General features: G+C 39.4%; 2 protein-coding genes and 1 long non-coding RNA gene across 8 annotated transcripts; 1 reads left to right on the top strand and 2 right to left on the bottom strand.

Moving 5' to 3' along the window:
- Positions 1-1331: 1331 nt before the first annotated feature.
- TMEM168 (transmembrane protein 168) lies at positions 1332-31321 on the bottom strand. 5 transcript variants are annotated; one of them, XR_012673211.1, is made up of 6 exons: positions 31194-31298; positions 26243-27509; positions 13962-14104; positions 11565-11839; positions 5033-6097; positions 1332-2825 (listed from the first exon to the last, which is right to left on the bottom strand). XR_012673211.1 is itself a non-coding variant. In XM_075147546.1 (5 exons), the coding sequence occupies exons 2-5, from the start codon at positions 27377-27379 to the stop codon at positions 5550-5552; spliced, it is 2103 nt and encodes a 700-aa protein (XP_075003647.1). In that variant the 5' UTR covers positions 27380-27509; positions 31194-31321; the 3' UTR covers positions 1332-5549. The 5 variants fall into 5 exon arrangements, 4 of the variants coding, with proteins under 4 accessions (XP_075003647.1, XP_075003625.1, XP_075003636.1 ...); XM_075147546.1 differs by having other exon boundaries at positions 1332-6097; positions 31194-31321; XM_075147524.1 differs by lacking the exon at positions 31194-31298 and adding an exon at positions 30800-30954 and having other exon boundaries at positions 1332-6097.
- Positions 31322-31400: 79 nt separating this feature from the next.
- LOC142081064 (uncharacterized) lies at positions 31401-33130 on the top strand. The gene is made up of 2 exons (XR_012673217.1): positions 31401-31602; positions 33008-33130. It is a non-coding gene; the product is annotated as an uncharacterized LOC142081064 (long non-coding RNA).
- A 712-nt stretch (positions 33131-33842) lies between these two features.
- Positions 33843-71648, bottom strand: SAMTOR (S-adenosylmethionine sensor upstream of mTORC1). 2 transcript variants are annotated; one of them, XM_075147568.1, is made up of 5 exons: positions 71360-71648; positions 59116-59257; positions 49804-49977; positions 42175-42289; positions 33843-37157 (listed from the first exon to the last, which is right to left on the bottom strand). In XM_075147568.1, exons 1-5 carry the CDS (start codon positions 71517-71519, stop codon positions 36528-36530), a joined length of 1221 nt encoding a protein of 406 aa, XP_075003669.1. In that variant the 5' UTR covers positions 71520-71648; the 3' UTR covers positions 33843-36527. The 2 variants fall into 2 exon arrangements, with proteins under 2 accessions (XP_075003669.1, XP_075003679.1); XM_075147578.1 differs by lacking the exon at positions 71360-71648 and adding an exon at positions 59869-60143.
- Between the last annotated feature and the right edge of the window lie 50248 nt (positions 71649-121896).

Genomic DNA, 121896 nt, shown 5'->3' with positions numbered 1-121896 from the left:
GACCAACCCTTCACAAATGCCTGCGGTGTGCATCTCGTTCCGTGAGGACGTTGTACTCGTTCTGGGCCTGAACCTCTGAAGGTGAGCTCTGTGATACTGACAGCCTTTATTGGATCCAGCTTTCCGGCCTCCAGTATAGTACAGCGGTAGTAGCATATTTGTATTTTACTCCAGCAATGTATTCAAGAGCTGATGGAGACCGGCTGAGTGCAGTGCTGGCGCAGTAGGTAACACTGGTCAAAGCCTTTATGCACTCCTTGCTCCAAATCAACGTGCTTGAATGTTTCTGCTACACTTGTTTTCCAACACTAACATATAACAGCACCTAAGAAGAAACATTATTTGAACATTCATATGTCTATTTACACTGACTTTTATTTCCTAGGTCACCAAAAAAGCTGACCAAAAAAGCCTCCAGAAACCCCAAACCTTCTTCCACGGATGCAGACGTACCTTGGGTTGCCTAACCCAATCCGAAGAGACTTAGAATGGCTGCAGGGCAGCACTGAGGGTGAGCTGTGTTGCTCTCTAGGGTTACCTCTGGATTTGAGACCGAACAGAAAGGATCTACAGGAATTTAATTAAAAAGGAATACTGATTAATAAGTTCAAAAGTAATGGATTCAATCATGAATTAGAAGGATAAGTCAAAACTAAACTCCTTCTGTTAAAAAAGAAGAAAGTGCCACTAAATCTTCATTGTACTCAGCTAGTCAATGTGTTAAAAGCGCTGCTAATGGTGCAGCGCCCTTCTCCGCAGCTCTGGACGCTGGATTACCACCGACAGTCACCCCGCGTCACACGAGCAGCTCTGCTTCTCCTCCGTTTCACACCTAAGTCTTCACTGAGAGGTGCACGGCTCAGCCCCGGCTCGTTAAGAGTAATGCCGGGACTGTTTCTTGAACAGGGAGTGCAGGAACCTCCCCGGCAGTTTCTGAGAGGAGCAGATGTGCAGATCTGACCTCCGCAGCATTCGGCAGCGTCAGTGTCCTTCTGCTTTGTTCTCCCAGGCTTGATCTCTCTCAGACAGGAACCCTCCATTAACTTTAGAGTCAGACCTTAACTGGAGATGACAAGTTTGACTAAATACAAATACTCATGTAAATGAAGTCTTGAATTAAGGCTCTATAAAATAATGTCTCAAAGCATAAAGAACATTTTTACTAGCTTGTTGACTAAGTGATAAAAAAATGACAAGGTGAAAGGTGCTAATAATTTAAGCTAATATTTCTAATTTCCATTAAATTGTTAAACTACAGATAATCCTTAGAATATTTTCAGTAAACTCTGCTGCAATTTCTAGCTAAAAAAAAAACACTCTGAAGCCAGCTGTACAGAAAAACCCCATGTAATTCAAGAGGGAACACAAAATTCTGGAAGTCATCAAGGCATAAACAAAAACATGAAATGGAAATAAGCATCCAAAACAGCAAAATATATTTAAGCAATATCACAAATACACACCAAAAAATCTATTTACAGATCTAAAATGGGTATGTCCAGTAAAAATCCTCCCATGAAAAAGTATTTATAAACAAGAAATTTAACCCAGTTACATTGTCTGCCGCTGGCAACAGAAATGCTTTACAGCATTGCGTTAATTACGCCTTTGCAAAATAAAGAGAAAAGTTAATAAAGAAGAAATTATTTCTGGGAAGAACTTGAACTGAAGGCTGGACAACAACAATCACAAGGCATACAAAGCATAAGGAACTGCAAATACCTAACTGGTAGTGCAAAAATGAAGAAGAATGGCTTTTTTCCCCCCAATACTTGTTCAGAGAAAAACACTACTGTGAATTTGCAATTTGAAAACCTTTTAAAGACTTAAGTTTGTAGGACTCAGTGCATTTGGTTGTTTCAGCAAGGCTGGTATTATACAGGAGGTAAATGAAACAAAGTCAACATAAAATTACTGTCGTGATATAAATTTATAACAACCTTTATAACAAAATGCCTGAATATACAGTACAGAGACAAGCCTCTAAAAAAAAAGATTTTCTCCATCCAGACAATTAATTTGTAAGCATGTTACCGCTGAAGAAAAACAACTTGTATGTAACTGATAGAATATGTAACATTCTTTGGAATGAGATTTCGGTTTCTCTTTCAGGCGCTGCCCCTGTATTTCATACAGGGAACAGGGGAGGGATAACTCCTCACTCCTCACTGGGATGAAGAGCTCCTGGTGCGTTGTCCCTCAGGCTGGAGAACTCCACCTCCACCTGGCAGCGTGGGTCACGGCAGGACGCCTTTATACTAGTTGGTGTAGAGGCAGGGAATTAATACTGTTGAATTCCTGAGGCTCATCATCCCACACCCTGGGTTTTATTGCGTTTTGAAACACACAAGAGAGTGTCTTTGTCCAAAAAAGGCCTCACAGTTTTGAATGGCTGTAAACATTTCTTTTAGTTTAAATCAGCATTTTCACCTTTGCTGTTTAAAAAAAATAATAAAATCAAAAGTAGGAATACCTTAGCTCATGTTAAAACTATTTCAAATTCAGAAAACTACAGAGTTCTTTAATTGAGAAAACTGAAACAAATCTGCAAACACCCGATTAGTTTTGCAAGTAATCTTTTTGCTATATTTTTAGCTGACTCTTTATCTAACTTTCAGCAAACTGCTAAAGATCACCCAGTCTATCCTAGGGAAAATCTAACAGTTCGGTAAGTAAGCTTAATAAACAGAGGCAAAAGATCAGCACCAACTGTTGCCTTTGTTCTGCCCAAAGCTAGGCCCGTCACTGCACTGCAGAAGGGATACTCCATTTTAGTCTGCTCACAGTCCCAGGACAGGTCAGGAGTCCCACACTCTTCCTGTTCCCTTGATATACAAAAATAAAGGTTCAGATATGTTCATGAAAATGTAACAGTAGCAGGTACAAAGTAAGATTTACCCATTATAATTAGCGAGAAGCGTTATGGTTGATGTTCAAAGCTTTTCCGAAACAAAAAGGACTAACTTCTTGACTTTCAAATGTTCACAGGGTGACTATCGGGTATTACAGTGTTGCTTTAAGGGGACTTTCTTAAAAATTTCTAGTGCTCAGATGCAATCAGATGAACTTTGACTGAAGAGCAGTGAAAATAATGGTGATTTTACAAACCAAATGATTGCTTTTATGCAATCTTTTTTCTCTATACTCAAGGGTTGTTGGCCAGAAATGGCTGAAAACTACTTCTGCAGAGGCGGCAGTGCTGCTTTTCTACAACCTGACAGATGCTCGTTCAGCCTAACTTCAAGTATCCAATTTATGTGCTTGAACGAGAAGCTTATGTACCCAGCCCAGGCTCCAGAGGACGACTTAGAACAGAAGTGCTCTAAGGTTATTAAACAGACGTAAGGGATTTGTCTGCTTGACCTTTGGCAAAAGCAAAACAAATCTAATAGGCACAATCACAGGAAAATTCATCCTAAAATAGAGATCAAATGAGTCTTCCTCCAGAAATATTTATTTCTATTTGTTAATGAGCAGTGGAGCACTTCAGGTTGCTAGCATGGATTTAGATGTCTAGCTTTCAGACATCTGAAATTAAATGAGATGCCTCCTACCTCAGGCTCCCATGTTAGGAACTTAGGTAGGATATCTGAACTTAGATGGTGAGATTACCCTCTCAGGTAAGGGTACTGAGAACTGAGAACTGCCACCTCTCGAATCCGTGACAGAGCTGCAATCACAGCATTTACTTAGAGAAGGCCCAAGGGAACTGAGTCTTGGTAGGATATCTCATCTCATCTCTCATTCCTTTATCCCCTTTTCACTTTATGGAAGGGGATGGAGACAGGCAAAGCGGGGTGGGGGGTGGTGTCTTGCTAAACAAAGTTGTGTAATACACGCTAATGAAGAAACTTAGTGGCTGTCACTTGTATCCTACAAAAATCCTACAAAAATCACCATTTTGAAGTTGGTGGATGCAAATTACTCTGGCTATTGCAGAGCTCGTAATTTAATCACACATTTTATTTTCAGGAGTTACTAACGGGTATCAGTGTTAACAGATTCTCTAACTTAGCTAGCTAAGAAGTTCAAATGGAATTAGAGAAAACCCTTGAGGGCAAAGACTTAAAGAACTCCTAAAATATTTTCATGTATTTAAATAAAAAAAAAATTAATACATTATATTTTAGACAAATACCAGCTAATGCCTAACATTTTTATTAAAACACTGATGGAAACAGAAAAAAAGTAAACTCTAGGTCTACTGGATTGCACACATGTATGCAAAAAACCCACCACAAATTGTACTGTCCTAGCCGCTTAGTTGTTTCACTCCTTATTTTCTGCACTTGAGAAAACAAGATCAGAAAGCTATGCAGCTTCTCTGACTGAAGAGGAAATGCCGGGGCAGGATTTCTAGGGTCCCATCCAGCTCTTCAGTGGAAGGATTAAAATGAGGACCTTGTGGCTGGGAGAACAGAGATGAGGAATACTCAGGATTCTCCTGTCCTAAGGGAATAATCTATTCTTTCTGACAAACTTTGCTCATAGTTTTAATAGATAATGAACTCATCAGTCCAATCCTGTACTCAGCATTTTACAGAATCGAAGTCTTAGGCACAGCAAAGACTTCAGATAAACACGGAAGCAAGGCAACACCTGCATTTCCATTTTTTATCTATGGATTATTTTCTTTGTTAAGTTCCTTGGGTTTTGTTTCTTTTTTTCTTCAGGGTAGCTTTTCAACATACAAACTAGTAAGAGCCTGGAAAAGACAGAACCACCCTAACAGGTGAGGGAAAAACTCTCAGTGCACTTTTTATTTCATATTTGAATTAACTACTGGCGATAGTTACAAAAAAAAAAAAAAAAAAGATCACCAGCAAGATACTGAATTTTGAAAGTAACACTGAAAGTTTTTAAAACTGCACTTCAGGAAACATTGTCCGAGCAGCATCAGAACATTAGAGGGTTGTCTGATTTCCTTGTTTTCTGTGGCAAATTTCCACTGGTGGCAGTAGAGAATTGTGGCAGGGTAAAGATGTAAAGATGTAAAAGGAAATAAAACTAAAGATTCTTGGTAGCTACTTACCTACAATGGCTATTCATTCTTCTCTTTTATTTTTTTGGCTCAGTGCTGTTTTATAATACCCTTGACCCCACCATATAATTTCAAGGACATATAAATTGATTTGAGTATTAGCTTGGTTCCTTTCCTGTATTTGAACCTTATAGTGGATATAAATGACAAATAAGCATGCTATAACATTCACAGGAGCGGTTGTCCATCAAACTGGTGACTCTGAACGAAGGCTGCTTTAAGTAACGCATATGAACACGCGAACTGTCTCCAAAATGCATGGTCATATTAAATAAGTCTCTTACATATGTACATACAGACCAGTAACACAACTCAAATATCATAGTCCTACCCTCTTCTGTTTAAGATTGCAGTTCCTATCTGTTGCATATACTGTAGCTGCTCAAAGAGCTGAATAAAGTGAGCGTAGCAGACTTTTTCAGAGAAAAATAGTCATATAAAAAGTTGTAAGTATGGTACAGTGAGAAAGTTCCCAGAGCTCTCACTTCATTTTCTCTTTGGTTGCTAATTAGGATTTGACGAGTTTGAAGCCCTGTCCTGTGTCCAGCACTGTGGGAAGAAACCAACTCATTTTCAGCCTTTTCAAGCACCTAAAACATGCTTTACAGACCCAGAACAGATTGAGACCACAAAACCAGTTTGCCAAATGTACTAATGGATAGGTGATACGTGGGAAGTATATCATCCAGTGTTTGGCAACATCGCTTCCCGTCGGCAAATGCAAAGTGTAGTCGCTCCAGTGTTTTGACACACCATACACCGCTTTCACTGTACGTCCCTTTTCGGACCAGCTGATGTTACTGTCGGGGTTACAGTTGTACTCAACCCATTGCCTGGTGAAGTCACCGAGCTGTGGAGGGTCTGCTTCCTCGATGTCTACAACTCTGGCCATTTCTGCTCCTTGCACGGCAATATACTGGTCATTCACTTTTCTTACTTCTTTAACCCAAGGCTGAGAGTTCTCACAGTCTAAAACGATGATGAGTCGAGAACAAAAAGTGCTGTTCTTTTCTCTCCACCACTCCAACAGTGTGTCAAGTCGTAAAGCATCACCCCCTGCCACAAGGAAAAAAAGATTTAATATTAGGATGAAGAAACAGAAACCTAGAATTTTCACTGCGGGTTCCAAGAATCCCTTATTTTAACAACCTGGACAGATATAAAAGAAGTTTTCAGCTGATCCTCCCTGTTTGTAGATGTTGCAGATCTCCAGAGAGGTATTAACTGATTCTACCTGACTTGCTGTGGCAGATGAGGCCATTAACTCACCCTTGGTTAAAAAAAAAAAAAAAAAAAGGAATTCCCTCACACAGTGAAAGAAATTACGGCCTATTGAAGAAATCTGGAAATACCTAAACAAGGAAAGAAAATCTGAAATAGAGTTTATTTTGTATTAAATCTTAATAATTTTAAGAAAAAAAAGGGACCCTTTTTAATATGTTTTTATTAATATTAAAAAGGACTCCAAGCTTATCCTTGCCAACTATATCCTGGGCTGCATCAAAAGAAGCATGACCAGCAGGTTAAGGGAGGTGATTCTCCCCCTCTACTCTGCTCTCGTGAGATCCCACCTGGAGTACTGTGTCCAGCTCTGGGGCCCCCAGCATAAGAAAGACATGGACCTGTTGGAGCAGGTCCAGAGGAGGGCCACGAAGATGATCAGAGGGCTGGAGCACCTCTCCTGACAGGCTGAGAGAGTTGGGATTATTCAGCCTGGAGAAGAGAAGGCTCTGGAGAGACCTTATAGCAGCCTTCCAGTACCTGAAGAGGGCCTACAAGAAAGCTGGAGAGGGACTTTTTATAAGGGCATGCAGTGATAGGACAAGGGGTAATGGCTTTAAACTGAAAGAGGGTAGACTTAGATTAGATATAGGGAAGAAATTTTTCACTATGAGGGTGGTGAGGCACTGGAACAGGTTGCCCAGAGAAGTTGTGGATGCCCCATCCCTGGAAGTGTTCAAAGCCAGGTCAGATGGGGCTTTGAGCTACCTGGCCTAGTGGAAGGTATCCCTGCCCATGGCAGATGATCTTTAAGGTCCCTTCCAACCCCAACCATTCTATGATTCCTCTTTTAAGGAAAAGAGAGGACTTTTGAACACAACACATGCTAACTGGGTTAGCCCCCTACAGGCACAACCATCACTTTGGCTTGCAAAATTAACATGACCAGAAATGGAGAGATTCACTCTATAGACACAGTTGTCTTCAGAGCTTCAAGAAGATTAAAATTGGTATGGATTTACAGCTCAATGAAACAAAAATCTCATAGGAATTTTTCCACAGTATTTACTTCCTATCAGCTGAGAAAACACGTGCAACTAGAGTGTCCAACTTCTCACATTCCATCTCAGCTCTTGCTCCAACAATGCTTTGAAAGAGCAGATTGTAATTAAACAAAGTCACCTATAGTGGGGAGCCCTTCTGCTTAAATGTAATGGATACTGAAGGATCTATGTAGCTTTGAAAAGCAGACTACTTACTCAAGTGCCTAAGGAAAAGATCTTGCAAACAAGTGAATGAATCTCTGTTGGGTCCACAGTGACTATTAATGTGAAGAACTGATACGTCCAGGTGTTGGCAGGTTGGACTATGATACAGATTTACAACAAAAACACTCTAGTTTGAAAATGTCAACTTTTAAAAAAATGAAGACTTTTAGAAGAAAGGTAGAAAAATGTGATTTAAAGTAACTGCATTTTTATTCCATAGTGATTTTCATTGTGGAATATTACATTTAGCACTGTTTACAATCTTGTTAGTAGGAATTTAACTGCACAGATGAATCTCAAACAGAACAGCTGCATATTTCAGCACTTACATTTCTACCTGTAAGGGGTGACAAAAAGTGCTTCAAATTAATAGCTCAGAGTTAAAGCTTTGAGCATGCTATTGCAGTTAAAGTAAAAGCAAAATTACAGGGCTACAACTTTCTCAAAAAAAAATACAAACCTGGAAAATTTAGTACCAAAGAAAATCTTAACATACAAACCTACAATAATGACTTGTCTTGGTACATGATCCCCAAATTGCTGTAGTTATTTACAGCAGAGACTTGTATAGAAGCAGTTTCCCTTTTCTAAGTAAGCCTTCTTGTGTCAATCAGCAGTAAAAATTTCTTTCTTTGTTCACGTTTTAAAGACTTATAAATAAACCTTATTTTAGTGTAACTATGCAGGGGTGCAGGTGATTTCAAAACAGTACTGGACAGAACTGCCCCAAGAAAACCATCTCATTCTTCACACACACACACAAACACATGCTCAGTTTCTAACCCTACTGTCCTGGTTCCAGCTGGGACAGGGTTAACTTTCTTCCCAGTAGCTTGGGGGGTGTGCTGTGTTTTGGGTTCGGTGTGAAAGGAGCGTTGATGGCCCATTGATGCTTTGGCTGTTGCTGGGTGATGCTTGCACCGGGAGGGGGGAGCACAGCCGGGGTGGTGGACCCAGCTGGCCAATGGGGTATTCTATACCATGGGACATCATGCATGATATAAAAACCAGGTGGGGGGGGGCTCGCCCCCCCGTTCGTGACACGCGGTTGGTGGTCGGTGAGCAGTTGCATTGTGCATCGCCTGCTTTGTGTATTCTGTTATTGTTGTTGTTCTCATTGTTATTATTACTGTTCTACTTTGTTTTATCTCAATTATTAACCTGTTTTTATCTCAACCCGGGAGTTTTCCTACTTGTGCCCTCCCGAGTCTCTCCCCCATCCCACCGGGCCGGGGGGCGGGGGGGCGGGGGGGTGAGCGAGCGGCTGCGTGGGGTTTATTTGCTGGCTGGGGTTAAACCACGACACCTACTGACCTCAAACACATGGTCTTATCAGCCAGCGCAAAATTTTGGCACCAAGCTGTGTAAGAAATCTATGTGTCTGGCCACATCTGGCTCTTTGGCAGGTTTCGCAGGCAGTTAATCCAACAGTTTCAGCAATAGAGACAAAGCTTCATTAGCCCAGCTCTTGCCTTTGCCTTCACTCAGAGAACATGACCTCCCAGGTCATTTGACTGCTCACACTTTATGCATGACTAGTTAACAGTTTCTTTTATACACCACTGTATTACATCTCAGCTTCCAACAACAGAGAAACATCATTAGTGAACTAATAAATCCAGTAAGCCTCCTTTAAAGGATGTCATTATAAAGCAAAGACTACGCTGCTACTGCTGTGCTGTATCATGGCATAAGCCGGCAGTAAGACACTACTTTTCCTATTAGATCCAAATGTTATATTTCATTGTTGCCACCTCTCTTCATCCTCTCCAGAGGTCAGAGGACAGTACACATTACAGGAACTGATGACCAAATGCTCCATCTGTCAAAAAATGCCACTGTCCAATACATGCGGTACAATTACACAATCAAACAGCCTTCGTCTTTTCAGTTTATACTCTAAGTTACATTCAGGGGCATTGCTATCTGGAAGGAGTATCAGGTTACACTCCATGATTTATCTAAAATTAGTCACAAAAAAGGATGCAAGACAGCTGCCTCTTCCTCTCCTTTATGTGACTATACATATCTCCAAGTAGAAGCTGAAGATGTGCTTGGATAGAGAACTGAAAAGCAACTTTGTGAAAAAGCTGAACACCACTGCATTTAGAACCGTATCTTTCAGCACAGAAACTTTTTTTTTAATTTTAACAGTTACCTTGGCCCTTATCCTAGAAGTGAAGACAGAGTTTAATTTAGGCTGCAGCTACCTGAAGAGGTATACAGAGACCCGAGCTCCCCTGTCACACTCCAGGCTGGCCAGATATAAGCCAGGACTGGGCTGGAAGCTGTCCAATTTTTGCAGCAACATCTGGCTCTATATATGCCAGAAAGCTAACCGCGTCTACGCTGCTGGCTGGGGCACGGGTGGGAGGCACGGTTTTGCTGCTAGCCTGCTCCACACAATGTGTGGGCACGTTCAGCAATTGCACAGGGTGGCAGCTGCTCTTATGGCCAAGACCACCCTATTCTCGGCAAGGTCATTCAGTCACCCTGGCGTACACCACAGTACACCACTTGCGCTAAGCTCAGAGTACAGCTGTGGCTTTTTCAAAATCACTGGTACAGATGAAGCCTTTGAGAAAAAATACGCGTTGCTCTTCAGCAGGTGTAACAGTTCAGGCATGGCGTTGCACCAAAACAGGTATACGGCCTCCAGATGAAAACTGACCTGCGCCTGAACGCCTCAGCATGACCACACGCAAAGCTAGTATCTGTCTACACTGTTGAAGAGCACAGCGGAGAGAGACTGCTGACAAACAGCCCAGAGCTCGCAGGCAGAGCGCTATCCAAGAGAATTAATTCTCTCCCAGGAAGAAAAAAAGTTGCAAATTTTCAATGTATTTACTACAAGATTCACTTTTTGCACACAGCAACCTCAGAAGCCCAGTTCCATACAGCAGGAGGGCAAGGCTAAACCTACCAATGATTTGAAAACGTCAGTAGGTTTACCAAAGAATACAGCTGAGATAGGACTGTCCATTATAAAGAGATCAAAAACAGGCCAAGAAAAGGGGAAATGCGGAAGTCTATGCCAACCATATGACGAGGCATTAAACCGGCCCTTTATATAGGGGTTTGTAGTCTTGAGGCTACACTGCACCCACAGTGACTCAAACTCTAGGATGTCAGCAAACCATGGCTGTTTTCATGATACAAGGTTTACTATATATTTGAAGACCTGCTTTTCTATTGTGCATTGTATACCTGCCTCCTATTTCTTTTATTGATTCTATCTTTCACAAAAAAACCAGAGCTCATCTTAAGGACATGAATGCAGTCCTTTACGACAGCCTAACTGACACAGTGACACAGAACATTGTATAATTCATTGCCATGTCCAGGGAATGAGAAGACATTATGCTTGTTCATTACAGTGAACAAATATTCCTCAAAATATAGGGGAAATCTGTCTTTAGAGCAGGAGGGGGTCATTTCCACTTTACTTTTCTGGAAAAAAGAATCTTAAAGTTAACTTGTTGAATTGTAAGGGGAATATGAAGTCATGTTTAAACTTGTCAGCATACATTTGGGGTCAACAATATTTAGACAACTTTGAGAACAAGAGTAAGATTAGTTAGCTGCAAAAGGATTTTTATCAAATACTAAAATGAGATAGAAGTTCATAAAGTAACATATCCGACTGTCATAAAGAGCAAGGTAAGGAAAGAGCTGCTTCTTTACATCAAGTTAACTGCATACAAAAGGGGTTCCGAATTTCTCCATTCTCTCCACTAGCAGAGGTAGTTAGCCTGCAACCTTGCCTATTTTGATGATTCCTTGTAGCCCCTGAATCTCTTAACAACCACGCTCTGTATATTACCCTTTCCTTTCTTCATTCCCTGCCAGGAGCTTGTATAAACCTGTTCTCCAAAGACTGGTCGTTCTTTGCCATTCTGGACTATCAGATAATAAATTTGACCAAAACTTCAAAGTTTTGCAATACAGGATGATTTTTTTAAAGAACAAGTTAATTGATTTGGAAAGTTTATCAATACCAAAACTATTAATAAAAGAATCTCCAAACCAGTTACCTGCCAGTGCCCATTCGCCAGTGCCATGTGAGTGACCACTGTAATATAAAATGTAGGTATCATGTCTGGGTCCATCTGCGGTGCGAAGTTCAAGAAAAGACTTGATCTTGGAGTGAAGGGTATCAAAGGTCAGTCCGCTTGTAGAGTAATCACAACCATACGTCTCAATCATGTGATATGCAAAAAATCTTTGGATGGCATTAAGCATGCCAGTAGACCTCAGATTTAACTCTTGTACATGCTCAGGTGGAAGAAGAGTTGGTTGGCCATCCGGACTGAAGAGAAGAAAAACAGCTATGATTATGATTTATAATTATTTCATGCTTAGCGGACTTTTAGCAAGTGGTGATTTTTTTCCCTGTGAATATTTTCTCTGCTGTGAAGTAGCACTGTTCTAAATTCAACTTGACTTGAAATGTACAGTTTATAAACAATTCAAAATACTGTATTTGAGTGAGGGACCACTATCTCCTACTCCCTTTTGTCACACTTCTTCACTTCAAAGCATAGTCCTTACACAGCTCCATGCTATCCCTGCAGCTGAGAGACAGAGGGAGAGAGAGGGGAGCTGTGATGTGAACATGCTGGGTGGGCTCCAACGATTTCATTAAGTCCCCCTGAAAGAGCACTGCCTTCAGACAGGCATTTCTTCACACACAACTGGAAAGAAGCGCAGGGAGAATGAGTGTTAGTCTGCACAAAACATCATGCAAACTAGTTTCCAATAATGGACTAAAGAGAAATCCAAGTACACATTTTGCTCAGCTATTTTGAATTAATTTATCTCTGTTCCAAACTAGCCTTTATCCAATATGGTACTCACGCAAATACAGTAATTATTACTTGTATGTGCTGTTCATATGCTGATCTTTCAGCATAAGAAATATGTTTCAGATGATGGTATTCACCGCTTAGAAAATGAAAGTTCTAAGAAAATTACAAACGAGACCTGGAACAAACCATGTATATATAGATGTTTATGTGTGTGTATATATATATGAATATGCATATATAACAAAAAAGTCCCTGAGTTCTCTGGGCAATGGACAGATTTTGTGGATGAAAATATGGAGATGGTCTTACTCTACTAATACAAAAATATGACTTCTGTTTTTTATATATATTTCTGTATGTATGTAAGTATGTATTTTATTTGCAAGTCAGTGTGTAAAGCTACCTGCTTTCTTTTTTGGTCTAGCTAATTAAATTTTGCACGTTCCACTACTACAATTATATTGAATACATCATCATTACTGTTTGTCTCAGCAAGTGAAGACTGAGCCCATTACTGAAACAGTCAATAAGGAAGTTTAGTTCTGTCAGGTCCTAAACAGTTGCTCAAGGGTATCTCATTCACTCAGAAACTAGAGGGAACTGCCAGAGGCAGAATAATATAATACAATGAAAGAATTAAATTATTGCCATGGAAACAAAAAGAATTTATTTCTATGTAATGTAAATTTTGAAAATTTATTTTTTTATCCCTAACAATAATTGACTACATGGATTTTTTTTAAAGAGTGCACAGCTGAAGACTGTAGATCAAAGCTCAGAAAATTTGTTTTTACAGTATTTTACACTATTTAAGATACAGTGATCTAAGATCAGCACACTACCTTCTGCTTCTTTGCCCATTAATCTTTTTCCCTATCCACTGAATGCATTACACATATTACAAGCCGGGCAGTTTTCATAAATTGGACAGTTCTATTTTTAAGCCTCTCATTTCAACTTACCACTCTGTTTGTCTTGTAACTCAAAGACGTAACTTACATAGCTCTTGTTTATCGCTTACAAAAAAAAGGTGTACGCACAATTTTAATTATACGGCGAAAGTAGCATTTGCAAGTTTAAAGCTTATAAGAAAAACACACAAATGGGCAAATAATAATAGTATAATCCCTCCACCCCCAAATGTTTCTCATATGGTAACATTTATATTGGAACAAAAAAGAGCTGTAAATTCACAATACCAATAACTGACACATAGTCCACTCGCAAATCTAATTTCAATGTCCTTTAAATGTAGACATCATCTCATATAATAGAATTCAAAATTGTTTTAAACTCATCTGTTTGGTTTATTAGATCTCCTGTTATAAAATATCTACACTCAGTCAAATGTCCCAATCTGATACGGACTGTGGAATCTGCCTATGCATGATTGGTGCGTAAAGCATTCATTGGCTTTCTAAAAGCAAATTAAATACATATAAAAAGGTGGAGTTGGAGTTACTCATTCTTTTTGGAAGGCGAGGAAAAGGAAAACTACAAAATCTGCCTATTATTTAAATTTGTATGTAATTATTGAAAAATACAAGCAACAGCACTGCATTGCCTCTACGAGCTAACAGTACACTTACACTACTGTGAAGTTGAAATACATGGTAACTATACCTGCAAAAGTTGGTGGGAATCACAACAGCATACCCAACACAGGTTCCTCCCAAGCAGTTTCCCAGCTCATGGAAAAGCCCATGAGCCATGGACTCCAAAGGTAACACGATGAGAAATGCACTCATGAAGATCCCATTGGTTGGCTAAAAAGAAAACAGAGAGATTTAGGTACTGCATGAAAAATCCCTCCTATCTGTTGGTTATGGTTTTATGAATAATTCCCTGTGTCTGATCAAACATAATGGGGCCCTGAAACATGCAAGTTATTATATGCAATGTGTACTTATTTTTCCACATATTACATGGTGAAGTACTCTAAAGACAAATGAAAGGCTGGTTTGGGGAGAAGGTGGCTACTAAGCAGGGATCACACTTCTGAAAGGAATGCATTTGAAAACAGTAACAGCACAGGACTTATGTTTAAAAGCCCTGATCATAGCTTAGCTTTACTCGTTTAAGCAGGAAAATCAAATGCCACACAATTATTTATGTGCATAAAATAAGTATATCTGTAAATATCTGCAGGATCAGGCCTTAATTAGTAAAGTACAACACAGAATATTATGTACCTAGCATCAGATGATAGCATACTATATTGCATCATTAAAAATATAGATTTCATAGAATCATAGAATAGTTTGGGTTGGAAGGGACCTTTAAAGTTCATCTAGTCCAACCCCCCCTGCCATGGGCAGGGATATCTTCAACTAGATCAGGTTGCTCAGAGCCCCGTCCAACCTGACCTTCAACGTTTCCAGGGATGGGGCATCTACCACCTCTCTGGGCAACCTGTTCCAGTGTTTCACCACCCGCATTGTAAAAAATTTCTTCCTTATATCTAGTCTAAATCTACCCTCTTTTAGTTTAAAACCATTACCCCTGTCCTGTTGCTACAGCTCTGCTAAAAAGTTTGTCCCCATCTTTCTTATAAACCCCCTTTAAGTACTGAAAGGCTGCAATAAGGTCTCCCCGAAGCCTTCTCTTCTCCAGGCTGAATAACCCCAGCTCTCTCAGCCTGTCCTCATAGGAGAGGTGCTCCATCCCCCTGACCATTCTCGTGGCCCTCCTCTGGACCCGCTCCAACAGGTCCATGTCTTTCGTGTGCTTCTTAACACCAAGAGTTTTTAAACTATTCTTTGTGGAATACTATGTATCACACAAAGATGACTTGTGAGAACATCTATGAACATTATTGCAATTAAAAAGACAATTCTTTATCAGCTACATAAATATCAGATGAGAAGAGACAACCTCTACAGGACTTTGTAGCATTCACACAGCGAATACCCTACATTAAGCTTTCCTGTTTTGTCGGTAAAAAGCAGTTTTGGAGAAGACTACACTTACTGATACATAGATGATTTCTGTAAAAAAAAAAGTTTCAAAAGTTAAGTCTCAACCACTAGCACTAGTAAAATAAAAATGGACTTCTGAAATGCCAGCTGTCAGTGAGAGGCAGAACAGATACAGATTCATTTTAATTATTTTAATATTATGTGAATGGGTTTAATGAGGCACTAAATGCTTTAGGAAGGTAGAAACAGTATTATAATATATAATTAACCAAGAACTTTAATATGGCACAGTTATTAAATATTAATGTTTGTTATGTAGCAAAGGAAATAAATTCATAGGTACGGATTTCTGTCTTGAGAAGAGTCCTGTGGCATCTGACTACATCTATGTTTTATTTGCCCTCTTTGCATAAATCTACAATATTAATGTTTTTTAAAAAACCTTAATTGTTTAACACTCAGTGATTTGATGTGGACTGGTAGTTCAGCTTAACACATAGACAAGCTATTAATAATTTAGAAAGTAAATTACACTGAAAAAAATTACACCTAAACCAACTCAGTTCTTGTTGGCACATGGCACTAACTCAACTACATTCAGTTTTTAAACACATAAATATTACATGACGGTCTGAAAGAACAGCTTTACCCACCTAATGTGCTTCCTGCCCTAAGGATACTGTTTGCTACCTGTCCTGGCTTTAAAAAGTGTCCCATTATACTTCTGATGGAAGGATCTCACCTATGTGTCCTTGAAATGGTAAAGCAATACTTCTAAACACAAATAAACACCAGAATCTGATATTAACTGGTAACTAACTGATAGCATTATTAACCGATAGCACTATTTTCAAGTAACTGGTAACTGTTAACTAATAGCATTATTCTCAAATTCCAACATCTGAAACCACTATAAAACTATATCCAGCTCCTACTATGCTTTATATAATTCATGGCAAATGAAAAGTTTATCTATTTAGCTTCTAGCTCTCAAGGACAGGAGGACGTAACACTGAGCAGACATCAAATCATGTTACAGAACAACCACGGAGAGCTTCCCTTTACCCACAGCCCTGCACACCTTGTCACAAAAGTGCAATTAATATGTTCATTGACTTGCTAACATTCGAGCTACAAAACTGGTTCGGATATAACAAGTCCATCAACAGGTGATAATGCTGGTGTTAATACTGCAATCCAATTTCATGTGGTATAATGTAATTTGATGTTTTGGTGCTAGTAATTTGAATCTACAAGGAGCAATGTGTGCCTATGAAGCACACATACATTATAGGAGATTGACAATCACTTTTATGTATATCATTTTCTTAGCCATCTCAGGAGGTACTTTGCATCATTCCAGATATATTCCTTTCCCCGTCCCAGTCTTGCCTAAACTCAGAGGGTCAGGATCAATGAGTGAGTGAGCAGATGGAATGCATTTAGGACAAGTGCAGAGAAGCATTCACACAGTGATTCTCGAGTTTTGTGTCAGAGAATAAGGATTTTCAGAATAATTTCCCCAAAACCCATACAATTACCTGAAATCACGAGAAGACAGGAAAGCTTAAAACACTGTAACAACTATGGTGCAACCTCAGCTTGTTTTGTTGTCAATAAGGAGAAAAAAATCCTGTAACTAAGACAATATAATTTTTGTTCCAAATGTATCAGCAGAAAGTGCTCATTTTTGTTGTTCAGTTTTCCAAATGCACTCAGAAAATGAAAAGTACTCAGAGCAGCAGCAATAAAAACTTACAAAGATTTGGTTATTTTTCATTCTATAGAAACCTTGTAAAATATAAGACTTTGATGAAATAGTGGAGCTCTCTAGCTAAATTAGTTTCAAGATTTCGAGACTTACTTTTGCAATTGTAGATACAAGAAGGATAATTATCTTTAAGTTAAAAAAAAAGAAAGACTTGGATCCTGCAGAAATTGAAGGGCTCATCTGGAAAAGCTTCCTATTCATGATCAGTTAGAGGATTTTCTAAGCCTTGAAAAGACTGAACGCATGGACCGGGAAGTATTATAATGCATTTTTATAACAAATTCAGCTTTTCTATCATATATAAATATGACATATATAAATATGACTTTTCTTGGATCTTGTTAGAGCAAACTGCTCTTACATTGCATTAGTGTTTTGATCACAGTGAACATATTACAAAATAAACACCACATTTGCTCATAAAAACTACAGCAATCATAATATACTAAAGAATACTATTATATTATTCCTTTATACGAATTTTATTGTAGAATTTTTCTTACAACGTACCATGTTGTTCTAAACACTCCCTGCATTTCCCCAATCCCCTAAACACATGCAAGTTATTAAGCCCAGTGTTCTGCAATAATACAACTTGAGAACATCACAAAGATTAATAAGTTTTCACCAAACTTCTGACTGAGTCTGACTTCTAAAAAATATTTACATTTAATTGTTGAAAGTACTTCTACTAATATGAAGATACTGGCAAGAAAATTCACAAGTACCTCTGAGATAAGGATCCTACATAGAAACTGTAAGGATCATCTCAGTAATCCATCTTGCTCTGTATCCTGCTTTGAGTTTGTACCAAATATTAAAGAGGAATGGGAAATATGCTCTATAGTGTTATGAATCAACTCGGCTCCATCTGAAGTTTCAACTTTGTCGTCATTTAGTGGCCATGCTACGGAAAGTATTACTAGTATGGATATTGTACATTCATAGACATCTATCTAATGTAAAGATGCTGGCACTTGCTGTCAGCACTTTCTCAACAGTTTTGATTTAGAAGAAATCTATCACTAACAAATATAAAAATGATTAATGATGTTTAGAGCAGCTCTATAGTAAAACAACAAAATATTTTAATTCAGTGCTGCAAAAAATTACTGGTGGCATTTTAAAACACCTAAACTATAAGAACTTGAAATAGCAAAAAATAGTATCTAATTAAGTTAGTAATTACTGTAAATCTGAAGATAGGTTCCTCTTTTAAGATAACAGCTAAGATGCCAGGTGGAGACTGTCAATGCTTTACTAAATCCGAAAGATTTGATGATTGGTCCTTAATGGAGCAGATGGCCATGGATGCATAGGCGGAGCCAGGAAGGCATTTTGTTCTTTCGTCTGTTCAACCCATTTTCATTCTGTTTTCAACTGCACTGGCAATCTCAGCCTGCAGTACATCCCTGTACTCCAGGTGCCCATTGATTCCAGACAGATTGCTCAAAAAGAAAACAGAAGACAGGGACCATCTCAGCAATCCCACTGAAAACATGAGAAGCTATTTTATCTCTTAGTCTTCGGGGTTTTTTGCCTTTGTTTGTTTTCTTCTAAATGAGTATTTAGGAAATACACAGTGTGTTCTCATTTCAAATAATGTAGAAAAGGTAAAATACTTCTTGCCTCTGATGACTGAAATGACAGAAAATAAAAGATCTAAACGATCAGCGAGATTCACTAGTAGTATTATCTTTCCACTTTCTTTAGCTTTTCAAGCAATGCTTATTGTTAAGTGTAACTGTTAAAACACCAGAAGAATTTAGAGGTATTTTACAGCCAAGATACATAATTTTATATTCATGGATAGGACAACTCCAGTCCCAAGAAGTAAACCACTGTTGGAAGTGGAACAATTCTGAAACTGTATTTAACAATGGAGCATTACTGACATGTGACTGACAAAAACAACAAGGAGGAAGAAAAAAAAAAAATGTTAGTTTAAATTGGAAGCCAGGTACAGAGACCTACAGAAGAGCCCTTCTGATTAAAATAGAAATAAATTACTCAACATATGTCAACTAAGATGATGACAGAATCATCGAATGGTTGAGGTTGGAAGGGGCTTCTGGAAATCATCTGGTCCAACCCACCGCTCAAGCAGGGGCCACCTAGAGCAGGCTACCTGGTATTGTATGTAAGAGACCAACAACCGAGGAGGCTTACAAAGATGTCTTTGTGTATTTCCAAGCAAAAATTCTGCCCTGCTTTCCATTATCAAAGCTGAATAATATTTACCTATTTTTATATATTCATATACACACATGGAGGTAAGTAAATACAAAATAAACAGTTCTGCCTAGCTCCTCTGCAGTGATTCTGCAAAAACAAAGAAGTATATGCTCCATGACGAAGATGACTCAGGAGAAGAAGGATAATGTGATAACTAATCTACAAATATTTGATGGATAGCTTATTCCAAATGAAAACAGGTTATGTAGATTATAGGTAAAAAGAAGCTTAAAGACAAAATTTGTAAAGTTACAATGTAGATCAACGATGAGAGGAAACTGCTTATAACAAATTATTGAATGAAAGAATAGTCTCTAGAGAACAATAAATAATCCATTACTTCTGACTATTACAACAGCCCTGGGAAAATCTAGAAAACAGTTTGCAGAGAATAGTCATCATGTTCACTGGCAGATGGATTTAACGTGTTATGTTTCCCAACCCTGACTCCTGTTCTCACCACAGGAAAGCCTGTGCTTTAATCTACATACATTTGTCCCAGCAAAACCAGAAGTGGTTGTCCATTTAAAAGCACTCTAAATGGATTTCTTATTTTTTTTAAATATAAAAATTGGAATTCCGGAATTAATGAGACTTTGACAGCAAAGCTTAACACATAAATCAGATTCTTTAGACTAACACTGAATACTTCCTTTCTCTTGTCACCAGAGATCCTCTTCATGAGCTAGGGCATTTGGAAGTGGCGGCGACCACACTGTGGATGTGAGCAGGCAACCTGACGTAGCCCTCAGGACAGGACCGGAGGGGTAGAGAGCCAAGGAGGGCTGAGCACCTACTGCAGAGAGGAAGATGGGCAGCAAAAATAAACAGGATAGCGGGTAAGTTTGAGAAGAAATGATGACCAGTGAGCAAGAGGGATTTAAGATCCAGCTTAAGAGATGATGAAACAGTTGGGAAAGAGGGAATAATGTTATTGCAAAAGAAACTGAACAGACAAGTCTATAAAGAAATATCAAGGCACAGATATGCAAGTCAAATCGGCAAGGAGGGGAAAAACTGACTGAGGAAAAGAAAGGGGGGACCTAACGATGACCAGACAGACAGAGAGGGGGGGAAAAAAAAGCAGGAGTGGAATGGCTATTTGAGAAAATATGGAGAGAGACTAGAGGGTGCAGCAGAGCCTCCAGGGGGGTATGGGGGTGAAATATTTAACTGGACAAGCAAAGGCTGAGGAGGACTGGATTAAAAATACAAGTCAGGAGGAAAAGCAGGGGAAAATGAAGAAGACAGACTGGATATGATTTGCATTCCAAACAGTTATTTAATCTGTGATGTTAACAACAGTTCCGGTAAATATAGAGGTTACTTAGAAAACTTCTTACTATTCAGAAAACAATCTTGTTTTTACAGAATTTTAAAAAAGTCACCATCTTCAATTTTATTAAGGCATTGTAAACTGAGGTTTCAAGAAACACCAGCCAATCACACCACAATAAAGACTACAAAATCACTAACTCTCTCCAAAACAAGAAAATACTTGCACATAAACTAACTTTTCTTCCATGAATAATTTGAGTTCAATAGTACTGTCCACCTAAGTACAAGTACTCATGCATATCATGAAGACTATTATTTTACTAACCCATAAAATTCACTAAAAACAAGAATAATGTACTGAAAGTACTTCATTCCATTACTTTACTTGTCTCTGACATAGTTCATTTTTCTCTCGGTAATATTAAATACAGGTCTTCCAGGGATAATAGTTCTCTTTGGCCAGTAATTCAGAAAAACTGTACTGTTACTTTGGCATAGAGCACTTAACAAAATCTGATTTTAAATTTCTGAGAAAAAGATTCCTCCAAACCTTTCCAAGATCTTTGCTTGCAATTCGAAGACCTCCACCTGCAAATTTTTCATCATTTTATTGGCTTCTGAGAGAAGTAATGCCCGAGTCATCTGCATGACCTCTGCTGGATCTTGTCACATCCAAGGGCCTAATTATGGACAGGCACATGAGTAATTGCTGAAATGAGTAAGTTGGAGTTAAAGAGTCTATTGATCTGACTGAAATTACTCACAAAAATGTAAAGGCAGGTACAGAACACTTCCTGCAGATTTTGCAAGGAAAATGTCAACGTTTTTCTACCGACAAGGCAAGGTGTCTGTCCTTTCCAGCTAAGACAGGGATCATTCTCAGAATCAGACCATGTCCCACCTGAAACATGCCCCACTAAAAAGCTGTTACTCCATTTTGGAATGCAACCAGCTTTAACAAATTACTTTACACTTCTCATGCTTCCTGAGCCCATTCTCCAGCTTCAGACAGACCTGACAATTCTGCTCTTCACATTTAAAGCTTGATCTGTCGGAGAAAGATTCTGCTCTCAGGAGCCACAGTTCTTCCCAAGCACATACCAAAGCATCAGGAACAGAGACTTTCAACCCTTGGCTTATTACAAGGGCTAAGCTCCCCTTAAAGAAAGGTCCTCGGCTAACAGGACTTCCAGCCTCAACAGTTCTGCATGAGTCAGAAAACCACTGTGTGTGTGCAACAGTGAGTTAATTGACCTGACTTTAAAAGCCTTTTCACAAAAGGAGATTTGATACTTTTCTGGAAATTTTAATCAAATAGGATACTTCTAGCCACCAATTAGCAGACAACTGTCTCTTTAGGTCTTGACCTTTCATACACTTGAGATTTATATGACGCACAGATATTACAGTTATTAAAAATGTTAAAAGGGCATATATAATGTGCCTGTAACAAAGTTTTCCATGAAACAGAACCCCTCCCCTCTACCACCTCAGTTCTGGCTATAACCTAACACACAGAGCTGAGCTAGACTTCTATATGCTAGAGCTAATTATTTATAGTCAATTGTTAGGAAGCACCTTTCCAAGGCTTAGGTTTTTAGCCAATTCTATTCATTGTATAGGAGGTCAAATGGCAGACGATGAAGCGATTTCAAGCCACCTCTCTTCTCAAAATGCAGTATCATTAAACAAGCTTTCAGTACATCTTCAGAGTAAGGAAAGGTATAAATAAAAAATGCTTCACCTTCTTGGTGACACTTAGCAGATTTCAAATATAATTAGCGCTTACTAAAATGACAACATAAATCCCAAACTGCAAGTTGCAAAGCCTGAAAACTGTTAATCTTACATATATGAAAAATGTTTTAAACAATTTTAAAAAGCGCAAACACATTTTCAGGAAATGGTGACTGAGGAATACTTGGCATTCCTAAGGATATAAGGAAAAAATATGTTGCACATTTAAGTAAAAAAAAAATATCCATAATGTAACCATGTAAGAGTGGCTGCATTAGGCTGCACCAAAAGTCCATGTAGAGGAACGCCTTGTCTCCAAAGAAGCCAAATGGATGCCTGGGAAAGAATGTAAGGACACACCAAGCTCATATGTTTCCTGAGTACTCCAACCACTGGTGGCTCAAGGACTTCCTGATCCAGACGTCGTTTCCATATAGTACATAAACCTCAGTGAATTTATTTCCATGAACTTGTCCAGCTTCCTCCTGAGCCTCTGCAACCGCTTGGCACACACAGCATGCCACGATACACAGACCCAGAGCTAGCTCAGTGCTGTATGAGGAACTCTTCCCATCTGTCTGGCTCCAACCTGCTTCTTGCCAACTTGATTCCCCTCAACTTTTGCACTGGAACTGATCGTTTATTGTCTCTTAGTGTTTACCTTCTCCCACATCACACATAATATTTCATAAGTTCATCATATCCTCACTTCGTTTTCTCTTTTCCTGACTGAAGCATCCTTGTTTATTCACTCCTCCCATGTAAACTGTTTCATGTCTATAATGAGTTTCATCACCCTTCTCTGAACCTTCGCTTGTTTTCTTACCTATAGGATGGCAAGTAAGAATTGCACTGTTACTCAAAATATGGAAGCTAAGGATTTATACAGTGGCATAATGATACCTCCAGTCCTTTCCTAATAATTCCCAATATTTAATCTGCTTTTTTGACCACTAATAAACATTAAACTGATGTTTTCATGGAAAGGCATCTAACACAGCCCTAAGATCTCTTTCTAACACATACTGATGTCACTAGCTTTTTTCTGCAGCAAAGTTTTCTTAAAACCAAAACCAAACAAAACCCTGAAATCCCAACCTACTAAGTATTTAGCAATAACTATTACTTTTTAAAGAGGAAAGGCAGAGACTGTTCTTTAACAGTTTGATTTGTCTTTTTAACTGTTACAATACACATAAATCAGCATTCACTGGTGAAGCTTGTTGTCTGCATTACCGTTGAGTTTGTTAGACCTCCTGAAACAGCGGACTCAAAAATCCAGCAAAGGATTCTAAAGTAGAGTCTTGAGGCCTTGAATTCCCCCTACAAAGAAGAAAAAATACTAGTTCCCTTAAACCTCTAGAAAAAAAAATGCCCTGCAAGAGGCAATTATGTGCTTATGCATCATCCCTTTCTTCTAATTATTTTGAAACCTGACACTATCCAGAAAAATACAGAAAAGGCCACAGTTTCCTGCAATCACTACAATAAATGATACATCCATTTATTAAATTATGTTCTGGCCGGGTCTGATAAAGTATTTCATTTTCTAACAACAGATGGAATAGGCACAGGATCTGCAAGGCAAATATCACAACATCTTCTGAGGTAGAAATTATTTTAGTTGGAGACAACTGCATTCATAATCTTAAGCTAATTCATTACTATAAATACATGAGGAAAGAAATATAAATATAGTAAAAGAATTGTAAATGTGATTATCTACTAAAAATAAATTGTAAGAAAAAAATGTATTTCCTGACAAGCAGAAGTATTTGGTCCGATGCGTTTCACTTTTGCCACTACAATTACTTCTTTTCCCACTGAATAGGCAAATACGCCATCTATCAGACAGAGGCGATGAGCAACAGCTTATCTTATTTATGTACAGGATGCTACAAACTGAAATTAGCCAATAACAAATATTAAGATTTTAGACGCATTGCCAGTTTGCTTCTGGTGAACGGTCCTGCACAAGTCATTCCACAGTACAACCGCACTTCTTCAGAATGAGAGAGGCCTGAAAATTATCAGACATGTAACAGTTGCAGTAATTTTAGGGCAGAGGACAGAGACAGAGAAAATTTACAATGAATTACAGTCAATGAATGTGAAGAGAAAAAAGTAACAAGATGAGCATGAATCCAATCCTCCTTGCTTACGCAGACAGCTTGCAGTAATGAAGCAGTTCTAAGGGAAGCGCCTGTGTGCTTTAAACAGATGACATGGGGAGAGGGAGTCCTTCCCCTGAAGGGCTGCAGCAGGAGATCCCATCCATGTCTGGTGGTTACCTCCCTGCAGACAGGCTCTGGGCACTGCCAAAAGAAACTGCTTCTCTCCAGTGACTATCTGGACAAACTTAGGCACTTGATTTGTTATGACTGCTTTGTTAGATATAACCGTGTGGAGTGACTCCATCCAAGTAATTTCAAAACTATGTAATTAACTAATGTGTCTCAGGATGTTAAGGGAAGAGGGCAAGGATAGAGAAATTAATAAGACTAGCTGATAGAGATGGTAAAAAATTGCTTTTACTGGAAAACAGTCATCTAGCATATAAAAATTAAAGACTTGCATTTTGATAAAATCACACAAGTCTCAGAAGAAGTAGTATAGAAGTTAGAAATATTAGCATGCTGATATTCCATCTTTATTGTTTCTGTCTCTCAAACCACTTTCCCATTTCTTTCGGTGCATTAGCACCTTCACTTTCTGTAAATGCATTTTGGGGATTTTTCTCCTCTACTTTTTTTTGGTTCTATTTCTTCCTTTTGTCCTTTCTGCAAGCCCACACACTATAGATATGCATGCTGATACTTTTCCAAAGAGCGAGCAAAACTACCCAGACTTGTCTGCTAACCTCTAATGCTCTTCATGCAAAACCCCCCCCAAAAACCACCAAATAGAAAATACAAAACCAAAACCGAATCAAACAAAAAAACCCAACACACAAACCCTCACAAAATAACTGTCAATTTCCTTTTCCACAAAGTTCTTTAACACCTTTCATCCACGAGGTTATTTAATCTAAGAAAATCTGCAGGAATGGGAAGCAAATTGTTTTGGAAACACTATAGAGACATTTCTGTAAACTGGATCTGCCATAAATAATACATAATTTTTAATATATATATAAAATATATATAATATATGTAATTCATTTAAGAGATGCATGGGTACAAAAATGATTGGTGTCTTTTTTAGATCGACTTAAGAAAGAAAATAGACACCAAACTCCCTTTTTACCCTGCTGCAACTGTCACAACACAAAATGTACTTTAACTTGAGCAGTGAACAAACATTTTGAAAGAAATGTATGTTTTCTGCTAAAGAAAAGACAACATCCTTAATTCAGAAATGGAAAGAAAAGTCAAAGAACGCTGTGTGATTTTAAGAACTGGTCTTTCAGAGGACATATCCTGTGGTGCACAACCAGATTTGAAAATAAGACACTTAGAGCACATGCTATACCAACAATTTACCAGTTTATCAGCTGATCTCTAACTCCACATTAATGGTTAAATGCAAAGCAAAATTACTGAAAAATACATTCTTAAAACATGAATTTGCCTTGATTCAATTAAAATAGTTCATAAGAAAAGCCCTCCATACAGCATGCATTATAGGGTTCAAGGCTATGATTTACTTTGAGAACAAATTTTATGGCACAATGAATTCAAAAGCAAAATCATTTCATAGGTAGGTAAACTTAAAATACTTTGCACACTTTTGCCCTGGAAGCATTAACTCTTCCCATTCTGCCCACATAAGGAAGCTGGTGAGTTCCAGCTGCCTTAAGGCAGCACAAAGTGTTAAATTCGAAGAGCATGCTGGTGAAATGAAGTGTTCCAACACTGAATTGCTGAGCCACAGCACACCATCAAATGTCACAGGAATTTTAAGGAGTCAACAATCCTCAGGAGCATTCTCAAGAGGGAGATCAAGATACAGAGCTTATTATTTACCTGCCAAGAAACGGCCCCCAAAACAGCAGTCGCGACAAGACTGAAAAATACTAGCTGTTCTGAAATCAAACAGAAGTGACGCATTCCTTTAGATGCCATAACTCTGTCAAGGCTGTTGTTTTCTGCACGGTGGGTATAGTATACCTTGTGACAGTCATTTAGTTTTGTGTGAAATCCCCAAAGAGTTATAAAAAAAATCACATGACAAATCATCCAGAAAATTCCAAAAATAGAAAAACCAGGTATCACAAAATACCAGAGATCCAAATCACGTAGTTTAAAGGCTGCAAGAATGAAAAAGATTAGTTCAATGACTCCAACTGAGATGACAGAAAGTCTTCTGCAAATTTTACCACGGTACAAGTAGGGCTTCCATCGTTCAGTAACTGAAAGTCCACTGAAGTAAACGTCGAGAAGGGGATCTGAAATCAGGCAGCTGAAGAAACATGCCAAAGCAAACGGGTTTGTGGGGATTTGCAGTGACGGAAAAAAGAGTAAGGATGCAATGGCTCCAAAAATTGCCAAATTTGGAATTGCCAAAAAAGACTTCATACGTAAGTCAATAATCAACATAGCCAAAGCCATGACCAACAGAATAATACTCATAGATTTTTCTACCAGCATAGTTGTGCTGGCAATTGCAAATCCAACTAGCTCCAAAAATTCAACTGTTGTCAGCAGAGTCGGTCGATGATGAATACAACCACAAATCCTCTCAACCAAAGCACATAATATCCTTAAAACAATGGCAGAAAGGAGCAAATATTTAGTAGCTTCTTCTTTCGCATCCGTTTTGAAGGCAGAATTATTAAGAAAACAGAGGAGGCCGAGCAAAAAACCAAACCAAAGATTGGAGAGACTCAGACTTGCTGTTTCCATTGAAAAATAGTAGTACAGTATGCTAGCAATTCCAAGAACAAAGAGCCCCAGAATAAATATTACCAAAATCAGTGCATCTGCAGTTTTTTCCCATCTGACATAAAGGCCCATACAAATGGCAACCAGTAAGTTGATTCTGGCAAGATAGCCAAGGTATCTGACTGATGAGTGCATGTTCACTTCTCTGTTTGCTTCTTCCAACCTTGTCATTGCTGCATAGAGACAATGACTAACACAGTAACGCAGTGACCTACACATGTAAACTGCAGTTAGGGGGTTTTACCCACTTGACTGAAAGTAAATATTTGTGTTTCATCCAACAAACACAATGCAATCTCCGCCTTCTGTAATATCATTTCAGTAACAGTAGTCCAGAATCACTGAAGTCCTGGAAGAAGAATTAGAAGAAGTGTTAGTGGCAAATTCCTTTTAACCGTACACAGCGCAAACATGACACATCCTTTCTCACCAAGCAGTTTAACATCTAAATTAAAAAACACATAATAAAGATCAAGTAAGTGTGTTGTTAAAGGTCATTCAAATTGGGGTCATTATTAAAACCAATATAAAATGGGTTTTGCATAAATCTTATTTCATAATTTGAACGAGAGGAAAAGGTAAACTAAACCTGGCCTGTAGAGTTTTTTCACAAAAACCACCCATTAGGTATCTATATTGGATAACTGTGGGTATTCAAAGTACTCCTATGATACCCATTACCTTCTAAAATACTTTAATATTGTTTTAAAACATTGTTTTACTTCATCATTACATTTGTTAAGTTCTCACTTTATACTAAACCTTTCCAGTATGCTTTGCAAGACTTCTTTGTAGTAGTCAAGTACTACAGGATTTACAAAAAGAACTCCATAATCAGTTAACGAGCTTAACCCACAGTAGATCATGAAAAAGGATATTAACATTATCTCCATTTCACAGAAGAGGAGTGGACATATAGATGTATCAACCGAACTGGCAATGTTTTCAGAGACTTTTCTTAATGTACAATCAAAGTACTTCTGATTTTTGATCCTTTTGTGCCTAGAAATTCTAAACCAGGAGTCACTAAACGAATAAAACAGAGCCTATACCTCCAGAGAGAATAAGGCAGAAAACAACAGGTGGATCACAAGAAAATACAGAAACAAGAAAATCGGCATCAATATTTTTTCATCTCTCATTTTCTTTAGAAGTATCAAAAGTTGTAAAGAGCCCCAGAACAACCAAACCAGTCATCCAAATTCCTGTAGTTAAAACTTACTGAAAGCCTATGTAGTATGCATATTTATGTATGTATTATGTAAGTTATTAACGAAAAGTTTATCGAAGAGTATAATTATACAGGTTATGGGCAGAATCCCCAAGAGGTAAGAAGATTCATATGTAGCATCTATCATTTTGGAAGTAATTACCTAATCACCCATCTTGCAGAGACTTCTAAAGAGTTAATAGTATGAGAGAGCAGTCAACGTGTCAAGAACACTCAGAGCTAGGTTATCGCTTACTGCTTTCATTTATAATGCTGGAGGAAGTATGAAAGGACACCTTGACTGAAACTCAAAACTTAGACTTTATTCTCTCATGATTTTTAAATTCTCATTTTTAAACCAGTGAACAACAAACGAAAAAGTGAATTGGCTGATTTGCCCATAAGCTTTGGTTGATTTGAAGACTGACGCCTAGCGTAAAACCATCTTAAGTAATAGGTGTAGAGACAAAGTAGGCCTAAGAAATCCTATTGTTTAAATTACTTAAGTTAGATAACATGTATTTTCAAATTATGCTAAATACCTAACAATATTGCAGATACTACTTTGGAAAGAACTGTGCATTAAAACTGTGCATTCTGTTTAATTGAAACAGAATACCATATACTTAAAGCAAATGGTTATTACATGATGCTGTTGCAAGTGAAAGTTCTTTGGATTTCAACTGTGCATTTTCATAGTAGTCATTATTATTACTGTTTTATACATATAAACTTAATTCTGAGTTGCCTGGATGCTTAAGGTCTCATAATATTTCTCCCCTCACTTGGTAATACACTTACTGTTCCCCTCAACCTTTCATTTGTTTTCTATTTCATATAGATAACACAGCCCAAAGTTAGCTATTGTATTCCAGGTTACAATACATCAGGTATCATAGCATTGTCCGCAGCCTCACTGATTCTTGTATTACAATCAACATTCGCTTTATGAACAACTTGAGCCATTTATTTCAACTCCGACACATGCCCTCCCCCCCACAGTTATTTCTCGTTCAAACCATGAATCATAGAATCATTTACGTTGGAAAAGACCTTTAAGATCATCGAGTATAGAGGAGCGATTTCACATCTCCTTCCAACCCATAGCACTGACGTGTGACTACTGCTACGCTGAAGCACATCTGCCACCCTGTCCTGTTATCTTGATTCCGGAGCCTTTTTGGAACCCCTCCAAGCCAAGGGACTAACATTGTACGTATTCCCTCCGACACCAGTCTCACCGAAGCCAGCAGGCTGGTTCATACACAGAAGGCGGAAGCTCCCGCCTAACGCCTGGCTTAAAATTTTGTTACTGTCGCAAAATTATTTTCTGGTGGGATCGTCATACTAGCAAACTCCCTTGCAGGCAAGCAGTCACTCTGACACAAAACTACTCTGACTTGTTCAACTTGTGCCAAGCAGACTTTTGCTGCCATCATGTCGTGAGAAACACGAAAGAGAAGGTCCTCTGCTGCTGCCTCACGTGCTGCGCCCCGTGCCGGGGCAGGGGAACACGCCTGGTCCTAGCGGAAAGACACAAAACCTGCTCGAGCATGAAGTATTCGCAAAATGACAGCTCAGACTGCGAATGCAACCTCCTCTTCCTGATCTTCTAGCCGATTAGCAAAAAGGTGTACTACTAAACCACGCTATTAATCATTAGTCTTTTTCTAACCAAAACACATGGTCAACTTTTGGGGGAAAAGAGGAAAAGGCAGCATTTTCATGATTAATGTATCCCATCACACAGATATTACTAAATAAATGTAACACAGCAATTCAGACAATTTCAATGAGAAATTTCAGTATCTAATTTATTCTTTAAAACATAGCTATTTGTTACTCACTTCTTTTAAGACTTTGACTCTTTAGACAAAGACTGTTCAAAGTCGGGGGGGGGGAGTGTTGTGTCTGTTTGTTTTTTAAACTAACGGCCTTAAAGTTTCAGGTTGCAACATCTGAGTTACATGTCTGAGCAAATCACACTTAGATCCAAACCAAAAAGAATGTGTACACCCATAAATATACGTCAATTTTTGCAAACACAATTTTAAGCAAAACCTGGAGTCTAACTACAGATTTGGACAGTGACCTATCCAAGAGCTTTCGGGTACGTAAAGGAACAGCATTCCCAAAGTAGTTTTTACCACAATTTGTCTAAAGTAGAAAAAAGAACCAAAACCCAAAGATGGTTCAGTAGTTTAACTGCAGTTGATTTAAAGTCCAGGTGAGGCCTACCTAAAATACTGGACCCGCTTTCCTTCAGCTTTATTCTTCCAGTTTAGTGCATATTTTTTAAAAACAGCAACTCTATGAGACTTTTTTTTAAACAAAAAGTCGTATTTAGCTAACGCATTAATACAGTAGGCTTAAACCTCAGATGAACGCTAGTTTTCAGATGTTAATACCGAGCCCGTGTTACGGATTACCGGTGTCAGACAAACGGAGAGCACCCGGCCGAAGCACCGGCGGCTGGGCTGGCCCGGACAGGGAAGTTTAATGCCGACATTTGGCTCCGCGGAGCGGGCGCTGCCAGCCGCGGGTCTGCCGCGGCAACGCCGCTTACCACAAGCTGCCGCCCCGGGAAGCTGCTCTGTGCAGACGACCCCCGCCCCACCAGGGCCCGCGCCTGCCCGGGGAGGCCGCGTCCCCCCGGGGCTGTCCGCCAGGCCGCCCGGGTCCCCTCGCCCCCGCCTCGCCGCGGTGACGGGGCCCTGCTCCACGCACACGGCACCGGCACGAACCCGGCCCAAGCCCCGGGGCCGCGGGCCCCCGCCGTGCCCCCCGCCCGCGGGCGGCGGCCCGGCCCCGGCCCGCACTCACCTCAACAGGCGTCCCGGAAACTTCCCACCCCCCGCGCAGCGCCGCCGCCATCTTGAGGCTGAGGGAGGTGTCCCGGCTACGGGCCGCGCCAAGGCTCAAACGCCGCCGAGGCCCAGCTAGCCGCGGCGGCCAGGCCGGGCCCGCGCCTGCCCCGGGTAACAAGGCGCTCGTTGGGACGGTGCCAGCGCTCAGGCGGCGCGACTCAGACCGGGGGCAGCTGCCGGCGGCGGGGAGAAGCCCCTCTGCCCCCAGGCCTAGGGGAACCTCTGCTGAAAGGATGCAAAAAACCCTCACCTGTAGCGGGAATAAGAGTTTTCTTAACAGAAAGAGCCCTCGCTATAGTGCACGCTATCACTTCTAAGGGAAGCTCTGCTCTTACTTAGGTTGGTGACTGCTGTGCCTGCGCAAGGTAGGGAGGTAGTGTCATGGGGGCCGTGGGGGCTGCACCGAGGGGCAGGGGGGTGCCTGGGGTGGAAAGGATACCCAGCGCAACATGGCCCGTCCCCTGGGGCCGAGCGCAGCACCGAGGAGTCCGGTCCACTGTGTGTAAGAAGGTGAGAGAAGAGAGGAGAGCGGTGCTGGCGTCACGCCCTGCTAGGGCCAGGCCCGGGTCTGGGCTGCGCTGCGTTGCTCCAGCTGCCTGGAGGCCAGAGCAACATTCTCTTGTAAGAAGAGTCAGCTACATCTCGCCTGGTGTCGATGGCCAGAGTGGGGTTGCAACGGTGTTCCCCTCAGCACCCTCCAGCCCCACAGCTGTCTTGCTCTCAGGGAATTCAGTAGCATCTAGATGATAGGCAAGATTGAAACCACATTCTCCCATCCACACACAAGAAAATGCAAGGTTAATGGGCTGGAAGAATGAAAAAAAAAAAACCACAAAAACCCACCCCAAACTTCTAAACACTGTCAACTGGTGCTTAGGACACAGAAGAGGGAAAGCTGTGTTTGAATCAGGACTGCAAGACTCTAGCCTTTCCCATCGTTTGCTAGCAGGAGCCTTCTTGGGGAGAAGACTGGTCCTGGACCAACTTGTGCTTCCCAAACAAAAGCTTTCACCACCCTCACATTATACAGAAGGCACACTTCCCTGACCATTAGTGTTTCACAACACTTTGTGTTGGAAATGCATGTTTTGAATTGGCCCTCGCACGCAGGTGGGCAAGAGCTGGAAGTTTCTGGATCTTAAGCTCCATTGCTTAGACAGGCAAAACAAGCATAGTTTGACTTTGCCTAAGTTTAGACAGCTGCTGCACAGGGGCTTTTTGAACTGCAAGAGGGCTAGCCTGCTGCAGATTTATGTCCTTTGTTCCTGTAATCCCTTCATCACAATTAGCCCCTTCATCCCCTTAGTCAAGAAGCACTAGTGCTGACCTGCAGCAGCTGGATACTCAAACGTGAACTTTGACAGTCTGTCTTTCCTGCCCCAATTATTCAGACAGCTGATTCACAAGAACCTCAGTCATCTCCAAAATCCTTACCCCTTTTCAAATTTTAAATAAAACTGGCCAACATGCCTAAAAGTTACATGGGTCAAAAAAAAAAAAAAGCTAAGAGGTTTTCCTTTAACAAGCAGAACGTAGAAATCTCAGTTGCTTAGTAAATGCCACCTGCTTCAGATGCTTTACCAGCATCATGGACAACACTTAGCTGGTACTATATCTGTCCAACTGTGATTTAGGAATACTCTTCAAGCAACTATTTGTTGAATTTCTTGGGAGAATATTTTACTTAAAGTAAAAAAACAACTAAGTTTCAACAACAAAGTGCAAGTTTGTGAAATGCAACCCTTCTAAAATCTTCCTGCCATTCTACAGGTACAAAACAATGAATTGAGGAAAACTGAGGAAACAAGGAAAAAGGAGCAGAACACCTGTATACATATCCCAACTGCAAGGAATCACAGATATGCTGCTGATTCATGAAGATACAATTAAAAAGAATGATCACACTTTTAAAGGCAAGTCAGCAAGTCTCCCTGAAGACAAAAAGGAGAGAAAGATTCTGCAGGAAGCAATAATGAGAACAACTGTGAAATCACATTTTCTGATCTTCACTGTCAAGTAAGAGACCAGAATATACCAGCTAGGCTCTGCAGTGCTAGGGACACACTTCAGTTCTGCTGAAATCTAATTTTCTTAGAATCTGGATCTGAGTAGGAGCCTTGCATTTTCAGTTCTTCGGTTTTCTTTTCCTATTGCCATCCTTTCCCAACACTTCCAGTACTTAAAATCACCATGTAGAAAAAAACAGCAACAACCTCAAAGGGCCAATGTACAACAGGTGCTGCAAAGATATTTCAGGGAGATCGAGGAGAAATTAAGAACATCTAGAGAGATAAGAGAGGAACTGCATTAGAAAGTGGTCGCATCCTAAGCAGGCAGGCAAAGAAACATGATACAGGATCAACTGGAGGAACTCCAAAAACCCTTCCGTAAAGCAAAGGCCATAACCGAGATAGAGAAGCTGAAACTGAACTACCAAATTTAACATCTTTACTATAATTCAGTAGTTTATAAAATAAACGCAACATAACTATTTTCTTGACAATAAAGAAAATAACTATGCATTAGTTTCACTGGATGTCAGCATAAACCGATTGCACAGTAAGAAAAAACGACACCTCCACCCCAAAGAAACAATTTTTAAAAAGGTTTTCAGTTTTTTTTAATAAATGTGCTTTGTTCACAAAAAGTAGTGACATAAAGACAACAGAAATGCAAATACACATTTTTTTCCTTTTCCTCTCCAGCACCTTAAGAACAAGAGTTCTCTTGCACAGTCATAATTTTCAAATATTTCATAACCTAGGACATTCTTCTTGTATCAAAGCCAAATATCCAACAACTCCTGATATCACGACTTTATTGTTCAGGGAGGTATAAGTATTTATGTAAATCCCACTTTCTTTCTCCACCACAATCTACTGTCCCTTGTAAAAAAAAAAAAAAAAAAAGAACACTTCAGGTATTTAGAATGAGCAGCAAGAAAACCAAGCTGTTAGGAATCTCAGGTCCCTAAACCACAAATAGAATGGTGTCACCAACCTGCCAAAAAGGCTTAAACTTTAAATGTTAGTATTTTAAACTATTTTGGGGGGATAAATCTTGGTCTGAATTGCTTTTTTGCATGAATCACAAACCAATTTACATTAACTAATGCCAACATATATGTTAGCTGGTATGTAACTTTTTTTTTTTAAAAGGAGTATCAGTTAAAATGTTAGGTACACTTTGAAGTATGCACAGATGAAGTTTCCTTAAACAGCTGAATTTATAGCACCAATACTTTAGCTTTAACATGAGTCTGAGAAGAAGAAAGGCTTTGAATGACAGATATTTTAGTGAAAGTGAAGTGGTAAATCATTATATGCAAATACTGACTTATAGCCAATTTTGAAGCTATTGTGTATGTCATTAGAGAAGTATTCTCTGTAAAAAAATAAAAGTCAACCATGATACTTGTATGTCTAAACTTAATTTTTTTTTAACGCATCAGAATATAATTGCTTAGTTTGTTTATAACTATATCATTCAGATTGAATAACAAATTTGAATCAGGTATTAGGGGATGCTTTAAATTTAAGAATTGAGATACAAAAAGCTTACATTAAAGAATAAAGCATTGCAGTCCAGTTCATGTTTGAGTGTAAGCAGGACCAATGCAGGATGACTCTTTGTAGGAAACAGTATAAAAGAAAAACAGGTAGGTCAAACTGTGACACTTTCAGTGCAAAACTTCAATGGAAGGGGTAAGTTTCATTTTTGTAGCAACCACTGTAAAATGCACACTACAACTTCAGTTTATCTGGTAACTTCTGTATTATAAATACAACATGGTAGGTTAATATGGTGTAAGGTATATTTCATCACAACCACCTGTGAAACTATATATTAGTATTTTCTACCATGTTGCTGAAGTCAGTCTTAAAACCATGATGTGGCACCTAGTTCAAATCATTTCTTATTAGGCACTTACGTAAAGATTTAACAGCCTAACATACAAATCTGAGAATTCTGGCCATTATTTTTAATTGGAGGGAGATCTAAGCAAAACTAATACTGAATCCTCTATTTTTACCACTGAACAGAAATTTTTTTTCCTGCTAAACTCACAAATTTATTACACAAAGTTAAAAAACTTAATAGATGTAAAACACTTCTGTTCCATCTCCTTACAGTGCAGACCAGTTTTCAGATACCTATGGAGTTTTTATTTAACTAAACAGAAAATTTTTGGGTCCAGATAAGCAAACAAATAGGGTATGTTAACTTCACTCATGTGGTCTGAATACACATTTTTATGCAAATATGTGTATCCTTGAAAAACTTGTATAATTATGTTTCTTTTTACAAAATTGGTCTGTAGTTACCATGTAACTTGGGAGGTCTACATGTAAGAACAATTAAAGAAAAAGTTGTTTGTTTTTAAAATACATAAATAATTTACTTTAAAACATGACAAAACCCACCCTGTCCCCCAAAAAAACACAGTTTGAAGAGAATACAGAACACCATCATTGGGGAAATACTGATATATGTTAGTGCTTGTACACTCATAAAATTGCAAAACCATGTTCCAGCTTTGAAGTGAAACATAATTGTCTAGACGTACCATACTCCTTGGGGCAGGGTGGGGGTGGGGTAGGATAACCTCTTCAGAAATTTCATGTCTAACTACTATTTATGCAATGAAATTACACAGTATGTATAACTATGGATGAATATATTCCAGTGTTTTGGTGTTATCTCCATTTGGAGTTATCTCAAGAGGGCTGCAATAAACAAAATCAAATGTGCAAGCATTATACTTTCTCCGGTCCAGGCTTAACCAGAGTGAAACAAATTCTGGAAAACAAATTTTGTTCCATAATTAAGAAGGGACATGTGTAACCAAGTGTCTTAACCTATCTGCACATTTAATTAAAGTGCAAATTATTTCTTCCTACATACACTTCTCAGAAGCCCACCAACTCCAGTGCCTTAAGCTCAACCACACTGAGTTAAAATGTAGAAACAACATTTAGCAAATTAAATAGAATTCACACTTCACAGCACTAAAGAAAAGAATGGTACCTTTCTGGAAAAAAATTAGTGATACAAGTCTAAAGAAAGTAACAGCAATTTATGCTATGACATGAGTCATTTGCATAAAACTTGTATTTTTTCCACTTTCATACAAGAATAAATTTTAAAATTCAAAAGTAGAAAAAAATAGCAAACTCTGTAAACCTTTGCATTTTCTTTATGCAAACCATTTTTGTGTGTTGAGCCCATGTTAGTATAGCAAAATTAGTTAAGCAAGAGGTTTGACTGAAAGGGCATTTTAACGGCTACATTAACTTAGAAGCAATATAGGATCTTCTAGCTCATAGAAAGGAATTGAACTAGACTGGCTTTCTCCAGAGTCTGAGTCATAAGGAGCATCAGGTAGCTCCATAAAACCGTAAGCTAGCTGTTCATCTTCCGTATCTGATCGAACATAGCAGGAAGTGTTGGAATACTCCTCATCCTCTATACTGTTGAAATCCTGTGGGATGTACAACATTCCTGGGTAGTTCCTGCTAACTAAGTCACTTGTTGTTTGCAGGGAAGTTTTCCTAAATGCCATCAGGTGCATGTGAGAGAACTTGGAATACTTGAAGCGTTTAAAACCCAAGGACTCTATGGCGATTTTCCAGCTTTTCATCATCATAGCTCGGCGATTCTGATGAGATGAATCAGGAGTTATTACAAGCAATAAGCCATTTAATACGAGAAGTTCATGTGCCTTCTTGCAGCATATCCATCGTTGATAGGGTGATGGAAAGTAAGAAAGGAGGAGTGAGAAAACGACGACATGGAACAGTTCTCCAGGTAGAGAATCAATGGGATTTTTCAGTTGCTTAAGAAAGGCATCTATAGCATCTTGTGCCAGTTGAAGAGGTTGCTGAATTTGAAGATTTAAGAAGTCACATTTGTATACGCTCTGGTGGAATAAGAAAAACAGAAAAAGCAAAACAAACATCAAGGTTAGTTTAAAAAGCAAATACAATTCAAAACTACCGAATGATCAATAACCACCTCTTCATTCCTTTGAGGAAAATTCAAGCCTGCTGAACATCCCCCCCTTGTTATTAAATCAAACAATCTAAAACAACAATTTAAAAAGAATGCATATTTCCAGCTTTCACAGTTGCAAAGAAAAATTTTAGATGTGCAATAATTTACTGGAGATTTGATAGCTAAGAACCGTTCATTTAAAAAAAAAATTAGCCCGAATAGAACAAAGCGTCAAATCAAATATCTCACAAATGATTTTAAAAGAACTCAGATAAGCCTACATTGCTTTTGTTTCTCCAGATGCTGGAAGTCAAGAGTATCCCCTAGGGACTGCCAAAATACCATGTTTTCCTAGTATACGATACATTGTCAAGATAGTTGCATATCAAAATGTGGCAATAGCATAAAACAATGGAATTCTTGAAATTTACATCTAAATTATGTAGTGGTTTGTTTTTTGCTTTTGGTTTGTTCGGGGTTTTTAAATAAGCCTGAAATCAGTAATTAGAAAATTTGATACCTCAGTTTTTCCACCAGTTCTTTAAAGAAGCCAAGAAACTTAGGAGTTTGGTCACTTGGAAAAAAGTGACTTTCCTTACTGGCACAGAAACATAAAGAAGTTACAGCAAGGCAAGCTATGTTAGAAAGTTACAGCACACCAACTGCTTTGCAGCAGTGATGCAGGTCCACGTTTTAACCTTGTTGTAAATGCAAAGTGTAGCGGTACAAATTTGGGCAGTTATCAAAGTAAGGTAAGGGCTTCAAATTAATCTGCTGATCATTTGTGTGCTCAAGCCATCAAGACTGGAACTGACACCACAATTCAACATACAGAAGAATAGGTTCTTAACATCCTTATCACAGAGCCCTCAAAAAATAGGAGTAACAGTATGCTATTCACTACGTTTAAGTTTTTACTCTTTATATTCATCAAAATCTGGGCTGATTTCTCTTATAAAAAAAGATACTAAGATACAAGGGTTCAACATGATAGCAACAAAAATTGTTATTAATGTCTAGAGAACGTGCAGTGAACGACAGATTTCTAAACAGGTAAGTGAACGTGAAAGCAGAGACGAGACATTCTGCGGAGCACATCTGAAAGGTGGCGCTAGACCTGTTGCATTTTCATATTGCAAAAATATTTATAGTGTGTTTTATGAAACTATTCAAAAAACCAGATCACTAGAACACTATTGTAAAGGTATTCATAAAGCAACTGATATGCACAACTATTTCCAAATAGAAGAGAACGTTATTTCTTTTTATGTAAAACCACATTCTCTGAGAATATGCAGTAAATTAGAAAAAGTAATCAATGTTAAAAAAAAAGCCCTGGGATTCATTTTTCAGTCGCTTTAATCTTGGCCTCCAATTTGCAAAAATCAAGAAAGAGACTTGCATTATGTGGCTATAATCAAGAAATTTTAATTGCAACCATTATACCTGCAGGGCTATATTCTGCTTCCTTGTAATATTTAGAGCAGGAAATTAACAGTAGTAATTTCATTATATCCTCTAATAAGTTTTAAAAGAAAGAAGTGCTTTGAAGAATAATTGTTCAGAGTAACATGCTAACTATACTTAGAAGCAAGACTTAAAAAGTTAGAGGTTATACATACACAACTGAAAAAACAATTTAGACTGCAAGTATTTCTCAGTAGTGGAAAAATATTCATAAACCATGCAGAAATAATGTTAAAGAATTTCAGGACTAAAGTATGTTTCAAGTGGAATTTGAACTCTGCAGGCAGTTTTAGGACAAAAATGCTGCTAAACTCTAGCTATAAAAGTCTTGAACTGATATTAAAGTCCTTCTAGACACTGAAACAGCAGTCATATTGCAGTGCATCCACTGACATTTCAGAACACAATCCTACTTGTATTTTCAGATTTTTAATTCCAGTACTCTTCCAGCCTCTTTGTTTGTCTCAGACTATATTTATTCCAATACAACATGTTTCCCAGCAGCATGAAATTATATTCGGATTTTCCCAAAGTGGAGATTCTCATTTCATTCCAATTTTGCCCTTTTTTCTTTTTTTTTTTTAAAGTGTAGACAAATTAAACTCCTCCAAGAAAATAAGCACTGCTTATTATACTCCAGAATATCTGTGTTACAAGCAGAGTGTTTGAAGGAGTGGCCAACAAAAACAAGTCAAGAAGAAACCTGCTCTGCTTATCCCTGTCTCAGTTCCCTCTTCCTAGTTTATAATACTGCGTGTTTCCCTCAATATACATTACACCAAGACACTGAAAGTGATGACTGAACAATGCCTAATTAAAGAGAATACCAATCATTTCTTGGTGCAGACCCACCCCAATCAAAAACACAAAACCAGATTACCATATTCCCATTATATACCCATATTCATAGCTCTACAGTTCACATTTTCACTCTGAAACATACAGATTCTGAACGGTTTGAAGACATTCATTCTTTTATTATATAACTAACATTTCAGTTCCTCTAATTTTTCCACAATTACATCCTTCTTATTTCTTAAGTTAGCTGAAGTATTTTACTCAACTACTTGGTCTATATCCAAAGCATTTCTATATGCAGAAAGTGGATTAACCTATTTCTATTAATAAAGAAGGAATTATTTAACCCTCTATTCAATATTATTCAAGAAACTGACTTCCTAAGAAGCCTTTATGCTTCAATGTGTTTCAGAAAGTATTTTGGTATCTTATCTAAAAGATCTGCTAAATCAGAAGATTTTACCAGTTCTATTTTCAGCTTCTACCACTAAGTTATCAGATCCATTTTTCAGGTCAGACGACGACACTACCTACCATAAGAACCCTCTGGCTATTATTCTGAAGTCTTAAATCAGTGCAAGCAACTGCTGGCCTAAAGATAAATTTATTCAGGAGGTTATGGTGCTGATGCAGCTCAGAGAGTCATCTTGACTACATCAGGGCTTATTAATTCTGTTTTGGAGGTGGGCCTAAGCTTATACCAGCAGATGAGTTGGAGTGCACAAATTGTACTCCATGTCACTCCAAGGACGCTTGCTAGCTAGGTTGCAAGGTGCCCTGAACACACTAAAAAATCCAAGAGGATGGAAGTAAGAGAAGCTGGTGAGCCTGGGACAGGCCTCACAGTAACTACGTTGATCTGTACAGTAGCACTCCATGGAGTTCCTATCATCAAGCTATGCTACTAACTGCGTCAGATGACAAGAAATCAATTATCTTATCATTCCCTTGCACTGGGAGAGAGCCTGAAGAACTGGTTAGTACACAGAAATTGCAGCTACTTGACTACTCCCTCTCCTGTTGTGTGGCCTGGATTACTCACGTTCCTCCATTACATCCACAGAAGTAACCTTTCTGGGACTCTTCCAATAATGGTTTTTGTCGCTGTATATTTAAATTGATTTTCATGAGAACAAAAGTAATTTTCTAATGAAAACAGCACAATAGACTAGATAGCAAAATATTAACTATCCATATCCAAAAATTAATGGTTAGATTCAGCTCTAATGTAACTTCAGGTGCCTAGGCTCCCATTATAGTCACTGGAGAGCTAGTCGATACAGCCCACGAGGTCAGAACATAATTCACCTCACCATGAAACAGCAGACGTTTAGGTTTCACTGACTGTTTTTAATAGATTTCTACTGACTGCAATTGGAACATAGAACCTCAGATGTAGACACCCATGCTCTATGTATCTTAGCTGGAAATTTACTTGCCATGTATTACCATTTTAGATGCCATAGGCTGCCGCTTCAGTGGCATGTGTCTCCTTTACGTCCTGTGTCATGCCCAACAGCCCTATACAGATGTCCTACAGCCTCTTAAGTGGTGCCCATCATGTTTGGGCAACTGATGCCTATTCTTCAAATTAGGCAAGATGGAGTCCATTCAAAGTTTCTCTGTTTTAGATGAAACTAACATTGAATTGCTTTAAAAAGCAATTGATCAGACTCAAATTTTTTTCAAGAATACCCTTCATTATCTCTAAGCATATATGCAAAAATATAAATTAGGTGTTAATGGATTAAACCTGGTCACCACAACAAAATACCATGCATTTAGCACGTAAACCACACTGCAGCAAATAAGAACGTTACTTCCAAGATAACTCTATTACTGTACTTATACACCACTTCTCACCTCTCCACTTCTAGAGAGAGTTACTTTAGGCCACGGATTTTAATAGAGCCTAATTTTAAACTGTAAGTGGTCAAGATGTATATGGTCAAAGGTTTTTCTGGTTTCTGTCAGAAATGAATTCCTTTCTGTATCTTTTCATTTTCATTCCACTTCGTTATTTTGCTTGGTTGATAAATGCTATTAGGACTGACAAAAGTTGGGTCAAGGGCAAAAGACAGAAAGAACATATGATTATAGCAGAATTAATGCATTTGAGAACCTTACTACCTAGAGAAAATGAAGCAATTTACCCCGAAAGTGCTGATAAATTTGTCCTCAGTATTGTGGACGTTCAAGAATATGTGTAGCAATAAACTGAAGAGCCCCCTTTACAGTGCTCTTCTGGTTACTAAAACTCCCCAGAAAAACTCACCAAGTACAGTCACTGATCATTTCCTTCTGTCAGTGAATGCAACTTCTGAGAGGTTCATGTCTAAGCATAAGACTAGTCAATTTTTATTTATGTCTTTTAAGATGCAAGGACTCATCTGAAATGCCATTAAAAGATGGCTACTAAAATTCTCCAATTTTAAGATTCACAACCGCATTAAAAAGGCATAACTCTTGAAAAAAATCAGTTTTTTAAAACAAAACACAACTACAGTTTAGAGCCTGTTCACGGGAAAGGATGTAGTAGGAGGGCCACAGTTCCTTTTAAAGTGCAGATATTTGAGATACATACTTAAGTATTAAACATACTTCTTTTACAGTCATTTTGAAGCATTCTAAAATATCTGAGAATCAAATTTATATTAAATTCAGCAAACATTACATACCTCAACAGCTGGAACAATATCTATGCCGACTGTCAGAAATTCTTCAAACTTCAGAAATGGATTAAAGCAGCTACCAACATCAAGTAATCTGATCTTCCCCAAGGAATGGAGCAATCTAAGAAGCAGCAAGAATTCTGTTTTATCAAATGTTATTTTTGAAGCTATATTCTGAATTACAATGTCAGATAACTAATGCAAAAGATTTCTCATAGAACACCACAGTAGTGACTGATAGAAGTGAATGTCTTACTTGAATTGCTGAGATACCTAAAGAACCAAGCTCCATCAGTAAAGCAGATGGTCCTCAAGCCGAAGAGTTTATGTTCAGAGCAGCTATAATACTATTAACTTGTGTACTTCTAGTGAGAAACTAAAATGGCAACTTAAGTGCCCACTGAACAGGCTCTGTGTTTCTCACTTACCTTTTTGTGGTATTTATTGGTGTTAAAGTCACACAAGTCACCAGAGTTAAAATTTCAGGAGCTTGAAAGAGAAACTGAGAACACTCCATAACCTACCTACTTGTCAGTCCCATTTTAAAAAGCATCTGAAGTCAAATGCCATAATTGGTTTAATAAAGACAAGAGAACACATAATGGTATTCCAAAGTAAACACAAAAAAAATCTAAAAATGAAAGCATTTAGTTATTCCCTGCAAAAATTTTTAAATATTTTATTTGCTTTATGTTAGCTAATATTTTTTAAAATGCTGGAGGTTCACTCCAACTCTATTTTCAGTGGATGCTGTGAAAGAGTTAGATCAGTCCATGCAGAGCCACAAACTTAGAAACCGGCTGCTCAAATTGTAGGGAAGTTATTCTAAACATGTAAATGAACTGAAGTATTCCCTCAAAACTACTTGGGGAAAAAAAAACAAGTCTATTCCATTCCATGCAATCAGTTTTCCTTTGGAGTATCCAAAAGCTTTTTAGTAAGAAATAGTGAAAAACAGCCATCTGGTTTAGGAAAGAGTCCTACCCAGAGTACTTCCGAAGTACTCAAAAATGAAAATTTATCCCGGAAGAATTCTGAAGAACATTTTAGTAAGCCAAAAATCTATCTCCTTATCTGCCACTGTGTGAAGAGCTACTATTCAAGGTGAAATTATATATAAGGAGGCCAATGGCTGTAATGCTAAATACTTAACTATGCTACCAAACAACAAAAGGTGAATGATTTTTTAAAAAAAAAAAGTGGGGATTAACTTGAGAAATCATGACTTACTGCTTGGACTGATAGAAAGGGGTTGACAGACTGCTGAGGACAGACTGCTGAGGAATACTTTAGTTCCAGAATGCTGCAGAGATGCACATATACCCTTCCAGAACGTCATGGAAAATGAAAAAACCCACACTGAGTAACTGGCCCATCATCTTCCCAACCAGATTCCAAAACTTCCTGGGGTAAAAAAAAAACTGGAGGAGTGGGAAATCAGAAAGAAAATAGCAGACTGAAGAAATGAAGAGAGGACATTCTTGTCTGGTGGAAGCTCCCATTATAGCACAACAGAAGATATGCCAGAGGCTGGCAGATGAGATTTGCCTTTTCTTGGAAAGTTTCTTGGAAAGTTATGACATCATCTGTGACCAACTGCAAAACCAATCTGAAATGCCTTTATGAAGCTAAAGACATCATTGCTCTTTTCTTTAAGTTAAATATATAGGTTAAAAAAGGAAAGAAAAAAGATGCCTGGCAACTTTTGAGGATGGTGACTGCTGCCTTGCCTCTGAAAGCATTCTTATCTTCCAAAGGATAGTCTCCTTGACCAATGCCTAGAGAAACATTTATGGTCTTCAAGTTTGCAACCATAGGCATTTTCTTCATGACTAAGGCAGTTACCAGTATATATAATGTAGCACCAGATAAGATCAATGCACCTGTACAGAAGTACTGACAGTCAGCTATTTCGTCATTTGAAAGTTTTGCCTCATCCTGGCATTTAGTTTGTCTAACCTGATATGCTGTCCCTCTTAAAAGAATTAGAATTTGAATGTTGCACTCAGTTATCACTAATAAAGGACTCAGCTGTTGAATACATCCTGCAATCAAAGACATTGTTCTTTAGTTTTTTATTTTCCTTGCATTCTGAATTTGGAGGCCCCTGCTGTTTATTCTTTCTTTGCAATTGCAACAAACCAGTAAATGCTGGAGTTAAACAATTCTGTTCAAGTCCACTAGTACAGACTTCACATCCACCTGTTCTCTAAAACACAACTTGATGAGTGCATCCACTTATATAAAAAAAAAAATACAGCACCACTAGCACCCAACAGTTTGAGTTCTTTCTATTGGATCATTTACAGGGCTGCATCTAAAAATTTCCATCATGATTTGTAAGATCTTAGAATACCCAAAATCCATTAATAGAGGCAAACAAACACGAACTCACAGCTTTCACAGGGAATTCACAGGGAGGAGAAGGATAACTTTCCAGCAAGCAAATGTTGCTTTTTGCTTCAAGTTTCTGTAGCCAATTCCAATTGGCATCTCCCAAATATCATTTGTCATTTTTCTGGGAAAGATTCAGCCCTAGAGAGACAGATAACTGCAAAAAAACTGCAAAAGCCATGGTTGCACTCATAGCAACAACAAAGCAGTAAGGAATACTCCAGGAAAAAAGTATCTTTAAGCAGTAATAAAGAGATCTGGGCTCTCTGTGCTCCTCCTAAACTCCCAGTTATCTACCACAGAAAGGAGTTGGAGAAGCAAGAGAAGATTTCTTGTTGCAATCAGCAGAATAATAATGCCAAGTTTAAGGATTTTGTTTGTATATGGAACAGCAGATATCCAAGGGATACTTCTGTCAGAATACCAGCATCACCAAGGCAAATAGCGCAACAATTATCTTTATGTTAAAACCGCACACATTACCAGACTACCTTGTAAGTCAGTCAGTACTGAGTGAGATTTCACAATGAAGATGATAGCAACAATTTTTTCCCAGCTTGGATGCCAATCACAATGTAATCTGGATAACAGGAATTTGATTACTGCAGAGGGACCATTCAGATCCTAGTGGCCATAAATCACAAACATGGGCTGAAGTCAAGTAGCGTCTTTTTCCATGTAAGGCTACTATGATATTTCTCAGACCAGCATGTCTCCTTGTCTAGCAAATGGAGACACTAATGGCAGATTCTTTCTCATTCAAACACAAAAACATATGTCTGTATGTATGCTTGCGTTCTACGTAAGAGTCCAATGGTAACAGCAAAAGGATAGAAGACACATGGGACCACAGGAAACACAACAAGAGGGAACGTGACTCTATAGTGCAGAGAAAACTTCCCATAAAGAACAGTGACAGCTTCTAGAGATCTTAGCATTTTCCATTTAAAATATTCAATGAAATACTTGTATGGATTAAAATTAAGCAGCACAACCCAGAACCCTCTAAACTCCGGGAGAGCCCACTTCACCTACGGAAGAGTGAAAAATCACTATGATGTATTCTGTCTTCCTCTCTTATAAAACCTGCATTCTTGGCTACAGCGTTATTTTTGACTGGGTGAAGGGGGACACAACTTCAGACTACTACAGCATTGGGGCATACTTCTGGAAAGTTACAACTGTGGATTCCAAGCTAAGCAGAAGCCAGAAACTCTCTTTTACACCAATGGACAACAGATCTAAGTTTTTTTCACACAGGGCAAATTCACTACCCTACGTGTCACATCCAAGGAGCCTTGTAGTTTAAGTTCAATGCAAATGTACTTCAAAACCTTAAAAGCAGCAGTGATTCAGATGCTCGCTTGTGTCTCGATTTCCTGTTGCTTGTCAGGTTTTGCTGCCTCTCAGAGCACAGGTGCAATGAATCGCTTAATAGCAATTCTCAGGCTGCCAGTTATCAGTAGAAACAGGATCCTAGTTACGTGCTTGAAATCATTTTGAAGCTCTTCAGAAGCACTTAGATTCAGTCACTGAACATATACAAAGAGTACAGACCACAGATTCAGATGCTCTGACGACCACTGGTTCAGATACTTACTTTTTCAGCACTGCAACTCTTAAGTCAGAGTACTCAGTGAGAATATAACTGTAATCCAGGTGACAATCACTGATCCAGTGAGCCAATGAGTTTGTTAGAAACATAGTCTTGATGAATTCATTGATGATCACCCTTCAACCCCATTTCCTAATGATTTTCAGTCAAGGCAACATTAAAAGCAAGGGAAGTACTTTGCCACTGTAGGTAATCTCCAAGCATATCTTGAATCCACAGTTCTCCAATGCATTAGTGTATAGGTAGGAAAACAAGATGTGAATAGTTAAAGATCAGGAACTGGTAAAGAAATGTACATAACCTGGGAAATGAGTGCATTTTAAATACATCTCACACTTGCTTATTTCAAGAACTTTATTAAATGGACTGCAGCTCTCGATTATTAGCCCCTTAAAAATGCACCTATTCTTCAACTAGGTGCTGTACAGGTAAGTGACATTTTCTCTTGGAAGTAGACAGAAATGGAGCAGTTATATGACCATAAGGAAAGTCACTTTATCTCTGAAATTAATCACTTCAAGTGTTGATCTCCTAGTTTACAGTTTTCAATTACTCTATTATTTATCAAGGATGGGAGGGGAAAAAAATTCAGAAGCCTTATGCTGCTGTCAGAAGAGCAGAACAAAGCTATACATCTGGTTCTGAGTGGCAACGCTGGTATGCCTCAAATCTTTTGTAACATCCACACATAAAGATATCCAATGGGAAGGTCTAGCTTGCTGAGATACATATGAAAGACGGAATGATAGGTTGTACCTTAAGAGACAGTCAAACCAGCACCTGAGAAGAATCCATACCAAAAAGGATGTGATTTTTACCATTAAGGATAGAAAGCAAGACTGCTTAATTTGATGGAAAAAGAAGAGAAACAATACTCAAGAAGAGAACAAAGAGGGGACTGATTTGCTGAAGGGAGGAGCTGTTAAACAGCAGATACCAGCCACTTTTATCTTGCAAGACTGAGCCACTTTGGATGTCCAGCTTCACAACAGGTACAGTTGTAATGCTAGAGACATAAGAACTCATTCTGGGATGGAAGGAAGTACCGTGGACAATACATTACTTTTTATATAGATGAAAGTAAAAAAAGACTGTTCAAATTAATTATTTCTGTGAGGCTCACCAATTTTAATCTGGCAAAGAGGTGAGCAGTGTGAGCAACTGGAAATGGGTTCAAAAAGGCTGAGTGACTTTCCTAGTTGCAGTAAACTTTGCCCTTCTTGTTCCTATGATGTTTCCTACCATCACCTTTAAGAGCCAGCTGAGTGCTTCCTACTTCTCTTCACATCTCCCAGCATCTTTTTCACTACCTGTGGAACCTTTTATTCCTGAGCTAGCTTTGCTCTTTATCAAGGAAAGTACAGTGGCTTGCCAGTAAAGGTAAGCTCAGAAAGAGCTCCTACATAAGCAACTTGTTTTTAATACTATTTGAGAGAGGATTATATACGGGAAGAACAAAATTATTGTCTTTACACTTACCACAGTAAAACAAAAAGTCACAGGCTTAGCCATACCTAAGACAACTCCACAACTCTTATTTGTAGCATTACCAGAATGGAGTGACAGTATTTGAACAAGTGCGTGTGTGTGTTATGGGGGAGGTTCCCTACCAATCTTGTACCAAGACCTCACCAAGATTCAAAGGCTTCGCTAATTGATCAGTGTAGACATGGTAGAAAAGCATTTCAGGAGAAAACTATGCTTTGTGTAATACACAAGCCATTTTCATTCTGATAAACTCTGTAATTTCTTCTATAAGGCATAGAGGAAGAAATTGAATTTTGATTTCTCTGGGCAGTGACTTGGAACACCTATGCCTTGTTGCTTTAAGGTCTCTACAGCTACTAAAAACCTTATATCATTTGTTGCTTACTCAGGTAAATATTATGAAACTTGCCTTTGCCAGGCAAGTCTTTAAAGATGTTATGAATTTTGAAAGTTTTGAGAATGAAGATAAACATCATCATCACTCACTATATTAACAAATACTTTTAAAGTTATTAAATAAAAACTTCTCTATTAACTACTTTCTATCCACACTAGTCAGAACAAAAGGTAAAGCTACAGACTACTGGTAGCAAGAACAAACTCATGTGAAGTTAGCTCTGCAACGGCCATGATAAACTCTGTATAAAGTATGAAGATAGAGCACACGCAAAGAGAGAGCTAATGCTTTATCATGACAAGGCTTCCCACTGAAAGACAAATTAACTTTAAATAGTGTATAATCATCAAACCTATTGATTTAAACAAACAAGTAGCAACAAATTGCTGTTTATAGTAATGCTTAAATTATGTGTTAACAAATGCCAGCGTTATTGATATGTTACAAGGTATTAGTATCTCATCAGCCCTTTGTGCGAAAGTGCCCGGTAGTTCTCATTAAAAACAGGTATTCATTCTGAGGCTGACTTAGTAAAATGAGCACTGAAAAGAGGAGTCGGTGGGGGAAGTCAGCTTATGAGAAGCCACTACCTTCATTTTGGAAGCATCTGTTTTGTCTTGTCATAATAGGACAACAATGAGGAAAACATTTTCATTTTGCATGTAACTATACAACTACATGTGCATTTGGGATCTTTATACCTTTTGCAAGTTACTTTACAAACATGAGAAACCACAGAAGATGCCAGCTCGTAGGGACAGACACATCTGCTAGTAACATTAGTAACATGCTTGTTCCTTTCCTAAGTAATACTATAGTATTAGATAGATACAGTAATACTATATTAACTTAAAGTAAGTGCTGATCACAGAAGACATGCTACAATGATGAGAAAAATCTTCACAGAACAGAAAAAACACTATTGCAGACAGTTGTAGGAACTGGTCTATAAAGAATATGAAGCAAGTCGTTAAGTGTAACATTTAATGATAATATGCTTATGCATTCATTATTCCATTATACTTGCAAAATACTAAATTCTTTCCATCACACACAGAATAGCCACAAACATGACCCATGTTATTTAGGAAAAAAAAGAGGTTGGGACTGTAACTGAAGTAAAGCTACTCCTGAATGCCAAAAATAAAATTCTTACTTGAGTGAAGGTCAAAAACAAAATTAAAACTGTTGTTAGGAAAATACCTCAAGGACACTACAACTTCTGCACAGCCAGTCTTCAGAAAGCTAGCACATTTAAAATGAAGGGTTAGAATTCAAAATTGCTTTTGAAGTGTATAATTGGAATCAAGAGTTTCTCTGCAATTATTTATGAAAAGAAAGTTTTAAAGTACTCTGATATTTACATTTGGCACTTACTTAGTACTTACATAACCAATTGACTTTTCAACAATGCTGAACAGCCATTAGATTCTAACTTAATTAACGTCTCCCTTATTTCACCTCAAGGTTTAATATAAATTGCATTGCACAAAAGTGAAACTGCTCTGACACTTAAATGAAGATGACTAAGTTGTCATTCTCAAGCAATTTTTTATGGCATCCATCAAAATATACTACAACATAAATATTTCTTGAAACATATATACATGTTCACATGAAAATGCCCTTTCTTAACTATTAAAAATACATCAGACTGATCTAATGTTATGGGGAAAATGTCCAGGTAAGTCCTATCACACACAGAAGGGAAAAAACACTCTGGAAAACAAGTAAAACTTACTCTTCTGTTATAGCTTCATGATTTGTCAAGCCAAAGTTTGGCAAGGGATCTTCAATCTTGGGAGTCTGGGGAACATTTAAAGCTGGAGTGGTCTTGGAAGCAAGAAGTGCTCTTTTTTCATCTTTTTCAAGTGCTTTTCTTTTCCCACCGTTCTGAAAATATTCTCGGCATACACTGAAAAACACAAAAAGAAAAATTCCCCAGAAAAACAGAATGTTATTTTTGGTCATTACTATAGATAAGACACAAGACAGAGGTTTAAAAAATACAAGTGCTGTCAGCTTTTAAACAAATCTGGGTTTTACTGCAACTTGAGTAAGTCAGCTTTAAGAAAGATGCAATACACCCAAAAACACACTTGAAGTCAATTGGTGTTTTATTTCCAGAAATTAGGCCGTAAGTCACAGTTGAGTAAACAGATTCAAAATAGTTGTATCTGGATAGACTTTTAGAGCAAGACAAGAAGTCTTGTCAGAACACCACCAGAGGGTAAACTTCAGCTGTCACCTGAGCACCACAGTTCTCCACTAAGGTGCAAACAGCTATTCACTAGCTCCCCATAAGTGCAGGGGCTTTTGGAACATTTGTGTCTTGCAAGGCATGTAATGTGGGGGAAAAGAAACATAATCCAGGCTTATGCGCTAACTTACATACCCTAGTTTCTAATTTTAATTGAGTTTGCCTGGGGTGTTTTTTGTTTTTAAGCAACAGATACCCACAGTAGCTGTATTATTGTGGAAAACTTATTTTAGCTTTCAATTTTTTCCCATACATAATTATTTTGCTAATAGGAACCAGAACAAAATAATTTGGTCATACTTGAACAGAAATGTTAACCAGTGTAAAGGAATTAACATTATCAAAAAAGTTAAATTACACCTGCATACTTCAACCAGTAGTCAGCATTACTGTATGAAAAACAAGCATTATGTTCGAGAATAACTGAATTTTGTCCACAAAATAGAACTAGAATTGAAAACAATTTGTTGCTGTGAAATTAAAAAGCCTGACTCACCTGGCACAAAGCAGTACTTTTAATTAGATGTGCCAGCCAAGGATTTGCATGGAAAGTTTAACAGAAATAGTACTTATTTGAATGCTGTTTTCATAACAACCCATTTTTATGATGCTTTCTTGAAACTCACTCAATTTTCCTCTAACAAAGCTGCAGAGGTTTGAAGGAAACATTCCAGAAAACATAAATTCAAGTGTAGTTTAATAACACCTTATACGAAGCAGGATCAAGATAACATAGTATTTCACATCACAGATTCATCACAGATTCAGGAAAGGACATGTTGGTATAATGCTGCATTTAAATCACAACTAGAGACAAGGACTTGGAATACACAGGCCTTATCTAAGGGTTGGTGATATTATAGGCACCAAATATATCCAGCCTCTCCACCGTATAAGATGTGAAGGGAGAGAAAAAAAAAAAGTCATTGGAGTTGAGTTTCTTACAGGGAAACATACACAATCAAACAGGTACAGATAAAAGTCACTTTACTCCAAGCTGGTAGGAAATGAACATCTGAAATCACTAGATGTATAATTACAGTAGCACATTATGTTCAGGTTACTAATTCTTGCCATGGGGGTGGGGGGAAGTTATCCTGGACACATTTCTGTGCTGACATGCTTATAGGACCTCAAGATCAAAACTGACCTGCGTCCAAAACTCAAAGCACAAGCAAGTTTTACTTGCTCAAGCAGGCCCTAGGCGTTCTTGGACTAAATATAAAAAGTCTAAAATGCAGACAGTGACCTTAGAGCAGAAAACACAGCCATATGAGAAGTAAACTCAGTAAACATTATATTTATAATCAACATGTTTATATTTACAATTCCTCAGTAACCAAAGCTATTTTCAGACCAAAGAAGCTAGGTGGAATAAAGAAATAAAATCCACATCTTAACAGTATGGAGCAAGATCACATGCAGAAGCATGAATAGCAGTCGAGGCTGCAATACTCCCAGATATATAGACTGTGAAACCCTACCAACTCCATCCATTAGAGATTGCACATATGGAAAGACAACAATTCTAAAATTAATGAAGTTAGAGTAGGAGTCGTCATTTAACTTAGCAGGAAAGAGATCAAAAACATCAGTAAACAAAAGAGAACCATAGAAAAACACTTGAATTATTGCTGGTGTGCTAATAAAAGTTGTATTTTACACTATATTGTATTATTTGTTTATAAGCATATGATCAATTTACGGATTATATCGTTCCTAGCTATTTAGTTCTGTGTGTCATTTAGTCAAAGAAATGAAAGTCAGGGAAGGAAAAAAAAAACCAAAAAAAAACCAAACAAAAAACCTTTCTCCTCACCATTTACCATTACTACTTTGTTACCATCTTGCCGTCTCTTTATTTTTATTCTAAGTCTTTTTTCTCATTATATCTCTTAAAACATCCAGAATCAATGGCAATTTAAATAGTGTTGCACTGCCTTGATGCTGACACCTAAGTCAGAACACATCAAAAAGTTCCCAACCTTGGGGGAATAATGTTTTTTCTCCTCAATTATTGATGTTACCACTTTTTGATTCACTAGAAGCTGGTATGTTGCCAGCCTAGCACTTAATGAGCTGTTGCACACGAATCATCTACTTGTATAAGCTCCTCTTGTCACCAAGAAGCCATTTCTTCCTCATTCTTGGTACTGGTGCAAATCAGTATTTTTTCCATCCTTCTACCCCTGTCTATCATATCAACTGAGTTCTCATAATTCTATATTCTTCTTAACTGACCTTCCTTGTCTGCACATAAGACATATCAAAGTCAACCACGAGGAGAAGCATCTTCTACTCCTGGGTTTTCGCTAATGGATGGAGGGGCCAGAGCCACAAGAAGGCCCAAGACTGGGTAAAATTCTTCACGTTCAGATCCCAGTCCGCATACCTGTGCGGTACCATAAGGAAGCAAAAAAAAAAACCAAATCCACCCATCCAAACAAAAAAACCCAGGCAACACTGCACTTCATAACCCCTGAGGGTTATCTCCATTTTACGCCTTTCTGAAGTTACAGTAATTCTGGCAGGATTACTACATGTTGCCCTTTTGGCTCCCGTGACTTCAGAGGAGCTTCCCCTCATGGAAGCGGACCTCACAGCTACTGTGGGGGGACAGTGAGCATGTGGGCAGTCACTGTACAGTAGCTAACCAGAGATAATGCACTCAGTTTACCCCATGGTAACTTGTTGATGTAGCCACATGTTTAACTTCATGGCCAATAAAAGCCATCATTGATCACACTGTGGTTTTGAGTATGCAGCTATGTAAGACATTTAACAACTGTCTCAAGTAATGAACAGAACATCCCTTATTATCTACAAAAAGAGAAATAAAATTAAGGAATCTATTTTATAATTCTGAAAACTGACGTGGCTCCATTTTTAACTGACATTTAAGCTTTCCATCTTTGATGATACAATAATAGCTCTACAATTAACATACTTGTTTATGAAGAATTGTGCAATGTAAATGCTACCTGAGCTAACACTTGCTACAGTTTACACAAACTGCAAAATAAACATTTCAGGTCTTAACTGTTTAAGTTTACTGGCAGAGAGACAAGTGAAGTGTTCAGTTCATGTCTTTGCTTTAAAAAAAAAAAAATTCTAGCTATTTCCTCAGTGAAACTTGTTTTCCATACTTCAAATCTCAAATGGTAAACAACCTGTTCAAGCTGACCCCCCTCTTCTGCCATTTGGGCTGGACATGTATAGGAAGTTTCAGTAAAAGCCAATATGAATACATATTCATTTGTTAACACTCTCCAGCAATGAAAGAGAAGCTTCTTTTTCGAACACAGTGACCAAACACAAGGGTTTCAATAGAATCTATAATTTAAAAAAAGGAGGGGGGAATTGCCAAAGAAACACCATATGAAATTTAAAAGCCATAAAAGAATCAGTAGGTAGTTCTTCTCATCAAGGAATAATGAACAACTAAATTAAAGCTGGTGTGGTCAGCTTTTATCATGGCAAAAAGCAGTTTCTGATAGCTGTTACCAATGCTCAAGGGTTTCAAGCAGCCAGTTTTACAGGCTAAGAACTGACACAGTCCACCATCTCTTCCTTATGCTTTATAATGAGGAAAAGCTGAGCTTGACTTATGTTCCTTACAATATTTACTAATCAAAACCTAATATTGAAGATGAAGTTCAGTGACAGTACAGAGAAATAACATACTTCCCTTCAGAGCTGAAGGAAAGTCTGGATTTCTCATCATGGTTTCTGTCTGCAGAACGTTTCTCCCCTTCTCCCACACACTGAGGAATAAGTTTATTAATGTCAACTGACAGAGCTGCTGGCCTGAAAAAAAAAACCTGTAGAAGAGGTTAACCCACCCACCCTGCAACCTCCAAAGAAAATCAAGGAAGGGAGAATTCTCAATTTCCCTTGTACACATTAAACATACCTAGAAGAGCAGAAGAGTTTCCTCTGGAAAATATTTTGCTATTGTCATGCACACACAGCTTTAGGTTAAGGAAATCCTGTATTCAGCACAGGTGAGAGCACTAAGTTTCTCAATGTAAAGTATTATAATTTTTTATTATCATAATTGTATTTTGTTAAACTTCAAGTTGAGAAACTTGTATACAACACATTTTTCCATTTTATTTTTTGTACTTGGTCTCAGTTTTAGGGTTTTGAGACACTTTCCTTTTGAGAAACACAATTAGGTCTGTAATCAGATGTTTCTCTGGCGTTGTGGCCACCCCTCCACCCCAAACCAGCTTCTGGAGGCAATATCCTTCATTACTGGAGGATTCCAACAACTTGAAAATAGGCGGCAGTTGTCATATGATCACTGGTCTAATTAGCTCTAGTGTTCAAACAAACAGATACAGTTTTGTCAGAGCAAACTATTATTTAAGAGCAAAAGTGAAGACTGTTGTACAAACATGAACAATGAACAATAAGTCTCTTTTCTATTTTAAATGGTTTCCTTCCTCCTGTTTATGCCACCTCCCTCTTAATTCCATTCTCCTGAAAGTGAATTGCTCGACTAACTTCATTCATCAAAAAAGCTGCAAAACTCTGTTGAAGGGACTTCATTCATTCATTCATTCAACCTTCCAAACTCAAACAGGATCACCTTTACAGTTCTAAGAGAGACCTGTTATTCTCAAAGATCTTATAAGAGATCAGTTAGCCTTTTCTTCTTTTGACTACGCAGCTCCGGCTTCTGAAAAAAAAACTAAGGCTTTTGTGGAAAAAATTAGAATATTTTTGATCATTTCTTTACCTTTCTTGGAGTTGAGTTGTTTGTTATTTTTTAAATGCAGTGGCCAAGGTAATATTTTGGCTAAGAGCAATGCTAAATAAAGTCAGAGGAGTACTTCACATATCTTGTGGACAATCTCATTAACATGCTCCCGTATGATATCCATCTTTATTGCAAAAGCATCCCATTGACTATTTCATATTCAGCTTGTGGCCTGCTACAGAATCCAAATGCTCTTCTAAAAGACTGACACAACCAATTACTCCCTGGCCTGTATTTGTATAGTTGATAATATTTGGTATAGTTAACAACACTTAATTTTAATCCTGTTCTCAGAGCAACAATTCTTTTCTGTTTGGTCTCATTTGCAAATTTAACAGACTTTATTCTAGCAGATTGCTAATGAAAATATTGATTAGTAATGGACGCAGGGACAGACACTGACAGAGTCCTTCTCAGTAAATCACATTTTTAAGATAAGCTTCTAATATCTATACTCTGCAAATTTTTCCAAACAGTTCTGCACTCACCTGACATTAACTTAATCAAGACCGTATTTCTTCAGTTGCTCATGAAACATCAAAAGACTTTTAAAAAAAATGCAGGTCTAGATAGTGCTTTGTTATGATAGTTAGAAGTGCAGATTTTGTTTTTTGTTATTTAAAAAAAATAGCCAAGTCAACACAAGTCTTAACACTGATGCAAAAGCAACAGAAAGAAGCAAACCTGCTGGTCTAGCTTATTTTATTCTAACTAGAACCAGAACAGGCTGGCATTCATTGTCCATACAAAGGCTCACCAGCCTACCTATGCCAGCAAAAATTAAGAGTTGGGACAATTATTCAGGGTAAACATCATCTTACCCTATTTTGGTTTAAGGTTTAGGTTTTGTGTTGTAATATAAATGAAATGAAAGAGAAACAGAAGTCTTAATTTCCAAATACCATTTGCTACTCTGTATTCAGTTCTCTAAAGATATAAAAAGAAAGCAAGGGAAGGACAGTTGAGTGTTGCCCAGGCTTTTTTACACCACCACTCGGGATCATTAATCTGTACCAGGAAGGGGATAAAGTTTTAATTCCTCTTCCTCCCGCCCCTCTCCCCAGCTAAGAGTTCTATAAATTTGCACTGAAACAATAAATAAAACTGGCCCTATACAATGCAGCATATGGTCATCAGCACAGTCCATCATGTACTGCTTTCCATCTTTTACGGTTTCTAAAGTCTGGATATGTGCTTGTTTAAATCAACAACCAATGAAGAAGTAAAATAATAAGTATTATGTCATATGGTTTAAGAATTAATGTCAGAACAAGCATCTTTCCAGTATCTTCAACTAAATACCTAGAAAGACTTTTGAAAGGAAAACCCTGCAAGAAAATTGTTATTCTTGATCCTGAGAAGTACACATGGCTTCTCTAGTGGTTATTCTGCATTCTCTGATTTACTTTATCCGGTGCTTGTTTATAAGAGAATACAAGGAAAATGAAGGGAAAAAAAAAAAGGTAGGGTTTTTTTTTTTTAACTAGTGGAAAAAGCACTTCTTAGTTACAGATCTCTGAAAAGATCTTCCTTCAGAGAAAAACAAAAAAAGCTCAGACTAGCTTTTCTTCAGCAGGGATACACCAGTGGTTCCCAAGTATTTTTAGCATTCCACTCCCAAATTAAACTTAATATAATATATCAGCTACCTTCCTGCTGTCATGGTCACACAGTTAAAGCATTGAACAAAAGCTTTCAGGGAAGTCTCATGCAAGTCAAGTTCTCTTGCATGCAATTATGCAACCAGACACAAGGAGGAGTAACAACCATGGGACCTACCATCTGTCTGGGACGCCTCTTGGCTCTTTGAGGAGGAACAAAAAAATTGCAGAACACAATATGGTATGTTCTGGTATCTAGCCATCCAGGTCTCAGTTTAATCTGAGGCACACAAAAGTGAAAAGCACCCCTCTTTTTCTACTTATATTAAACTCCTGACCCCTTGACTTTGCAAACTGAGAAGGTACGTGCTTTAATCGAAGCTTTATACTGAGACAGAACATTTTGGTGTCTCTTACAGGGTGGATTCTCTTTTCAATATGAGTTCATGCTGCAAGGCCCAAACCGGACACTTTGTTTAAATGTTTACATTGTAAATCTTGTAGGAACTACAGACAGAAAACAAGTGAGACACAGAGCCAAAAAACTTCAATACACAGGCCATCAACTGTTCCTCCCCTGTCCACAAGGAACATTATCCTGTCCTACAGGGTAACAGACAAGTTTGCCACAAGCTAAGGGAATACTGTTTACCTGAAATTACTTTACAGTACGTGCACACAGCTCTATTGAAAAAAGTTTTACATATGAGTTGACAATCAAATTGTAAGAAAATATTGAGCAATGTTCCACAGGAATCTGTCCTGGCTGCAGTGCAATTAGTATTTTCATAGATAACCTGAACATTGGAACAGTCAGTACTCCTCTTAATTGTTCTGTGAATGATGCCAAGTGGGGGCGGGGTGTAGATGCTGCAAGAAATTGCAGTATTAGAATTCAATATGATTCAAGAGAGTGTAGTTTAGTAAAGAGAAGTACAAATATCAGCATTTCCACAGAAGTAATGAATAGCACAAATACAAGAAAACAACTAGCAACTGAGGAAGCCTGTAAAAAAGAGATGGGCAGTTGGGGATCACAAGTGAGCACAAATCAATGCGACACGAATACAAAAAGAAACCCACAGAAAACCCACCAAACAAGGTCAGTAGCATAAACAAGAGTTTACTACAACCTCAATAATATTTCTTCATTTTACTTATCCCCGACAAGGCCAGGGGAATGCTGTGTCCATTTTTGGGCATAGTTCGTTCCAACTGATTCACCTCTCTTGTAACTGGGATAAGGATACACAAAACATGTCCAGAAAAGGGTCTATAGAGAAACACTTACCCAGTTTTGTGTTTTGTTTTGTTTTTGTTTGTTTTGTTTTTTGTTTTTGTTTTTTGTTTTTTTTTTTTTTTTAAGCTAAAGGATAAAAGAGTGATACATAAAGGACTGGTTTTCAAATATTTAGGAGCCTGTTGTAGACAAAAACGAAAACAGCTTGTTATTACTTGCTCCATTTCCAGAAACCACAGAACAGCTCAAGTTGCCACCAAGATGTACTCTACATCAACCGTTTCACAGTTGTTCCTCCTCCTCTTTTTTGTTTTATGGGCTCAAAGGACTCCTGTAATGAATTTAAATTTAGCAATATCATGCCTGCTTTGCTGCCTTTTGCTCATCACACTGCAACACTCACCTGCAGGACCTACAGACTGGCACACAACATTACTTTTTGCCTGTCTAAAGTCATTCCGAAAGGCAGGACCATTGATAAAGTTAGACTTCAACAATATTTTGTTTTATTCCACTGTACAGACTCCATGGTATGCCTTGGATGCCAGCTGTACGCAGGAATCCTGAGTGACCAACATTTCTCTTCTAGTTTATTTTCCTCAAGGACTGAAATAGTTTAGCTGAACTCACTTCATGACTTTACTATTACGACAACCCAATTAGATGTTTATGACAACTAGGAATTCTAAAGTTTAAAATCCATTTAAAATAAGTTTCACAGAGGTTAAAGTCAAGATTAAGACTTGAAAATTACGCAGCAGAGATTTGCATTTAGAGATCAAACACTATTATATGCACAAATCAAACCAAAGTCCTGAAAATCAAACTTGAGCTACACTCACTGCATTTGCTCAGTTTAGGTTCAAATGTATAGAAAATTACTTCAAAGGTTTTCTTGCAAACAGCTTTTTCCCCTCAGTATTTGACAGAAAAAAACCCACAACCAACCTTGCTTGTTCAAGATACTTTAAAAAAGAGTCACCTTTTAACAAAACACTTCATAAGCTATATTTCCTTAGTAAGTTGGAACAGTAAGAAAGTATTTGTTTTAGGAAGCAATAAATCATTAAATGTTACAGAACAAATCTTAAAAATTGGCAAAAAAGCAAAAAACGCTTAAACCTTGTATTATAAATAATTGCAAGTGGAAGTGTGCAATTGCGTCTTTCAAATACATTAATATTTACCTGCAACACCATTCAATTCGGCCTTCCCCTTCACAAGTTTTTGCCCAGTGATTATCTGCAAGGTTTTTCATTGCCACAGCATATTCACACAGAGTTTCCTCATCCTCACAGTGCTCACGCCAGATCTTATCAAAGTCTCCCACTAAACAAAACAACAACAGAAAAAACTGCACATTAGATACAAAGTTTCTCATTATCTCCATGGCAAAATCCCCATCTTCCAATTAAAAGAAGTTATATAATGCACCAAGAGATTACTTTACCTGCACATAACAAAAATAAGGTCCCCTTTCTCTAGTCAAACACAAAATTCCAGGTTTTGGAAAAGGAAGGGGGTATCAGGTACTTGAGAAACTAGCAATATTCTCAGTATACTGATTTTGTTCAGTTTGTTCTGTGAAATTCAAGTCCCTGGGAAGTCTGCTTTCAGGTTTCTGTGCACGAGCGTTAACATGACAAACATTTTAGAAATGAAAGACTGAAAAGTTTTCTAGTAGCATTCATGTTCGTGGCAAATACTGTGGATGATATTACATGCAAAAATGCCGAAATGGAAGTTTAACCCAGACTATAGATTTCTTTAGATACATTGGAAAAGGAATTCAAGCCTTCATTCATGTCTGTCTAATCTCGCCAGTCCCAATGAATTAGCTTCTAGGCGACAGTACTGAAAAATCAAACCGAAAGGCCAGGAAATCACAGATAAACTCGTCTGCTAATCTTTAGGGACAGATTTATTTCCATGCTCCTCACCTTGCTAAAAAGAAGTCTTGCAGGTTAAGTTCTGGCACTTCAAAGTAATTAAACATGATGATTTTCCCTCTTGTGCTGCTAAGTATCCACTTCTCCTAGCTTGCTTTACATAATGTACTGCTAAACAAAAACAAGATAAATGCTAGTTGTGGCTAGCCACAATTCCTATTGTGGTTTCTACAGCACGCAAACCCTTGGTATACCTTACTAAAAGGACATTTCTGCCCTGAGAAAGAAAAATATGTGCTCACTGGTATGATCTTCACTAATTCCTTTTGTGTTTCTTAATCACAAATGTGTGCATGCATCTAGTATAAATATATATAAATCTGTAGAATAAAAATTATCTACTGATTTTGCACCTACAAGCCGATACAGCTAACAAGAAGTTTTCAAGAGCAGAGCTATACTTTAAGCTTTGACTGGGACAACCAACGCACTTTTCACAACATGGTTCCAGAACCAGTTTTTGTAGCACCTTCATATTACAAAGAAATATTTAAAAGGTGTATCAAGCATAAGCTAACTATTAGTGTCTGCTAAAGCCTGAAAGTAGCTTACAGTATGACCTGTCCTTCTCATATCAGTAAGAGATTTCTGCTTCTAACCCACTTATGGCAATTTCTTTGATGTGCTTTGTTTTAATTAACAGTAAATAACTAAACAGATTTCTTCCAGTGGCAACTTCCCCCCTTTCCCCCCATGTGTGCAGTGAGTAACAATCCCTCACTTCACCTGTCCTCCAATTACAGCAAAACTGGGTGTGATGGACAAGTATAGATAGATTTAAATCAGAAGATTTAAACAAACCATCCAGGTTACTCCCTATTTAAGTTTGGTTTAGGGATGTCGTAGCAATTTTCTCCTCAAAAATAATCATCTAGCACACTTGTACAATCATAAAAGTGAGTCATGTTTAAAATCAAGTGTTTATACTCGCTTGTGTGAGACAGCAGTTGAGATGGAAGGGAGTGGACATTATTTAGTTTTAGCAAAATAGGGAAGCTATACAAGAAATCATGTATTCTGCTTGCTATTCAACAAGCATATATGAGCAAGTTATTAGACTGAACAAAAAAATACAGTATTCTATTTGAGTGGTATCCCTCATCATTTCCTAAATGATCCAAGTTCAGAGAGAGATGCTATATAAGAAAGGGTGCCAGCATGGTTGCCAACTGATCACTAAAGCAGAGAAACACCCAAGTCACAGGCAGGTCCCCACAGGGGTTTCTGCTAAAACCTATGGGTCACTTTTCCAGAGCTTTCAGGAGAGCCTTATGTAGAAACAATCATGCAGGACAGAACATACTCTACTGATGAAAGAGAGCAAGAAATGTATAGACAGTAAAGGGGGCAAAACAAACACAACTCTTATGAATCTTTATTTCTCATGTCAACAAATTGCAGAACCTACACAGCACCAAGTCAGAAAGCACTAGCCAAGTTCGAAGTGCATTCTCAATAGCCTATTAATTTTGGTGCAATTTAGATACAGTTTCATTGCCACAGTACTCTGAATCTTAGTCCATGCTCCAGGCAACTCAAATGACATGTGGTTGCTAAAGTTTTAGTTGAAGAATACATGAATAATTAGAAAGGAAAAAGGAACAAATGAACACTTACTGAGGTAAAACATCACAAATTCAAAATCTCAAGTTTAATACTGTTCTTCTTTTAGTCCATTACTTCATTTGGTCTATTCTTAAGCAATTATTCTATTTCCAAATACCTCTTTTCCTTACAACATAAGAAATAAGACAGACGGGGAAGAAAAAATATGTAAAGATCATATGTTCTTAACTTAACTAGCTAGTCCTTTCTTACAGCAAAGTAGTGATGTCTCCTAACACTGAATCCTGCTCTCATAGCAACTCTTCTTATTTCCTTCTGAACAAGGCAGGGATTTACACCTCTCTCTGAAAGTCAGATGAGGGGCAAGAGAGTCCACAGATAAGGTATCTTAAATTTAAATATATAGCAACAGACCCGGAGCAGACTACCAGCACTCTGGGACATGAACTTCGGGTTGCAACAGAGCTGCCTATGACAGTAACAGCTTCTTGGCACTGAGCTGACAAGAAAAATAAAACTGAATGACAAGGACTATTAGAAGAGACATGCAGAACAAAAGTGGAAAAATTCATCACAAAGTAATTCCATCACGCGCCCTATGTCAACTCAATTCTGTGCGCACTTCTGGTTTGTTTTCATCTTCCAATACAACAGGTCTAGAGAGATACAGAAAATGGCAACGTGGGACAAATACAGCACAGCTTCTGGATGAGGAACGTCTAAATAGAGGCACAAAAGAGATGGATGGAAGCAGGAGAGGACAGACCTCCACAAGATCACGAGTGACACAGGAAAGGCAAATATGGAACAACTTCTGGTTGTTCTAAAAGTTGGAGACATTCAGGAAAAGAACAGAAGGGAAGCGTCAAAGCAAAAAAAAAAAAAGCTATTTCTTCACAAAATGTGTAATTAAGCTTAAAAGTTCATGTTGCTGGGCAAACTAAGGGAAGAAAATCCATGACAAACTCCATATTCGAAGATGCAATTTTTAACTCGGGAGCTCCTAGACCATGAAATCACTGAAAGACAGAATGGTAAGCAAACATACAGTGATACTCCTGCAGCACTTCTCATATATTCTTGTCTAAGCATCTGCTGTTGACCCACTGTCAATACTGGATTTGATATGATGCCCATTTGTCTGCCCTTTCATTAATGTAAACTCCAAAACAACTGCAGATAAAGGGTTTTCTTAAGACACTGGCAGCATTGTGCAGGGACTTTCAAAGAAGCATTTGAGGTCCAGTTCTCCTTGAGCAAGTACCACAGTAGTGAGCTGTTCTTATGTTTTTCCTTCATTTTTCTCCAGGATGAGCTTTGAGAAGGCATAGACAGAAGCATTAGACAGATTTACAGGAACTTTGATTCCAGAATCATGCTCCAATACTGAGTTGAAAATGCAAATAATGCTTCCTATCTGTTGAGATTTTGAGGTAGTGACTACAACGGGTCTTGCAGCATCCAATTTCAAACTGATACCCAAAACACAGTAGAGCTATGTATTAAATTTTTCAAACAATACATTATAATCCATGTGCAAATACTGCATTAACTCTAGTGGAGCTAAACATTTATTTATGAATCATTGCTTGTGTAACCAAAGAGGCAGTAAAACATGCAGGAAGGTTTTACCACAAAACTAACGGTTACTAAAGAAATAAGATAAATAAAATCTTCTGTTAAGCAACCAATAATGCTGTAAATTAAATAGAAGTTTGTGGTAGGCTAATCTAAAGGAATTAAAAAAAATGTCTTGCATCTTCGATCACATCTTAAAGTGAATATTTGATTTTGTGCATTAAACTTTTCATCTCACATACTCATGACCATACCAGAATATAAAGTTTAAGGCTACTCGACACTCTTACTATGCACTTGGAGATCATCTTTTAAGTGATTTAAAACCTGTTTTGAGCACTGACTCTTCAGAGATCTTCACACACCTCAGAGCTCCATCAAGGAACCAGTTATGCCAACGTCCAGCTGAAAAGTGTGAGTCACAAGACTGGCTCATAACAGGAGTTTCACACACCTCTCAAATCATTACAGTGACATTATTTTAAAATTATTTAATGTTTGCTCTCCCCTCTATCCAGAATTGCCTAGAAAATAAATAAACTGCCTACTCTTCACCTTGAAGATTAACTATTCCTTTAAAAACAAAAAGCCCAAAGCCCACCTCTTTCTAGCGATTCCATCAGTAAACAAATGACTGACCAACTTGTAGGTTCTTCGTAACACGGCCTTTTCTAATGCAATAACAAAAATCCAAGACTATTTATCTAGAGCAGATGAATCCCTCTAAATAATTTCCACCCACATGAATATTGCCTGCAGAATAGCCAAATCACACCCCCAAAACTCAACCACAGAGTAATCAGCAGTTACCGAATCCTGTCACAGAGAGAACAGGTCAGGCACGTAGAAGTTATTTTTAAATTATTCTAATTACAACACAGTTTTAATTGTGGGTAACAGCAATAGAGACCTAACGTTAGCTGTAAGTTTCAACAACTGAAAACATTTTTAATAAAGAAGAAAGAATCATACAAGCTCAGTAAGAACTCCCCTCATTCCACATTTATTTACAGGATCTCATCCAAAGTCCCCAGCACAGTGTGAGAAGACCAGGTTTGCCATTCTTGGTGAGAGGATCCCATACCATAACTGCTCTCTCCAGGCAGTCTATCTTTAAGCTTTCTCCCATCCTATTTTTTGTTTGTCTTTTTTATTTTTAAAAGACATTTCTTTATAGAGTGTTGAATGGAACTGCCATTTAAGGTATGTTTATGAAATAAATAGAAAAATTAATCAGTCAATTATTCTTCGACTTCTGACAGAACAAATCTTATCAACTGGTATTTTAAACAAAACCCAACCCTCTGTATATAAAAGAAACAGAGGTCAGTTTTGCTAAAGGCAATGTTTTTCATTTTGGAATGCGATAAAATCCCAAATAGCTGATTTGAATCATTCTGTCTTATCAAGCAATAAAATAGTTAAGTCATATAGAGTTAAAAGTAATATCTGCATCCACAAGACAAGTTTTGTAATTACTATTTTCCTTAATACCATAGGTGCTCTTCAGAAAAACGGAGCAGTCATCTCTGACAATCTCAGAAACAAGTACAAAATATTTCATCCATCACCAAACAAGATCTTACATCCCAAAATGTATCTGACACCGTGCACTTAAGCTTCAGGTAGATGCAATGTGGGTTTAGATCTTAATCAACAACTCCCCTCCGCAAAGAAACAGTTTTTTAATACTTGAGGAAAACTGGGATTATTTCCTTTTGGAAAACTACAATTTTCTGAATTCCAAGTAGCTGTAATTGGGGAGGAAAAAAAAAAGAAGGAAAAAAAAGAAGACAAACAAGGGTTTAAAGGTTTGAAGTCTTGGCTACCTACATGCTGATACAAATCGGTAATGTATAAAAACAGATTCAATCCACTCCCTTCTCTATACTTCTATATAACAGCATATTGCCTTCTTCCTATGTACACCTTTGATGGCTCTGGTAGAGGAGAAAATAAGCACAATACATTGACGAACAATGAAAGACAGAAGCAAAAGTGACATGTTCATATTTGTACAACAGTTATTAATACAGCTCTTTGAATTGCTCATTGTAAAAAGCAAACCTGTCCCCACAATTAACAAGTGCCCACGACAATGCTGGATAACTTCAGATGACAGGCTGCTGGCCACAGCAACGCCTAGCAAGATCTTTGAGCTTTCTTTTGTTGTTGATGGCAATGCTCTGTGGAATGAAAAAAATCCATCTCATTTTTAGCCTCTTAAAACTGCCTCTCACTTCCTTGTTGGAAACAGTAAACTAGTTTCTACAACATGCTAAACAGTAAATGGGAAAAGCAACCCTAGACTGTTCACTAGGCTAAAGCTGAAATCAAATTTGTATGAATATCCGACAAAATTTCTCATTAACAGTGAGTTGTCAGTTGAAATTTAGCTGTACTACTAAATGTCTGGATGCTGTGGCAATGATTAGTAAAATTAATTACATGAGGAATATCAGCTAATATTATGCTATTCACAATTTTTAGTGTTTACAGGATAAACTAGAAATTTACTGAACATCTGCCTTATTAAAACAGCATATCCACTATTTCTTGTGAAAGACATTAGGTATTTTTGGCTTCACTGTTTTCCAATTTTACATGTCTAAATACAGAACATGAACTTCAACTCGGACAAAGTTCAAGCAATCAGAGCTAATATCCTTTTCTTGTCTGACTAGTGTTTGCTTTACATTTCTTAGGATTTACCTGAAATATTTCACAATAAAATCTTTAACAAAAAAAGTGCAAGAATCTCATTTTCTCTGTCTATCTATCTCAATACCAATGTTCCTCCCTTCCACTCACATAGAAAGGATTCGTTTGATCAAATGCAGATTTCTACATCTGACCTGCCAGGTAAACTTCCTATCTGTTTACACCAGACTCCCAGGGTACAATTCATCTGCTCTTTAAAGCATCTACTGGGGGTTGGTTTATATCACCCTGAAGAATAACCTATGTCTCTGATCGGCTATAAATCTCTGATGGCTGTCACACAAACAGTGGGGAACCTATTTGTGATAGTTTAAGCAATTACTGCCCCCAGGTGTTGGATCTACTCTATTGGAAACTATCACCCCTCTCTCCTTTTCCCCAAACCTGACTTTCTGGGATGGACAATGTGCTGCACCTTAACGACACCAACGCAGAGATGAACACATTAACAGAAACTACTGATTTTGATAGATTTGTGCAAACGCAGGCACAAAAATCAGAAGCAATTGAGGCACAGGTACGGATTTCATTATGCTGACCTTGCAATAGGAACACCACCTTCCCCGCCAAGGCAATAAAGAAGCAGGGAAGGAGGTCACATATAGCTGTTTGTTCAGTGGATGCAATTCTGTGCCATAGCCAGTGGATTTTCAAAATTTGTGGGCTAACTAAATGATACCAATGATTAAATCCCCCAAACTGTAAAATATTATGGGATTTCTAATGAAAGTTTCACTGCAAAACTGTGGTGTGCAAACAGTAAGGGCAATCATATCTTAACGCCCATGTCATAAAATAGCATCAATTTTAATGAAATGGCATTTAGTTTCTGTTGCTTGAAAATGTAACAGTTAGTATTGCAAAGTGTCTCCCTCTTCCAAGAAATTAATGCAAGTGGGGAAAGCCAAATGGAGATCTTGAAAACTTAGGTTTACTTCTACAGTAAACCTACTGTATGTTTTGTTATATTTAACAAAAAGGAGTAATAACCGTTAACTTATTGTGTAGAGTTCAGTGACAAAGTTTTCCTGTCCTGTGAAAAATGCCACTATGTCAAAATGTTTCCTGTTTCACATTAGAAAGAACTTAAGCTCTCTTAAGGTTTTTTCATGAAAAACATGAGAGAGGAAGAGACCATAAAGCAACTGACTTCAGAAGGACACTTCTCACATGAATGTCTAAACCACTTACCTACTCAGGTTACTTATCATCAGGCAGGGTCCTGCAAATTCTTCCTAATTTTCTGGATTTGAGAAACCTTTTAATAAAGTTGTTATTAATTTCTTTGAAGTTTCAACAAATCTTTCTTTTAAGGAATCAAACTACCACCCAGAAATATTTCTATCAGCTTCTGATACCAGGACAGTAACTGATACCAGGACAAATACCAGTTCTGTGTGATTCTAAGCCTGAACAGCCTTAACAGGTGTACAGAAGGAGAAATAAAACATTTTCGTGAACACACAACAAAATATTTCATAAAATATTTACAGATACCTCAGCAATTTTTTTCCACTTGTGCTCAATATGGAACTTCCAGCGAGAAGTAGAAGGTCCTACAAAACATCTTTCCAAACATACAAAACTATCTGTGACTGATGGTCATTCTGCACATAAAATGTTTACTTAATAAATACAGCTCTGTGTGACTACAAAGGTAATAAACAACTCAGAGGAAAAAAAAGACTGCCTCTGTATCAAGGGAAAGGATTTTTATCATAGTAAAAATTAAACCTACTTGGCTGCTACGAGCAACTGGAAACAGACAGGCTAATATCACATAGCAGATGTTCCGTAGATCATGCTTAGTTTCCTACAAACCACTAAATCTGCTTGTACAAGCCTGTCTGTCAGGCTTGACATATCTGCATACATGCAATATATGCAACATACATGCATATATGCAACTCATAACAACATGCTCCAGCCCATGGCTGCAGCTGCCTAAAAGATGCAAAGAGGAAAATCCTGTAAAATTTGGGGTCTCCTATGGTACCAGGCAACAGAACCATGAGCAAGAGTCTAAACCAAACACTGTTTTTTCCCCATCCCCATGTTGTAACAGGCTAGTTCCCTTCTTTATTTACTATTAACAGAGAGGGTGTAAGGGGAAGGAAAGGAAATAAAAAAGAATGAAAAGAAAAGGAGATGAAAAGGGAGAAAAAAATATAAATATTCCCACTAGAAGTCACACTAGATTAGTAATATCCTGAAAACAGGAAAAGGTAAGTACTAGTCACACAGTAAAAAAGTAAAAATTCTTGAAGAAAGCAAAAAAATGCACTTCAATGCAAACTTAAGAGTTTAAGCTGAACCATTTGAACATTGACAGCAAATGCTTGTCATAAATACACTGGCATGCTCTGGGACTATGATATGACATGAGCCACAATACAGATGTACATACAAAATCCATCCACCATATGTACAAGTAAAAATGGTTCAACAAATGCAGAAATTAAAAAAGAAGATTCAGCTTTGATGAATCTCAAGATATAGTTTTTCACCAAGAAAAAAAAAAATCAAACCCTTTAGATGACATGCAGCTGACTAAACTTTACTCTAGAAATTCCTTAGTAACTGCAAAAAATTTGTTGTGATCCATCCCTAGTTAAGTGCTTTTGCACTTTGACAAGTAGGCAACTTCTTCAGAAACATGTTAGCTTGCAGTTTTGAAGCATATTGTCACTTTTCCACTGGCTCATCTTCAAAAAAGAGGGGAACCATTGTGGGAAATGAAACAAAATGATAACAATGGTGCCAGTTATAAGCAAGTCAGATAATACACTGGCTTGCCTTTTACAATTGCTCATTGAAACTCAAGGCTTGCTAACATCAGCAAGGCAAATGAATTCTCAAAGAAATCAGCTTATTAAAATCAAGCCTGTATAACTTCTACCAACAAACATCTCAGTGTCTCAAGGAAGCATCTATTTCCCTTCAACACTTCTAACAGAAGACAGTAACTTAAGATCATATTACAATACCAAGGGCTTTCTTAGACTTATCCACCCCATGCAACATAATCATATAGATTTCAGAAGGATACTCAACATGCTTTTTCCTCTGCCAACAAAATTAATATGCAATTCTATTTTTATATCTACAGACAAGGCACCAAAGTCCATGCAACAGCAATTCTAGTACTGTTTGCTCATTTAGACAAAATGGAAACTAGCTTCATAGAACTCTAGTAAACGTGAGAAGAGGCAGAGTAAAAAAAAAAAAGACAAAACAAAAAAAGGACAATACAAGATTCTGGAATAATACAGATAGCTCTGTTTCTGCTTCATATGGAGCTGAGTGCACTGCACTGTGGAGACAAGAGGTCCTCCCTGTGTAATAAGCTGTAAGCATATAACCAAGGAGGCATTTTTTACTTTTGTTTTTTCATACCCAAGGTATAATCCAATTCGTACTGAGAAATTACACATGATTTGTTGTTTTTTTAACTTCTCTTTAGCAAACTGTCAACTTTGATTTTATCAGGGTAGCGTGCTTGCCAGTCAGCGTCTCCGAGTATTAGAAAACAAAACAAACAAAAAAATCCAAGAAAAGATCCTTCAGAGGTCAAGCATGTACTAGTATTACAATTTCAGAATGATATCAAAGACATTTAGGAAGGAGATTCTCAAGTCTGCTTTTAGAAGCATAGCGAAATGTAGGGAGAAAAGGCTCCAAAAATAAAATTCTAAAGTTGAAACAGCCTAATGTATGAAGTATTACGACTACTAATCCCTAGTAACTTGGAAAGACCACCTACTATTGGATGAGTAGGTAATAGGTGGAGCTCTCCTTGTTGCATAGATGTGATGTGATGAACTGTTTGGGTTTCAACTCTCTCCATGAAAATACACACAATGTTGCTAATTAAGAGTGACTAGAAAAAAATCACTGTAAAGTTTTCACTAACACATGATTTACAGGACATACTAAGTTAAGAGTACTATTTGCTCCTTCGTTTAACCAATTACACTGAATTAAAGATAAAACACAACTTACCCTTGCATATTAACTTGCTCTTTGCTGAGAAGTAGGCTTACATAGACTTTTATGTAATTTAGGCACTCATCTAAAAAAATCCAGCTGTTACAGAGATTGCTCACATTTTTTTTAAAGTTAACAGTGCCAATGTTTGTCTGTCTTAATCTGCAGGCACTCTGAAATAACAGAAAAATATGAACTGCTCAAAGCTGGACTCTTTTGCCAGGATTTGACTGTTAAAATGTACTATGTTCCTTCACTTAAATGTCAGGAGAACAAGGGACATCTTCCCTTCAGTTTTGGCTCACCAAAGCCAAAATAAACAGTGACTCTTGATCAGTGTCTACATAGGTAGATATCTGTGCCCAAATCCCACGGACAGGCTCCCGTGGAGACTTCTGAAGTCCAGAAAGCAGAATGACCTTGTTACTTCAAGAGAAGTGTCGTATGCAGACATAGAGGAGAGGCAAAAACTAGTGCCTACAACAGGAAGAATTCCCATTTCATAAATGTCCTTCTTGAGGTATGCACCAGGTCAGCAAAGAGCTGTGGACTCACTGAAAGAATGAATGGACGATTTTTTTTGTAACCTGTCTTATAAAGATTAGACAGATCAATATAATCAACCTGAGGAGACTACAAATTTCAGCAAACAAATCTCAACTCTGACACTCATCTGAAAGCATTTCTGGGAGGTTTTAAGCATTCCAATACCACCCATGAGAACCTTGTATAAGGACATTAATACTGATGACAAAGTAGATTTTTCAAGGACTCAGAGTAATTTATTTTATAACAGCTTTTCCCCAAGTCTTTTGCTTAGTGCTCCAGCCTGAACTATTCCTCCGTGTCTGAAAGACAAGAGGCACAAACAGTTCACAAAGACCCCTGCCTCTCCAGATCACCATTCAATCTCTCTTGGCATTCATGACCTATTGTCCTCCCCACTCCTGCAGATCCTGAGTTTGGATCTGCCGTCGCCGTACGACTTCGAAGCTGCCTGTGGTGAAAGGCCTCGCTGTAGCTATCAGCTATGGAGTCACACGGAGCGGTAGCATAGGGCCCCGGGGACCCATGCCCATACACAGGTGTAGCGCACACCTTTAGCCAAGCGCACGTTTTCACCTCCCAGCATTACCCGTGCACACCAATCCTCCTCTCCTATACCCCACGGGAAAAGCTCCTAGAGATGTGCTGTCAGCCCTCCTGAGCCAGGAGGGGGTCTCCGTTGCCAAGACCCCACGGAAAGCGACAAAACCTCGGCAGACCCGACCGGGGCTCCTCGACGGGGCTGCGGACAGCCGATGGCAGCGGCGCCCCCGGTCGCCCGGGGAGAAGCAGGAAGCGGGCCCGGAGCTGCTCCCAGCCGCTGTTCCCAGCCACCCCCCCCCGACACACCCCCTTCGGCAGCGGTCCGCGGCCCAGCCGGCCCGCGCCGCTCTGGCAGCGGCTGGGGGCACTGGGCCGCCCCGCCCACGGGGGGGGGACACCCCGGCCCGCGCGGAGCCCCCCGCGGGGGCAGCTCCCCGCCAGACCGCCCCCCCTCCCGGCCCGGCTCCCGCGGTGAGGGGAATGGAGCGGGGCGGCCCGGCCTGGGCGGCGCGCAGGGGGCGGCCCCCTCCCCCGCGGTTACCTTCCCGGTACTTCTTGCGCAGCCGCCGGTGGACGCTCTTCACCACCCCGGACAGCTTCTCCTGCTCCAGCTTGCGCTCCTGCTCCGGGGGCGGCGGCGGCAGGGGGGCGGCGGCGGCGGCCCCGCCGGGCCGGGGCCGTGGCTGGGGAACGGCCTCCATGGTGTTACCGCTGCTCCGCCGCGCGCAGCCCGGCTGAGGGGGAGGTGTGAGCGCCGGGCGCTATGGCAGGGCGGGCATGCGCGCCGCCCGCCCCGCCCCGCCCCGCCCCGGCCTGCCCCGCCCCGCTCCGCTCGGCATGCCGGGAGGTGGAGTCTTCAGCGGCCCCCGCCGCCTCAGGGCCGCGCCTCCGCCGGGCGTCAGCGGGCCTCGCCGGCGGCGCCGTGCGCGCGCTACCCGGCGCCTAGTGGCCGCTCTCGGCCTTGAGGGCACGGGGCTGGCCGCACCCCGGAGGTGTGGGCTTGGTTATTTCCAGCAAAACTTTCCACACCCCACATCTGGAGCAGGTCACCCTGTGGTGCTTAATAAACTAGCAGGAGAAATTAGGTGGAAAACACATGGAGGGTACAGGGGCAGCGCGTCTTCCAGGGCACCGCTGCCGCGGGGGCTCCTCTCCTCCTGGCGTTTCCCTGGTGTACATGCTACCCCAGAGCCCTCTGTGAAAGGTCTGGGTGTGAATCCCTGTGAAGTAGGGTGGGAAAACCCATTCCCCACCTGCAAAAGACCTTGCGGAAACAAATTGAATTCAACATAAGGTAAAGCAAACCTTGGTAGGTTGGTGTCCATGGTGTGGACACGGGCATTTGAAGAGCACAGTCTTGTACAGGCTTTTTGCTGTCCTCATGGAGTTGCTGGGTCTGTTTTTCGACAGAGTATGGTTTCTGACGTTATTTGCGTGGAAATACACCTCCGGAGCAGGAACAACACCTGCAGCCGGCAAAACTGCCCCTTACAGGAGAAGACCTTTGTCTGCCCGGCTTCAACCTTTCACCAAACCCAAAGTACTTCAATTCTCTCTTTCTGTTGTCGTTGGAAATAGGATAGGCAAAACCACTCCTCACGCGATCACGGTGGGGAAATCTGCCATCGAGTTGCTTGTTTGACTTGGCCAGAAGCAGCTAATTGTCTTCTCTGAAGATGTTCAAAAACTTTAAGGAGGTAATTGCAGCTACAATTAAATCGGTGACAAATCTGACTTGGGTAGGGTCAAGATTTCATTCTAATGAGAAGTCAGTGACACATGCGACTTCATGCAGTGGGGCGTATAACAGGTCCTTATCAGCTCTGTGTCAGTCCGGTGAAAAGATTTTAGAGCTAATCACAGAGCACGGTGGCGTTCTGCTTTTCTGATAAACTTCTTTTTGAAGGCGCAATTACAAAGACAAAACAGCAATGTCCGAACAAAAGCTTTTCATCGCTATTGACTGCAAAGACATCCCTTTTTCACCTCACTCTGAGCTATGCCGGCAAATACTGCATCGCACCCATCGCCCTGAAAGTGGGCTGCACATTATGACTAAAGGTCCAGCTTTTTCAGTACTGTTATTTTCCAGTAAGTGCTTAAAAAACTTCAGTGTAGTTTGGATCTTCCATCACTATATTTACACACCATTATGTATTTTATTGTCAGAATATTTCAGTTTGGTTTTTTCCTCAAAATACAGGATGGAAGGAGAATTTAAGTTTTTGCTGCCGACATCAGCACTAAGAAAGGAGAGAGAAGTGTAGTGATTTAGTCATTCTTTTAGTTACATTTTTCTTTTAATTTTGAAACTGAAAAAAAATGAGCATGTGTTAATTAAAAATATACCAGTATATATTAGTTTTACTTTGACTTGGAAAACATCCAAAAATCAGCTTCTTGTATGGGTTATTGTATTTCATATTTACCGAACTGATCCAGGAAGTTAAATCTGAATTAGAAAGAAGACTTGGTGCTGGGGTTAATGATAGCTTTCTGAAATATTTCTATGTCTAGTTTTATATATGCAAGTCCACATAAGAAGACGACATAAAAAGAAATTACATTGATAACTACTAGGAACCTTTTGGTTAAGGGGCAGCCTACACGGTGGTTAATGTTTCTTCCACTTTTACAGTGTGTGGGATTTGGGGAAGCACAGAATGAAGACGAAAAGCCTGAGCCAGTCTTCTGTGTGCGGCATGATACTAAGACAGCACTGCGGGAGCGTTCTCAGAAGAGTAGGAGTACCAGAGTGACAGGAAAGAGATGGAGGCATTTGGAGGATGCCTAACAGATACTGCTGTGGCATCAACTCCCCCCAGTCACGAGCCTCCAGACTCAGAAATGTAGGGTACCCAGTCAAAATATGAGTGTATCTGTGGTTTGGAAAATTGGAGATCTAATTGTAGAATTGGAAAATCAGGGGAAAATTGCATTTATGTGCACTGTTGTTTTTCAGTTCTCAGGAACTTTCTAAAACTAACAAAGTGGTTTTAATTTATCACAATTATTTCAAAACTTACAGTATTTATCTTAGGCATACTTCATTACTGCGACTTTACACTGTACCGTTTTTGCATGACTCTCCTTTTTTTAATAAAAGATAATGATGTTGTTTTGTATTTTCAGTATTTTGGTTATTTTCTGGTATTTTAGAAATATGTCAACAAGGGAAAAAATCCAACTCGGTACTTTTATGCACAGACTACTTTCATATCTACGTGTACAAGCTATTATTAAACAATAGGAAATAGAGAAGTATCGCATTTTTAACATAAGTGGTTCTATATGAAAATAGACCAAGACATAAATACATTCTTCCTTCTTAAAGAACTAACTTAGAAGTTTAGTTTCAATAAGCAAGTAAACAGCATCTACCAGATGTCACGTTTTTCCAGGAACAAAAATGAAAGAATACTTGAGAAAGAGGCTGTATGCTTTCAGGACACACAGATACTTACCTCGGAATATGTGGTGAGAGTTGGCTCCCAGCGACGGACTCTGAATGCAAAGTGATCGAAGGAGGCACTTCCCCAGAGCGCTGCATGGAGATACCGGGGGAGGTGATGGAGCGGGCAATTAAAGCAGGACCGGTTCTGGCAGACCTGGAACTGGTGACCCAGTCCTCTGTCAAGATGGAGAAAAAACATCTGTGCTCAATACATTTCTTGAGCACAGTACAGGAAGAGTCAAGGAACAAATGGAGATGAACGTAAATCTTGTGATTGTCCCTGAGGCAGGAGAGCAGAACGAGTGATAAGGATGCGTGCACTTACTCCAAGGGGATAAGACAGTAACTATCTGTGTTCTGATGGGGACAATGAAGTTTGACGATCTGGGAAAGAATCGTTCTGAGCAGCTGGACTGACTATCTTGAATGTAGAAAATGGCCAAACGACCCTCTGTGTATTAGTTACTTTCTAAAAAAAGAAGCTGATTTAGGGCAGACTAGAACAGTTTCTTTTGACATTTCTGCAATATTTCAGTGCCCATCACTTTTCATGAATAGCTTTAGAAACAAAAGTCACGATTCACAGGCTGGGAGGAGGAATAACCCCAGCCCTTTCCAGTACTCGGGTGGCTGGAATATTCACTGAGGATGTGGGAAAACCAGTTCACATGCCTGCTCTGCCCGGGGGGATCTGAACCCACATCTTCACTATGAGATTATACAAAGTGGAATTGCTCTTCCTTCCTGAGGGAAGGGTGATAGCAGCCTATATTTTCAGTCTTTCTCCCCAGGGAAACTGCGGAAGAAAAGTAACATAAAAACTTTCTGAGCTGTGCAAATCAGCAGTACTCTGCTTCCATTTCTATTTGAGTGGTATTTTGACAATCAAGTCTTCTCAGCCTCTTAATCTCTTCTATCTTACAGATGCTGGTTGTTTGAAAACGAACCAAAAAAATGACACCACATCAAAGAGAAGAAACTTTTCTAGACAACACTGTCTCTAGCGTGATGACATCATCATAAGATTCTCTAATGCAATGTAATCTGCAGAAATACTACCAAAAGCATGTAATGATTTTAATGGAATACTGAAACACTGTGGTAATTTAAAAGGAATAAAAAGTTCATTGTTAGATGCGGAACTGTTTTTGCTACGTGTATCCAAAGGGAAGACAAACAGGCAGCAATAGCATATTTGGTTTGAATTTAAGATTTTTCTTCTTCATTAGTTGTGGAGTCCTATAAGCCACAAAAATAAGATAATTTTATTTAAAAAGTGGGAGTCACATCCCCAAATTTGCACTGATGCAATTATTAAGAGCTGGTCCATCATTACATTTCTCCAGACAACACACTTTAGTAATTTAGTAATTAAAATTACATAGTAATTAAAACTGCTACCCCATAACAATAATTTTATAACTACAGATCCTGGATTCCATTCCTGGAGGTTGACACCTCTAAAAGTAAGTCTACATCAGCAGTCCCCTTACTTAGTCACCTGTGTATTTTAGTGGAAAAAATAGGCTTGATACTGACTTTGGTTTGCATCTGAATTCCCAATATTTACAGAAATAAACATTTTGCTTCTGGAAAACAGAGGATTCTTCTACTGAAGGACCAATTAAAGTTGCTCCTCGAGTAGACAGAGACACCCAACTTGGAGAAGGCGTCTGAAAAATCCTTCACACGTGGGGGTTCATTGTGGAGTCTAATTATCTATCCTCAAGACCAGGAGAAATAGATACTAATAGGAGATTTTATTTATTGAAATCATGGCTTTTGCTGTTAGCTTGTGTTGCAATAAGGCAGCAATAATTTTAACAGTAGCCAACATTTCTGATAAACAATACATTCACTGCCTCTATTGCGGCCAGCAGATACCACCTGTGTCTGTCCATGGAAAGGAGCTGTTTCTTTTGACACAGGAGGGAAAAGTTAAGAATTTGTTAATCCCTTCAGTCTGTCACCTGTGTAATAGTAAAGTGGGAATTAAATTCCGTGGAACTACTGAAATGTTTACTGAAAACCAGCAAAGTACTTTATACCTGAGTTGCTCTGAATGTTATGTGCATCTCTTTCTAGATTGAGTTTCTTCTTAGCTGATTTCTTGCTGCCATAAAAGATTAACTCATAAAATCACTTTGATTTAGCAAGAGATGTCAAAACATCCAGCAGGTCTAACTGGTTTTCTTCCAATGTCAGTCAAAATAGTATGTGGTTTTAGCACTGATTCATGTTTCTGTCAGCTGCTATGCATAAACTTGCTGAGTAATCAATTCAGACACAGTAACTTTAAGAAAATTTGGTGCTAGTAGGAAAGCTTTTAAGTTTGATTATTTGTGCATCTGTGGAAACCTGGTAGCCTTAAAGATGTTCTCAATTCCTGGGATTCAAATCCCAGTCTTCATGTATGGGACAGGTATGTATAATTCCAGTTCAGCTCAATAGCAATGTAGCTGTACATTAGGTCATTTTCAACTTGGGAAATACTGCAGTATCCCTGTAATCTTGTATTGCAGGTATGATAGCCTGAGTCATAAACTAAGATGACCTCACAGTCTGATTGGAGTTGTGGGTGCTAAAAAGCACCCAGAGAAAGACTAAGCTGCGTGTGAATTTTTGAGACAGAAAAATAAAATCTATGGAGAATAATCTGTTTCTGTGATGCCGTGGATAGATCAGGGTATGCTGTGTCATTCCATTTTTCTCTTTCTTTCCCCTCTTAAGTCCTGAGAGGGTGTGGGAGAATATATTTTGGGTATCATTAGATATGACCTATAAAGGAATACATCTCTAGTATGCATAAACTGTTCTTGTCTATTCCAAGGATTACCCAACTCCTTTTAATCTCTCCTGCCTCTTGAATTCTGTCATGTGGTTTATTTGGGACTCTACTGAAGTTGAAGTCAAGTTCAGTTAAGAAGATGACAGAACAACAACAAAGTCTATTGATACAACATTAAATGGAGCTCTATCTTCAGGACAACATATTGCATAATATACTTCAGGAAGAGCAAGGAATGCCAAAGCTTTTATTTACCCTGCACACATGGTATTCGGCTTGTGCACAGTTCATGTTTTAGGTTTGGGTAAGTCTGACCTCAGTGACGCTAATGTCTAAGATATTACCAATAAAATTAAAAGGGTTAGTACTCTCTTCATCGGTTTGAAGGATCAGGACTTAGGAGCCTAAAGGATGGTGGTAGGACAAATGAAACCACGAATAGTAATGCTGTTTCAGAATTTTTGACAGTGAGTACACAAAGGCTCACAATAGTTTTCCCATATGAGCACCACAGATAAAGATTATCTACTGTTAGAAGAATGGTTTCTCTTTTCTTCTCCAGAACATCTAATAAAACAACTGTGACACAAATACCATGAAGCGAGCATTCTCCACACTAGATTTTTTTAAAATTTTATCTCTTATTACTATGGATTAAGAATGATCTGATAGCAGCTGCCCTGAGGTATGAGTGGGACTAAGTCTGCAGAAGAAGAGAGCAGTTCTGAAATGCTTACTTAAAGATAAGTAGACTTGTGATAAAATTAAATAACCATTTCAATTTGTTGAGGATACACTGATAAACTGTTATGTTCAAAAACTAGGAAATAGAACAGAAAGGTACTGTAGCAGTTAATGGAGACGTACATTTCATACTGATGTTCAGATTTTAGTTAAGACCTGAAGTCTTTCAGATTTCTGGCTAATAAAAATGTCTATAACTTCTCTCTACATGTCAGGGTGTTCTTGGACATTAACCATCTTGTTAATTCCTAGAAAAACTTTAGACTAATAAGCTTCCATTATTGAGTGCTATAATTATGGTTGGAATCTTAAGTCTCGTTAAAATAATGAATTCTCACATGCTGAAAACATTTAAATAATAATCTAAAATATGTGTGTTTGAGCTACACATAACATAAATCATTACATTAAATGCAGGTTAAAAAAATAAAATTGTCAAACAGCAAGGAAGGAAATATCTATCTTCAAACACCCTCCCTTCAGTTCCCGTTGACGTTTCATGCGCGGGGGGCTGCAGCAGCACCTCTGCCCCCGTCCCACGCCAGACCAAGGACTGTCATGCAGAGTTTTTTGCTGTTCTGCCGTGCTTTCCCTCCCCTAGCAGGTCCCGCGTGACTCCCACCATCTTCTCCACCTGAGCCCCAGCGACAGCAACGCTGCGCCAGGCCTCCATCCTCCCCGTGCCTCAGCCCCCTCAGATCCCTACAAGCCCCCAGTCTGACTTCTGGTGCCCACTCCTGTCTCGTTTTCCTGCTTTTCTGTAGGATTTCCACAACTCCCATCACTTTGTCACTGGGCACAACTTCAGTCTCACTAAAAGCAGCAGCTGCGCTGAAGCCCAGCCTTGCAGCCGTGCAGGGAAACATGGAGGTGAAACGGCTGCTGTAAACCCAATTGTCCAAAATGGAAGGTGGCAGCCATGTTGAGGAAGGAGGAAACGCGAGGAAAAGCTGCCATCTGCCTCACAGCAAGGTTCAAACTGCTGCCGTCAGGAGAGTTGGCCGTGCTGAAAACAAGGATGGCTCATTTTTCCAGGGAGGATGGGGTGATGTGGAAATGCCGGCTGAGAGAGACATGTCCAGCAAACCACGGAGGAGACACATGCATGCAGACACACACAAAATTAAGGTAGCCCCCACAAAGCATGAACCTTTGGAGTCTGAGACCTACAGCACTTCTGTGCCTTCTCCCCGGGCAGCTTCAAAATGTTTCAGAGCACGACCGTAGTCTCACTGGCATCCTAACAGGAGGGGGAAGAAGCACCTCCAAGCCACATGGCAGCCTGCACCTTCATCTGGCTTTGGCAGAATCCCAGCTGTATGATCTGAACGGCTCCATAATTACAACCACAACATATTTTTCAGCCCCTACAGGTGCTGTGTCGTCTTCATTAATTAAAAAAAAAGGGGAGGGGAAGAACTAACTACAAATACTTAATTTCTTCAGACTTGTGGTTGTCAAGTGGAACCTATATCTTTACAGAAAATATAGTTCTGCTTTTCAAAAGCAACTAAATTTTGCTGGGGATCCAGTATTGAAGTGCTCACATTTGCCATTTCGACTTGTTCCTTGAAACACATTGCATGTAGATACTCTTTGTCAGAAAAGTTTTCAAACTGGTGCAAACACTCCTTATAAATGTTGGTGGCTTCATTACAGAGAAATGACATTAAGAATGCTTTTATAATAAAAATGTCTATTTAGGCTACTCGCTTTTCTGCTGGTCACCAAGGAAAAGACATCATTTTGGAAGCCATAATGACAACATACTACGAAATGGGGAAAATTATAGCATAGGAGGTAATGTAAGAAGGTTGTAAGAACCAGAGGCAGAGCTCCTGCTTGCCGGAATGTGAAAGGTGGATTTTTGCTGAATGACTCCTTTAAATTCAGGTGAAATGGCTGTCGGCTCCCAGGTCATATGCTCATAATTTCATATTATAAAGTTATAATATTTGCCTCTTTTAGAGCCTGACGTGATCAGCAAAATGCAACATGAGGCTTATCACACAGCCTAACAGGTACTTGAAGCATTGCTGTCCTTGCCTTTTCAGAAGCTAGAATGGTCTCCTGGAGGCTTTTCTACATAAATAGAAACAGCCTTTTCTTAGAAGACATACAAATAATTCTGAAGCATCAAAAAAAGTAATTGTGGCCAATTTTCTTACATAACTCTTGACCTTTCAAGCTCTACTTGTGCTCATAAAGGTGAATTTTATCCATCATTACGTAAAGGTCCCTGAACCAGAACTAAAAGCATGACCAAAAATGTATTTTAAAATAATATTGAAGCCTGCCTTTTTATTAACTTTTTTTTTTTTAATCTGTTCTGAACAATACTAAAACCTGTGTGAAAAGGTGGGAAGAAATTTTTGGTTTAAAAGTATTTCAGGTTGTACTTCCCTTTGGTAAAAGTCTACCTCCATTTTTTTACCATTCAGGCTGAAGTCTAAAGGCCCATAGATATACAGAAAGATCTAGCTGGCCTTACAGTTGTTGGAGGGTTGTCCATATGTGTAGTTATTTTTACACAATTCGCTATTTCAAAAGAAGTTGCCTGTAAACCCAGTTGGGTGGGACCAACAGAATTTTGTTGGTCTGTGAAGGCTCGTTTATGAGAGAAGCATCTCAAATTAGATGGTGTGAAAGACATTGGTTTTGGTATAGACACCGGTTATATTTAAATCATGTTTGGTGAGGACTCCTGGGGGCACTCGGAATTTCACCCTGTTCCCAGATCCAGCATGAGGTATCCTACGAATCCTTGTTGACAGATTTTTTTCAGGCTTCCTACAAATCTCATTTATTCTATGGCCTTGACATTGCTTAGGATGCCTAGGATTACCTAGGACGAGGATGCGTTCTTGGTCATGTGTTATGCCTGATGGTTTTCCTTAATTTTAGTCTGTAATTTGTGGCAGCCCAGCAGCTGCTTCATGAACTAGCCTTATAATGGAGGCAGAAACCTCTGAACAAGGGGCACGCGTCCAGCTGCGAACAGCAGCTTCCGTAGCCACCCCAGTGTAACCTGCTGGAGCCAGAGCGCTAAGAGAAAAAAGACAAATGGGTATTGTACTTTAAATTCATGCCTGGTTTGTTTGTTTTGCAATAGCTTCTTCATGCAGATGAACATGAATGGGACCCTGGCCAATTTTGTTTTGCTGGAGGAACCTTTTGCTCCTGGAGTTGAATGGGTCTGCTTACATTAGAGATTAAGAGCACTACATAAATGTTTCTATGATGTGAATCGCCCTTGCCTATGAATCTCCTACACTTGATGTTCTTTAAGTTACATCACTTAAGGCCTTTGGAGGACAGGAACTAGATTTCTTCCTGAAGAAGCTTAGCTGGAAATTGCACGCTAGGGTTTTTTCTAACGCACCCCAAAGGTAATGGGAACATGTAATCTTTGGGCTGTTGAGAAAGAATACAGAGGTTGATCCTGTTATTATTTTGAATTGTACCGCAGCATCATATACTCTTTTATCCTGAATAAGAGAAATACCAACACAAAGGTGAACTTTTAAAGCTCTCCATTGCTGAGACTTCTATAGAAGTGCTAGGGTTTCCTTTTTGCAATCTGAGCTACTTGATGAGATTTTTGAAATTGTAAAGAGAGGGACTTTCCAAAATGCCTGTGTTATTAGTATGATGTAAGAGACTTCCAAAAGAGTTACCTAATCCTCAATAAGTCATATTTTTAATGGAATTTTATTTTAAATAATTTGTCTTCTACATTGTCTCCACGCTGGGGTATATGCTCAGTGACTATACTACTTGCTGTTCTGATATTTCAAGTTACCAGGTCATCTGTGAATGTTTCTGAGACTCCTCTTCCTATAGAACCTGGCACCTGAATGAAGGTGACAAGCAAATGGCTAGTCTGAAGTCTTCTTTTGCTACTGGGGATTGCTCAATTCACATGTGCTTGCTGGGTCTCACAGATGACTGACATAAGCAGCTACCACTTCTGACAGCAGTTGCTTATCAGGTCTAAATTTGAATCTCTTAAACTTAGTGGCAAAGCTTGGGTCAATATGCTTAGTAAGTGATTTGTGATCACTATTATTCTGCATATACTCTTTTTACAATAGTTTTACAAACAGTTGGCTCCAGACTAATGTAATCTGTATTTCCTCTACACAAACAGTAATGGCCATTGGATCGCATGCTGACATCTGGTGTGTAAACATACAAATCTTCATTGATAAATGGGCAAAATAGCCGCATAGTTTTGGAACAGGCTGTAATTCTGACTGCAGGAATAGCAGTCAGTGTGCTCAGAGGAAGTATTTTCTCACTGCAGTCCTTCACTGTTTCTTGTGTGATTTTATAATTTCACATAAGTAGAAGTCTCATGTAAATTTCTTTCTAAACATACTTGTAGAGTTAAGTCCTTAAATAAGAAGACCAGAAGAGACTGCAACCAAAAGAGATCTGTAAACTGAATAAAGCCAAAAATAAAGAACCAATTTTTTTATCTTATATATAAATTTATTGGCACATTACACTATTTTTTACCATTCATGTAATTGTGTTGAATGTGGTCATAAGTGCCATAGGAGCAACTCGCAAGCCTCAAAATGGGCATCTCGGCCAATGTGCAAGACCCCATATTCAGGATCATATGGTGGGGAGAATTCCTGATGTGTAGGAAGCATTCTCGGGTTTTGGCCTCACTGAAGGATTACCCCCTGCCATCCTACTGTGGCCCCTCCCTGGCTCCACCAGCTCTTACGCTGGCACAGCAAACACAGCTTGCCCAGCTCTGTCTGCTTAGCATGGAGGTTACCAGCATGGAAGGGAAACATTGTGCTGTAAATTAATGAAATATGGACACCAACGCAAGGAAGCATGAGGCAAAGACCTGTTAAGTGAAGGTCACACACAACCTAGAAAATCTGACAGGTTCGTGAATAAATTGAGGTTTACAGCTGGAGCGGGATTAGGGCAAACTGGGCTCTAGGCACACCACAGCCCTAGATCAAGTGCAGTTCCCCTCTTCAGTACTGTCCTTTGAGATTATTTCCAGGCAAAAAATCAGATCATTAATTGTATCTGGTTCAGACTTTGAAGAATTTCTTAAGAAAGAGCAAGACTGTATTTTAAGTGATATATTCTCGAAGAAAATAAGATGTTGATGCAAATGCATCATCTCACAAGCCATAGGTAAATTGGCCTGTAGCATCTATGCCTCAAGCTAGTGCTGATCACTTTTAAGAAAGGAGATTTCTTTAAGAATAACTAGGGTGGAATTGGGTCCAATTCTATCACCTTTTATAACTCAAGAGAATTGAGTCATCTTGTTTCTTGTCAAGTCACACACTTCGTGTAGTCACTTGTGTACAGTTTACATGCTATGAAAAAAAATGACCCTTTGCATTTTATAGGGTGTTCCACATACTATCTCAGAGGACTGTTCATTTAAGTCCTCAAGTTCCTCTTGCCACCTGGTTTCAATGTGGAGATGAAGCAGACTCTTGGCTTTCAGCCACTTTGGCACAGGGTAGCCTCTGCTAGAGTGCCACAGAGATCCTTTAATTCCCAGGACACCCTCCAAAATTAACCAAGGGGCCTAATCTGCACTGCAAGTTTTGAGCCATCCATCTTTGAATAGTTGAGAAAGAAGTTGCTGCTTGCCTATAGACCCTTAAGGCAGAGCAAGGCAATGAAGAACTGGGCTATAAGTCAGGTTTTTGGTCTTGATACTGTATGGTTCCTGGCTCCCACTTCAATATTTTAATTGCAAAATAATACTTCATAATTGAAGAGTGCATACTTTGAAATGGTAACTTTAGCCAAGTATTGATCATTTTTTAAAAATTTACAATATTCGTTGTACATGACGGGAGGTGACCTAATGAATCACAGAAGAAAAGCAAAAATTAAAACTTATACTAAATATCTGTCTTTCTAGATGTCACCAGATTGATTATAAGTCTGTAGGCTAAGTGAAGATAATATCTCTGAGACTGCAGTTTCACAAAGATTGTTTGATTTATACTAGTGAATCTGAATTGTAGTACTTGCAGATTTCCTGTAAGTAAAAAGTGTAGATTTCTTACAGGAACCAATTACCAGTAAATGGGAAGTGACCATGTAAAAAAAGTGTTTAGAGATAGAAAATATAACAGAGGAATATAATATTTTTCTAAAGCTCACAATGTGTTTAAAATACAAGAGATACTATAAGGGTGGTCTGCAATCAGAAAAAGAATTGTAAACTGATTTTTAATATGCTCTAAAAATTTAATAAAGAGAAACTAAGAGGAGGAAAGGGCACATACCAGGAACACATTTTAATCCCATCAGCCAGTTAGGTGATCAATTAGACAACATAGCAAGAGCAAACAGATCAATGGTTCTATCTTCAAATGAAAACAAATGTGTTTACTTACCAACATTTGCATCTTTAAGACAAGCATAACCTCCTTTCACGTCAGTTAAAATTCCAAGTCTTGTTGATGTTGCCTCTTTTTTCCCTAAATAATTACTTTTGCATTCACTTGTTTTGCCCTTACCTGACCTTAAGCAGAGACTGGCTGTCAGAAAGGACTCAGCTGTTGACATCATGCAACTTTCTTCAGAACATCCTATGGTAGGAGATTTGTTCACAGAACTCATTCTCCTTTACCCTAAAGTCACAGATTCAGATCTATCCTAACTGGAATTAAATATAATTAGTTTCTCATGACTGCTTTTCAGTAGCTTCTTATCTGTCAGGGACAGTTCCTAATGGACAAGTGCCTGTATGGCAGCTAGATCACTAACGACATCTGCGGGTTGTTTTAGGAGTGGTGGAAGGAGCGGTCATGTTCACTAGGACTAATCCACCACAGTCACAGGAGATCCTGTGACGTGTGTGTACTTCAAAGCATCCGCAAATCGTCCTACTTCACGTGCAGCTGGGAGTTTGCTGGACTTAAACCTGAGCTGAACTAGACTTCAAGTCAGAAAGCATAGGGAAGGAAGAGACTTCTTAGGAAGGACTGTTTCAGCATGGAATAAGAGTGCCTCTTGCAGTATCAAAGGACATTATTCTTTAAAATAAAGGAGGAAGACCTCAGGAAAGAGGAAGGTGCACTGCCACTTCCTGAACCATTTCCAGAATGTGGCCAAGAAGGATACCTTGCCAGGGTGTGAACCTGAAAGCTTCCACCAACTCTACATTTAATATTAACAGTCACTTTTGTCCTTGTGCTGGTGAATTCAACAAGAAGAACTTCCAGTCATAAAGCCTGTGCAGTGTGGAGATGGTTCTTTTAGCCTCGAGCTGCGCGAAGCAGGCATAAGATTCTGCCTGGCGTACAAGTAAGCAGTAACACATTGTGTACAGTAAAGACAAGACAAACCAGGTTTGTCATTCTCAAGCTTGAGAAATCTTGGGAATGCTTCTTAAATCATACTTCTTGTGAAACAGCTTGTTTCAAAAACAATAACTGATATGATTGGTGATTATGATGATACTGTCTACAATAAATTAAGCCCCCCTCAGAATCTAAGTATTGTGCTGCTCATTTACCCCAGGGAAGAAAAGCAACTGGAGCCACAGCTGCACTGGCAGCAGATGTCACAGCCATAATGCTCATTGCCTTTATGTGTAAGATATATGAAAAAAACCTATTCACATGGAGAAGCAAGACACCAGTATAGTGCTGTCTGAGCTATGGAGACTAGAAGCTAGTATGCATATCTGAAGGTCAAATGAAATACAATTCAACTTTCTGGGTCTAATACATGTAAGAGTAAGTTTAGCTGATATACAAATCATCGGTTCTGCAAAACACAAGTGAAAGTTTAAAAACAAATCTTTACTGCAAGACTTTGTCTTCCTATTTCTCTGTAAGAGCATGAATAGCCTTCTTTGCGTATATAAGCACTGTGAAAACGCATGGCACTCCAAGTGAAATATGTCATCAGTGCTTCAGAGTTTGTGGGCAATTACAATATATACAAAAATAAGTTAATTGCAAAATCATCCTCAAATTCTGTTTCCTGCTCCCCACATGAAAAAGCTGCCTTTGTTTAATCTTTAGGTTTGGTTTGCAAGTTAGAAATCACAAGGAAAACAAGTTTTGTTGGGGAACTTAGCTGATAGAGAAGTACAAGAACATGCATCATAATTTTTCTGGCTGGCAGTAGGTAGGTGTGAAGGTTAATGGGATCCAAAGGCACTCTGAGTTCTGGGGAAAAAAGTCTGGGGAGACACTCAGCTTACTGCGATTCAGAGCAGCTGCGGGACGTGAGAGTGCTGGGATTTTCTCAACCTGCTTTCCTGTCACTTGGTTTTTAGCTGCTTTGCAAAGTCTAAATTTCAGTGATTGCTGTCCTCAGCTGTCCTTGGCATTATGTCTTATTGACAAAACTGCTAGGAAGAAGCCAAGCTCCCTCTTTCTGTCCGCAGTCGTATGGCCCAGGTCAGGGCTCAGAAGGCGAATTCACTCGGCACTGACAGGAGCAGTACGCAGAGAGTTCATTACTTGCTGTGAGTCACCCACACAAGCTGCCAGAGAGAAAAAGATCTTTTGTATTTTCTGCCTGCTCCTGGCTCTTGTTGCTATTGTGAGACAGGAAAAACAAGGCATCCTTTGACTCTGTTTTTAATTTTAGATGTATTTTCTCCTCTTCCCTTATTCAGTATTTGACATCTAAAAAGCACTGAGATATAACTGACTTTCCTGCTGCTTTCATAGACCAAATTCCCAGAAGTGTTTGGAAGGAACCTGTGGATGTCGTCTACCCCATCTCCTGCTTGAAGCAGAACTTGTCCTGGAACTAAATCAGATCAGCCATGGTTTTGTCTAGCCGAGTCTGGAAAACTTACAGGGATGAAGGTCCCTTAGTATGTGCAGTGTAACATGAGTAGAAACAAAAGCTGACCATAGGGTTTCCTTTTTCACACGTTTGCTGCTTGGTAGGAATGCAATCAGCAGAGGAGAGACGGAGTGACCTGTCTTTCAAATTTTGCAGCAGTTAACCTTGTTGATACAAAGTAAATCACACTGTAATGTGGTGCATGGTTTTTGTTTTATTTTGGTGATTTTCATGAAGCATCGACTTTTAGAATCATATCAACTGAGATTGTCATCTTACTCTGCTTTATGTGGAAGATGCTAGTGGTATTGATTGCAGAAATATAATGTAAAATGTAACTTCAGCATATTCCCATATTAAATAGCTTAGAGCCCCTTTGCCTTGCAGAAGAAATGCCCACTTGCCACCAAGAAGGAGTTTTCCAACTGTGTGGAGCTTTGAGGGAAACCAGAGATGGTAGAGAAATGCTTCAGAGAGGTGTTGCTAATGAAAAGATGCTGGAGCAAAGGTGATTATAACAAAGCAGCAATTCTTGTTTCCACCCTCCGGTATAAAGAGTGATAGGCTCACACCAGGCGCTGGAAGGAACACTTACCTTTCCCTGATAGGACTGGAGCCTCTGGCACTGTTTTTTATTTTCTTCTCCATTTCCTCTCAACCCACAGCAAAGGTTTTCTGAGAAGTAATTATAATAGGATTAGTGTGTGGTGGGAGTAAATGTGCTTATTTGCAGTGTGACTAGGGAAGATGGAGTTAGGAGAGTAGAGGAATATTCTGTTGGATTGTCTGAATTCTCAAAATTCTGGGTAAGGGCTGATTGAGATGGTTATTTTTACTTAAGGCCAGTTCCCTACTCATAAGTTTTAAAATGCGGTAATGCAGAGGAAGACCTGAGGGTGATGGAGAGCAAATGGGACAGGAGTTCACAATGTGATGAAGTTGCAAAACATGAAGTTACTGTACCAGATATATAAATAGGCTATGAATTTTAAGGACAGGAAAATAATTCTGCTTCATGCAGCTTTGCTTACACTTGGGAATACTGTGTCCAGGTTTAAAAAGATTTTGAAAATTTGATGGAATCCTACATAGCCGGCAGTAATCCTAAGGTTTTGGGCAATCATTCCTATGGAAATAACAACGGAATTTAAGTTTAGAAAGAGAAAGCTGAGGCTACAATCTATTCCTCAGCCTGGAATAACCTATGATATTTCAGTCATGTGAGACAATTGCTGATATAAAACATAGGGAATGTCCTGAAAGCAAAATAAGTGTCCCACTATTTAATTCTAAATGAGCTTTTGGTGATTTGCCCTATTTCAAGAGTGGTCTTATGTACCAGTATAGGCCAGTGTGGTATTTCCTGCATCACAGAAAATTGTCAGATGCATCAAAACCAGGATGGTGGTAGGCACTAGACTCCCCCATATCAGCTTGTCTGCCAGCATGTCTTAAAAATACAAGTTATTCTTTTCCAGAATTTTGCAGCATGTGAGTTACTACTTCTGAGCAAACATAAATGAAGAATACATATTTCTTTCCATGTAAAGCCATGCACAGAGATATCAGTATATCAATCACGAAATGTGCTTTATCTAAAAATATGGGCCTAGAAATAAATATTAGTAGATGGGTAGGCTACTACAGACCAATATGTTTGCTAGCTCAAGGTATCTGGCCGTTTGCTTAATACAGTAAGATGTGAACATGCTGGATTAAAAACAGGCAAACAGCTGATGATGTAATTAGGAGTTGCCAGAGTGGATGCATCTACTAACTCCAAACAGCTTCAAAGTTTTCACAGGTTGCTTGTTTACAGTGTTTTTAGTATGTACTGCATAAAAACGCTCATTTGTCTGTAACACGTGAGCCTCCCCCCAAAAAAGCATAATTATTTTATGTAAGCATGTATATGAATTATCTAATCTCTATATTTGTCCAACTGCTTTACAAATAGTTTGGGAAAAGCAGACCCTTACCTAGTCTGATCTGTGTCCTTGGATGTGACGTCTCGAACTCATCTTCTGTAGATAGAAACATCATGGATGTCAAATACCAACAGCATGTCAGGTACATTTTAATGCTGCTTTAAGGTATGAGTAGAGGCTGTGTGGCTAATGCCAAGAAAAATATGCAGTCTTTAAATTGCATGATATCATAACCCAGTTTTGCTCCAAACCAGGAGGAGCCTAAGTAGCTGAAAGAGTTGATAACTGGAAGTAAAACGTTTTGCTTCTAGGCATAAGTAGTTAGTAAATAGTTATTATCTCTTATTAATATCCAATGAGAGAATTAAAAGACCCTATTTTTATGGGTCTCTACGTGAGAAAAGCAACATGTTGAAAGTTGAACAAAGTTTCAATTACTGACTACTCCTTTTGAGGAGGATTTTTTTTCCTAGGAAACAAATACTTATGAACATAATCAATCGTAAGCTTTCTTTTATGTTAGTTGTAGAGAGAAGCAACATTAAGTTAGGTCAGATGCATTCAAGCTCTACTGCCATCCTTTTCCTAGCATTTCATCTATTACAGACAAGCTACAAGAAAGCCAGGGATAATGACGTGAAAGATCTGTTTCTAGTGATACAAGTGGGAGCTTGCAGAAAGTAAAGAGTGCTGCTGCTCTTCAGTGTTTTGTGCCCTTGAGGTGTCTTTCCAGCCCTGCTGATGGCTAAGTCCCAGACAGGGGTGCCTTTTATAATGCAAGTTGGGTTGTTCTCCTGACTTCTTCAGTGCTGTCACAAATGTATCTCACTAAGTACAGAAATTTTCATGAAATTTCCACGTGACCTGTCCTACCTTCACAGTCCGACTTCTCTCCGCAAAATAAATATAATATTGTGTTCAAGATCACCTTCCTCTTCTATAAGGTCCTTAAAGACATTTTATGGTATGCATCTGGGTTAAGACAGCAGCTGTCAGCTCAGGTACAATGAAGCTGACTATCAGAACAGAAAAGTCAGGGGATGAGGCAGCGCTTCCCTGGAGACTGATTCAGGATCACTTCTGGTCTCATTACTCTCTGTGTCAGGTAGAAGAGGAACTCCAGGCCAGCCTTCATGTATAAAAGCTCACAGACTTGATGATGAATGAACGCATATGCAACTTTTATCAGGAGAAATAGGATGGGCTCTGTACATGACAGATGCTGTGGGTTTTGTTGTTTTTTTTTTTTTTCTTTTCTGGCTGTGTTATGATTTGAAAGCATGGCATGAAAAATGGCATAGAAACTTGAATGGTGCTGCATAGCCAGAGCTACTCTTAATGCAAATTGTCTTTTTCCAAAGGCCTGGTCCAAGACAGATGTAAGGGTTTTATGCATACATATATACGTATATACTTCTATATATGTAGATGTATCTTTCTCCCCTTCAATGTTCATTTTCATGAGGGCCTTGTGCCCTGGGAGGCCAGTTCAGATGAATACTGCAAGGTCCTGTTTCTTTGGTTTTGCGCCTTTTCATATAGATTTTTTTCTGAACATTGGCCTCGTAGTAATTTCTTGTCCTTTGGCACAAATGGTTTGCCAGTATTTGGAGGCTCTTCTGGCTTCTCTCTATCAATAGCAGAATTTGGTCATCCTTGGTATTTATTTATTGCAACTTTGTTTGCTTAATTGCCCTAACACGGTATACAAGTAGACTTAATAGACTTCCACTACCAACTTTTTAGCTTATGGTAGCCAAGTCTAACTTTCCAACTGGTCCTGTACAACACTAAGCCCTGCGTTTTCTCCTGATGAATACAGTTTGTGCCGTCTGCTTTTAGCCCTTTGGCTTCCCTCAGCCTCTAATAATGCAGAGCTAAAAAACATCTATGCCTCAACCCATTGCCTTGCAATCAAATGAGAAATCAGAGAAGCCTATTGACCGAACTGGCTTAACTGCTTACCGTACTGGCTTTAACCTTGGGAAGGAGTTTCTGTTTCAGGTGTCATCACACATGGGAATATTTAATTACTCCCTCCTTTACTCTGAATGAAAGGTACTTACCAGACCTGTATGAGTAATGGATTTTGTTGTGGGACAAGCATAAAAATCAGATGTAAAATTGTTTGGATTTACTCCGTGTTAAATGTATCATTCTGATTGGAAATGAAAATGTAATTTTGGAATGAAACTTGTTTTCATTAAAGAAGCATTAAAATTATTCACTTAATTCAACCCAGTTATAATTCTTTCCAGATTTGCCTTTCCTCAGCATAATTTCTGATCTCTGAAAATGTCTTCTACCTCTAGTGTTGTGTTCAGTATATCCATTTGCTTTAACTGTGCTGATAAATTAGTGGCAGCATTTTTTATGATTACTAAAAATGGACTTTTGGGGATCATAGCTTGAAAGTTTCTTTTTCCATCTGTTAATTTTCAAAACCATTTTTATATTTTGGGTTCATTTTCTGGTTTCTCCTTTCACTGATTGCTCTCCCCAAATACTGAGCAGTGCAGAAAGCTGTCTAATTCTCTTTTCCCAGCACTTCATCCAAATGTGAAGGTCCTCATGTTTTCCTTTACTTGCATTTATCTACTTACATTAGTAGCTCATCTTCTCTTACCACATGCTTAGACTTCCAGACTGTGTTCAGTATCGTAGTAATTTTTGAATCATTGTTAATTTCTGCCCCAATCCTAGACCTACTTTTTCACATGTGTATTTGGGTAAAGCTCTTCATAATCCTCTTACACATTTGCTCAGCATTACTAACATGGATTCCTTTTTTTTTTGATGTTCTTGCTCTTTCTGAAGTCCTCGAAATTCGCTTTGTGGAATATAGCCATTTACATTCTGAAAAAGTTTTCACGTTATGCCAAGAAATCTGTGATCTTTGGGATTAGTTCTTCAGAAACGTGGATTCTCCCATGCTTGAAATCTTTGATTTCAGGATCATAAAATGGTAGCCTGTGTAATTTAGTCTTCTCAAAGCTTTATGCTAGCTTTGACTTGTGACCAGAAAAAACATGCAGTCGGAGAACCCAAGTCTAATGCCAACTTTCACAAATTTCCAGGGAAAGATGTGATTTTTAGATGTTTTAATAGACTAGACAAGATAGTGCTGACTCATGCGCTTAAGGCCTATGACGATATGGTTATGTTTACTGGTTTCTGTTGATGGTCTGTCGGTGGAGCCATGGAGCCTTTCTGATATGCGGATGAACTCCTTGTATTTTGCTTTTTGAAGGTTTACATTGTTTCTCCTTTTGTAAATGGTATAACTATATTCTCTGAAGATGCAATCTGGTACCTTTATTATGTGCTCAGCAAGACAAGCTTTGGGTCACTTTGCATGTTAAATTCTGTATAATCTTAATGTACTCTATAAACAACTCATAATCTAAAAAGAATTGAGACATATAATGTTGATGTATAATTCATGCATTCATTTATAGAGGGTGCAAAATGCACATGCTAGCAGTTTCCTCTGGGGCCTGCAAACTGAACTAAAAATTGTTTTGACTTATGTTCAGTGTAGTGTATAGAATAGTAATTTTCCAAGATGTATCTTAATTGTCAGAGGAAGAAGTGAATTACTATCCAAACTAGAAAGTAGGACAAGAAAATCTATGTCATGTCACAGTCATTAGTCCAATCAGAATATGAACAAAGAGGAGGGACCATGGAAGTGCTAACCTTGTCAATCATAAAGGAGAACAGCCTCAGAATTGAGATTAATCTCCTAGTGATTATTTAAATGTTATGAATATCTTCTTTTATCAAGTGTTGTCAAGTCTTAAGAGTGATGTCTTAAAAAATGTATTAGGGATTCCAATGGATGATCGGTTGGGAATAAGAAGGAATAAAATTATTATGTATTGAAATAATTAATTTAGTCTTCAAATCCATGAGGCTAATGGGAAAAGCAGGTAATAGTCCTATCCTAGACCTTATATGGCATTTTTCCTGCGCTTTTAAGCAAGGAGGATATTCATATTATACCCATATTTGATTAATCAGGTCTTGTGATTTTAAAAGTGCATTAGGAATGTGCACAAAGTATTAACAGGAAGAATCAAGAGCAGCGTTGTGGGAAAGACCACTTGTAAATGTTTGGGGAGTTTTTTATTTCTGTTTTTTTTTCCTTTGTGGGTTTTTTTTTTAATTTATTTGAGTGTGTTGATTTTCTTCAGTGTGGTTTGTGTTTTTTTTTTAATTTGTTATTTTCCTTCCGGAAAGGCTTTCCTTTTCTTGGCTTTTTTTCCTTTCTTAGTTAATTTTTTGTACTTTTTTTTCTTGTCCCCTTCCTGGTTTTGTCTTTCCTTTCCACTATAGCTACATTACCTTGAAAGGCCCTTGTCTCTAGCATCACCTCTTTGAGGTCAGGAATGAGCTTTCTTTACACTGCTTGGTATTTGTAACAATTTAGAAATAATTAACTAATTTCCACTATGGTTCACACCTTATCCATCAATGCTAAAATCAGTGGAATTGTTTAGGGTGTGAGAGGGGTTACACTGTTTACCCTGTGCTGTAAGTATCATATCAGCCCAATGCGAGCAGATACCTGTTTTGTAGCTGAGGACGTTGGGGCAGAAATTTCATTACTTCAGTCAGAGGCAGAGTCCAGTTGGAGCTGGGCTTGGCATGCAGCTCTCCCTCAAGGAGGTATTAGTCTTTATTCCTTTAGACCAAGCCGTGTATTACACTCTCCTGGTCACAACAGAGGTCATGTACAATCACAAATGGTTCCGGGCAGCTTTAGCAGGGAGCATGTGGTAGCACTAACAGCCCTGGAAATTTCAGAATTGGTTTCAAGCTGCCTCCAAGAAGCAGAGAAACTGCCCTTCCATCCCTGCCTGGCGACGTGGAAGAAAACTAAAATGAATTTTCCAGAGATCTCTTTGTCTATTAAGTACAGAACATTATGAGAAGACCTGTGAACACACTCAGAGTGAATTTCAACATTTCTAGCAGCTCCAAAGCAGGACAGCAACTGCATCCGAAAGGTTGGCTCTGAAACAAGCAGCCTGGCTTGGGGAGGCTTTGTGACACCAACCTCCTCTTGTGTGCGCTCGGGTGAACCAGCACTAACATCATGGGCATCAGTCAGGTTTCCTACACTGCAACGGAGTGTAGGAAGAATATATTTCAGTGCTTTGAAGATGTATCTCTGGGGAAGTTTTGTCCCCGTTTTGCTTCTCTTGTCATTATGGGCCATGTTGGTGCAACCACTACAATAAGCAAGGTAATGACGTTTAAGAAATAAGATCCCTTTTCTACACTTTTCTGAAAGGTTTATTTTGACCACGGGCTTTCTTCCTCCTGCTCATGACAGCACTGGCAGCATGAGACTACCAGTATTAGATGAGTATGTTAGTATGGTGCATTAATTTTAATGAGATGGTGAATTTAGGGCAGCATATGACTACCGTAATTTGGATGAATTCGGAGAGCTGCACCTCTTTGTTGGAGCCTTGTCTGAGGCTGTTGCTGTGCCCATGTTAGTCAAGCGCATCTAGAGTAAAGCCAGAGCTGTGCTGGCTCACATCCAGTACGTCAGCTCTTCCAGCGCTGTATCCTATGTGCTTTTGCCACTGGGGTAAGCATGAGGGGAGTGAATGCAGATTTCCCCACACCTCTCAAAGCAGGCACAGTCTAAGTGAGCCTTCGGTTGGACTAACTGTCCTTTCAAACATACCTTGAAACCCCATTCTCCTCCGAAGGGAAGCATCTGAGTACACTCCCTGTTGCGTAAGGAAACGGTGGATGGTAAAAACCAAGTATTTCATAGCTGTAGATCCCTTAAATCTATGTGATACAAACAACATAAATTCAGCCCCTATCCCATGAAGTAAACAGTTTCTGTGTAAGATGAGGCACAGCACAGAAATAAAATAAAAAAGAACAGGGAGCACAAGCTGGCAATGAGAAATACTAGTTAGCATGGGGGACAACGGCGCAACTGTCAGCCAAACCAGCTGCCTGTCCGGGTTCTGCGGGCATCACTGCAGAAGACAAATTTTAGGAGGTTTTAAAAGACTTTGCAGACTTTTCTACTGACATGCACTTCACTGAGGAGGAGAATTTTCAGAGGATTTTGAAGACTTGGCAGACTTTTATACGGAAATCCACTTCTGCATGAAGGAAGCAGGAAAAAAAAAGCTACGTGAACCTGAGAGAGCGCTGCACAAAAACTGCTTACAAAGTTAAGAAAGGGGGAGAAGTAAACCCCAGGCACAGTGGTAGAGCAGAGGGGTTCAAGAATTTAGCATAAAAAGAAAGTTAAACAGGGGAAGAGCTGGTATTAAGTCATCACTTTTTGTCTGCCTCTGTCACAAGGAGGGAGCAGGATGGCTGCCCTGCCAGAGCTGTCCTGCAGCTATGCTGGGGACGCTTTTGTGCCCTACGGCATGATAGCGGAGGAGCGGGCAGGTGGTGGAGGACTGCGTTTCTTCCCTCTCCTCCTCCTCTGTGCTCTCCACAGCAAGGGCTCAACCACCTCCAGACTTTGCTCCCACTTTGACTTTGCTTTTTTCACCCTACAAAGCCAGTATGACAGCCTCACCACCTGGGAAGGCTTTGGCAAGGTATTTTTCCACTGTTTGCAGCTCTACCTTCCACAGCAGTTGTCAGACGCTCTCTTGCCCCTTTTGTGATCCTGTGTACATCCCTGCAGAGTGGCGTGAAATACTGTCAAGCAGAATAGCACTTTATACCCACTTTACCCAGATGTAATGACTGTGCAAAAGTCACGAAAGTCCACAGAAGCAGAGAACAAGTACACAGTGTTCTGAAAAGTAATTAGTCACTGTATGCGAAATATCAGTGAAGCCATTGAGGGAGAAATTGCTAAATGAATCAGTCTTGAAAAAGTACACCCTTTTAATCAAGTGGATTTAAAAATCAATCTGGTTCATCTGATGCAAATCTCTAACGTAGATTTCCGTTAATCCTTTTAACCCTTGTGTATATCAATTTTGCTTATGTCAGTAAGTTACTGATGGAGAGCAGATATAATAAAGGGCTTAGTACCCACAAATTAAGTGCTCCAGTACCCAAATTCTAAGTGTTTGGCGTAAAGTGCAATCATACAGTAAAGCATATAGGCTCCCTTTCAGAGAACGGGAATAATTAAATGCCTGAGAAGGGGTTTGGACCAGCCCTTGTGCAACAGGAATCTTCTCCGAGTTAGTGATGGGGGATGTTGAGCACAGGGGTATATCTGAACATTTGCCCCTTTTTGGAATTTTAATGCCTAGCCTGAAAAAAAGGGGTTGTGAACCTGTGTCAAGAGTTCCAACCCATTTTTGGATGTCTGCAAACACACATAATTTTAGAAGCCTTGCCTTCTGTCTGGTTGTGCCTCCCATCTTCTGCATAACAGCCGAGCAGATGGAGCAGGTGCCCAGGGCAGGGGAGCAAGCCCAGGCCATCAGCCTTCCTCAGCCTGGGAAACTGCCATTGGTAATTGCCTGTTTCACCAGGGGAGGCACCTCCCGCCCCTTCTGCAGATGTAGGGTACCAGGGAGCAAGAGGGACGGTCATCACACGTCTGTAGAGCAGATAGGTGAGACTCTAGGGTGGTAGCTTAGGGGTGGGGTGTTTCCCTGGAGCAAGGAAATTCTTGTTCCATTGCAAAGTCACAGAGTTTTAGCCAGTGAATGTAAACCAACATGCAACACATCAAGTTTGCAGGGAACAGGATGGCTGGGTGGTGCTTTGGAGACATCTGCCTCTCTCTCTGCACTGATGCCTCTGTGCCTTATCTGGGCTCCCTTTAGAGGCAAGAGGCTAAGGATTTGTTTTAACATGGCCCCAACTTTATTTGGACTGAGGTCCGAGCAGATTGGACCGAGCAGATCAGCAGAATTTCTGGGTCAGAATGGATGAGGCGTCCAAGTGCTGAGCAGAGAATTTTATAGGATAAACAATGAGGCAGCGTTTGGCCTTCAAGGAGAAAGTTTAACTCGTGATTATTGTAGGCATACGCTATCTGACCTCACCAAAGCAATCCTAATGCTGTTTGCATCAAGCTCCTGGAGAGTTTTGCTTAGAGACCTGCTTGAAGAGCAGTGGGTTAGGCTGATGTCTAATTGAGTTACCTGAGTCTAATTCTGTTGTCGTAATTGCCAGGGGGAAGCAGAAAGGGCTGGTTACCAATTAAGAATGTAATGTTATTAATTTAAGAGAGTTTGAAAGGTATATGTAGTCTAAGGAATCTATCTAATTGATAGGAAAACCAGTTAAATATCCTCCTGCCTCAAATTCTGGCTGTGTTCTCTGTCCAGGGAATTCAGTTTTCTATTTTTACATTTGAAAGGTCAGGTCTTTGCAGCCTGCGGGAGGGCTGGCATAGCCATGTCATGAGAAGCTGAAATCCAAGCTGCAGCTCTGCCTCCCCACAATGAGGGGCCAAGTGATGAATGGGGAGACACCCTCTTCTGCAGAAGAACAGCTGTAACTCGTGTTTCAGCCTGGTGTGACATCAGTGTTTAGGGCTTCCAAAATCTAGTTGCTATCTCCTAGCACAAAGAGTAACAGAAGAAGAAAACAACCTATCAGAAAGGAACAGTAAGGACTGAAAGACTGCTTTTTGCTTCATAGCTCTTTAGTGAGCAGAGATTGCTCTTCTAGCAATCATATGAGCAATGTTATACAAAATGCTTGCTACAAGCCCCCATCCAGTTCATCTTTGGGAACTTCAGCTCACAACTGACCTGAAGTATGGAGTACTACATAGTTACAAGGAGGATGACTAAAATCTGGTAACCCTCCTTTGGTAGATGAAGATTGTTAAGTCTTCAGGACTGAATGATTGCTCTAGATGTTTGTGATAATTCAAAAAAGTAATTAAATATTAAGCAAGCTCCTATTACTTCTTTCTTTTTTTTCTCCTCAACTTTTTAAATAAGAGAGAGGAAATGTGTTTTTAATGACTGCTAGAGCATATAAACTGTTATCTCTTAAGTTATATAAGGTGCAGCCAAAAATTAATCGTGCAGTATGTTCTGGGTTTATTTCTGCCAGCCCTGTAAAGAGCTGCTCCTCTATGGTCAGTGCATTCACTCAGCCTAATAAGTCTTTTGCTATCTGAGGTGGCTTTTTGGATGCTGAGACTTGTTCCGGTAAGGTAGCAGTGACTTTCTAAGGAGCAAAATGACAATTTATAATAGAAGCTGCAGAGTTCAATTTCCCAGAGTTTGACATAGGGCAGATCTGTCTCTGTGATCCAGAGGGACTCTGCTCGTATGACCTGGAGGGCAGACCACCGTCTACCCGTCTTCAGGAACGAGGCGGTGGTATCAAAGCAGAGCTCTGTGTCCTTAATGGGCTCTTTGAAGCCGCAGTAGCAGAGAAGGTGAAGTACTGCAGCTCCCTCCCTCCTCCTGAAGAGAAGCCAGCACAGCACGGATCTCTAGAAGTTACCTGTGTAAAGGTAGAGAAACTTAATACGATTTTATGGAATATGCTGTTCTTGGGGAGTTCCTGTTTCTCTTGAGTTACTTTATTTGTCACTGAAGCTTTAATTGTGAAGCTGCACTCTGCTTTTGATAACGCTTCCCTGGTCTGCAAGTGGAGAAACCTTGTGCTGCCTTCTCTACCGCTGCAGTCCCCATGTAGTAACTTGTACAAACAGAAAGTAATACCGCCATCAGTACTTCCACCACGTTCATGTAAGTGAATATACAATGTGGAAAAAAAAAGATGAATTTGACTCTACAGTGAATAAAGATTGAGTGAGGCTTTAGCTACCCTGTTTGTTAAGAAGCTCACTTAGCCTATTTTCATACTGTTTTGGTGGTTGCATTCTGCAAGGATAGCAAGTAAGATAGCTAGTAGGAGTGATTGCCAAAACAGAGATTAACTGAATATCGCAAAATATTGGTGAAACATAGTACTGAATTCTTGTCTTCACATGGGCAAATTTATTGTTTAATTTACATCAGTGCGATCAAGTTTAAAAAAAAAAAAAGCCCAACAAAACAACATGACTAATCTATTGAAACCGTTCATTTTTAATACTGACTACTGGCAGCAAACTACTTACTAATGAGGTTCAGGATATGAATTATTGTTGAAATGAATGCTTGAATAGTTTTGCATTATGTGTTGAAGAAAACCACAACCTGTTTGCAACGTATTTCAAAACAGAAAGAGTTTAAATTAATTTCACATGTTATATTCCATATGAAAAAGCCCCTGGCCCTAATAAGCATTTTCTACTGGCCGCCTTTTTTTTCCTGATAAGGGAAGACCTACCTAAAATAGAAATAGAATAAGCAACTGGAGTGAGTATTCTACTAAGTACTGCAACCATAATATGGCTTCTTTCCCTTGAGAAATAGGTGCTAAAACATTAACGTTAAGGACTTCTGTTCTTTGGTGTAGGTCTGCACTAATGTATAGTTAAAGATAAATCAACCACTGATCATTCTGACACCAAATCACCATTTTTTGTGTTTTTTTTTGGTATCACCTTTACTCATTTATAGTAATTTATTACCTAGTACTTAAATTGTTAGAACTTATTTTCAGAACTGTGAAGGAAAAAAAGACTATTCAGTTTTCTCTCTGGCCATGTTTCAGCCTGGTACAACTTCCTGATTTAATATAAAAATACTGTGCAAGTTCAAAAGAACCCTTCAAGTTATATTTATGCCTGCAGACTTTATGCTGGTTGAGATAACGTTTGCCTGTGCTATAGTGGTGCAAGTTGTATAAAGGTCTGGAGAAGAGCTCCTAGCTTGACTTGCAAAGTTATCCTTTTTGTAGCTTTGTACAGAAGGAGTCTGATGAACTGGGATACTGTATTTCAGACCGGAGCTGTTAATGAAACACTTAAATGCTCTGACGGTGAGAGCTGTGGCAGGTAAGTGCCTCGGAGTCAGTTGCTTCGCAGAAGTCACCTTCATTTCAGTGTCCATGTTTCTTGCACATGGATGAGTTGCCTCAGAAAAGATACACAAGAGCCAGCGCACGTGAGTGTGGGCGTGCCTAAATCTTCCAGTTAAAAATTCACAATTTTTTGCTTTCATCTTTGGCTTGGAGGAATTTGTATCAGTTATTTCTCTTATGGCAAGAGTTCCTGTATCTCCAAGCTACGTGGCAGGGGAAAAGGAAGCTTTGGTCTGCTCAGGCAGCACGAGCCTGCCTCAATCACGACTTTGGCTTATTCCTTGTCGTCATTTGTCATTGCTCAAGGAGCTGTAGGTGCCATCTGTGCCGCTCGGCAGGGGCGTGCTCCGGGCAGGGGCTGCAGCACGGCCGCTTTGCCCCCAGCACCCCGGCAGCTCGTCCCCTCCTGCAGCTTGGGGTGATGCCCAGCGATGAGCAGAGGTGACCACGCTCTGGCAGGACTCCACTAGCTCTTGCTGGTGGGAGCAGGCCCCGTGCAAACGCTCCTTGTTGGAAGACCCCAGTGTGGCAACTGTCAAAGAGAAGGTGATAGGAGATGGCCAGAGGTAACGGTTAAGAGAAGGCAAAGAAACCTAACATTCCCAAGCCCGGAGCGGGGATGGGGCATGGGGAAGCATGGCGGGAAGTGCACACACCTACTTGGGCAGGGGGACTGCTGGCACAAACCCTGTAAGATCTTTTGGCTGATGTGTTGGTTTTGGGTCATTTCATGCATTTTGATTTGGCGTTAGAAATCCTTAAGCCAGCTTGATCTGCAGCCTGACTTTGCCCACCTGTAGAGCACCTGGGCACCAACTGCAGGGCCATTAACAGAGCAAGAAACCCAGCTCATGACCCAGCATCTGAAAAGGAGGTGCTATGTTATCTATCTTCCTGTGGATTCAGTACCCCAGAGCCCTAGCTTTCCTCTGTTTTACAAAAACCAGCTGGTTTTATGCAGAAACCTATTCAAATTGCTAATCCATTTTCTGTCCTTCACCGTTGAAGACTGAATGTGAAGTAACCCCACTCTAATTGTTTGGTAACGTTATGCTTTTTTTTTTTCTTTCAATACTTCTAATTGTGCACTGAAAACAAAACCAACTTGTAATTTTCTCTGGCTTTTCTAATTTGTTATTGGTTCTTACAGATTATTCAGTAAATTCAAATTGCTTTTTGTCTTAATTGGGTTTTGTCTGCATTCTGCCCTGGCCAATTTTCAGCCTAACACCTAAATTGCTTTGTGCCCTAATAAGATTGACTAGTTGATACAAGGTAGTATAACATTTATTTTATACCTCATGTTCCCCTCAGCTTGTGTAGAAAAAATCATTGTAGAATTAACATATTTTGCAGTTGATTCTAGCAGCCACTGGTTTTCCAGAATATCTCACTCACTAGAAATAACAGGGAAAAGACTGTTCAGTCAGACTCTTCCTTCAAACATTTATGTTTTTTAGCCATCACCCATCTCATAGTAAACTTTTCTGAAATCAGCTTTTGGAATTTCAATACTTTTTTTTTTTTGTTGGCATAGAAATCAGAGGTTGCAGGTGTTTAATGGTTCTGCTGGTTTACGCAGCAGTTAATAAACAAGTGTTCAAATACATCTTCAGTTCAGGCCTCTCCCACTCCTGGGTCTGTGTTGCTGGTTTTTAATGCAGTTAAGTAACCTCATGTATTTTATTCAAATTAAATGTTATATCGTGGATAATAGGCACTTCGAATAGTCCTTTTCAATGATAATAAATCTGCTGATCCTTTTTCTAAAAAGGACATAACCTTGTTTCTGACTTCTGGCAGTTCATAAGACAGAGTAATGTGAAACTCGAAAGGAATACATCAGAGTTTTGGTATATGGGTATTGCTGGTTCCATTTAACTTCCATAAGAATTATCCAGAGATAATTTGTGTGTGTGACACATAAGATGTGGAATTAGGTATTAAAATTATTGTTTATTTGCTCTCAGATAGTCATCCCAAAAAACCTTGTGAAGGTTTTTTTTGTAAATGAAGTAGAACTATAAGTTTACATCACAAATGAAAGTTAAAAATAATATATATATTTATGGGAACAGAGGGAATGTGAGGTGGGTTACACCTCCACCTCCGGAGAGGTGGCTTAGCTGTTCTGCTTGGCTACCTCCAGCCCAGTTGAGTTATCTCCACAAGCACAATGGGTGTAAGGGGCCAGTTTTAGGTAGGCAGTAGGTTTCAGAGCGCTCTGACACCGGCCAGCTGAAGTACAGAACAGATTAAGCCATGCTGATTCCTCCTTGACAAGAGGAATAACCTGCTACCCAGACCTCCTCCTGGTCTTCTGTGCATGAAGAGCCCGGTGCAGCAGCGTCTCGCTGTCCTCCGCATCCAGCTGCGCTGCACAAAACAGCAACTGGCTCTTCAGAGCCAGCGCGCTGTGAATGTGTAAGGCACACCGGGGTTTTGGGGACCATACTGAAATTTTCTATTGTTTCCTGCTTAGCAGCAATTCTGCTCTAATGGGGAAGATAATCAGTCGCATGTGGTTTCTACCACCTGACAGATTCCATTAGCTGGGACGGAGCTGAGCTTTCACTGTGTCTTTCAGTTCAATAGAAATCTGCATAGGAAATCTGTCTCTTTTTTTGCCAGCCGTGATTGCATGGTAATGATCAGATATCTTTCCTTGCATTACCTTCCCTTGCTTACTTGTAGGTGTCAGGTTCTCCTTTCTCACTTTTGTTTCAGCTATTAAACTGTCAGAAAAAGCTAACACTCTCTTACAGTGATGAAGCTGCATTTGGGGTTATGTGTGAATGTTGGTTTTGTGGTTTTGTTTTTTGTTGTGGTGGTTTTTTTTTTTTTTTTAATTTTGTTAAAAATTGCAACATGTATCTTGATTTCCATTGCAGTATCTTTTACTACAAATAAATAGCTGGTTGCATGGCTGCATTCTTCCACAACCTTGTTAGGAAACATGAAAAAATGGAAATTTTGCAGTAATTACTTGTTCATGAAAACTAAGAGTAAGAGTACATAGAGTATATGTAATAGAAGAGTAGAATAGAAGAGTAAGAAATACATATATAATTTACTTAGCATTATCAGCACTGTATATTCATAACTAAGAATATATACATCTTTAAATTGGTGTGCACAACGTACTTAAGTACATTTTTTTCCTGTTTATATATCCCTACAGTAACAAAATGAAAAGCGGAAAGTGTCATTATTAATGACCTATAAGCAAGTATAAAGGTTATATTTGTATGGCTCAGAAATAAGATTAAAAAGGAGAGCTAATTTTATAGTGCTGATACAGAAGAAACTCATATCCATTTTTTTTTGGCAGCGCACCATCTCTGTGTAGATTTGTTATGAAGTCATTAAAACAACACTGTGTTATCAAACAACCTTAGAACTGAGGATCTATCTAGGCTTTATTATTACTACCAGCCACTTTAATAGAATATAAATATCATATAGGATGTCATCACTGTACACAGTGTAACACAGCAGGATGTTACATCTGTATATTTTATGGGAATTTTCATATGCAAGCTTAAATTAAAATAGCCTGTCTTTCTATAATTAGTATGTCAAAATACGTGAGAAACTGAAGTGCAACTGCAAGAGTAGAATTTCAAATATTATTTTAAATTTCTGTCACTGTTCTGAGAAAAAATATTTCATGTAAATGCTCCTTTCCAGTTCCGCCCCGCCCATTTTCCATTTTTTATTCTAGGCCTGGGAGGAACTGCTATTTTTTAATTCATTTCTTGCATTATTGTGGATTTTGTGCAAATATAGATTCTTCTTCGACACCATAGGAAATTTGCACTAGTGTAGTATGGAGAATTTTGAAGAGTATAGGTTTTTTCTGTTGGTGTCTCCTCATCCTTTTATGCGAACACTTTATAGGCAAACACATTATAATTCTAATGCCCTGAGCTGGCAGCATTGATTAGATGATGAGAAACAATAGGCCATATTTCTCCTCCCAGTTGAAACTAATTATAAAACTTCATGTTATAGCATACTGAAAATGTGGTCCTCCCTTTGAGGGAGGGGAGATTAGATGTGGTGTTGAATAGGTTGTTACGTGACTTTGATGTTACAGGAAGCTTCAGGATCCTTGGGGGAAAGGTGGTTTTACCCCAGTCTGCATTGGAGCTGTGGAGGGGATTTTTCCTAGCCTGTTATTTCTAAATTCCCTTTTCAGACAGTTGCATTAAGGAGTTAAAGCTGGGGTCGTTATGCAGAACCTTCCTGTTGAGAGTAAGCTATGTAATGGCAATGCACCAGAAGATGAAACTATTTGAATAGCTTACGTTTCAGCTATTTCTCACCATTCAGAGTTTGCAGAGAAGCCAGTTGCTTTGACCAGACCTGTGTTTCTGCTCAGCATGTTGGAAAGGTCCCCCCCGGACTGGGGCTTCTCCTGTTTCTACTTTCCAGGTTTAGCTCATGCAGTTATAACGCCTTGTTTCATACCTTAGACATGAAACAGGGTGGCATGTAACTATCTGGTATTTTAATCCCAGATTTGGCTGGGCTGAGCTTAGAGGAGCCGTCCGCACCCGTCGAGTGACTCGAGGCAGGCGCGCAGCTTGCTCTGCCCCGGCCCTCTCGGCGCCTGTGCACCTGCCTACACGGGGGTTGGGGTTTGAGGGCTCCTCTTGATTTGCAGCTTTTGCAAGTGCGTCTGTCTCTTCTGTTACTTTGCTTGTCCAGTTTCCCTCGGCTACTGTTGGCCCCGTGGTCTTTAAGGAAGACTATTTCTGGGCTATTTACTTAATTGTTGATCATCAGTGGTAAGATAATTTCCATCTAACAGGGGTATAAACTGATAAGTTTGTTTGATTAATTATTATTTCTTACTCAATATTCTCTACTTTTCAAGTGTGAAACTAGGTATTTTGTGTATCGTTTTATTGACAAAATCACCTTTTTAAAAAGAAAAAACCAGAAAGCAGAAGTCATTAATGTCAGTAAAGTAACAACTGTTAGTGGTTTACTGTGGGATTTGTCATTACAAATAAGTAGAACACTTACTTACTCCTCTGCCCCCTCTTAGCAAATTTCAGCTCTGTCACCCATCTTTCTCGAGTATATAATATTTGCTTGGTACAAAATCAGTGTGGCTTTACTACTGAAGCAATGAAAAAATGGCTTTCATCCATTTTTTTGGTATTCTGGAACTTCTTCAGTGCAGGTTCTCAAATGAAAGGTTCTGCTTCAGCCCCTGAGGACTGCAACACAATATTGGAGGTGGAGGCCGCGGAGGCCTGACAGATCCTGTTCTTTGATCTGCTGGAACTTCTATTGACTTCTCATCCTTCCCCTGCCTGACAAACTACTGGGGGGTAGAGAGGAACCACTGAAACAGAGGTATGAAAGCAGGGATTTATAGTGCTCTCAATTCAAATGTGCAGAAGTACAGGGATACACCCTTTATTAAAGGGAGCAATTGTACTAAATAAAAAAGAAGAACTTTCAGCAAAATAAAAGGAAAGGCTAAATAATTGATCAAGGGGGAAACCTGTTAAACTGCTGGTGTGCTCAGCCTACGTTGCTGCAAACAGCAGAGGTCTTTGAAAGCAGCTGCAGGACTGCTTGCTTGTCCTGCTTGAGGTCTTTTGCTCATACACCTTGTAGCATGTGAACTCCAATAAAATTGTTTTGTTCAATTGATTTTTTTACACTGCTATGTCTTGCTTTGCAAATAAATCAAACAGAAAATAGCTGGGATTTTAAGAAATGCACATCTCTGCAAGCAACTAGAGCAGAAAATCTTTGTAGTAATTGACCTGCTGAGACTAATTCAAATATTCAGTGGCTCTGATGTCTTCTGCCTTACTTCACCAAAACCTGAATACAACAGTCTTCAGGAGTAACTGCAGGAACTGCTCATTTTCCCAGGCCGTTATTTTTGGGTAAGGTAGGGAGGCAGGGAGGAGAGAGGCAGGAAAGATGCTGTACTTGAGCAGAGTTCAGTCTGCTGAACCATTTTCAAGCTTGTTTTCGTTACGAAGCTTTGGGGCAAATCTGTTTTGTGTTTGAGAGCTGCTGTTACATCTGTTTCACCTTCGTGAGAGGAAAAACCATGCTGGAGCACTTCATCTGGGATGGCATGCTGCTGGCAGCTGCTTCTGTACCTGCTTTTATGACTTTTTGCAAACCCTGAATAGAACAATTTTTTAAACTGTTTCTTCAGGCCTAAACCCAGTTCTATTTTTCTCCATGGCCAACTTTGCTTTCTAAGGAAATTACAACTGAAACACATTTATTATCATCTCCACTGGCACGGTTGATGGTTAAAATGTCCACTGGGCATTCATTTCCCAGGGCCTGTTTTTAGGAGGTTGCCACCTCCAAAAGCACATGTGAAGCACAGGACAAGTGCAGCTGATGAGACCTGCTGTAGCTCTTGTCAGGGGCCTTGTTTGTGTGAGCGTGCACCTCTCCCGGTGCACGCACCCCTGTCCTGCCGATCCCGGGGCGCTGCTGCTAGCCAAACCAAGCGTTCCCCTGCGGAGAGCTGTGTGGGGTGGTTGGGTACATCTCTCAAGTGTGTGGCCCCAGGCACCAAAACTGTTGCAGCCATGGTGCACATGGGGCCTGGGGGGGTGCTGGCCCCCTCAACCAGCGCAGGACCCCAGCCCTGGCTCCATCCTGCCTCTGCTCCCACCTGGCATGACTTCTGTGGGGTTTCTGCTCCCGCCCGAGCCCCTGCTCCCCTCCCGTCCTGTCAGCAGCCACCTCTGGCTTTGTTCCTCAGTCTGTGACCCCAAAATCATTCTCGCTTAGGCCTTATCAGATGCTGGAAGCACAGGCTGTGGCTGGAAGTTTGACTCGGACCTTCTCAATGCCGTGCCTGCACCAGTACATCTTTCAGTGCTACCTCAGGACCCATGTCTGCAAGGTCCAAGCTCTGGGCACCGGTTTGAAAGGGCCTGCAAGGCAGCACAGCTGCTGCTAGGGCTGCCAGGTGACAGGGAAAAGGTAAGATTTCCTCTACTACATGTTTGAATCCCATGCACTGCATGAAAAGCATATGGGACACGGCTTTCCCTGTGCTTTTGCAGTTGCAAGGCATTAGAAAAGGAGCTTTTGTACACCTGGGTCTCGGTGACCCTATACTGCCCATACAAATCAGTTTTGTCTGCCCATGGTTGACCTGTATGCCAGCAATAGTGGCTCTTCCAACTTTTTATGGTAAATCACACATCCGATAGGGACTGCCCCAGACTGAGTAATATTATCTGTGTCCCAAGATAGCGGCTCCCAATTTGCTACATATTCACTGGCCGACAGACTGCAGAGAGCCAACCTTCGGTTGCCCAACTTGAAGTCATTCACTACAAGCTTTCTGTGTTTTTTAGAACCTCAAGTTCCAATCTGTGCCCAGGGCAAATCTGGATGTTTTTTGAGTGCACCTGGTCCTGACAAGTCCCGGGTGGGATTTTCCAGATTATTCCTCCTTGATATCAGACATGACACAAGTGAGTATTTTCATCAGGCGAAGGGACCATGAGATGAATGGAAGAAGGGACAGAGGTGATGTAGAAGGGACAGGAGATGTGGAAGAGCCAGCTGACTCAACTGTATTTATAATCAATTTCTCTTTACTGTATGTAATTTTATTCTCTTTGTTTCTGTATTTTTATCCCAGTTTCATATGGTGCTTTGTGTTTACTTCAGCTCCCCTTGGCCAGCTTTTGATCTGTTGGACCAGCATTAGCCACACCTGGCCATGCAATCAGTTTAATGATGCTTAAGGATGTTGGGTTCCTACGAGGGGCCAGCACACAACACGTGTTGCTCACAAAGCCTTCTCCACCCTGGGATGAGCAAAGCAGTTCTCCTCGGCTCACACGGACATGCAGGGGCATAAGGTCCTCGGTCTGTTGGTACCCATTCCCACCCCCAACCCCTCGCACCATATCAAACTGCGACAAGTGAGAGATTTAAGAAATAACAGAAAGAAGGTGAGGCTAATGCAATTCAGTTGTGAGACAAAAAAAAAAATATCAAAGACAGCCATTCATTCTGCTCCTCATAAATGGTTTCTTTTCATTTTCCCTTATAAAAAAAATCTCACTTCATTTTTTATTGTCTTCCCTGGCTCCATGTGAAATCCATAGACACAGTAATTGTTCCTCGTTTCCTCCTGTCAAACAGAAGGTGACATACTGAACAATTAAGGTTTTTTGTACATAGTAAGCTACAATGGCTAAAAGAAGAGAAAAAGACTCAATTTTAAAATAGTCTGGAGAGTGAGAGGACAGTCTGCTGTCTCATAGAAACCAGGTCTTAATTTGTAGTAAAGTAGAAGCCTTTTCTTCTTGAGGACTATGAAATAAATTTTACCACTCACTGCTTTTGATTTTCAGCATTAACACTTGCTGGGGGAGGTAATCTACTTTCTATTGTCCCAACCGGAGATGATTAGTGGTATATCGTTAGCTAAGACATTTTTTTGCTATTAGAAGTCCTGTCCTCAATGAATGCAACCCTTTCTCAATGAAGCCAGTCTCAGTAGTGCCCCGGTTCAGACTGCCTGCGCCGCGTGTCCCTCCAAAACCAATTACGAAGCTGTCATCGGGAGACAGGCTGCCAGACAAAACCGCACATGTACTGGGAATTCTCTGCACCTCGGTATCCTTTGTAGGGCTGGCTCCCCCAGAACACCCCACACATAACCTGAAAGGCCATATTTACTTATTATTCACTTACTTGAAGTCTTGAACAGCTGAACACAGCTGTAACAATTTAAATGAAGCTATAATGTGTGATGTATAGGAAATAATATTCCAGTGAACAGATTAGTCCAAAATATGTTTTTCAACTCGGTTATGAACATTTGGAGACATGTCTTCCTCCAATTTGAGCGTGAAAAGTGGAAAAATTACTAAACTTGAAGTAACCTTGTATGAATGGCAGATGAGATGCAAGTGAAACATGTTGCAATAAATAAATATACACTTTGGGTTCTATAATTTTCCATTGCGTTAATTTGTCTGAATATATTTAGATCAGTAATTTAAACTGGAAATTAAGGCTGTTTATGGCAACGGCTGTATGTTGATGGAAATATCGTTTGATGTTCTATATTTTAAAACCATGTCATTGACTTTTTAAAACTGCTTCAAAGTAAATGCACAAAATTCCTTTAACAAAATAGTGTTTCATCATACAATTAAAACATAAAAGATGAAAAGTAAAAGGTCTTGCATATTTTATGCATAAGACTTAATTTTTCTAAGAGCAATTTAACTGACCTGGAATTACTTTTATAAAAAGACACTGTCTGATGGAGTCAGAATATCTTAGCCAAATCTTGCTTTCTCACCATTCTTTAGTTTTTAATTCTGCATTTATTAATATATGCACTAACTTAATGTTTGGCATTTTAATTTTTCAGAGCCTAATTGAACCACCTTATGCTTACAGAATAAAAGCAGAGGTCTCAGGAAACTCTGTGGGAGCCCTTAATTAATGTTCCTTTCCTAGGAGAACGTACTGAAATTACAGATTTTCCTTTGTAGCACCCATGGACTGTTTCTGAATGAAAGCATCCTTTGCCTCTGCACCTGCATCTGGGTGACCTTCGTTCTCCCAACTGGGTGCCCATTTCATCATGAGTGACCCCAAAACCTTCACAAAATCTTTACTTCTTGGAGGGAGCGACGTTAGTTCCAGTTTTATCCACATCAGGGATGGATGGCATGTAAGTGAGTCAAGCTTTGCCAATGTCCTGGGTGTCCAGAGCAATCAGTGGAAACAAATGATCACTTCCTACCACAATATCCTGCCTCAAGAACTGTTGCTCAGCCTCAGGAGAAGACAGACGTGTTTTGCCTGCTCCCAGAGATGAGTAGTAGTGAGGAGGGAGTGGGGAGGCAGGTAGCAGGGATACTCGTTCCTGCAGTTCTCGGTGCTGGAAACCAACAGGCTCCAAATGTTGCCCACGGTGGCAACGGGATGATTCTGGCAGGGAGGCTGGGATTGTCTTCAAAGGGAAGAGCAAGAGGGTGGGTATTTGAGGGTAGAGGAGGAAAATTAGCACAGGTAGTGGGGGAAGGAAGCTAATAATAATAATAAAATACTCAGAATGAAACTTCAATAGTTGTAAAATTGAATGCTGTTTTTAAAGTAACAAATAAGGCTTTGACATGCTTAAAAATTTCATTTCACTGGGAGAGAAAAGTAGAATGGAGAAAGTAAATTTTCATTAAATACAGAGAGAGCTCTCATCCTGTATTTTCAATTGTTGACTCTGAAGGGGTGCTCAGAAGAAAATGAAAACCTGAATAACTATGTGAAAGCTTCCTGAATCCGCATCTCCTTTTTCTAATTGAAAATCATGCATGGCAAAGCCCCTGGCTGGCAGGCAACACTTGGAGAAGTAGCCACTGATTCTGAGTGTCCCTGCTCTTGATTGCCTCTTCTGATACGCCTTACACTGTGCAATAAAAATACATATATAAATAGGCAGGACTGCTAACTGGCTTGTAGCTCCACAAGCTAAAATTGCATGACCATTGCGCTGTTTGTAAAGACACTATTTGTGATTGTTGTCCATTATAATGAGCATTACAGTGTTTATGAAGAGGAAAATGCAGAGACTGTTGTAGGCAATTAACAAATATGCCACTTTCAATATTTCCGTCCAATTCAAGTTTAACAGAGACATTATTCCTCATACTAAAGACTTGCTCAATTTTTTTCACAGTGAGAAATCATCTGTATGTTTTCTCCCTCTTTTTACACTTGACACTTAAAAATGACTTGGACCTGTTTAAAATGTGGTTTGATTATAATAATATGGAGAACTTACAACAGTGCTTTGAAAATCCTTAGGAATGAAACATCGCTTTCTAACAGATTAAACTATCAGATTCTATCTCCTGCACTTGAAAGCAGCCATATTATACAATTCCTTCCATAAACTGCATTTTAAAAGCAGCCATATGAGTAAATTAGATTATGCTAAAATGCATATTAATGAAGCTCAAGCAATGGTTCCCTTAAGCCTTATCATGGCTCTGTTAAGCCATGATATTCCAGTTGAAAATTTGTTCCAAAAGTTCAGTTTTGTTTAGATCTTCCTTCTAATCCTTAGATCTGTGTTTAGATCTTCCTTCTAATTTCTAGGATGTGAGCAGTTAATGCTCACTTGTTTTTGTGTCAGTTTGTTTTGTGACTTGGTAGTTCTTTTCCCTTCCTGTTGTTTATCACTGAGTCACATCCTCTCTAAGCCTTTGGTCTAATTACCAAACCAATTTTTCCTGGTATGATAAGCTGGGCTTCCCTCATCATCCAAGCAGTTTCCTCTGCATCCACCTGGTTTAAAAGTGGTGGTGCTGAGGAGCCAGTGCCCACACATTTAGGAGGTTTCCATTTGGGACTTCATCTATCTCTTTCTATGAGCTGAATGCCCATTAGCAGGCGATGCACTTTAAATGTGCCTCTGGTTTAAATGTGCCTTCCAGTTTAGTTTCTCCTGAATGAATCCGGTGCATGTGCTCTGTTGACCACCCCGTGGTCTGAACCAAGGCGGCGTCAGCGGTGATTCACTTAAAAAGCACCCTCCTGGTCCAGACTGAAGTGCTGCTGTAGACAATCCCCGATAACACCACGGGGCTTCTTTGAGGAACTGGGATTTATTCCAGTGTCCTTTTCCAAAACTCTTTCTTTTCATTCCGTATACTGAGGGTCACGCGTGAATTGGTTGTCGCCCTCCACTGCTATCCATTATAATGCGCACTATGGTTTTTCATGGAGAGGACAATGCAGAGATCACTGTAGGCAATTAACAAATATGCTACTTCTTACTACCCCAAACGTCTTGGTACTATTTTTTTTTCTCGTAGGATAAGTCAATTAAAAGAAAATCCATTTTTAAAAGGAAATAATTTTAAAATGCAACTACTAAAAAGAGTGATCATTTATACACTTCTTCAAATAAATGTGCTTCTGAGTTTTTGTTTTAACAGTTTCTTTGTATTTTTGGCTATTCCAAAATGGCGTGATTTTACTAGGATCTAAATGTGTTGAAAGGCACATTAACCAAGAGAGGGGAAAAAAAGGAGCTATATATAGTTTTACTGTCCCTTTAGGGAACCATTGCTTGAGCTTCATTAATATGCATTTTAGCACAATCTAATTTACTCATATGGCTGGCCCCAGGTGTTTGGAAAGGCAACCAGAGGAAAATCAGATCATACTAAAATTAGAGACAAGAAATATTGAATGCCTTCCCTTTTAGGTCCTTGAAATGCACATATTAATTATAACTGGATGAATTTATGAAAACTAATACTATGAACAGCTCCAATAGTAATTATTTTTGAAAAATGATCTCTACCAATAAGTGTATTCTGATCAAAGTGCACAGAAAATGGTCTGTTAAAGAAAATATGTATATACTGCTCCCTCAAAACATTAAATTTTTAGTGCAGTGCCCCCGTGACACCCTTCTGATGTTTATTTATTCACTGAAAACCGCAATACAAAACCTCATTTCATGTGTGCAGTTTCTTGAATGGCTTCAAATGGGGCAGAGCGTTAGATTTTGATGGATTTGTCTCGTCCTTCTGAGGAGAGTGCATCTCTGCTGGGTTACAAAAAGCCAAGGCCAGCAACACTGGGGAGGGAAAAGTGAGAAGGTGTGGGGAAAAAAGGTTTAAAAGCTGTCTCCGTATGGTCCGATTAGGTGATCTGCGCTTTCACGAAGTCAATAGGAGCTTTGGCAAGCAAGTTCACAGCTGGTCTCTGAACTGCTAACGGGATGTAGTGGTGCAATAAAGGGGCTTTATATATTAATTTTCTAAGTGTCGTCTTGATTTGCAGCAGGAAGCGTAAGCAAAACAATGATGTCAAGCACACTAGCCCTGAAGGTGCCTTTGGAGCAGCGCTCGGGGGTCTGCCCTTGCCCGGATGCTCCGAACTCTTCAAATGGGGAGGTGCTTGCCTGGGGAAGAGACTATTTCAGAATATGTCTTTAGGGCTGAAACAGCCCAAATTACAGTGGTAGCAGGTTACTGAGGGGTGCATATATTATGGAAACACTTAGTCATCTCTAGTGAGATTCTAATTGGAAATATCTGACCTTCCTATGATTCTAAAATAGTGAGACGCCAGCAGAGAGGACGGTAGCCACATGAGTAGTAGCACAGGGGCCCGTATGACCTGTGCTTGGAGAAGCAGTGCCGACTAACACGGCTGCTCCACCCGGCCCTTCCCACCCAGGAGAGGGTCTACAAGGCTTCAGAGGAGCTCAGCTCCCTCCAGGCTTCATGTATCTCCCCACAGGGTGCTCTGAAGAGTTTTAATCCTCTTGCTAGAAATTTGGTAAGAGATCCTGTTATTTCAGCTTGGAGCCAAGTTTGCTTATGCGTAAAGAAGCGAAGTTAGTTCTGTTTCAGACAGGGTGTGATTTCAGGAGAAACCACACTGAAGCATACTCACATGCAAATCATCAGATGTTTGTCAGATATACTGTTCATTGCACCTCAGTGAAGCAGTACGGACAAACATTACTTTGATGTGGTAATCAGGGTGACAGTAAAGGTGAATATTAGAGTGCGCTATTAAGACGGAGTTTAAAACATACTTACGGAAAGGAATAGAGTCTCCACAGAAGATGTCATTTAAGAATAGTCCATCTAAAGAACATTCTCCTAAAGCAAAACATCAAAAAGAGGGTAGGAAATATGTTTTAGGCCACGATTCTGGAAAGAAATCAAAGACATATGAATTTCATTAAATCACCAAGGAGTTTAAGAAGAAGTAGATTCAAAATGTACATGGAAAATATTGCAGTAAGTGAAAAGGGAAAATAAAATATCCAGTGACTGGAGAAAAATAGAGAAAAAAAGATGACAAAAAAAGGATAATCCCTTACCTTAGGGAAAGAAGTTACACTGGTAGATGGAAAAACATACATATGGGAAGCAGATTTTGCTCCTATCTGACCACAAAACCAAGCAAAGACTATTCCCAGAACCAACCTGTACATAAATATGATCCTTCAACCCTGACAAAGTAATTATGGGACCTTTTATAAAAAAAAAAGATGGTCAAAGCCTTCTCCTCTCTGTACTCATTGTTTCTCCTAGACTGAGCCAATGAGCAAGTTTACAAGAATGAAAACATTGCCTTTAATCATTTAACTACCTGTTAGCAAAAGTACATGCTTTTGCAATATGTCAATAAATCACCTTCCTCCGAGTGTCTCAGTAACATTGCTACATTAGTAGGAATGACCACGGACCTTAATGAGCAGAAGTTTTGCTCTGCCCTGGCACTCCGGCACCCACCCACACGCGACTGCGACCCATGGCCGTGTGTGCAGGACGAGCTGTGGCTCGTGGAGTTAAAAACCCAGCAGTGAAGAGGACCCAGGAAGGGAAGCCAGCGTCCTGGTGCCAGCCTGCAGCGTGCCCGGGGACCAGGCTCTCGGCAGAAGGGACTGAACAAAGCCAGAGCCTTGATAAGTGCCCTGGTACCCACCGCCTGCAAACCTGCAGCGAGACCCTTCCCCTTGGCCGGCTGCTGTCGCGCCTCTGTGGCCGGGCTGCAGCTTGCGGCTGAGGGAGCAGCGAGGAAGGGGAAGGAGAAGGGATGTGGGGGTGAGGAGAGATGGGCTTGGGGCTAGAAATAGTGGCTGGGGTGTGACGTGACGAGGTTAGTGCTTCAGTCCCAGGGCGAAATAAGCATTTTTCAACATACGGGTTCCAGCACATGCTAAGTGGAGCAGCTGCAGTGTAACACCATCTCTGTTTTATTTCCTGCTCCGTTCATCCCTTTCTCATTTACATTCCTTTCTTTGTATCACAGGTCTGAATGCTTATTTGTCTGTTCTTGGAGCCAGTACTTTGTTTCACCTCAGTTGAAAGGAAGGAGTATTTTGTACTGCATGTGCTCAAGCTAATGCCGCTGCAAGTCCCCTGGGAGGTGGCGAGCGGGACTTCTCGCAGGGAGAGGAGCCAGGCTCTTCCTCCTCCTGGCTGTGCCGTTCAGTTGGATGCTGCAGGGCTCCTTTAGTGCCTCTTTGGTCAACACTGTCAGTCCAAATGCTTCGAATGCTGTAAGAATATACATGAGCAATGTTAATTGTATCTACTCCACATGACTTCTTGAGGAATAAAATCACAGAAGAACAAGGGTATCATCCAAATGATATTCTGTGTGTCTTCATTACAGTTAGCTGTGTGGTGCCGCTGATATATGTGTTTCTGTACAAAAAATTAGATCCACTAATAAGTACTTTTAACCAAGAGTGTGTCGACAGCTAATGGCTCGGGGGGTTGCGTACATAAACCCCGAGATGAATCAGACCGTGAATCTATGCTTACACTACCCTTTGATGACCAGTTAAGTGTATGTAATCCTGGATACTGTAGTTTTAGCTAAGGATGCACCATCAATGTATAATAGGGATATTTAAGGAGGTCATGATACGGACAGTAAACAGTTATGGTTTCTGTTCATTCAGTTGAACTCAGGGAGAATTTAAGAGAGGAGCTACCTCTGAAACACTCAGGGTAAATCTGGACTGGTTACTAAAGAAGCAGAGCAGGAAGAAAAGGTGGAACAGGTAGGCTGTGGATACTTTGTATTAGTCAGGTAAGGAAAAGAGTTTGTGCCTGAATTATACCATATTTAAACCTGAGTTGTACACATTTACTGCCTGGGCAAGACATTATCTGTCTAGAGTTAACTGTATATCTTGGTATACATAACTGCACGATTTTGTCGCAGAGCTTGGAAAAGAAAATTTGTTGGGTTCTTGACCTCACTGGCCCTGAGGAACCTATGCAAATTTACATCCATAAATAAACTGTGCAATTGTTATTATTAGCTAGTTGTGCTTCACTGAAGTCTAAAATTCCCTGCTTGTCACATGCCAATATGCTGTGAATGGATATTACTGTGCTCAGCTGTAAACTTTGTGTCCAATACATCTTTGCAGAGAGCATCTCTGCCCTTGCCTTATCCTGGAAATGTTTGCAAGGTCAGTCTAAAAGTTCCTCAGGCACCTAAATACAAGCAACTACTCCACTCGGGCATGTGCAGAACCTATTTCCTAACCTATTGAATCCAGAGTTTGGATGCCTTTCCACCTCAGAGGTTCACCCCTTACATGTGCTCTGAGAATCCTAACACCTAGAAAAATAGCACTAAAAATGAGAGCTGAAGGTCATCTAACCCTCTGCTAGCCCCAGGCTGGATGAGTTTGTATCTGCATCCGACCTGTTGCTCAAGACTTCTGGTGATGGATAATCTGCTGTTTCCCCTGGTGAGCTGTTCTAGTGCATAATTACCTTGCTGCAAGAAAATGTGCCTTAATATCTAGCCTAACTATCCTTTCTTTGATTAAAGGCTATTATTTCTTGTCTTATCACCACATGTTATTCAGTGATTTCTTATTGCAAGCCTGTTCTTCTGAAGAAAGGTAGTTCCAGTTAGACATGGCTAAAACAGGTCCTTCTTACTTAGCAGCAGTCAGTCTTTGAGGTACCCAAGTTTGTGATCACCTCCATCAACAACCCAAACTCTTCCATAACCTTCCTTGTAAGTTCTGGTTTCACTAACAATCATTCTCGTTGTTATTGTGTTTTCTCTGTTTGGTTCATGTCATTCACAGAGTGTGGTGCCAATAACTCAACACTGCACAGAGTAGTTCAGTTTAGGGCTCCCCACTATTGAATGCTTGAGACAAAATCCAGGCAGGCAATATTGCTGTTTAATTCATTAGTTGACATGGTCGTACTTAACACCTGACATTTGGGAGCACTTACCCAGCAACAGGAAACTCTGATTTCTACCCATTCCTGAGCTTGTAGGTGTTTGGATCCATACTGTTCCTGTACCAGGAGAATGCTCCGGTTTTTAGCTGGTTTAGATAGCTCTGCTGTCAGCTGTAGTTGATCTGCTCTGCAGCTAGAAAAAGAAGATTCACTTGGGCAGAGGAAAAAAACTCAGGCGGGAGAAATGCAACCAAATGGTTATGACATTGGGATGGAATGGCCTCCGGTGTTGATGAATTTTTATAGCTGGCAGTCCTCATTCTTTTGTATTATCATTGTCAGTCTACTCTAAGAAGTTATAATACAGGGCAAACCTAAGCAGGGCAAAAAGGGTTTACTCTTCTCTGTCAGACAGGGACAGGACTGGTGTGTTCAGGTTCCATTTGCACCATTATTCTGATTCCACATCACCACGGGCAGGCATGCCTCTATTTCATGGGAGCTGCAGTAGGTATGATTCATCTAGAAAAATAAAATTCAAGCATAAAAAGCCCATGCATAGGTACTTACAGGATAAAGACCAGAGCCTTAGTCATAATAAAATCACTAGGATCACATAACTGGAACTAGCTTTCTTCAGAAGAACAGCCTTGCAATAAGAAATCACGGAATAAAAGTTTCCATTTGAGGCAATGGAAAATTATGTCACATATATTGTGTATGTATATATGGGCAGGGAGGCGTGTGTGTCTGAAAGAGAGACCTGAATTCTAACCTGAATTAAAATGTTAAAAATAGTAGGATCCTGTTTAGCAGAGGTGACATAAGAGACCTCCTTAGTCTCCCAGTAATGCACGCTATTCTTTAATGGCAGACTGCTCTATTTTGATCACCAGGACATCATCATGCATTACAGTGCTTCATAGCTCATTCTCCTTTCATTCCTCAGGCATGCCACTGGATCATTCTACCTTTTGGGCCAGTCACGCTGCCTTTGCACATCATCCTTATGTATTCAGCTAAGATGATTTATTCGTGACAAGAGGAGGAATTACATGTTCGGTGTGGGTATGGAGTGTGACTTACCAACACAGTGCCCGTGTTACTAATTTGTGTAATGTAACAAATAAAACACAGTTGATTTGACAGCAGGATAAACAGAAGTATTTTCATCTTCCTGTCAGCTAGTGAGTTTGGTGATGATTACTTTTTCTTTAAAATCTGTGATTTCTCTTGATATTTTAGCCACAATGGCATTGCTTGATGAAAGTGAGGTCAGATGTGCACAAGAAAGTACAAGTCATAAGTGAAAAAAGTTACAATGCAATGTTTATAAAGGAGTTTAGTCATCCTTAAAGTGACTTAATTATGTAAGATAACTTTGGTACCAATCAGTTTTCATAAAGTTGGGTGACTGGACTACGATGGGTCTTCTGTCATCAAATTCCTACAACATTTGCCAGGATTTTGGACACACAGAGAGCGTCAGGCTCCGCTGCTACGTGTCTAGGCAGCAGGTAGCGAGGGATGGCGTGGCGAGGATTGCAGCAGGTAGGCGATGCTGTCTCCAATGGTGGGAAAAGAAAAACCTTGAAAGTAAAAGTGAGTTAGTAGACGTTAAGGTCCCTTTATATAACCAGATGGTGTAAATTGCTCCAGGTAAGAAGAAAATCCAAGTTTCCTTTTCCCAGCATGCCACTGACTTTTCATGTGAAACTGGGAAAATCACTTGCCTCCTTTAGGCTGCAGTTCCCTGTTTTTGGATTTGTGATGCTGCTCTTTGCCTCAGCAGCCTGGCCTGAGACACATCAGGACCGTTTGTGAGGTGTTTATGTAGCGGTGGGCTACGTGCAAGGGAAGTATGTAAACCAGAAATACTATTTCTTTTACAAAATATTTATTTAAATTAACAGTTTTCTGCAGTCTTTTCAATATTATGCAGATTTAACAGTAGTTTGTTTATTCAGCTGAACTGGTAGTTACAGAACTACAAGTAAGAAAAAGAGATCTTATAGCTCGGACAAAACCTTTGACAGCATTTCCACTGCCCGAATGAGCTGAGAATCCACCAGCATGCCTCTAGCCCATGTGTAGCATCAGCAAAAAACAGAGGGAAGATGCTGTCCCGCACCTGGGACGGAGAAGTTTGCCACCAGAGGGAGTCGTGTGAATGCAGTACAAGTGGTTGCATTGGCACGGGAAAGGTCATGAGATGTTTTAGCGATAAGGCTCAACGATCCAAGTTTTCTCTTTGGCCACAGCCAATTTCCTACCAATTCAACATGTAATGAAAATCAGCTTAAAAGTTTGGCTTTTGGCTAAAAATGTTTGGCTGCAAAATTTACTTGCTAAAAATGCTACCTTGACGCTTCATACGCGACCTTCATAATTTGTGCAAAGGGTGCGCTTGCTCAATAAAACAAAATTGCTAAGTAAGCCACCCAAATTTTATGCTTGAAAATACAACTCTGGGATTGAAAATCAGGACGTGCTTTAAATACCATGTAGACTTTCACTGAATTAGTGCAAAAATTGTGGTAATCTGAAATTTTCCTGCCAACTGCTTTGCTGGTGATAAAGCAGATTACATCTGATTGCTGTAATGGCTCTGCATTGCTGATAGCAGAATGAGCTGGAGAGCATCATGCAACAAATACTTTGGCTCTGGAGATGAGTAGAGAGTGGAAGAAATACAGCATTGTTGTTATAGAATTATTTTTTTGACTAGATCCAATGTTTAAAGAGGTATGGGATCTATTCCAAATAATTCTGAAGTCCTTTATACTGCCAATATGGTTTAAAAGTGCCTTACAACAAGCAAGAACAGAAGCTGATATGATCAGATGCTTCAGCAAGAAAAAGAGGTCTTTTAGAGAAGTCTGTCCATTTAGTGCCTTCTTTGGTCTTACTTGCTACACTTTAACTCCTGGTACTTCTGATATGTCCTTTAATATGGAAATGCATGTACACCCCTCCCTGAAGTAACAAACATATTAACATTTTAAGAACCTATTTGTTGCTTATTAAAAAACAGGTTCCCATAGCTGCACAGGGTTAAACGCTGTATGTCAGAAATATGAAGAAACAGCAGACTGAAAAAGAACTCAAATAGCTGAGAAATAGCAATTTCAAGCCCTGAGGGTGCCCACAGATCCCCCACAATGCTATGTGGCAGGTAAGGGGTGGTATTGGGTTATTTTATATATATAATATAATAAATATTATATATATATATTTGCATCTGCTTTTCCCTGCCTGCTGCCTATTCCCCCTTCCTACTAATCCACTCTCTGCTGCTCCTCCGTAGCACTTACACAATTTTTCTCCAGCTCTCCGTCCAAATCAAAGTTCATTTTAAGGCTAGAGTATGTCACAGAAGAGGTGCAGGTGCTGCTGAGTCTTTATGTATTCTTCTTTTTCACTGCGGATGAATTCTTTATAAGCTTACAGATTTCCTGCCTTTCAGGAATTGTGACATTTTTCATTCTACAGACCAAACGTCCTTATGATCTTTGCAATTTCCATCATCCTTTTCCCTTAAACTTACAATAAATTTGAGGTATAGAACTTGCAAAACCCAAACCAAGCCATGAGGATCTTGCTTTCTATCTTTCTTTTCATACCTAGGAGAATGGAGCTGCTCTGGTAGCAACCTAGTAACCTGTTCATAAACACAAATATAACAATTAAGTAAAAAATACTTGTAACATTTTTATTTTTACAACCTTCATACTTGCAGGAAAATTTAAAAAATAATTAGAAAAAAATAATTAATTTTACCAGGAAAAATTAAAATGGAATATATAATTTGGCTCAACTAGGTTATTGTTAATATTTGAGACTACTGATACTATCCTCATTCATTTTTCTGGGGAGTGAACATGGAATTTCTTGTAAGGATCCATGGAGGGAATTTCATCACAGTTTGCAGGAGTAGTAGTGAATCTATTTTGCTGCTGATCCTATACTATAACTCAAGCAAGCTCTGTAGGTGTTGCTTTTCTTGCACTTCATACTGGAGGACAGCAGAATCTGCAAAGATTCATTCATCCTGCTGTACGTTCTTCTCTATCCTGCTTTTTGTGCTTTGCTCCAACAAACTGTCATGGGATGTACCTATCCATCACAGCTCCTGTGCTTAGTGTTTGTGGGGGCTTCTATAGGACATATGTAATGGAGCTGCAGTGTTGTGCTTCCTGAGCTCTAGAAGGCAGATATAGTTGTGGGGGGAAGGAAAATAACTTGACTTTTCTTTAAAATCAGTTAAAATCAGTTCAATACATTCAACAGTGCTTACATGGCTCCATAAAGCAATGTTAAATACAGTTATTGACCTTACCTGCGCCTTTGGAAATGAAGAGGTATAGTCACAGTGTTTTAAATTGTCCACATGGAAAATTGTGGCCTATTTCAAGTCACAGGTTCAAAATATATGTTGAAACTTGCAGCTGAGCAGGTATTTCGATGATTATTTTGCTTTAAAATTGATCAGAAAGGCTTTTGGTTAAACAACTTCTGAGTATAACTTTACTCATTTTTAAGTGTTAGGAAAACATGTTTCTGCATTTTTAACAGAGAATTTATTTAAATGGATTAAATTTAATTAAGTACAAGTGGAGAAAAATGGCTCATTTTTATGAGATAAAATTCTTAGTTCAACTATCATTTTGATTCACTCTAGACTTTAATGCTAGAATATCCGTGTGATTATGATATTTTTTCATATATAATACTTTATAATGTCCTTACGTAAAATATTAAGTGTTCCCATATTAAAAAATCATAGCACTTCAGCATAAATACAATTCTGATTTTACATTTTTATCCTTGTTTGGAGTGAAACGCTGTGAAATACTACATTTTCCACAGAAATGAACATTCTGTTTTCTTACAGGTTGTATTTTACTTGTTTGAAAAATGCCACTAAAACCAGTTCAAGCCTGAAAATGTTCCATATCATGAACCAGAAGTTCATAATGACATGCTTGGTGCCTTGTTAGCTTGAAGATAGTGAATCAGATTCTGTAAAACACTTAGTGTTGTAAGTAGTTCTTAAAAACATGACTAGGCCAAATGCATTACCTTTAGTAATATTTTAGGCAACAGAAGAACCTCAGCAATTCAGATGTTGCTCCCAAAGCTACTTATTTCCCCAAGGCAAATTAGAAATATATAGATTAGGGAGCTTTTCTGTGCTTCCTTCTAATTTAGCAAAAAATACAATGTGGAAGACGGGCCATCTTCAGAGCTGATTAAAGAAACTTCAGATGTCAGGGAATACAAGGCACTTTTAAGAAAAGAAGAATATTAAGTAGCCTTTGAGCAGCGCTGCAATGTGACATTTTTACAAGGAACTCATTTGGAAAAAAGTAAAGAGCAGATACTCAGAAAAGACTGAGAAGAGCGCAGCTATTATGCTTTCCTATCGTCTGGAGAAGGCAATGACTTGTTATTCTTATCCACAAGAAAGTCTCCCTCAGTAGAACCAAATCCCAGCAAAATAGTTATTGTCGGCTGGGCCTGTCTTCTTAATTCTCCCCCTTTATTTTCAGTAGCATTTATCGTTCCTAAGGCCTTGCTTCTAATCTCCTCGGAAAATTAACCAAGATGTTAACAGCTGAGAAAAGATACGAATGCTCACGGGAGGAGATAGGAACACAGTCATAGATCCACTCATGACAGCTCTTGGATACTAAAGAGCAATTCCCA

This window comes from Calonectris borealis, chromosome 1, assembly GCF_964195595.1.
Source record: "Calonectris borealis chromosome 1, bCalBor7.hap1.2, whole genome shotgun sequence".
NCBI classification, from domain to species: Eukaryota; Metazoa; Chordata; class Aves; order Procellariiformes; family Procellariidae; genus Calonectris; species Calonectris borealis.
This window is presented reverse-complemented; position numbering and strand designations above follow the sequence as displayed.

What these genes read in the sequence shown, in the direction of transcription:
- TMEM168 (XM_075147546.1), bottom strand. Translation starts at nt 27,379, where the DNA reads ATGTGTAGGTCACTGCGTTACTGTGTTAGTCATTGTCTCTATGCAGCA. An exon ending in TGGGGGCCGTTTCTTGGCAG is followed by an intron (nt 14,105 to 26,242) that starts GTAAATAATAAG and finishes TTTTCTTTTTAG; the next exon opens with CCAACCAATGGGATCTTCAT. An exon ending in ATTCCCACCAACTTTTGCAG is followed by an intron (nt 11,840 to 13,961) that starts GTATAGTTACCA and finishes TCTTCTCTTCAG; the next exon opens with TCCGGATGGCCAACCAACTC.
- SAMTOR (XM_075147568.1), bottom strand. Translation starts at nt 71,519, where the DNA reads ATGGAGGCCGTTCCCCAGCCACGGCCCCGGCCCGGCGGGGCCGCCGCC. An exon ending in GCGCAAGAAGTACCGGGAAG is followed by an intron (nt 59,258 to 71,359) that starts GTAACCGCGGGG and finishes TGTTTTGTTTAG; the next exon opens with TGGGAGACTTTGATAAGATC. An exon ending in CATGAAGCTATAACAGAAGA is followed by an intron (nt 42,290 to 49,803) that starts GTAAGTTTTACT and finishes GCTGCTTCTTAG; the next exon opens with ATTGCTCCATTCCTTGGGGA.